This window comes from Corapipo altera, unplaced genomic scaffold (genome assembly GCF_003945725.1).
Source record: "Corapipo altera isolate COAL_440 unplaced genomic scaffold, ASM394572v1 61286, whole genome shotgun sequence".
In the NCBI taxonomy this organism is placed as follows: domain Eukaryota; kingdom Metazoa; phylum Chordata; class Aves; order Passeriformes; family Pipridae; genus Corapipo; species Corapipo altera.
In genome coordinates, this window is record NW_020884907.1 from 2,945,657 (window position 1) to 3,089,835 (window position 144,179).

Consider the following 144,179-nt stretch of genomic DNA (forward strand, 5'->3'; position numbering starts at 1 on the left):
GGGGAAGAACAATGCCAGAGATATGCATTTCACTGCTGGGTTATGATTACTTCATATTCAACTGCATGAAATGTTTTACTATTTCCTTTAAGTCAGTAAGGCATTGAAAAGCCATCCAGCAGTGCAGGGACATGTGCTATTTCTTTGCAGTGACAGAGAAGATGATTAACAACGATCTGACACTGGCAACAGTTTTGGATTTTCATGTAGAGAAGAAACAAAAAAACACGTGAAAGAATTCTTCTGCCTTATAAATATAAGTTGGGCACCTGCAGGGGCACTACTCCCAGTCATTGCCAACCAAAGACCGACACCCTGTGTCCTGGGGTGCATCAGGCACAGCACTGCTGGATGATCGAGGGAGGTGATTGTCCCACAGTGATACAAAGGTGATTGTCTGCTCTGCACTGGTGCGGTCTCACCTTAAATATTGTGTCCAATTTTGGGTTCCACAATGTAAGACAGATCTAAACCTTTTAGAGACTGCAAAGATGATCAAGGGCCTTGAGGGGAAGGCATATGAGAAGCAGCTGAGGTCACTTGGCTTGCTCAGCCTGGAGAAGAGGAGACTGAGGGGAGACCTCATTGCAGTCTACAGCTTCCTCATGAGGGGAAGTGGAAGGGCAGGTGCTGATCTCTTCTCTATGGTGATCGGTGACTGGACTCAAGAAAACAGTATGAAGGTGAGTCAGGGTAGGTTTAGGTTGGATATCAGGGAAAAGTTTTGTACCCAGAGCATGTCTGGGAATTGGAACTAGCTTCCCAGGAAAGTAGTCACAGCACCAACCCTATCTGAGCTCAAGATGCCCTTGGGCAATGCTCTCAGACACATAGTGTGATTCTTGGGGTTATTCTGTGCAGGGCCAGGAGCTGAGGTCAATGGACCTTATGGATTCCTTTCAACTCAGGATATTTTATGATTCTATGAATACATTTTATAATTATTCCATATAGTCTGAAATTCCTTGAAGTCTGTTGCAGTTAACACCACTCTGACCTAATTTCACTCTGAATCTGTTGACTGTACTCCCAACCTTCTTATATGCAATAATCAAATTCTCAGCTACTCACACTGTAATCACAGTAAAATCCTTTTCTTGAATGTTTGCTATTTTTCTAATTGTGCCTTCCTTTTCCTGCTTTCAGGATTGTGTCCACTTCAATCTTTTAACTCATGTTGGGAAAAAATTTGTGAAGTCAGTCTGCTATCTTGACAGGTGCTGAGAACGCAAATTCTGCAGCTTTTCTTAAACTGGGTGGTTTCAAAGGGAGATGTGGGATTCTGTTATCCATCAGTGTCAGATCACAATTACTCCTGTTTTGTCTATTTTATCCATGAAATTCACAAATCCTTCTTAACTAAGTCACAGTTACCTCCATGATCTCCAATGCTTGAACTTTCATTTACATTTTACTTTTGCTGATATGATCCTTAAGTGAAAGAACTACCTCAGACTCTTAGGTCAGGTTCTAAACTTGTCCTTTTCATGCTTCACCATTACTAGATATCTAAAAAGCAATAGCTGATAAAAAACACCTTGGGTTTTGGGGCTGGCCAGGATACAGACTGTTTTGGCTGATAGAGATCCGGCCAGGATGACCCATAAGCCTGTGAGCCTTCAGGCAATGTACCATACCTGGTGCAAAAGAATTTCCCAGAGGGTGGAGGATGTGACAGCCTATTGCTGTACAAATTGTGATAGTACAGGTATAGCATCTGACCAAGTAGGATCCTGGGTTAAATTCTAAATTCTTGATGCAGATGCTCTGAGACATTCAATTTGGGCTTGGTAATCACAAAAAGGGAGGGCAGGGGGGGAGGAGGCTGAATAGCTTGTTCTTCATGTGGATCCAATGCCAGCTCCCAAACCATTTTAACAGATCAAAAGGTATTTCTAAAGTATACCAGCTGCTAGCAGCTCCAGAGGAACCATCTGCCAGGTTTGCATACCCCAGTGCAGTCATGCCTGGCTTATACAGCACTGGGAGGACAAATCGTATATAATGAATAGCTAGATGCTAATATGAGGCTTCCTTGGAAATTAAGAAATTCTGTTCTGGTAGGTGGAAAGTTTCAAGCCCCTTGGTAAACTTCTCATATGGTTAAGAGACTAGAAAGAGAAGATATAATTTCACATCTTCATTTTTGAAGATCTCAACGGGCTAAGTGTTCTGCAGTTTTTCTTATTATGCAGGTACACGACAATAACAACAAATATCTAGAACAATGGAGTTGTCACTAAGTGCAGAGGCTGGTACTTCCATGGTGGTCCATGACTGGGGAACATGCTGCCAAGAGAGATTCAAATAAATCTGTTTTCTTCAGGAGAAAAAAAAAATCGGAACCTGTTTCTTTGCCATTTCAAATAAGAATAATGTATCAAAGGAAAAGACACAAAAGAAAGAGGAGGAGAAACAGAAGCATCTGGAGAAAAGAGAAGAATAATTCCGGTGTAGTACACAATAATAAGAGGACAAATACAAAGAAAATAGGAATACTGCGTAAGATGTGTTATCATTGGCTACTATTATCCTCCTTATTGACATATTGGAAGGAATAAAATAAAAGATCAGAGTTGGAATCTCCATGGTTGTAAATCAACATCATTCATCTTTGATGGAAAAGTTATACAATTTAGAACAGCTGTTATTTCACTCATATTGTTTTTTAGGTTTGTTTTTTTTCTGGTCTTACTTTTGTAAATCATAGCCATGATCACGGGACAGAGGGTGGACTGACAATATGAGCTGTGAAACCCATGGGACATGACTGCTGTTTCGAGTTTTCAAAGTCTTTTGAATGCTTAATACAATGCTATTTAAATAACTAACAGGGTTTTTTGGCAGAAACCCTATTTGGTATCAGAGCAACTAGATGATGACTTCAAATGATAATTATGAAATTGTGTTATTGCTGGCTCCTAATTGCACATGTGAGTGTTGGGAAAGGGAAAATTTGATTCTGTGTCATTGACCAAGTCTAGAGAACTGGTATTCCAAGTTCAGAGAGTATTCTGAGTTCAGAGGGAGTTAGTTTAGATTTCAGTTCAGCTTTTGCTTTGAAAATACGCCTTCTTCCTCATGGAGAACAACATGTTTCTTAACTTTGTTTCAGTCTATTTTACCCACAGTCAGTATCTTCTTGTCAAGGATATTTACACAGTCTAATATGCCTTTATAATTGCAATGCCTTTATGCATTATTTATTGCAGACAAATAGGAGTATGTATTACTTAGTAGCAACAGCAGAGTAGTACAAAAAAAGAACATAAATTGTTTTTTAGTTCACAGTACTTCAAATAGCTGTGTGCTAGACATCAGAGATGAGAAAGAGATAGATAATCACAACAGTGAAACAAAACAACAGTGAAATACAACATAGCAGAGCCACAGGAAAACCTGTCTGAAAAAAGCTTGTTTGTAAGTGCATCTGTACAAGGGTAAGAAAAGCAGGCTTTCCGGTGATTCTGCCCCTCTGCTCTACTCTGGTGAGACATCACCTGGAGTGCTGCATCCAGCTCTGGGGTCTCCAACACAGGAAGGACATGGACCTGCTGGAGCAAGACCAGAGAAGGGACAAGGGATGCAGCACCTCTCCTATGAGGAAAGGCTGAGAGAATCGTGTTTGTTCAGCCTGAAAAGAGACCGCTTCAGGGTGATCTAATTATATCCTTCCCTTACCTTAAGGGAGCCTACAAGAACGATGGAGGGGGACTTTTTACAAGTGCATGTAGTGACAAAACAAGGGTGAATGGCTTCAAACTGAAAGAGAATAGGTTCAGATTAGATATTACGAAGAAATTCTTTATTGTGAGGGTAGTGAGGCACTAGAATAGGTCCCGGAGAAGCTGTGGCTGCCCCATCCCAGGAAGTGTTCAAGGCCAGTCTGGATAGGGTCCTGAATCTGGTATAGTGGAAGGTGTCCATACCAGTGGAGGAACTAAATGATCTTTAAGGTCCCTTCCAGCCCAGGCCGTTGTATGATTGTATGATTCAACAGAAATCAGTCTGAAACCTGATTTCTTAACCTGAAAGCAGTCAGGTTAAGTCAACTTGAAGATTCACAAAACAATTCCCTTTTCCCACCAGGAATGTATAATAACAGGTAAAAATCTTTAAATGTTAATTATGGTAAAGGAAAGCACAATTCTCCTGTGCTTTTCTTTGTTCACAGCACTATTTCTGATTTTACACATGGATGTTCAGGCAGGCAGGTGGTTTTAGTAAGGTATGGTAAACATGGATTTGCTAAATAAGGAGTCACATGAATGGGAATTTTTTTTACATTAATGTTCAGAAGCATCTTGCCAGTCACTGAGGTGAAAACCCTCCACATCTGATCACAGAAATGAGACTCCCTTTTCTCTGATGCTACACCCAAACTGGCTTGTTTTCCAGGACATAGCAGCAGCTTTACTGAATGTGGCTGTAGCCTCCTGTTGACACTCACCCAGAACCTGCATGTTCTCAAGTTCTATGCAAATGCCACATTCTTTGCTATCATCTGACTCTATTTATTGAAACTCTGTTATTTTTTTTTACCCAAAATAGTGCCATTGATCACGACAGGATTCTTCTGAGAGGTTGTTCAAGAAGGTATCATGATAGGAGGGGTCTGTCGTGCTGTAGTGTGGTTCACCATTAGCACTCTTATAAGAAAGCTCAGTTTACTCCCACTCACTGAGCTAACCCTGCAAATGAATGCTGTCTTTTAAGTGATTCACAGAGAATTAAGATGGATAAAGAGCTGGAGTTTACTTTCAAGGAATGATTTCAGAGCTAGTTTTAGCCATCATTCTGCCAAGTTCTTTTCATATAGATAGACATGGAGATAGATGTCTGTGTCTGTGTGCAGCTGCAGGTCTGCATGTGTTGTCTAAGATCCAGGAAGACAAGAAAACCGGAAACAGCCACCACTTTAACTGCTTAGAAACACCTTGTCTTGTCTCTGTGTTCCCCAAGTTACCTCCACTGAGAATTATTGCAGAACTCTTCATTTCAGCAGAGAAGTAAAAGGCCCCAATACACTTGTCAACTCCCAAAGCTGAAGCTTTTCTGCTCTAACTTTTTTATGGGAGTTTGCTTTACTTTTAGGCCTTTATTACAAAGTCAGCTCATTTACAGGCTCTAGACTGTTTGTTGGGGGTTTTATTATATCATTATTTTAGCAACTACTTAGAGATTGTTTGAAATGTCTTGCTCGGACCTAATTCAGGAAATGGAGTCTTCTGCCAAGGGATTGACAGTAAGCAGGGATTTTAACGTTCTCAAAATAATGTTATTAATTGGAGCACCTTCAAAACAGTAAAATCAGTAATGGTGTTCTGGTTATAGCTGTAAAGTCTTTTATTAATTCACAGGGTTGCTGAGACCAGAATTCACTTCTAGCTCTTCCAGTACGTTTGTGGTGGTACAGATTTTGCCTGAGGCTCAAGTGAAACATAATATTTGGTCTTAATCCAATTTACTGTGTTCCCCAGTCAGGATTTCCTCTAATGACTCATTCATACTTCTAATGAATTGAAAAGGATATGTGTAAATCGACATTGAACTTAAACTCCAAGCCTTTTGTCTTTTTATCTTATCTCTGAATTGGCAGCATACAACATATATATATATTCCAATCACACAAAAAAACCCAACAATACCTTTTCTCCTTGTTCTTCTTGTTTAATGAGATCACATCAGAGAATGCAGGTCACATATACAAGATGGGAAAAAAGTGGAGTGTAACTCTGGACAGCCAACTACATGTGTATTCCCAGTATAAAACAGTAGCCAAGTAATCCCAAAAGCATGCTCTAGTGCTGTAAGATAATGCAAAAACCAGTTGGGTTCAGCTGCCTAGTGGGATCTGCTTCTGTGCAGGGTCTCACCCTATGAAGAGTGCAAGTTCACATGCCCCTTAAACAGGAGCACTCCCTTAGCAAGTGATCTGACTTCAGCATGAGAGACAGAAGGAGCTATACCAGGACACTTATGGAGCAGAGGATGTAAGCCACTGCTTCAGAGTCTGTCTTACCTTGCGGCAACTTGCTTATGTTGCCATATTCATACACCACCTGTTCAAAGGTAGTATTTGTACATAAAGCAGAGGAATAACAGATATGAAAAAAAGCCCAAACCATCTATTACCCTCTGTAATTTGTTTTGAGGGTCACACTTAAAAGCTTTCCAATTTGCCAACATTAATTTTCAGAATGAAGATCTGTGATGTCAAATATTCACAAATTCAAAGTTGTGGGCACGTATTGTTGTCAAAATCCCAGGGAATTCAAAGAAATCTTTTATAATCTATCCAAAAAACTTTTGAAAGGAGGCTTGAAAATATACTGGAAATACACAGATGGTAAGAAAATCTATAAGCATGGACAGCATCTTATTTACAGCAAGCAAAGGCAAAACTAAAGCTAGGGTCAGAATTTCAAGCTTCAAATAGCTCAATGAGAAGATGGACCAAGCATGGGTAATTTAATAGTGAAGCTAATTATCTACTACATCAGTGTTGTTTGGAGGGTAGTGATCAGGATTAGACCACTTTATGAAAAATATTCCCTTTTTTGTGGGTCTTTATGCCAGAAGTCAGAATAGTTGATTATGGTAATTGTCCCTGACCTTTTGATGCAGTAATGCCATGTACTAGTTTTCCAATGGTACATACTGTGTTCTGTCCTTCTGCACAGCTGTGCTGAACATGTGAGCAGGACCTTGGATGTCACATTGTGAAATTCTCTCTGTGATTTATCCAACAGAATAGGTCAAATAAATAAGCATTTAATAAAACCCAGGCTTGAGTTTTCTCTCCCATCATGATGTTGCCAAGTAAATGGCCTCTTAAGATTGCAGAAAATACTGTTCTGCCCAATCCCAGAAACAAAGCTATATGTACTGAAAGATGATTTTGAACTAATTATTCAGATTTTTGTAACCGCCTCTCTTTTTGTGGATGAGGACCTGATCTGCATTCTTTTCAAGGTAACCTCTTGCTTTCTGAGTTATATTGATGGCAGATTGGCCGACTGTGGGCTAACATTACAAACACTGAAAACGATGCAAAAACAGAGCAGAAAAACAATTGTTTTACTGCAGTCCCAGGTATGTACTCTAAAGAGTCTTTTAGATGTAGCAGTTCCATGAATTTAAGATAGACTTACTCATCAGAATGTCTGTGGCATCGTTTGTTGTAACCAAGGCAAAACAGTAAGTCATTACTTCTAACAATCTCTGCAATGCTGTCATCATTCTCTCAGCCTAATAGAATTATGCCCATGACAATATTTGTTATATTTATACATGCCTTTAAGAGTTAAAATGTTTTTCCAACTTGAGCAAAATATTTGATATATTGAAGAGCAAATTGAAGGTGGGAAAAATTAGGAACAATGGTTTTTGAAAGTTAGATGCCAGACTGACCTGATCTGTGTCCTGTTTATCTCTACTCAGAATCTGAAGGTGAAGATAGGAACAGGTTTGTCTTGGTTTGGACTCCTTCTTTTGAAATGAGTACATAAATTATGTCATGCTCAAAAAATGGTAGTTGTTCTTACTGATCCTCAAAGCTAAATGTTTTCAATCTTTTTAATTTACTCTTTTTAAAAGAGAACATCTAAGTGCCCTGATGACTGCCTTGAATGACTATGAGTCATCACAGTTCATCATTTGACCGAGCTAAAGCTTGTTCTCTGTTATTTCAGGAGATACACTTACACTGCAGTTGCTAGGTTTTACTTAATATGATACTGTTGGTGACGTCCCTTGGTAGAGATTTATGTCAACAGTCCTAGGTCACCATCAGAAAGTTCACAGGCTTCTTTTATATATTAATTACTTCAAATCCCTACAGTGTTACCAACTGTTTGAGTTACCTGAACAACACTGATTTCCAACCTTGATGCTCGGAAAAAAATGGCAACACACTGTATATTGCTGGACTCATGTCTTCTAGGCTTCTGCTGCCTCCTTTCTGTTCCTGTCTACCTTTTCCATCACAAGACTGCTGCATGTTTCAAGGAACAAGTGTAAGGGCACCAGAGTTGGTCCTCCATAGGAATAGAAAATCTCCTGCTGGACATGTCTCCATGGGCTTTGCACAGTAAGTAAAATGTGGTCATGTCTAAATGAGCAGTATTGGCAAGCACTACACTTTTAAATCTGTCTCAAGTTCATCTCTTAGAGGAATTTCAAAAGTAACGGAGGGTTTTCTTTTGTGTTCATTAAAATCAATAGATGTGATCACTGATGAATGCCATGATTGCCGCTGACTGCCATGGGTCCTTGATGTGGGCCACGGAATTCAGTTTTCCAAGGGCTGCTAGGCCACAGATCAGTCTTGTCTCATGTGCATCCAGCCATACACTGTGCAGTTCTGACACGAATATCAGCCTCAACTTCATCAAGTAGGAATACTGAGGTTCAACAAGCCACTAAATGATCCTGGAGAGATGTGCTAGGAAAAGCAGTGGGCAACACATTTTTGAATTACTTTATTCCATTGGGAATAGGATTATCAATGAGATGTTTTTTCATACTTCAGCAAACGTTCATATCTGCACACTCAGCAAGAAGAGAGCTAATTCTGTGATTTTATTTTAGACAAAAAATAATGACGGGTCATATAGCTGGCAGTAAAAATCCATACTGGAATTCTTGCAAGAACTGAAGTTGTATATCATAATTTAGGGGTTTTTTACAGTCATGTAACATAATCAGCACTTCTTATTTAAACAATACTTCCAGCAATAAGTTCAGAAGTAGATACGTAAACAGGGTTATCAGTTCTAATTGAGATACTATCATATATAACACATACAAAGACACTTGGCAAGCTTTCATCTTACAAACTATATTTGCATATGAATGGTATTTATAGACTCTAAATTAAAATAAGATTTTTTTTGGTTTTGGTTTTTCATCAACGCTATTTGTCAAGTAGGCCATACTCCTATATGACATTGTGTTCTGGAGCTGACCTGCATTCCTTTCAAACCATTTAATCACACACAGCTGACCAACATTCCTGTATAAAACCACCTAATCAAATGCATTACAAATACCCCAAATGGTTACTTAATCTCCATATATGTAGAAGTGTGAAACATGCAGTGTCTAAATATGCCCTTTCATAAAACCAAATGACATAAAAGCAGAAGACCTGTCCGAAGTATACCTTCCCCCCCCCCCCCCCCCCAATACCCACAGACATTTTTAAGGTGGTTAAGATAGTATTGCCTCACATAGTTGGTGTTGCACATATACATTAGAATCCATTACTGTAATTCATATTCAAGCTTCTTTTTTACATGTCTTAAAAGTGTAATTTAATAAGAAAGGAATATAACAGCTTTCCACTTCTGAGCAAGAGTGTTAAATAAGCTGCAAATTATTTGAAAATGCATGACGTTGCAGCACTGAGATAGCTCAAGTAACATATTGTGGAGGACTGTGTTTCCTTTCATCTCCAAGTTATAGGGTTCAGATGACAAGCGTCTCAAGGTTGGTAGTGTCTGATGACTCTGTGTCAGGATTAAGCAGAATAAGTTATTTCTTTTTATGCCCATTAGCCACACTTTGATCAGCACTTTAACTAAAAATCTCTGTAGGAAGAACAGAGACCCACTGAGTTGGAGACTAAACTGTCTTCCCCATTTCCAGAGATACTTATCCAGAGCAGTGCTATGTGCTGTCTAATGTGGTACTTGTGGTACTGCTGAGTATGCTCTATGTGTTCTGCAGGCAATAATTTTCCAAAATGCCAAACTAGCATAAATTCACTTATTTTTCCTATATGCATCTCTAGGGCTTTTTTCAGTGCTTCCTCATCAGAGAAAATGAAATATAAGATGTACTGTTTGAAAGGTAAAAGTGCATAAAAGTGAGGGGAAGTGGAAAGGCGTGTAAAGGGATACACTTAAGAGACAGGATGGAAAGTATGCCTATGAAAAGTAAGAGAGGAAAAAACCCTCAACAAAACAGACTAAATCATAAAGAAGAAAAACAGCCAAAGGTTCACTTTTATGCTCTTCTCCTGCTGCCATCGGGTGCCCATGTGGCAGGGTGTTACTCTGTTTGGAGGCCTCCTTTCTTCGTGCAGTCCCCGCAGCGCCTGAGGGACAGCCGGCGCGTTTCTGCCCGGCTCACTGGGCACCTGCAGCGGCTGGGTGCAGGAGCACCCTCGGCAGCTCCGCGTGCTCTCAGCACTGTGGGAGAAAACGCAGGTTCCTCGCCAAGGAAGGGAGGATTAGCTCGATGGAAAGGTGTTCGAGCGTGCCACCGCCTCCATCCTCACGAGCCAGAGAGAAGCAGAGAGACTTTCCAGGTTTTATAGCATATCAAAATAAAACAAACAAACAAACAAAACAGCCCCCCCCCCCCCCCCCCCCCCCCCGGCGCCCCCCCAAACCCATTAAATTTTATTTCAAACAGATGTGAGCGGAATGAACTCGGCATGTTCAGGTTCGAGCTCTGCATTTCCGTGTTTTTTTAGCATAGCACGGTGCCACGCGCGGACGATTTGTCACGACGGCGCAGCGATTTCGGATACCGCGGGCATCGCTTCACACGCGCGCAGGACCCGCGGGACGGGCGGGACGGCTCCCGGCGGGACGGGAACCCTGCTCCCACTTCCCAGCACCTCCGCCGGGGCCGCCCCGGAGCGCGGGGGTCCCGCACAGCCCCCGCCCCCCGGTCACGTGGCAGCGCCCCCCGCATTGTGACGCAGCGGGGCCGGGCGGGGCCGCCCCCCCTTCCCTCCTTCTTCTTCTTCTTCTTCTTCTCCTCTTTCCCTCCTCCTCCTACTCTCGGCCGCTGGCCGGTGGCAGGGCAGAGGCGGAGGGCGGGGCGGGGGAGCCGGGCCGCTGGCGGAGCGCTGCCTGCACCGGCGTAGAGTGGCGGGGGGGCGGCAGCCGAGAGGCGTCACCTGGGTCCTTCCCTGTCTCCATCACCCCGCGGCTGCCGTGGAGCGGCCGCGGCCGAGCGGAGCTCAGGGCTGAGGTGAGGCGAGGGCAGCGGAGCCGTTCGGACGAGGGGCTTTGTTGCCGCCGACAGCGCTGTCCCTCGGGGCGGCGGGAGGGGGGCGCGGAGCCGAGCCCGGGGTGTCCCGCGGGGGGTACGGGTATTGCCGTCCCCCGGGGACGCGGGAGCGGCGCTGCCCGGGCGGCGGGGGACGCGGCCGGAGGGCGGGAGCGCCGAGCGGGGGCCGAGCCCCGGCCCCTGCCAGCCCGCCCCGGGGAAGTGCTTTCCGCATGAAATCAGGGCTGAACGCGGGGGGGTTTGCTGGGGCTGAGCGCATACGTGATGTCAGCCCCGCGATATGCCGCCGCGAAGCCCTTGTAGCGCGGTGTAAGCCGCTGACACTCGGAGCCGACCCAGATCCACTGCTGCTCTGCTCGGAGCCGGGCGCCCGGGCAGGGACCCGGCTGTCAGCACCCTCCTATCCCGCCGGGCAAGCCGAAATCTGGAAGAAAATCAAGTAGGAGTTGCATGTTTGTAACTGGGGGGGTAAAAAATGCCAAGTTGTCGGGTAGAAAAGCTGTGCCAAGGCTTATACTTGGGTGAGCCCAAGATCGTGTTTTTGCAGCACCAGAGACCAAACGTTTTTCACGCTCGTATCAGTGAGCATTTTTGTGTGAGCAAATGCAGTTTATATGAAGAAGAGCTTGAGGATCAGGTCTGATGGTACTGGATAAAAACCAGCTCCCAAACAGTCTGTCTTCATTGTCAGTGTCATCACCTGACGGCACTTTCAGGTGCCGATTGGCTTAAAGCCACATCTCTTACAGAGATATTAATCAGTCACAACTGCTTTTCAAAAAGTCTCCCCAACCGAAAACCCACCAAAGAACTGCTAGTGCCTGTGCTTCCATGGAAAATCTTGGAAGCATAGCCTCGTTTTACACCTCAGCAATCCAACAGCAAAAGGTAACTGAAAAGAAGTTTTAAAAAATTATGCTTAAGCAAATCACTTGACTGTTGGACCCCTTTGTGTTGTTTAAATGGCTGAAGAAAGTTATACAATCATAGCATTGGAAAATCAAAATCACTTTATGTCTTGTGCAAATATCACTGGTCCCGCAGCAAGAAGTTATGTAGAATGATGTGCGTGTATTTTAGCCTTGTGCAGCATGCTGTAGCAGACTTTCATGGTGTCCTGCCCTTACTGAATTTAGGAGTTATATGTACTGCATGTACTTTCAATGAGCCATAAAAAGCATGACCTTTTGCCTAACTACCACCCATAAACATGAACTTCTTCAGCCTAAAATCCTCTGCAGCTAGCTCATGGGTGAGCTCATGCCTGTTGAACTTGGTAAGCCACTTCTCTCTTTGTGCTGCTAAGCCTGCAAGTACGCCTCGTGTGATACTGGAGCCGTAGTTCGAAGATTTTGCAGGTAAGCTGGAAACCTGTTTTCGAGAGCAGGCTTGGGGAGTTGCTCAAGACACAGTGAGATGTTAAACACAGTAAGAAGCACTTTTCATGTATATAAACCAGTTAGAATTTGACCTGTGCGGTTGTCAAGAAGACATTTGCCTCGTCACTATAGTTACAATTGGAAAATTGTAACTTTTCCTTTTGGTGTTCCATTAGTTAGCACAGAGACATACTGCCCATGCCTGGTGTGAAAAGGCTCCCTTTGTAAGGTGTGGTATGTCTAATTTCTGCATGTTTTCGTATGTCAAGACCAGCTTATGCAAACTGACTGTTCTGCTTATGACAGGCACTGACACTGTCTTAAACTGGCAGTTCAGTGATTTTTCAGGTCTTTGTGGTTTCTGGTCTGTGTCATTGGTTCAGCATGCTGCGGAAAGCATATGTGGCTTGTAGCTTGTTGAAAAAATGGGGAAAATAGAATTACATCGGAGGACTGGCCCAGTGAAGAGTTACTCCAAATCCGAGGAGTCTGTTAAAAAAACCCTCCTTTTTCTGGAGTGAGCAGTCCAGTGTGGGCTACTCAAAATGCTTTAAGTGGCATTTTGGCATAAGGAGATGGACAGTGTTTCAGGTTCTATAGAAGTTCTATAGAAGGTAGTAAAAGTTGTATAGAAGATAGTAAATCATATTAGATAGAAGCTGCTCCTCTTCTTAATGTTTTTTTCTCTAGTGACAGCAGCATGGCAAGTAAGTAAGACGTGAGTTCTTTGGGGCCAGCTTCTGAGTTTACAAAGTGCTACATGTAAAAAAAAGTAGACTTCTTGGACAAACGTGACTATGCGATACTTTGGGAGATTCTGTCGCTTCATGAAGTACCGTGAATAAGTGATAGGTAATTTTTTTTTTCATGAATGAGAAACTGTGATCCCAAATATTATGTATTTTGTAACCACTTTTTGTCCAGACATCAGCAGAACTTGAAAAACTAGGAAGTGCCCCTCTGCTTCACAGTTGTGCGATCTTCCTGGGAGCTAATACTTGTTCCCATGCAGACTCCATAGGTGAAAGAAGTCTTCATCCCACGCACGTATGAGAAGGGATACCACCCACACTGGTGCAGCTCTCTTCCTCACACAGTCTCCTTCCAGGATGTCCTAGACCCCTGTTGTATCTACCCCCACAGCAGCTCTGTTCTTCTTGGACACTTGTCTGATTAGAAACAGGAAGGGGCACGTGGGACGGCCCTGCTGTGACCACTGTAGTTTCTGTACTCTGAAGTGGAGACATGCATGTAGCGTTGCATCCATGTGTGACAAGATGCCAGCAAGAAAGGAGGAGCACACAGCCAGAAGCAGGCTGATGGGGGTTATTCAGTTGTCATGGCCAACAGCACAAAATTTATATTGGCTGTAGTTGTGACATCATTCAGTGTCATGTGTGCATGGAGTGGTGATGCCGCATCTCATGAGCACAAAGACCAGTAGTTCCAGCAGCCTTTGTGGGATGCAGCAAGTTATTTCCCTCATCTGGCTTTTATATGTTTCAGCAGACTAGATGAGATGTGCAGCACAGCTTTATTTCCGGCCTTGCCTGTCTCTGATTACCTGCATGAAGCTCCAGAAGCAACCCATGAATCATGAGCAAAGAGGGGAAGAGAAGGGAACAATTACCCTTTTTGTTTCAGTTTTATTAGGATAAACCTACATCTCTTTCAGGGTACAGTTGAAAGTAAAATGTCAGAAGAAGAACATGCTTATCCTTCCTTATGCAGCCATGATACTTATAGTTAATGCCAAGTAAAATAAACAAAAGTTTGTATTTTTCAGGTGAAAGTCTTTGTAAGGAATCCACTTGCCAATGCTTTACTGTACATTGCTTAGAAAATACAGTAATTTTGTAGAGTTGAAATATATATGTTCCTTGTCAAGATTAAAAATACGTTAGGAAAAGTTGAGAAGTGTTGGATTTTGGAGGGGCAAATAGTTCTTCACGACTGTTGTCGGAATAGGGCCATAACTAAACTAAACTAAAGGAAATAGTGCTTAGATTATTGGCAAGAGAACTTGAAGTAGCATTGTGTCTGTGCTCCCTCTTTTTCTGGCAGATCTCTTTTTCTCAAAGGAGGCAGAGAAGATGGACTTACATGGAGCAGGTGCAGAGAAAACACAAGAGAATTTCTCTTTAAATGCAAATATGGTTCTTCAATAGATTTATATGCACCGTGGAACCATTGGAAACAAGAAAATAGAACATATACATCAGATACTTTATTGATTTAAGATCCTAAGAGAGCTTTAAAGTGAGTGGGGAAAATAATTAATTGTTTTGGTAGAAATGTCATCTACCACTTCCCTGCCTAAGGTGGAACTGTGATTTCATCCTCTAAGATAAAGCTCTAAGTGATTCAGGGGTCTGAAGATCTTAGAGTTATCAAAGAGAGGTACAATTGAGCCACCATAGTTTGGCAGTCAGGGCAATCCTCCATTATGTATATTTTGTTGTATGTTAAGGGGTGTTTGCAAAAGCTTACTTTGAACGTGAATGGGGTTGATTCGCACCTTATAAAGAATTATTGAGCGATGCTTGAAAATGTGTTTTTCCTCATTAAAGCATAGCATTAGGTTTGTAAGGTTTGCTGTAAGCATTTCCTTTTCAGTTCTGTTTCTTCCTCAGTTCTTGTTTGCAGTCAAACTGCTGGCATTATTTTTGTTTATACCAGAGAAAAAAGCATTGTTTTACTTATCTTTTAAACTCAATACAGTGTATTATATGACCTCTCCTTATATATAAATTCTCCCTCCCTTTCCCCTTCTGCTTTGTTGTTACTGTATCAGTCTGGAACATTCCATTTAAAATGTAATTCTAATCAGGAACTTAGCACTTCCCTTCAACCCCCCCATTTTAGCCAACTTGTTTACATCTTTGAGTAAAAATCAAGCTGTGCTACATAGCTTTCTTGGAACAGGCTGCCCAAAGAGGTTGTGAAGTCTCCTTCCTGGGAATATTCAAAACCAGCCTGGACATGATCCTGTGCAATCTGCTCTGGGTGAACCTGCTTTATTAGGGGGATTGGATTTGATGATCTCCAAAGGTCTCTTTCTACCCCAGCTATTCTGTGATTCTGTGATGCACATAACAGGGGCATGCACATGATTGTGATTTGAAGCTACACTGCTCTGCTGGTTATCCATCCATTTAGTTCTTTTGCAGGATCTGGCCACACTGACTGGCTTTTTTTTTTTTTTTTTTTTTTTTAAGAATTAGGAAATGCGTTTAACTGTCCAGACTAACAACATATAACTGCTGCCATGCTTATATGTGCATGTACCTGCCTCGTGTTCTCGTTTACTAAAATACAGCTCTAAATATCCTGCCTTTTATATGCTATGCTGTCAGTTCCAGTTGAGTCCCAGCAGTAAATATATGAAGAGCTCAAGTTGCTTTTGAATTGGCTCAGGATTCTAAATATTGAAGACACTTATTGAATATTTGTAAAAGCTATCTCCAAGATGTTTTTAAAAGCAAACAAAAAGCACCAAACAAAATGAAGAAGAATATATTTGGGAAATAGTGTTCACAGAAGCAGAAGAGTGCTAATAGGGTAAATGAACTGTGTCACAGTCCCTGACTCGCACTTCTATTGTTCTAAGTCTAAGTGTACTCGTTTTTCCTCTTTGTACATTCAAAGAGTCTTAAGGTATTGAATTATGTTAATTTCTGAGATATTATCATTTTGCAAACTCATATGTTGAATACTGGATAAAGCACAATATTTATGCTTGTTGCTAGGACATGGGCAAAAACTTACCTTGAGTTGCAGAATGGAATCACCAGGAGATGGAGTTATACTTACGTCATTAATTACTTGCTTTTAATTAATATTGAAATTCTGACAGGCTTGGTGCTGTGACCACTTCCTGGGTGAAGAACCTTCACCCTCTGATATGCAGTCTAAAGAAAGCTTCCCTGACACAGCTCTATGCAGTTCTCTTGGGTCCTGTCACTGGTCACCATAGAGAAGAGATCAGTGCCTGTCCCTCCTCTTCCCCTCATGAGGAAGTTGTGAACTGCAATGAGATCTCCCCTCAGTCTCCTCTTCTGCGGGCTGAACAGACCAAGTGACCTCAGCCACTCCTCCTACGGCTTCTCCTCTAGGCCCTTCACCTGCTTCCTACCCCTTCTTTGGACACCCTTTAATAGCTTTAGATCCTTCTTATATTGTGGTGCCCAAAACTGCACAGTTCTCAAGGTGAGGCTTCACCAGCACAGAGCAGAGTGGGAAAATCACCACCCTTGGCTGGCTGGCGATGCTGCAGCTGATGTACCTCAGGACACTAGGTATTGTTCTTTTGATGATAAGAACTGAGAGTAGTGCTTATGTAGCTATTAAATTGACATTTTTAAGGTAGAATAATGCTTCCCTGTGCTTGTTGCACCCCAGGATATAATTGATCCTTTTTTGATTGCCAGGACACATTGCTGACTCATAGGGAAGTTGCCATCAAGCAGAACCCTCAGGTCCTGTTCCACAGTGCCTCTCATTCCTTCTCCAGCCACTTGTTCCCCAGTCTGTCCCTACATCTGGGGTTGCCCTGTCTCAGATGCAGAATCTGACACTTGCCCTTGTTAAATTTCATCTGTTTGGTGATTACCCAGCCCTCTAATTTGTCGGGATGTCCTTTCAAAGGAGTCAGCAGCTTCTCTCAGTTTGGTGGAAATGGCCAGGACAGCACTGCTTGGTGACTGGAAATTTCACTGTGATTAAGTGCTGAGGTGCCCAAGTCCAGACAGCTAACTGAAGCACAACTTTGCATGTGCTTACAGTTTCCAGAGAGACAGGCAGCAACAAAGGATTTTTATCCCTGCGCCCAAAACTTTCTGTATTTCACTAACTTGCTTCTTCCCATGGTAAATTAACCCATGAGAAATCCCTGCTGCTGCGATCCAATTCCTACCAGAACTTTAATTGTCTGAGTCAACACTAGTTTGTGTGTCTTTATACTCTCCTGGTAAGGCAGCTAAGCGTCCTGAATAACTGCATTCCTTCCTAACTTGTCTTCTGGTTGTCATTCAGCAAAATGGACACAAAATCTCCCCAGAGTGAATCATTTATTACACAGTCAGTTTAAGAACATATGTAGATCCCTTTGGTCACTTGCTGGACAAATGGTAGTAAGCCATTCTTGAGAGAATGCAGTGTCTGTAGTAGTCCGTAGCTAGTAGAGGATGTAGTGGTGGAGCTGTGTAGCAAACCAGTGTTTGGGGAGAGGAGGTCCTGAATTCATAGGACTTTATCAGCTCCTGGCTTTTTGCCTCACAGTAAGTTCTGCCTCTGGTAAAGGTGTTGTTGGTATCTTGATGTTCTGAAATCACTGGCCTTGAACCAGTAGATAACTGAGGGGAGACCTCATTGCAGTGTACAACTTCCTTGTGAGAGGAAGAAGCATGCAGGCAGGGATCTCTTCTCTGTGGTGACCAGTGACAGAACCTGATGGAATGGCCTGAAGTTGTGTTAAGGGAGGTTTAGGATGGATATTAGGAAAAGGTTCTTCACCCAGAGGGTAGTTGGACGCTGGAACAGGCTCCCCAGGGAAGTGGCCACAGCACCAAGCTTGATAGAGTTTCAGGAAGCATTTGGACAATACTCTCAGGCACATGGTGTGACTCTTGGGAATGGTCCTGTGCAGGGCCAGAAGTTGGACTTGATGATCCCTGTGGGTCCCTTCCAACTAGGCATATTCTGTGATTGTGTAACTAATATGCCTACTTCAGTTAGAGCTTCAGAATCCAGTGTTAGTAATATATGAATGTGTGCTGTTTACAGGTAACATGATTGTCTCCATCTGCCTGTAGAGTGTAACAGTGTCTCTTCCTCGGAGGTAAAGCTCAGTGAGTTGCTGAACATGAAGGTTCAGGTTAACCTGGCCTGACTTTGCAAATCCCAGGAAAGGCCAACCAACATGTGTTACAGTGTACTCAGGAGTACAAGGGAAGGAGGTTCTGCAGAGGACAGAATTAGCACAGCTAATAGAATTTAACAAAATGGACACTCTTTCTAGCATGTGTTCCTCATCAGGTCCCATACGCTTTACAGTAGACTTCCAGACTTTTCTTTTTGCAAATGCAGTTTTTAGATGAACATATCTACAGTAGCTCTATTTTTGGATGTGTCTACACTGCAATCGAGTAGTGTGATTGCAGGACATGCAGACAACTCTGTAATAGCTTTGATCTATATGTGATATGAAGACATGCCAGCCTAGACTTAAGAGAGGGCTTTGCAAGCCTTCTGGACAGATTGTTAAACCATGCTGAAGTCTACTTTCATCTGTCTCCACTGCTATTTTTAACTGTGCTCTCTCGATTTGCACTATCGTGGATACTCCTACACACAGTGACATAATTTACAAGTGCATGCCCACTGCTTTGCCGCAACGTTGTTGGTGGATGCTCTGCATCCGGACTTGTGTTTCTTTTTCTTTGTACTGACACAGTCTTAATTTCTTTTCCACTGAGTTTAATTGGCTATTTCACTATATAATTCCTCTCTCTAAGGAATTATAGAACAGGCAGTGGAGTGTAGGAGAGACTTCTGGCAATTTTGCACTCCAAAAATTAATTTTAGAGTCCCTATTCTAAATTTGATTGTTAAGCTCAACCTTCAAGAACCTTCAGATCCAGGCCACACACATTTTTGCAAGAGTTAAAATCCAGATGAGAGACCAGGTTGAAGAAGTGGTGTTAGAAAGTGAGCATTTTAAAATGTCCTTTATCAAAGCACTGAATCTAGACCACAGGGAAAAAAAGAAGTGAAATTATATGAAAAATGTCAGCAATAACAGTAAGATCACTATAATATATAAAACACAATCCAACTCTGTTGAAAAGGCTTTGAATGTGCTTTTAAGAGAAGTCATTTGTATGGGTTTTGAACATTTCAAAGAAGATCCCAGCACTACCAAGAGTTTCTTGTTGTTTTGGTTTGTGGAGTTCTTTTATTGGTTTGTTTGTTTCTTTGGTGGGGCATTTTCAGTTTTTGCTTTTTTAATTTATTTTTGGTCTGACAGTCAGATTAGTTGTTAAATTATGCCACATGCTTGTCAATGAAGTATGCTTCCAATTAAGGTAACACGTTGTATGAGTAAAGTTTGACGACAGGTATACTTGCATATCAGATTTTAGTATTTTTTAATTCAGAAATAGACTCTCCTTTCCTTCTTAAGAACCAACCAACCAACCAAAAAAACCCTGCAGAAAACTGCAAAACTGATCTATATGTAAGGATATATTCTGAAAATACCTGTTGAGTATCAAGTTCTTTTACTGGAAAATTTTCATGCTATTTAACAAAGACAAGGGAGAAAACATGGTTTGAAAATTGAAGTTAGGATATAAAAGGATTAATTCATGCAAATTTTTTTCATGGCACAAAAATATTTCACATAAGAGTGAATACTGTCAAACAGAGTGGAATACAAAATAGACTCTAATAAAGTATGTGTTATGTGACATGAGACATGCTTTAGAGGAGTAGCATGAAGCTGAGCTTTTTAGCCTGGTGGAGTGCTGCAACTTACTTGTCTGCCAAGAAAATATGTTGTTTCTAGATAAATGCTTAAACTGAAATAAATAAAATCTTCTCTTATCTTTTATTAAACACTTCTTTAAAAGAAGTACTTCTTAGGCCTGTTCTTGACACCTTTCTGAGGAAAAAGAATGGTGTTAGTTCACTGGATGCTGTGCAAGAATGCAAGCTAAGCCTGGTTCTAGCACCACATGGTCTTGAATAAATGGCTCAACTCTTTTCACCTATAAAATTGGAAGAAAATATAATAGGGAACCACAAATTGTCAATAGCAACATTTTTTTGTACCATGGAGATCTAACAGTTTTTTGTTTTGAGATTCATTGTTTGTGTTGAACAGCTCCAGCATCTTCAAACTATGAGACTCAGTGTATCTCCCATGGTGTACTTAGTCTTTCTCAGCCCCTTCCATAATCCTGCGTTATGCTGGGGGCATTATGTACTCCCACAGGACTGTTCTCTACACACATTGTATGCTGGAAGCAAAGAACTCTGTGTCTTCTGGTTAAACCTCCTTGGAAAAAAACCCAAAGCCAAACCATAATTGGAAATTACATGAATAGTTAGCAGATTTGCGATGGTTACAAAGTCAGGTGCTTATAAGGTAAAAAATGTGAGAACTGCTTCATGATGTCCTTGCACTTCCCCTTTTTGGCAAGTTGTGTGGTGGTCAAGAATGTTTAGTAGACATCCTTGGCTCATTTACTAATGGAGCTGGAATACACATAGACAACAGGGTAAAGAAACAATCATCACAAAGTGGTGGGTGTTGGAAGGAACCTTAAATACCATCTGGTTCCAACCCTTCTGCCATGGACAGGGACACCTTCCAGTAGACCAGGTTGCTTAAAGCCCCATCCAACCTGGCCTTGAACACTTACAGGTATGGGACATCCACCTAATGCACTAGGCAACCTGTTTCAGTGCCTCACCACCCTCACAGTGAAGAATTCTTCCTAGTATCCAATCTAAACCTGCTGTCTTTTAGTTTAAAACTCTTGTTCCTTGTTTTATCTCTATAAGCCCTTCTTTAAAATCCCTCTCCAGCTTTCTTGTAGGCCTTCAGGTACTGGAAGGCCACAGTGAGGTCTCCCTGGAGCCTTCTCCTCTGCAAACTGAACAATCCCAATTCTTTTACAAGACATGCTCCATCCCTCCAATCATCTTTGTAGCCTTCTTATGGATTTGAACCTGCAGGTCCACATCTTCTCTTTTGAGGACCCCAGAGCTGGATGCAGCAGCTCAGGTGGGGTCTCACGAGGGTGGAATAGAGGGGCAAAATCACGTCCCTTGACCTTCTGCACACTCTCCTTTTGATGCAGCCCAGGATGCGATTGGCTTTCTGGGCTGTTGGGTGCACACTGCAGGGTCACATCCAGTGTCTCATCCACCAGCAATACCAAGTCCTTCTTCTTGGTGCTGCTCGCAATCCTTCCATCCCTCAGCCTGTATTGGTACCAGGGGTTGCCCCAGCTCAGGTGCAGCACCTTGCACTTGGCCTCTTTGAACCTCATGAAGGTCCCATGGACCCACTTGAGCTTGTCCAGGTCCCTCTGGATGGCATCCCAACTTTCAGGTGTGTCAAAAGCACCAGTCAGCTTGGTGTCATCTGCAGCCTTGCTGAGGGTGTACTAGATCCCTTTATGTATGTCATTAATGAAGATATTAAATAACATTGGTCCCAATACAGACCACTGAGGGCACCACTTGTCACCGGCATCCATCTGGACGCTAAGTCGTTGACCACCACTCTCTGGATTTGATTATCTGACCCGTTCACCAGACAGTCTATCCCTGTCTCTCCAGTTTAGAGAAAAGGACGTTGTGGGGGACCATGAAGTCCAGATAAATTACATCCTTAGTTCTTTCGTTGTCCACCAATGGAATCACTCCATCGTAAAAGCCACTGGGTTGGTCAGGCAGGACTTGCCCTTGGTGAACGTGTGCTGGCCATCTAGAATCACCTCCCTGTGTCTTCCACATGCCATAGTAAAGCTTCTAGGGGGATCTGTTCCATGATCTTCCCAGGCACAGAGGTGACGCTGACAGATCAGTAGCTCCCAAGGTCCTTCTTTCTACCGATTTTAAAGATGGGTACAATGTTTCCCCTTTTCCAGTCACCTGGGACTTCAACTGACTGCCATGACTTTCAAATATCATGGAGGTTGGTTTGGAAACTACGATACGGAGGATCTGGTTACACAGAACACGGATATGGTGGAAGTACTGAATGCATTTTTTGCCTCAGTCTTTACTAGCAAGCCTGGCCTTCAGGGTGGAAAGGTTGGAGCTAGGAAGATATACCCTTGGTAGAAGAGGATCATGACAAGGAATACTTCAGCAAACTGGTCATAAGTAAATCCATAAGTAAGACCCTGATAGGATGCATCCGTGAGTTCTGAGGGAGCTGTCAGATGTCATTGTGAGGCCACTTTCAGTAGCCCTTGATAAATTATGGTAACTGGGAGAAGTACCTGAAGGCTGAAGGAAAGCAAATATATTCCTATCTTCAAGAAACACAGGAAGGAGGACCCAGTGAACTACAGGCCAGACAGCTTCACCTCAATCCCTGAGAAGAGGCTGGAGAAGCTAATCCTGGAAACCATTTCCAGGCACATGAAAAACAAGAAAATCATCAGCCATAGTCAGCGTGGTGAGGAAGTTATGCTTGATCAACTCAATAAACTTTTATGATGTAATGTCTAGCGTGGTAGATGAGGGAAGAGCAGTGAATGGTGTCTACCCAGACTTTAGTGAGGCCTTTGACACTGTCTTCCAGAAGATCCTCACAGAGAAGCTGTCTGTATACAGACTGGAAAAGCAGAGAGTGAGGTGGCTTGAAAATGGGCTGTATGGCCTAATCCAGAGGCTTGTTAGCAATGAAACAAAATCTAGTTGGAGACCAGTGACTAGCAGTGTATCCCAGGGGTCAAATCTTGTTTAACATCACCATTAATGATCTGGATGGTGGGGCACAGTGCACCCTCAGCATATCAGCAGTGGCATGTAGACCAGAGTGTTGTGCTGCCAGTCAGAGGGACCTGTAAGGACTGGAGAAGCAGACAGGTAGTAACCTCATGTTACTGCACTGAAGAGCAAAGCCCTGCATCGGGGGAGGAACAACCCCATACACCAATATATGTTGGAGGCCATCCAGCTGATAAGCACCTTGGCAGAAAAGACCCTGGTGCTAATTTTGAAGAAAGTTAATGTTTGCAGTAAAATTGCTAAAAGTTTTTTTAACAGGATTTGTTGAAGAGGTTGAACATGAGTGGCAGTGTGCCCTTTTGGGAAAGGCAGTGAATGGTATTCTGGTCAGCACTGGACAGGGTATGTCCAGCAGGTCAGAGAAGCTGAGCCATCCCCTCTATTCAGTAGAGTGAAAAGAGAGGCAACAGGTGCAGTGCTGTGTCCAGTGCTGGGCTTCCCAGTATGAGTGACATGAGACTGGAGAGAGTCCAATAAAGGGCCATAAAAATGAATAAGCGATTGAAATATTTCATGTGAGGAAAAGGTGACCAGTCTGGGACTGTTCAGCCCACTGGTAGGGTACGAGGAGAACTGAGCCAAACTCTTCCCAGTCGTGTCCAGAGAGAGAAAGAGGGGCGACAGACACAAACTGATACACAGGAGGTCCCTTCTGAATACAAGGAAACATTTTTTCACTGTCAGTGACCAAGCACTGGCACAGGTTGCACAGAGCAGTTGTAGAGTCTCCATCCTTGGGGATACTTGAAATCCATCTAGATGCAGTCCTGGGCAACTGGCTCTAGCTGATGGTGCTTGAGCAGGGCTTTGGACCGGATGACCTCCGGAGCTCCTTTCCAACTTCAACTGTTTTGTGATTCTATGAAACACTGTGAAAAGAAGAGACAAGGCAACAGTGAATAGCCTGTGTCTCTGCCTCTGTGGTGGTAGCCTTGTGTGTTGCTAAGCATGAAACCCAAATCATTATATGGCTATGTCATGGTCTGAGATAGCCCCAAAATCCAATTCCCTAGCTCCATCCCCCCTCCCACATCTCAACCCAATGTGAGATGGGTTTTTCCAGACAAAACACAACCAGACTCAAACTGGGGGAAAGGGAATATATTACAATGACTGTACAAATAAATACTATAACACATCATACACACGATCACAACTATCTCTGCCATGACATATAGTATTTACAATGGATCAGATCTCTTCTCCCCTCCAAATAAAAGTCCAGGAGGGAAAGAAGGACAGATCCCTTCCAGTCTCTCAGGGCAACAGCTTCTTCAGAGTAGCAGAAGCAGTCTATCTCTCTCTCTCATGCATGCAGCTGTTGCTGGATCTCTGCCAGCACTCACGAGGGAGGTATCCAAGCTCCCTCGGCCCCGTCGCCAACCAACCGAGGGGTCTTCCGCGGGCTTCGTCACCCCAGACAAGGCCGTTCCACCACGGTCATATCACGAAGACGCAGGGGGTCTTCGTGACGGTCTGGTATCTCCAGGAGATTCAAGCTCCTTGCAGGGCCTCTGTGCCCTGCCTCAGGCTGCCACCTTGGCAGCAGTGCGAGGGGGGAGCCAAGGTCACCCCCTCTGCATTCCTCTCTGTCCTGGTCCAACTTCCCAGGACACTCTGAGCTTCTCAGCTCCTCTCTCTCTCTCTCTCTGGTGCTGCATGTCCAAAACTGCTCTCCAAAATAGGAGTCCAGCCTCCTCTTTTCCAAGAGGGGTCTAAGGAGTTTGGGGGGTCTGGTATCAGTTCTTACCCCCAGAACTCCGTAGCTCTGCTGCTAGCTTCTGCTGATTCTCTGGTTTAGTTCTTATCAGTTGGCTTTTAGCCATAACCCCTGGACGCTGCCGCCGCTTCTGCTCTGTCTCTGCTCACTCACGATGGAAAACATCTCCCAGCTCACAGCTACAGACCATAGTCCAGTTTAACACTGTTCCAAGTCTCTGCAGCCCCCAACTGGGGCTGGGGGGCCCCAGAGGCCCCGAGGGGCTCCGGGCCCCTTTCCTCGTGGCTCCTACAACATGACTGCTTCTTCTAACCACCCAAACTACAACTCCTCTCTTCCGGTCTGGTTGTGGTATGTTTACATTTCTGCAGGAACGCCCATTGGACAGAACTTCAAAACTTCCAGGAGTTTCCACCCCTTGGGGGTTACCACTTTTCTTAGCCTCTGGGCGAAAACAAGGTTCAAACCACTACAGGCTGATAGCCATGAAAGCCATATGCTTTCATATTTAGGTTGTCTACACTGAGCCTGTGGTGTTGGACACATAAATGAAATTAACTGCCGTGAGAGCTGTCTCCCACTTCTGACTGTGATCAGTACAGTCTGGAGATGTGGACAAATACACAGGAAATCCCATGTGCTCCCATGTTTCTCATCCTGGCCTCTTTGCTGTTATTCTGTGGCTTCCTGTAAGCACCTTTTTCTGTGTTTCAAATTTCTGGGTAGGGATAATAATGCTTTCTCATCCTGTAATGGAGACTGTGAATGAATTAAGGAATGTTTGTGAAACACTTGGACAGTACTGATGAGCCTCCTTGAAAAAGCTGATCTTCCACTCACTGTGGAGCTTACAGAGTCTAAAATTAGTAAGATGTATTCCAGTTAAATGCTGGATGAGAAATACAAGAAATGAAAATATCCACCTGATTTTTCTGAGTAGTTTGTGCTTTGCATAAAGTAGGTATCCTTTTGCAAAACATAACAGTATGATCCTTCAGTTAATCTCTGTATCAAAATCAGTACATGTAAATGAATGTGCCAATGCATAAATTTTGTGACATTGTAGTTTTTGATGTAGTGAGGTTCATTTCCTTAACATAGTTTCAAAAATGTAATTTTTTTCCCCTTGGTAAAGTGTTTTAGGAATCTCTGAAAGAAGACACTGCAAAATTACAGCTTAAAATAATATTACTACTTCTAAAGTTGGAACTTCTGCCACCTCATCCCACACTGCTGTTGGAACACTAACAGCTGTACAGCTGAGCACTGGTGTTGGTCTTATCTTCGTAATATTTTAATATTTAAATATTTTAAGCAACTAATATTGGATAGCAATACTCTATGTATAATAACATTGTATAGCTGCAGCAGTAGAGTTGCAGTCTATTTCTCATTACTCAAATGAAAAAATAATGACAGTTTCTGAAGGACAGCATTCTGACCTCTGAAGAATAATTTAGCTGTTTTTCACTGAATTTTCCAGTTTCCACCAAACCTTAACTGAAAGAAAAGGTTCTTTTTTGACAGTGCTTAAATTTACAGTAGTTTACACTGCTAACTTTTAAGAATTTTTGCGAACAGCTTCACAGGCTGTGTCTGGGAATAAAGTATGAAAAATAATGAAACTTCTCTCCTGTCTTCATTTAATTTTATCAAACTGAAGATATTTTCATAGATGTTAGTGGTCATTGCTGATTTGGAGGGAAGTTCATGTTTGCAGTAAAAGTTAAAAGTTTGCTAAAAGTTTTTTTAACAATATTTCTTTACTTGAAAAATAAATACCTGTGATATATTCATACAGCATTTATCAAATTGATGTGATTCATCAAGTAATCTCGAAAGTGGATTGGTCAGAGTGACAAGGAGGGTGAGTTCTTGTGAGTTTTTGAGTTCAATGTTTTTTTTTGGCCCATGGCCATCATATGCACAGATACATTCATCTGTGATGTACCCTATATAAGGCTGACTGACATATCAAACTGAAGTGTATTGCTGGTCTCACAGATCCAGACTGTGAGTAGAATGTACTTTGAATAAACAGGAAGTTTGAAATTTGAAGTATCACATTTTTTTAGAGTTTAGCCTTTGGATATACTAGTGAATTTCAGTGCACAAAGGATGGGACAGTGGAATTGATCGCCCATATATATTAAAAGAGAGAGAATAAAAAAGGGTGCAGTTGGAAGACAGAATAGGAAAGTGGTTTGATCCTTGTTGCAGAGAAACAGGCCTTGGACCAGAGAGCAAGATGGTACATAGACTTCACACAGATGGTGGATACACTTGATATATTGTGACCCTTGCAGGAAATGTTACTTATATAGAAGTTTTCCCTTGAATCTATAATTAAAGCTCACATGAAGCAAGAAATCATCATGGGACTGAATGCAGGATATATATTTTGGCAGAGAAACGTAAATGAGGCAAGTTCTAAATTTCTGACTTCAAATACAGCATTTGGATTTTGCAAAATTGAGAGTACTGTTTGGCATTAGTTCTTTTCCAGGATATTTCTAGAAATAATTGAACTGGCCACAATGGGACTACAAGGTGTTGAAATTCTACTTGGCAATTATTGAATTTGGGTTAGGTAATTTAAATGAGAAAAGGAAAGATACAGGAAAGTGTTTGAAAAATGCCTTTTCCTCATTCTAAAAATAATAATTAAAAAGGCCCCTCAAACCCCAACATGACCTAACAGATGCTTTCAGCATTAAAAATTTGTTAAGCAGAGATATTGTAGATTACTTGGTTTATTGAAACAACACATATAAATGAAATGTGTTCTTCAATTAATAAAAAAGTACTTTAGAAAGATTTATTGGGATGATATACTGATTAAATTAATTCCATATTGTTCTATGATCAGTGCCACTGCGGAAGTAGGGTGAATAAGAGTGTTGCAAGGTGTTAAGGAGAAACCAAAGCCAGGTTTTGTGTCACAAAACTGCTGTATCAAATAATATGATTTCATTTAAGTGACTGTACTGAGAGCAGAAAGTTAGGAAGGATCACTGCCCCAGTGCTACTACCCCCAGTGCTGCTGCCGTTGATTCAGCGGGAAAAAGAGAAACCTCAGTTAATGATTTTAAATGAAAGTGCAATGAGTCACATCTGCTTTATTAAAGACATTGACATAGAATTCCTCCTCTCCCCCCAAACCAACGCATGGTTTGGAAAGGCTGAGCTTGCTATGCTTGATTTCATCCTAACATAAGCACTGGAGCCTACATTAGCAGCGGTAGTTGCCATAAGCCCTATGCTGCTCTGTCTTACTTTGAGGCCAAGTATCTGATTCCTTGTGGATGCTGTTACTAGAGTGTATTATTTTTGGATTTTTACATAAGAACTAGGCTACCAAAAGAGGGCAATTTTTTATTTCTGTAGTTCATGAACTCACAACAGCCCTGCAGATGTTCAATATTCATTACCTTTGCCAAAAGACGAGAAGTTGTGAATGCTTTTATGGCACAGTACTTTTCAAATTATACCTGGAGTAAACTGTTGTTAAATCAAACTATCATGAATATTTTTATGTATCACTTTCTTCTCAAGTTGATTATGAATTGTGTGCAATCATTGGTTTCCTGCACATTCTGCTTAATTCTCCTCAAAAAGCACATCTCCAAGTCTTGCTTAAGTAAGTACAAGAGCAGCGTGTATGCTTACACACTCTTTGTCCTGTAGGGTTTCTTTACGTTGGTAAAGTTTTATGTTACTTTGGAGTGCTGTTCAGATGATGCATGGGCTTAACACTTTTAGGCTCCATTTAGGATATAGTGGTCGAATTTGCTTTTTTCTGTGCATTTTCTGTACAGGATGAGTAGTGGTTGTTGTCTTGACAAATGGCTTATGGTATGTTACAAGGGGGATGTAGAAATTCAAAGCAAGGCATTCTTGGTATTCAAATAGTTAATTCTTTCCTCTAACAATGTTACTGAATAGCTACACAAGGCTCTATTTTCTTTCTTTTCATTAGCAATGTACTGGTTGTGAAAAATACCTAAGTCTGGTCAGCTGATCTTGCAATCATCATTTAGCAATTACCTCCTGAATTAGAGGGAATAAGCACTGGTTTTGTTGTAGAATGCACTGTATTTCAGTCACTGATATTCTTAGAAATAATGAAGTGAGCTGCAAATAATCGTGACATGAAATAATACAGCATTTTATGTCTCTCAATGTTCCAAGTGACCATGACTTGATCCATGTAAGTCTTTGGTTCAGTCTCAAATCTAGGTTTAATGGAGGATTTATAGACATGTTGAATGGCACTTGTACTTGTATATGATTGATGCAGTGTTCTATATATATATTACAGTTCTGCATTGTAAATTATTTGATGTTTTAGTATTAAAAACAGATGAAAACCTATAGCTTTAGTATTATATATGCAGAGAAGATGGATATATTCATACAGACTCTCTGTATTTATGATTGTTGAATCTCTATACTATATTAAAATGTATTATTCATTTCTGCCAACAATCATGAGTCAGTGGAAAATAATGGGTGCAATCATTTGAAAAATGTGCATTTGCAATCTACTTGTATTCATCTCAAAGTTCAGACTGCAGATGTGTAACCATTCATTTTACTGTTCTCAGTGATGTGTGTAAGCCTCCTGAGGATTCACATTTATGGACTTCCTGCATTGCCATTGGTATTAAAAGTAGAACAGATAGGTAACATGAAATAAAATCTATTTCTGCCATAGAATTTGCTGATATAAAAGGTAGTTATTAAAAAAATCAACACTCAACCTGATTTTGTTAGTTCAGCTGCTGTATTTTCACTAGTAAAGTAATAAATTCAATTTGCAGTGGACTTTTCCTAGTAATTGCAAACATTGTATGTACATTTTCTCCAGGGAGTCACATTTGGGAGTAGCAGCAGCTTTTTTTTCCTAAAATTTTGCAGGAACTAGAGAAAAAAGATGAGTATCTTTTAGGCATAGTTTGTTAGGAAAGCTTTTCTGGTCAGATTTCACACTTCTAAAATGACTGAAGAACAGAATTGTTAATTCCTGATGTTTCTGCTCAATCATAACTTTCCATGGAAAATTATGTCATATGCAATCTCCTGATCTATATGTGAAAGTATTATTTTAACCTGGGTTTGGTGTTAGGATTGAATTACCAGTCTCAAAACAAATGTATTTGAAGACATCTTTGGCTAGTTCTGCTTAAGAAAATATTTTTAAAGCTCAGAGGAAGTACAGTGAGCTGGTTACTAGCTGCACAATTTAAAGTTGAGCCTTTGTACATTCAGTGTTACAGAGCATATCAACGGCAGGTTTCCCACTGTTGTGCATGTTTTGTTTTGTTACAGATTGTTCCAGGTTGTGCTTCTGGTCTAATTAAATGTTATTCATGTCTTGGTAGGATATATATTTTTTTCCCCTTTGGTTCAGTTTGTTTTATTTTGGTTTAGTCCATTCATTGATATCATATCCTTTATGTTTTTTCACCATTCAGTAAGCAAGGGAAAAAGCCCTTCCGTAGACCTTAACAGGACCACTTTTTACATGTTGCTGAAATGTTGCAATTTCAGAGATTGTGTTGATTATAGGGATAGTGCAGCATGATTAATTATAAATTCAGTCTTACTAGAATCTCTATAAAAAAATATTACAGTATCAATCCAGTGCTGTAATTTTGGTTCTTGAAACAGTTTGGAATCCAAATTAAAAAAAAAAAAAAAGGCTTATTTATTTATTTATTTATTTATTAAAACATGCTAAGACTGATGGCTGTGATGGGGGAAAAACCATGTTTTAACTACAGATATAGTGTAGCAGTGTTCCATAAGTGTATTTTAGATTTCCAACTGCAACACGAAAAATACTAGTTTCACCAGGACCAACAGAAATGAATATTCTTTTCCTATTAATGGAGTGGTTTAAACGAATCAGGATGCTTGAAAGATTGTACCACTTGGAAACTCTTTTTAAAATATTTGCAGATTACAATTTTTCTAGACTTGAGCTCTCAGGATGAATGTAATAAATAACCTGCTTTGAGGGAAATTGCTTCCATAAAATTAAGAAAGTGAAAAAGTCACTAATGCTGGTATTTACGTAATTTTGCAGAGTGAAAGAAGTCATTATCTTTCTTGCTTTGGAAACTAAATTTAATGTACATTAAAAAAGAGATAGTAATAATTTTTTGCATCCCTTAGTTAAACCCTGTGGAGTACTATTACATTCATGGGTGAAAGTGGGATGATAATCAATACTTGCTCTTTTCTAGACTTAAAGGGAGCTTTTCAGATATCTGAATTGAAAGGTACACGTATGTCACATCTTCTCAGGGTTAAAGTAGCTTCACCTGAGTTCACTTTGGGAGACTTGCTGAAGTAGCAACCCTGGATTTCAGAAGGGTAGGTGAATCTCAGTTACATTAGCAATAAATCCTGTCTGGTTGTTCAGTGTAAATCTGAATTTAAGGTTTTGTTGTAGACTAGGTGGAGTGGGATATTCTATAGAATTGCTTATGGTATTCAGTCCTGATTTCTATATACACAAGCATGCAGCAGTGTTTTCTGTCCTATTGAGACTTTCAGCTGATTCTGAAAGATCTTCCTTAGACCTGACTTTCCTTAAGGAAAGATCCACTTTCCTTGGCGTTAAAGGATTAAGCATTCCATACTAAAAGGTCCTGCTAGATTTTTATAGAATTTGTAAAAGCATTAACTAACTTGCAGGCAAATGGGAAGCTGAGTCATCTTGCAGGGAAGAATGTGGCTTTGTAAGTATTTTGATGATGGGCTCTTTGAATCTGTGAGTTGAAGGAGAGATTAGTGTCTTTACCACTTACAGTTCTACAGATATGCTTAATCTCTTGTCAGAAGCTCTTCCATAAGCTGCTTAGTTTCTTTGTGTGACTCTCCAGCACTTTATGGCTCTGCATGTATTTCTGCAACTCCTCAAAGAACTGTACTGCTACAAAATTCAGTAACTCATCAGGACTTGTGCCGGTGCTGCATCTGTGAGTGTTTGAAAAGCTGAAGTGGGTGAAATTCTTCATTACTGGTCAGATCTTTGAAAACTTGGCTATGAGGGCTGGAGGCTATTGGATCCAGGATTTCAGACAAATTCGGGATTCACTTGCCCTAGTTATTCTGCCTTCCCTAAACTCAGTATTGGGCTTAAGTTGCAAAATTTGTGTGTCTGAATAAATGCCTATTCAGAACAGTATCTGTACTATAGTTTATGTAAGGTTTTAGTATGATATCCCAACTATTCACAAAAAAGAACTGATGGTGATGACATAAGGGACGTTCATATTTTACATGAACCTCAATCACCAGCTCACAGAGAACTCTGACAGCTGCAGACAGTACACTCTTTTCTTTGCCCAGACAGGGTTCTCCTTGGAATTGTAAGACATATGTCATCTCCTAAGAGCATTTTTGAGAGTTACAACTGATTTTTGAGTAGCAAGAACATACTTTTTGAAAGACAGATTTGCTGGATAACAAGCAACTTAAGATTGTATGCAGCAGCAGCTGAGTGGTGAACTGACATAGCAGTCCAGAGTTTCTGTTCAGGCTATATGGCTGTGATAAATATCAGGGAATCATCTATAATTGAAATACCACATGAACATTCTGGGCCACATAAGGTTCACAATTTTGACAGTATTCCAAAATTCAACTTCTGAGATTGATAACGCTTTTTGTTGTGTAGTGGGATATACAAACCAGGAAATCCTTGTTCCTCCTTGCTCAGCAGATGTATTGCCCCTTTACCTTGTAACAAGTGAATGGAAAAGGTTGGATCTGGTTTAAAAGGAATAATCTCTTAAACAGTTGCAACTGGTGTTGATTTGTTCTGAGTAGGATTAAAGCTGTCTTTTTTCCCTAAAACTGGAACAGACCCTAACTGGGGTGTTGTTGCGTGTTTCAGTGTATGTGAAAAAGAGGCAGTAAAAGAAATACTCTTTTGTTGGAAAAATGGAATAAGTCTTACAACACTGCCTAGCCAACTGCATTTATTCCCAGTGAAGTGACTACCCTTGTACCTTGGTCACATGCCAAGACTGATGATTTGCTTTATAGATACAGAAAATTATGTTAATAAAACTACAAATTATAGTGCTACTATCCATAAGCACAAGCTTTCCTATGACAATATTGTTTACTTAATAACTAAACATTATAGCATTGATACTAAATTGCTTGTGTAGATTTTAAACCAAATCTAGCCAATCACTGTTTCTGCTTACTTGTCAGTTGTGGACAACTACATACTTGCTTGTGATGCTAAGCTGCTGTCTGCCAAATGTTCTCAGTTTCAGTTGTTGTTGATTTTTTTCCTCTTCAGTTAATAGATCTATTCTGAGTTCCTAATTTTATTCTTTTATACCCTTCCAGAACTAGAAGTAGAAATGTTGGTTGGTATAATTTTTAGTGAAAAAATAAGGGACTGTGGTCATACATTTGGCCATACATTCTTTCAAATCCCTGTCAACATGTTGTACTAAATGTAACAGCTGTTCCTGGTGGGCCCAAGAATCATCACTAGAGAAGAGTTTGTGTGTGGAGTTCAGGCTATCTCAACAGAGGTAGAGAAGTTACGGGGTCTGGAAATGATGATGATAGCTCAGTGGAGAGAGTTGGGTTCTTCTCTTTGTATGATAAGAGGCTCAGGCGTGCAGTTCATGTATCTTAAATTAAAGTCCTTCTCAGTGGTCATCCTAAGTTATATGATTGTATAATTTCACTTATGAAGGCTAGCTTCTAGAAATCAGAATTGGGTGTTAGTTAATAGTTACCAGAGTTTGGAATTATCTGGTTTTGGCATGCTTTTCTGTCACCACAAACAGAAAAGTAGTTGGCGTAGCAAAAATGAAGCTACAACAGAGTAAAAAGCTTAATTTCAAATTAGTCAATAAGTAAGTGTATCTCTGTTGTTACCTACTGATTTATCACCGGGGTTCTCTCTGTCTTGCTAACTACATGATCTGGATAGAGTTATGAATGCCTACATGTTTAGTGAAGTTTGAGTAGAATATATAAAAAGAAAATAAAATATGTTTTAACTGTTGGGATAGGCTCATCCTTGTTATCATTTCTGTGGTTTTTTTAGTTACATTTGAAGTTTTGAGGTCATTGCCCCAGTTTTTCATTCGAGGCTGATTTTTTTCTTCATTCAGCTTCTTCATATGCTTGAAAAAGAGGCACTAACTAAACTGTTTCTGTCAGCTGCAAACATTTCCTGTTATCCAGCTCTGATTTTTCCTACTGTTGTCACCCATGTCCATGTATTCTGGTGTTTTTCCAGACAACAAGGCTGCTTTTTGGCTCCTTCATTTCCTTTCCATGTGTCCTTAATTAACAGTGACACCCACAGAAGTAGCTTGAATCCTCTAGGCAGAACACTGAAAATATTGGGCTTTAAGAGAGTCACATGTAACAGATCAGGGAAGTCTGAATAGTTGTCTGGAGAGTAGACTCCTGGATAGAAAGTAACAGAAATTCAAATGAAAAGTTTTTCTGTTTGTTTTAGTAATTTATAGCATGGAGTCAAAACCAAGAGATAGATTTAAACTTTAGTGGTAGAACATTTGTGGTCTGGTTTCCAACTGTAGTAGCAAGTCATTGTGGCCAACTGACATCCAAAAAGTTAAAAATACTACTGCTATATTTTTACATGTGGTAAAGAAGGAACACTCATTTAAAAATTAATCTTACCATCTGTGATATTTCAACATGGAGGGCATCAGTTATAAGTTTCTGTATATTCACTAAAGGTCTGATTTTTTTCTTTTTCTCTCCTGTATTTTCTGCAGCTATTTCTACAAATGCAGCATATGTGTGAGCAAAATGCTGGTAAATCAGAATAGAGGAGTTCTAAATCCACTTTTTAAAAATTTAGTAAATTACACGGGGCAGAAGTGTTGTCTTTTCTAATCTATGCTGTCTTTTAAATACATAATTTCAAGTTGCATAAATCGTAAAGGTCAGGATTGTTCCAATGAATAGAAGACAATGAGGCATTGCTGTTCATCTGTCTGGAAAACGATTCTGGAAAAAATAACAATTGAGAAAGAAGATGATGCATGAGACAACATGCACAGTAGTCCTGGCAGAGTTCTGATTGCTACTGATTTTGGTTTTGGTAAAAATAGATAATTACAGTAGGTGATATTGGATCACAGAGCTCTTCAGAAAGATAAATTGCTAGGTTTCTGATTTGGAATATCAACGAACTATATTTGGAAAAAAAAGTTCAAGATATTTCTTGCATTTTTCTCTGGTTGCATTCAGAATGTTTCCATGTCTAATATGATCTGGTTTCCTTTAACTGAGTTGCCTTGTTTGATGCAAGAAGGCAAAAACTCAGTTAAGAAGAAGTGAAGAAAACATAGCTGAGAAAACCATACTGTCCATTTTAGAATCTAAAGAGTAATCTATGTTTTCCAAGTGGTGAAGTTTTTTAAAATTTTCATCAATGCTAGTGTTCCCCATCCAGAAATTTGTGACTTTTATATGTCCCTAATGGCTTGTAGATATTCAGCTGAATGACAATTAGTAAGGGAGCTGTGTTGATCTGTTTGTGTTCTTTCTGGCATATCAGTCGATGGTAATAAAAAAAAAAAAGTGATATCAGTTTCAAATCCTCTTAGCAACCACACAAAAAATAACAACTGTATTGATTTCTCTGATAATTGCCCTGGCAGAATGGTAGGAGCATAGTGGTACAAACATAATGAAATGCATTTATCAATAGACTGTGTTGGGTGTACTTCTTTAGAAACCTGCAGTAAGATGCTGTCAGTAGGGGGTCTAGATGTAAACTTCCATAGTCTCTTTTGCAGATTCATGAAACTGCAGAAATCATGAAAACAGGAGGGAAAACAAATATTGCAGAATACTTGTAGCAAAAGGTAGACATTTGAAAGGAAAAGCAAGAGTAAAGTCCTCTTCATTAATCTAGAAAGTTCCTTAAAAGGATGTGAAGCATCATCTGTCATACATATGTTCTAGATTTTATATAAGAGAGTTTGTGAGAAATATTTTCAAAGCCTACTGGGATATAGTCAGGATTATGGCAATTTCCCATAAGAACATGTGTTTACCAGCTCCAGCTTCCTTTTGAAACACTGTTAAAGAATTGCTTTCATGAAGAGGGTTGGTTTTTTTCTGTTTGAACAGGCAGAACAAACAGGATATCTTGGTCATAATGAGCAGCATAATGAAATGATAAGTACAGCCTAATTGCAGCTTGTTTATGTCATGATTATGCAAACAATTATTTTGATAGGTATTTCTGTTTCTACATACCCTAAGAAGCCTTTAAACAGGATTTTCTCTTTTTTGTTCTTATCTCTGTTGAATTCTTCAATATATAAAAAGAACGCTAAAATGAAAAATAATTGAAACCATGCCAACTTTTGAAAAAATTCATATAAAATGCAAAATTAGTCTTCATCTCTACCTTGGGTTTAGTTTTCAAAGTTGGGTATCTTACATTATATGTTCGAAATTTTCTGTTATCACACACATTTACAAACTAGCAAAATAATAGATAATAAATGCTTAGAGGAAGAATTAATTGTTAATGTAATAGCCACCATAAATAATAGTCCGTAAATCTTTTCAGAGATCTGCTTGAAAGAATCCCATGTGTTACAGCCCTGGAAAGAAGAGTCTGCAAACACTTATTGATCATAGGATCATATAATAGCTTGGGTTGGAAGGGACCTTAAGGATCATGGGTCCTGATGGAATCCACCCCAGAGTAATGAGGGAACTGGCAAAAACGCTTGCCAAACCACTTACAATTCTCTACCAGCAGTCCTGGTTTACTGGGAATTAATAAATGTAAGGCCCATGTACAAGAAGAGTCGGAAGGATGATCCGAGGAACTACAGGCCTGTCAGCCTGACCTTGATTCTGGGCAAGGTTATGGAAGAGATCATCCTGAGTACCATTACATGGTACATGCAGGACAACCAGGGGATCAAGCCCAACCAACATGGATCAAGCCCAACCGAGATGGTTTTACAAAAGGAAGGTCCTACTTAACCAACCTGATCTCCTTCTATGAGAAAGTAACACAGTAGGTGAGGGGAAGGCTGTGGATATAGCCTGTCTAGACTTCAGTAAAGCATTTGACACCATCTCCGACAGCATCCTAGAAAAACTGGCTGCTCATGGCTTGGGTGGGTGGACTCTTTGATGGGTAAAAAACTGACTGAATGACTGGGCCCAGAGAGTTGTGGAGAATGGAGCTAAATCCAGTTGGTGGCCGGTCACTAGCAGCATTCCCCAGGGTTCAGTTTTGGGGATGGTCCTGCTTAACATCTTTATTGATGATCTGGATGTGGGGATTGAGTGCACCCTCAGTAAATTTGCAGATGACACTAATTGGGTGGGAGTGTTGATCTGCTTGAGGGCAGGAAGGTTCTACAGAGAGAACTGGATCAATGGGCTAAGCACAACTGCATGAGGTTCAACGAGGTGAAGTGCTGGGTCCTGCACTTGGGTCGCAGCAACCCCATGCAGCACTACAGGCTTGGGGAGGAGTGGCTTGAGAGCTACTCATCAGAAAGGGCCTTGGGGGTGCTGGTTGACAGCCAGCTGGATATGAGTCAGTAGTGTGCCCAGGTGGCCAAGAAGGCCAATGGCCTCTTGGCCTGTATCAAGAGTAGTGTAGCCAGCAGGACCAGGGCAGCGATCATCCACCCTGTACTCGGCACTGGTGAGGCCACACCTGGAGTTTGCATTCAGTTCTGGGCCCCTCACTTTAGAAAGAACCTTGAGGAGCTGGAGTGTGTCCAGCAAATGACAACAAGGCTCACGAGAGGTGTAGAAAACTTGTCTTGTGAGGAACAGCTGAGAGAGCTGGATTTGTTTAGCCTGGAGAAGAGGAGGCTCAGGGAAGACCTCACTGCTCTCTACAGTGACCTGAAAGGAGGTTGTGGTGAGGTGGGGGCCGGTGTCTTCTACTGTGCCTGCAGTGAGAGGACTAAGGGAAATGGCCTTAAGCTGAGACAGGGGGAATTCAGCCCAGATATTAGAAAAATTTTTGTGCTGCTGGAGTGGTCAGGCTTTGGAATAGGTTGCTGAGGGAGGTGGTGGAGTCACCATCCTTGGAGGTGTTTAAGAGGTGTCTGGATCTGGTGCTGGGTGATGTGGTTTAGTGTTTCAGGGGTTACAGTGGCAGTGCTGGGTTGATGGTTGGACTTGATGATCTTAAAGATCTCTTCCAACCTTAATGATTCTATGATCTAGGTATAGGCAGGGATGCCTTTCACTAGACCATATTCCTCAGAGTCCCATCCAACCTGACTTTGAACATTCAAGGGTTGGGTCATCTACCATTTCTTGGTGTAACCTGTTCCAGTGCTTCACCAACCTCACAGTAAAGAATTTCTTCGTAATATCTAATCTAAACCTACTCTTTTGCAGTTGGAACACATTGCTTCTTGTCCGGTCTCTAAATTGTAAATAGTCCCTCTCCATCTTTCTTGTAGGCTCCCTTCGGGAACTGGAAGGCTACAATAAGGTCATCCCTAAGCCCTTTCTTTTCCCACACCAACAGCCTTCTGGAGTGTTGCCAGCAAATCAAGAGGGGTGGCCCTGATGACTCCACACTTGGAGCACTGGGTCCAGTTCTGGGCTCCTCAGTACAAGATAGATATGGACCTACTGGAGAAAGTCCAGCACAGATACACAAAGATGATTAAGGCAGAGGAGTCTCTTTAATATAAACAGAGGCTGAAAGAGCTGGAGCTGTTGAGCCAGGAGAATAGAAGGTTCGGGAGAATCTTATTAATGTGTATAAATACCTGATGAGATAGAATGAAGAGGGACTGAAGCTCTTCTCTGTGGTGTCCACTGACAGAACAAGAGGCAATGTGCACAAAGTGAAACACATGAAATTCTGTCTGAACACAAGAAAACACTTTTTTTGCTGTGAGGCTGGTCAAACGCTGGCACAGTTGCCTGCAGACATTTTGGACATATGCAGAAACCAGCTAGAAGCAGTCCTGAATTTAACCTGCGCTATCTGACCCTGTGTGAGCAGAGGGTTTGAACTAAATGATCTGAGGTGGACCCTTCCAGCCATTCTGGGCTTTAGCCTCAGCAACTCTCTGCTGTTTTGGGGGATAATGTTGATCAATTGATGAGTTATTTCTAAGTATATGTAAAGCTGTTAAAAATATCTTTACTCACTTTCTCACTTTTTCCATTGAGGAAATGGATTTTACTTTTCTGAAAATTTATTTTTATTGATGGAAAATAATTTTTTTAATTCAGTCTTTAGTGTTAAAATTTCTGCTTTTAAGTGCACTGTTTGCCTGAAGTATCCTTTTTGAAACAATTGGAACATTTCATTTGAGAAAATAAATTATATTTCATGGGGATGATGCTGATCTTTTTTGTGAGAAATGACCATTTCATACATGAATTATAAGAACTTCACACTTTAGGTAGCTTGCTTTATTTTGTGACTGTTTCTTATGCCTCTAGGTGGCTGGTTTTTAAATTCACAAAAGGTGATTTCAAATGGACATTAGTATTTTTCTTCTAACAGAGATGTGACAACTATTGTTCTCTACACTGAGGAGAAACACTTTGTTATTTTAGAGTCATGATGTCACAAATGTATTTAGTGGGAAGACTGAAAAAATTGATTTTGGAACAAATGGTAACCAAGCTTAGTCATGATATTAAACACATATTCATAGAGCAGTTTAAAGGAAGAAGCAGAAGTTCATTACCATTTAAAGACCCTTTTTAAACAAGTGGAAGGAGCAGGCCTTATGCCCAAGTAGGGTCAGTGGCTGGCAGGAAGTAGTACACCACAGTTTAGGTAAGTGGCATGAAAGCAGTAGTGGAAATAAGTAGAACTAGAGAATATTTTCTATGCTTGACTAGTTTAATGGCCTTTAACAAAAAATGGCTAAGAATGAAGAGTGCATTGTTTCATTTAATCTCCCCTCACAGGTAGAATCTCTTTTTTTATACAGAAAATTAATAAATAAGGAATGAGCTTATAGACATTAATGGTTATAGTTACTCTGTGGAGCCTGTGTGCGCATACAGCAACATGTTCAAGTGAAGAGGAGAGGAGTGCTGCAGTGCACTCAGGAGAAGCTGTACCTCTGTGCATGGTTAAAGCACTGCTTTTCCTACTAGCATGAGTTGACAACTGGGTAAGTGGCAAAGCCAGACAAGATTCCACTTCCGTGAAAAGCTAAGATGTTAGTAAATCCCACCACCTGCTTTTCTTACAGCTTGTCTGTGGATTGCATCCAAGGCAGCAGCTCTATGTTTACTTCAAATGCAGACTGAGTGTCCAGTAAGGCTGCTGTCCTAGTCTGGCCTCTGTTGACAGCAGATCACTACAGACAGTGGCATTATAGAAATAAGTTATGACAATGGAGCAGTGTGTATTCTTGCTCAGTGTTCTAGTGAGGTTTCTGCCTGGTTTTCCCCTCCTTTTATACATATATGTACATATGTCATTTACAAAGGGAGGTTGTTTGATCTGGTTTTGATCTGCATGTTGAGGAGTCCTAAAGCATACAGAAAGATTTAGCTGTAATGAAAGAACTGGAACAGTTGCCATATAAGTTAGATTGCTCTGAAGTAAGCATATTAATTTTACATGACTGTGGATATTTCATATTAAGAACAAATAACCTTGTAGTAGTTCAAAGGGAATAAAATTATAGATTAATCAAAGCCAGAGAAATTTTTTCAGCATATCAGTTGACCTCTTATTTGTTTTGATCCTGTCATTAAAGTTAAGCAGGCAGTGCATCAGCTTTTGTACAGTGCTTGAATCATGTGTGCTGTTTCAGTTTTGAAATAACAGCTATTAATTTCCAACTCCAAAGGTTTCTCCTTCAAGGCTAATTGAAACAAACAACTTTATTTTTCTAGACCTTATTCCAAAATGCTGAAGTCTGTATTTCCGGCTGAATGCTTGGAGTCCAGTTTTTTTTAATGCATGAATGTTGAATGTTGAAGGAAATATAAAACTAGAGGGTGGAAATGATGGGTTTATTATAAGAAATCTGAGGTAGTTTACAGTGAGGAGATGTCTTTCAGGTTGTGTTACAGTAAAAACAGTAAAAACAACTCTTCAGTTAGTCAGACCACTCAGTAGCCTGAATATTAGTTTCGTTTTGTTATGTCTCTGTGTTCTTTTGGAAATGAAGGAGTAGAATCACTGTCTTTTAATATTAAATCTAATGGTTACTCATGTGACAGCTAAATGGACTAGTATTTAGAAAAGCAAGAAGGAGATGCTTCCTAATTGCCAGATAGACACTCCTTCCTTAAGGTGGCTAACATCTTAGTCACGTAGATATTAATGACAAAGTTGCTTGTACTTTAGTTACAGATGTCATCCTCAGGGTAATACTTACCATAAGATATATGTGCTAAAAAAACCCAACAAACCTAACAACTACAAGGAACTGTCTTAATAAGCACACTCTTATCTTCACTCTGTGCCTGCTGACATACATTTTACTTACATAGTATCAGTCTTTGTTATGATGAATGTTCCATTAAATTCATGGAAGTAGAAGATAGAGTAGGTGAACCATATACTATTACCTACTTCCATATGACTTGTTGGAAATCATAGAATCATAGAGTGGTTTGTGTTTGAAGGCATGTTTAAAGGTCAGCTAGTTCAACTCCCATGCATCAATCAGATTCCTCAGAGCCCAATCCAACCTGATCTTGAATGTTTCGAGGGATAGAGCATCTACCACCTCTTCATCAACTTGTTCCAGTGTTTTACCACCCACACTGTAAAAAATTTATTCTTGTATCTAGCCTAAACTATCCTCTTTAAGTTTATAACTATTAACCCTTGTTCTACCACTACAGGAGCTACTAGAAAGTCTGTCCCATCTTTCTTGTAAGCCCCCTCTGACGTATTGAAAAGCTGCAATAAGGTGTCCCTAGACCCTTTTCTTCTGCAGTCTGAACATCTCTGACTCACTCAACCTTTCCTTACAAGAGAGGTGTTCCATCCCTCTGATTGTTTTTGTGACCGTCCCGCAGACCCACTCCAACAGGTCCATGTCCTTCCTGTGCTGAGGACTCCAGAGCTGGACACAGTAGTACAGGGGGGGTCTCATCAGAGGGGAGCAGAGGGGCAGAATCATTTCCCTCACCCTGCTGGCCACACTGCTTTTGATGCAGCCCAGGATATGACTGGCTTTCTGGGCTGTGAGCACACATTGTCTGTGCATCTCTCCTAAGACTCCGTAGGAATCATAGTATCATAGAATATCCTGAGTTGGAAGGGAAACACAAGAATCGTTGAAGTCCAACTCGTGGCCTTGCGCAGGACAGCCCCGAGAATCACACCACGTGTCTGAGAGTGTTACCCAAGCGCTTCTTTAGCTCTACCAGGCTTAGTGCCATGACCTGGGAAGCCTGTTCCAATTCCCAACCACCAAAAGAATCTTTTTCTAGTATCCAACCTAAACCTATCCTGGCACAGCTTTATGCAGTTCCCTTGGGTCCTGTCAGCGGTCACTACAGAGAAGAGATCAGTGCCTGCCCCTCCTCTTCCCCTCACAGGAAAACTGTAGACTGCAATGAGATGTCCCCTCAGTCTCCTCTTCTCCAGGCTGAACAGACCAAGTGACCTCAGCCACTCTCATACGGCTTCCCCTCAAGGTCCTTCATCATCTTCGTTGCCCTTATTTGAACACTCTCTAATACCTTTAGATCCTTCTTATACTGTGGCACCCAAAACTGTACAGAGGACTTGAGGTGAGGCTCCACCAGTGCAGAGTAGAGTGGGACAATCACCTCCTTTATATGCAAGTGATATGGATGAATATGTGTTCTTGAAGTCCAGGTATAGGACTAGGAGAGGGTCGATTGTGCTTGGCCGGGAGCAAATACATTTGTTCTTATCTTGTGCTTTGCTGAATTCTGTCTTCTTGTCCTGTCAGTGTAGCTTGTGCATTGATGGTTCTTGAGTGGTGATTAAAACCAGTGCTTTTATTTTTACTTGCTTTAGAGATATCATACTATTATGAATTGCTGTTGTGAACTTTTAAACTTGGGAATATTGCTGAATAAGTGCGATAAGGGATTAGGTAATCCTGGTCACAGAATTCATTCCTTCACTGAAATAAATCACTTAATTTTTCAACCTCACTGTAACTTTTTTTTTTACAATAAATTATTATTTAAAATTCATCTTAACTCTTTAATATCTCCTACTGCTCCTATTGAGCCTTCCCTTTTTATTTTTATATTTGAAATTTGACTGGATAGGTAATTTTAAGGATAAGTAAAGAAAAAAATTATATCATGTAACCAGAAAAAAACACTTTGGGAGCCCTAGAAGTAACAAAAGTTGGTTGCACAATGCACTTCAGAGTGCATTATCTTATCACAAACCCATATATGACTTAAAAATGTCAACATAGTCTAACCGTGTTATGTTGCCATTTTATTTGAACATGTGAAGTTAAAGTACTAGGCTTGAAAAGCAAATAAACCTCCATTTGAGCTTCATTGTTGCTCTTTGTAGTCTCAAAGTCATGTGCTTGAAAATTTATAGATTATATCCCCTTTAGAAATAATAAAAATAATAGAGATATTAATGAGAAGCTGGGGTCTTCTAAGAGTGTATGTATGTATAGTGTTAAATTTAATGTATTACTCATAACTAGATGACCACTGTAGGTGTCTTTCAACTGAACTGTTCTATTCTATTCTAATGGAAGTGCATGCTTTCTATGTTTTTGATGCTTTCTCCTTGACTTCTGCATTTATCACCTGCAAAGGCACCATTTGTATTTAGCAAATAGAGATTTTCAGTTGTCCTGGGGATCTGCTACAAAGCTTCAAATGTGACCTCTTCTAGAGTCCACTGCGGTGTATTTGTATCATGTTTGTTGTTTAATTGAATCACTCTTGCACCACAAAGTTCTGTTAATAAGCAAAGACACCAGCTATATGAAAAGCCAGACAAATGTAGAGTGACCACACAATACCTGTCTAAAAGAACATGTAGTCTTTAGTACGAGACAACACACAGCTAGGCACCAGGAAGCATAAGAAGCAGTAAGAGATATGATAGCTACAGAGATGGTAGTGCTAGCCCAGACTAACTCTGTTAGGAACCTACTTGCTTTCATTCAACAGTCCCATTCTCACATCCCCAAATTATGGCAGACCTCCTGAACATACTGTAGTGCTTTCCTCAGACTGTGTATTAAATAAGGTTGAAAGGCTAAATTAACTTTTGGTAGAACTTCACTGTTACAGCAGAATTTGAGGATGGAGGAACTGAATTCATTTTTAGATATTTCCTAGTGCTGACAAGATGACGTGCCTTCCTGAGCTGTAGATTTTAGTTGGGTACTGGGCTTTTCATTGCGTGCTAGATAGATTTAACATAATGTAACATTACACTCTTCTATTTGTTTGAAAGTGAAGAAATTTGGGCTTATGATCTTGGTATTTCCTAATGTTAGGGAATAAAATTCAAACGCTTACCAGATTTCAAGCATTAGTTGAAACACATACTGTGTACTTAAAGATGTAAAGTCTTTCCTTTCTGCCCACAGTCTTGTTCATCTTGAGCTACTGTAACTCCTGATGCTTAGGAAAGGGCCGTATGTTTATTTTGTTGTCTTAGACCTATAATTGAAAATTGTAACTTTATCCCCTCATTAAAAAGCAACTGTCTTGGCATGCTGGCATTTAAAGCCTAAATCTTTAATATTAACTGTTTGTAAGAAAACAGCCTTTTTCTGCAAATACTTAGAAGTATTCTACATCTGATTCCCTTTATATTTGATTGAAACTTTAAGTAAATCCCCAAATATATTGTTATAGTAGTTCTGAGATGTGGCAAATAAAATCCCATGTGACGTTTAGTAGGATTTCTTTGAGTTACAACTGAAATAAACATTTAATTGACAGCAGATCTTTTATTGTTACTTGTTCGTGTTATTTATGTATCCGTAAATAATTAAAGTTATGCTTTCTCAATTACTTGTTTTGTTTTGGCTCAGTAAAGGACATTTTCCCTGTGCTCCCTCTTTGATTTAGTCTTTCACATGCTGCACTGAGACTGCTTTTGTCTGAGGTCCTGGATCAATTTCCTTTTGAAGCTACTGAATTCACTACAGCCTTTTTGCAAAGGAGTTACTGAAGATCAGTTATGCTTTTTTGTTTCACAGTTTTGCATTTAGCAATCAGAACAAGAAACTGAACATGATATTTGCTTATATCCTGCCCGTCACATCAGCATCTTCATTCACTCAGTTAATTGCCAGACAGCAAATGCTCACCTGTAATGGCCTTGTTCTTGCCTGATGTGCACTAGTATGGGTTAGCTCATGGCAGTTGAACTTACTTTTAAAACATTCCTGCTGTTCCCACATTCTTCATCCTCAAAAGGCACATCGGCCCCTAGGGGTTGCTGATGGTGTGACTCTTTGTTTGAGACACAGTGGATAGAAAAATCCAAGGCTTGATCCACCTTAAAAATTAAATCTGTGAACAATTTTAAGTGTTTCATATGCAGGTAATCAATCCAGAGTGAAGTGTTAGTGTTTACAGAGCTTGATGGTTTGGTTCCCTGCATCTAATACTTCACTACTACTATTAGTAATATTAGTATTATACTGGAAATGTTTTTTGGTCCCTTTTTTCCTCATTCACCTGATTTTGTTGCATGTTTGTTAGCAACAGGATTTGAACTCGGATGTCTAGTTCTGCCTGAGAAGGACAGCAGCAGAGGAAATCTGTGTTGCTTGTGTTGGAAAAGGAGAAGGATGAGTTTGGTTTTGGATTCTGTTTATTATCTGTTACAATGCAACATATGCAATGTGTTACTGTATTGATACTATTATTACTATGTTTCTGTGTAGTAATTGTTAGCTTGATGATTTCTCCCAGTGAACTGCTTCACAAAAGTATAAAAAGCCAATTTTTCTTGAGTACATATGAATGATGTTTGTGTGGTTTTCTTCTTTTAGATGTGAATTCTGAAAGCAGACCAGATTTCTTTTACATGTAAAAAACATACATGTGTATGCATGTGTCTCTCTGCAAGTCAAATTGCCAGAAAAGGAAATTCCCTTTTTTTGGCTAAAATTTTGTGGAATATTAAATTACTAGCTTCCAAAACACAGTTAGGAAAATTTTTAGGTTAAATGTCAAACATTTCCACTGACAGGCTAGAGACAGTCATCTGTGTTGCTTTGATGTTGGTGCTGGAAAGACATGATTCATCTCATGTCCTCCATTACGGGCAGTTGCAATTTTGGTGGCAATTATTTTTACCTTGAATTTGACCAGTTGTGTTTATGATCTTGTGAATGCTATTCAGATTGTTTATGCTTCTGGTAATGTGCTGGATTCAGCCATTGCAAAGCTTTCAAAATAGTCACAACTCTGTGACTATCCTTACCATATGGTTTGCATCATACATATTGTAGTTCTACTGTGTTAAATTGTATCAAAAAAATACATCTTTTGACTAAAACTCCAAGTATAGTCATGGGAAATCTTATTAGTTGTAGTATGTGACTTAGTTGCTGTCCAGTTGTACCTTATCACAAAAAAAATTTAAATCTTGTAGCAAACAGAATACATTAATCTCTTACCCTTTCTTTTCTATAACTGAACACTATCTTCAGAAAGTTTTCTGTAGAGAAAATGTGTTTGTTTTGGTTACCAACTTTCTCTTTGGCCTTTGTGTGTTTCATAGTCTTTATCTTTTTAAAAAGACAGAACATAACATTTTGGAGAAGTAATTATACAAGACTGTGGATTGACTTCATGGGTTGTGTACATCACTAGGTAAAATGCAGTCCTTTTGTCAGCTGTACATGGATACAGCAATTTTTTTTGCCTCAATAGCTTCTTGAAGGGTTAAGAATTTTTTGTTGTAAAATCTTGAGGTATGTGGTAATTCGGGAACAGTAATCCTTTTACTAAAGCTATGAAGTTTTTTTTACTGGAGTTTTTATTAACCAAATAAATCAGTTTTAATTGAAAAATAAAAGTATTGTGTCACTTCTTGATTATTGCTTGCATGGCATGTTTAGAGCAGCTTTATTTATCTCTTCCATTGATTTTTATATATAGTGGATGGGCCTTTTTGTAATCCATTTAATTCCAGTGAAAAACTGAAACTTATTGAAGGGTTAGTTTGTTTTCAGACTATTTGTATGTTTTGTGGTCCATAGATGTTTTTAACCTTTAAACTTTTATATTTTAATGTTCATTCTTACTTCATACATTTATCACCTTACGTAATGATAGAATCTTTTAATTTGTGTAGGACAGTACATATAGAGTCATAGAATCATGGAATATTCTAATTTGGAAAGGTCCTACAAGGATCATCAAATCCAACTCCTGCCCCTGCACAGGACAGTTGGTTAGAGCATGGTGCTAATAACACTAAGGTTGTGAGTTTGATCCCTGTATGTGTCATTTACTTAAGAGTTGGACTTGATGATCCTTGTGGGCCCCTTCTGACTCAGAGTATTCTCTGAAATCTGTGAAATCACACCATTTGCCTGAGGGCATTGTCCAAATACTTCTTGAACTCCCTCGGGCTTCCTGGGGAGTCTGTTCCACTGCCCAACCACCCTCTGGTTGTTGGCGTATATAGTCAGTGTTGTCAAATACATTTGACATATACAGTCAGCGTTTGTCTTGCTAAAACTGACTTAATAATTTGATTTGAGCTGGTATCAGTAGTCACAGTGATAAACTGATAGCTAGTCTCTACCTCTGTGGAGAAGGGTCACAAACCCTGCCTGCAAACTGCTCCTACATAGGCTCCATTCTCCACGAGTTCACAGGTGCTACCAGGAGCCTGCTCCAGCATGAACTTTCCACACAGCCATAGCCTCCTATGGGCATCCAACTGCTCTGACTTAGGGTCCTCCATGGGCTGCAGATGGATCTCTGCTCCACCATGGACCTCCATGGTCTGCAGGGGGACATCCTGCCTCACCATGGTCTTCACCACAGGCTGCAAGGGAATCTCTGCTCCAGCAGCTGTAGCATCTCCTCCCACTCCTTCACTGACCTTGGTTTCTGCAGAACTGTTGCTCTTCGTATATTCTCACTCCTCTCTCCAGGCTGCTCTTGCACAATAACTTTTTCCCCTTCCTAAATCTGTTTTTCTTTTAATTCTTTTTCATAGTTGTGATTTGACTCCAACCAGCAACTAAGCACCACACAGCCACTTGCTCACTCACCGTTGGAAGAGTAAAAGTGAGAAAACTCATGGACTGGATCAAGACAGTTTAGTAGGGAAAGCAAAAGCTGTGCATGCAAGGAAAGCAAAACAAGGAATTAATTCACAGTTCCCATCAGCAGGCAGGTGTTTGGCCATCTCCAGGAGAGCTGGGCCTCATGATGCTTAATGCTGACTTGGGAAGACAAACACCATCACTCCAAACATCTCCCCCTTACTCCTTCTTCCCTCCAGCTTTATGGAGTGAGCATGATGCCATGTGATCTGGAATATCCTACTCGGTCAGTTGGAGTCACCTGTCTCAGCTGTCCCAACTCCTTGTGCACATCCAGCCTGCTCACAGGTGGGGTGGGGTAAGGAGCAGAAAAGGCCTTGTTTCTGCATAAGCCCTGCTCAGCAGTAATGAAAGCACCCCTGAATTATCAATAATATTTTCAGCACAAATCCAAAACCCAGTCCCATACTAGCTACTGTGAAGAAGATTAACTCCATCCCAGCCAGAACTAGTAAATTCATTTAATGAGAAAATGATGCTGATAGTGCTTTCTTCAGTAACTTGGTGAGAAACAAAAATTTGCTTTTCAATCTATTTCAGCTTAAAGCTGTAGATGCCTCTTGGTTTGCTTTCTAATAACTTCTCAAGAACAGGTGTCTTAAGGCCAGCTTTGTGCTTGGATAGTCTGTTATTAGGGAGATTAATGACTGAGGTTTGTTTGCCAATGACACCTGCAAAAAAGCATTTTTTTCAGACCCTTGATCCTAGGAAAATCTTAAATGCATATGAATATTTCACACAGTGATTTTATTTAGACCTACACAGCTGACTTCATTATTCATTGACATATTTCTTGGCAGTTGTCTTATGAATAAACTGGGCTTGTGTTATTTTTTTCCTTCAGGCATTTCCTTTTGTTGTGTACAAGTACCAGAAGGGTTTTATTTTCTTTCCTAATAATACTTAACACTTATGTAATGCCTCATAGTATTTAAAAATGCATTATGTTTTCCTTGTTCAGCTTCCTTTAAAATACCTTCCTTTTCTACTTCTGTTGCACTTGTATGTAGTGATAACACACTCCTTCATTCTGGTTAAAATTAAGAATGAGGGGTTATTGGTTTTGATCTTCTGATTGTTTGAACTACAGTTTATTCAAATCTACATAATGACTTTTGCAGCCAAATTTCTTACTTTGCAAGAGAATTTTCTTTTTCTCTTGCTGTGAGAAACTGGTTAAGGCCCCTGATAATATGTGCACACTGATATAATTCTGGCTTTGCCTTCGTAACTGTTTTGTGATATAGACACTGGCAGGCTGAGTGGTGGTACACCATTCATCTGTAATGCACTGGCTGGGCTAGGTGTTACTCTGCTTGTAAGCAGAGAAAAAGCGTGATAGGATTTTGTTTTCTGTGCACAACACGATTCTCTCTTCTTTTCTGCCATCTTGGGGAGAGGAAAATTGTAGTAACAGAAGTTGCATCCTTAAGAGAAGATACATCTTTAACACAGGTATGATTGCAAGGTTACGAGAATGTTCAACAGCTTAGACCTTTACACCTGTATTGAGCTTCTGGAGGGACTGAATGATGCTGAATCAAGCATTTTTGACTTCCATTTTAAGTACTGCTTAGCTATTCATCCTAAAGATTGAAATATCTGCTTCATGATATGTGGAGTAGATGTGGCAAATCATGTTTAGCTTTCAGGATTAAGTTATGATAGAGTTTAGTATTCAAGTTAAATGTTTTCAGTAATCTGCTGAGAGCAAGTATAGCATACTGCTATGTATACCAACTGTATGAACCATTTCTATGTCGTTTTGACTCTTTATTTAAAGACAATCAATTTCTTTTGTCTTAATTAGGTCTTTACTTATGTGCTGACTCACCCAAAATGTCCACAGAAGAATAATGGAAGCTCCTGAATACCTTGATTTGGATGAAATAGATTTTAGTGATGACATATCGGTAAGTACAAATTCTATTTTATTTGTTCATGTTGAGACAATCTTAGATGTCTTAGTCCTGGTATAACAAACAAGACTTGTTAGAAGCCACACTTTTTACTGCATATGTAGGAATGTTTAAATAGGTTGAATCTAGAATAAAATAAGATGTTTTGTAAAGGAAATCTCTGATAAGCTGGGAAGGAAAACTTGATTCCTCTCCTTCAGGTAGTAAAAACTACTTGCAAATCATATTAATAAATTAGTTTTATTTCTGAGTTGCTTGTATCCATTTTTGTCCTGAATGATTTATGTGCTGTAGTGCTAGCCTTAGACATGAAAATTGTAAGTTTACCTTTTTTAATTAAATGTATTTCAGTTGTCAAAAAACTTCTGCTTCTCTCACTTTTGCCCTTTTCACCAGTAGCTGTCTCCAAATACATCAGGATTTTATCAGTTGGTGTGTTGTAGCTACCTGGGAGTTGGTAGAGTACAGCAAGAGATAGAAAGACTTCCAGGGATTTGTAGGCAGCACTCATCCTTAGCGTCACAACTAAAACAACTGCAAGTATAGTGGCAAGCAAAAGTGTTGTTCATGTACATTGTTAGTGTTCTTGCAGGAAGCACTGATACAGTATAGTTGTCTATTACTCCTAACACTACTCCTACTGCCAGTGTTTCTGCTTTTTGTGCAATAGAATTGTTCTGTGTTTAATGTCTGATAAACAATGGACTTGAGTACATAAATCAAGTCTCCTATAAGAAAATTTATTAATACAATTTTCAGAGGAAAGTGTGCCACTGTCTCCTTCCACGTTTCATGGTTTTATTGTTTTGTTGTTTTTTTTTTTAACAAAAGGCCTGGTTTTCCCTTTAGCATTTGGGACTCTTGATTCATTTTAAAACATTCCAGATGCTTTATTCACAGATAGATTCCTTTTGAAGAGGATTTTTTTTTTTGTACCTATTGTACTATTAAATTTTTATTAAAGCAGAATATGGCAAATGCCCAAAATATTACAAGACAATGAAGCAATCTTGAGTGAATACCTTATTATGGGCAACTTTCTTTTTATTGCTGCTATGTGCTAGATTATGTCCTGGTATCTGTTTCTATACTCAGTTTTGTAAAACTGTAAAACATAATAGATGTAACCTCTCCATGCCTCTCCCATTGTGGCTGTTGCTGCATACTGGTGGGTTGAGTTACTTACTTTTCTGCTGAACAGCTCAGGCTGCCTGCTTTAATAGCCTGTTCTTTCATTGGATGCTGAACATTAAATAAAAAACCAGCACAGATTATTGAGGTAGCAGTTTTACTCCCTGCTTTAGCAATTAAGAGGACAAAAGATTTGTTATCAGAATCCAGATTAAGAAGAGCATTCATGGTTATTGCAGTGCTCTACTCATGTCTTACTGTATACCACTTAGAGATGCCTAACCCTCACATTTTATCATTAGCCTGTTCTGATGAGAGCAGCTGAACAGCATCAGTGTTAGCCAATTATATTGTTCCTGTTAGCCCTCTGGTTCTAATCCAGTGCAGAGGAGTGACTAAAAATAATGACAGCAAAAAGTCTGTTAAAATTATGCTCTTACAAATGTACCTGAGTTAGAAAGCTACTGTGTATAGTCCAGACCTTTGTAGTCCATTTCATCAAAAATGATCAAAATTAAATAGACAAAAAAAAAATAGATAGGAAGACAGGAATTTGTTTTAAAAGGCAAATAGATATATAAGTTCATTTGGAGTTTGGTTGGTTGGTTGATTGGTTTGGTTTGGTTTGGTTTACTTTGTTTTGGGTTTTTTATTTTGCTTTTGTACATGTAGAAAAAGGAAACTACTTTTTTTCCAAGATCACAGAGTCATAAAATGGTTTTGATTAAAAGGGACCTTCAAAGGTCATTCATTTCTACTCCCCCTGTAATACGAAGGGACACCTTCCACTAAGTCAGGTTGCTCAAAGCCTCATTGTGATAGGTTGACCTTGACTGGTCACCAGGGGCCCACCAAGCCACTCTATCACTCCCCCTTCATTAACAAGATGGGGACAAAAATATGACAAAAAACCTGTGCTTCGAGGAGAGGGTCATCACTCACCAGTTACCGTTGTGGGCCAAAAAGGCTCATCTTGGGGATATTAATTTAATTTATTGCTAATCAAATAGCATAGGATAATGAGAAACAAGGCTAAATCTAAAAACACCTTTTCCCCACCCCTCCCTTCTTCACAGTCTCAGCTTCACTCCTGAGTGCTCTACGTTGCCACCTCAACAAGTGCAGGGGGATAAGGGGGGATGGAGTTTGCATTTGATTCATCACATGGTGTCTCTGCCGTTCCTTCCTTCTCGTACCCTTTGCCTGCAGCAGCATGGAGTCCAACCCACTGAAGACAGTCCTCTATGAACTTCTCCAGTGTGAGTCCTTCCCAGAGGCCACAGTTCTTTACGGACTGCACCAATGTGCATCCTTTCTATGTGGTACAGGCCTTCAGGAACAGATTGCTCCAGTGTGGGTCTCACAGGGAGTCACAGTTCCTGCCAGAAAACCTGCTCCTCTATGGTCTCCTCTCCACGGGCCTTAGTTCCTGCCAGGAGCCTGTTCCAGCACTGTCTCCCCACAGGATGCAGGTTTCTTCAGGGCACATCCACCTGCTTCAGTGTGAGGTCCTCTACGTGCTGCAGACTAAGTATCTGCTCCACCATAGTCTTCTCTCTGGACTGTAGGAGAATCTCTGCTCCAGCACCCAGAACACTTCTTCTTCACTGACCTTGGTGTCTGCAGAGTTGTTTCTCTCAGATTTTCTTACTCCTCTCTCCCAGCTGCTATTTTGCAGTGTTTTTCACCCTTTCATAAATCTGTTATCCCAGAGCTGCTGCCAGCATCTGTGATGGGATCAGCCTTTGCCAGCAGCCAGTCCATAATGGAGCCAGTTGCTTCTGACCTACATGGAGGCAGGTCCTCCTGTTAGTTTGCCACATAAACCAAACACAGTCATGAATAATGGGCATCTACAACTTCTCTGGGCAACCTGTTGCAGTGTCTCACTACCCTAATTGTGAAAAGTGTCTTTTGATATATCCAATCTAAATTGATGTTCTTTCATTTGCCCCTTGTCCTCTCACTACAGGCCCTGGCAAACAGTCTTTCTCTATTTTTCTTATAAGGCTCCTTTATATATTGAAAGGCCATAAGAAGGTCTCCCTGCAGCCTTCCATTCTCCAGGATGAAGAACCCCAGCTCTCTCAGTTTTGCTTCACAACAGAGGTGTCCCAGGCCTCTGGCTCTTTTCGTGGTCACCTTCTTGACCCACTGAAGAGGTCTATGTCTTTTTTGTCCCAGAGGCCCCTGAACCTGAGGCAGTACTCCAGATGGACTCTGCCAAGAATGAAGTCAAGGGGAAAGATCACCTCCCTCACTGTGCTGGCCATACTTTTTGTGCAGCCCAGGATATGATTGGCTTTCTGGTCTGCAAGTGAAGACTGACAGTTTAAGTCAAATTTTTCATCCATCAATATATCCAGGTCCTTCTCTGCAGGACTGCTGTCAATACCCAAGTCTGTATGGACACTGGGGGTTACCTTGACACACATGCAGGAACTTTGTTGAACCTCATGAGGTTCATATGGACCCACACCTCAAGCCTTCTCAAGGTCCCTCTGTATGGCTTCCTTCCCTCCAGCAAATCAAACACACCACTCAGCTTGGTGTCCTGTGAAGAATTCCTAAGCGTGCACTCCATCCCTTCATCTATGTCATTGATAAAGATATTAACTGGTATTGGTTGCAGTGTGCATCCTTGGGGGACACCACTGATTGTTGATTTTCACTTGGGTATTGAGCCGTTGATTGTAACTTGTTGGATTTGGCCCATTTTTTGTCCAAAGTAGCAACAAGGATGTTGTGTTTGGTGTGTTGGTGTGCCAAAGGCCTTACAGTTCAGGTTCGGGTAGATGACATCTGTAGCTCTTGTCACTCCGTTGTAGAAGGCCGCTATATTAGTCAGACAGAGTTTGCCCTATTTGAAACTATGCTGGCTGTCTCTGATTGCCTCTGTCATCCACACATTTCAGCACAACTTCCAGGAGGATCTGTTTCATGGTCTTACTGGGTGCTGAGGTATGACTGACCTGTTTGTAGTTCCCAGGGCCCTTCTTTTTATCCCTGTTAAAAATTAATGTGCTATTCACTTTTATCCAGTCACTGGAGACTGACTGCTATGACTTTTAAAATAGGATTGAGAGTGGCTTAACAGCTACATCTACCAAGTCTGTGAGAGCTCTGGAGTCCATATATGATGCTTATTTTACAAACTAAAATGGTTTCATTCCAGATCCAAATAGTATAGTATATTTGACTGTAGTTTAGACAACAGAATAGTTTTCTGAGGCTCTTGTTTGCAATAAACAAAAATAATATTCTGTCTGCAGTGACATTAAGCAACCTAGCTGAATATTTTCATTTGTTTCGTCATTAATAACTATTCCCAGAAAGTAAGAAAAAAAAGGATCTCTAAGTTGCATTAAATCATAGATACATTATAAAATGTATGTTGTAAGCTTCTGATTTTTTCCCATTTTTCCTGATTTATTCCTGCTTGTAAGTTTTATGCTAATGGTATGTCTACCTGGAGGTTTCCTAATCCTTTTATTGAAATGTGGGATTTCTGTTGCACTGGGAAATTGTGCAAATTGAAACTATTTTATTTTTTTGTTTACAGAAATAATACGGGATAACCTCATCATAACCAGAACTCCTGATGCTAAGATATTTGTAAACACTTAAGGATTGACTGTCTAGATTATTGATCTGATCACTCAAATAGCTCTGAATTAATAGAACCCATGGCTCAGTGGTACCAGTGTGGGACTGGGCCTAATTTAAAGGTTTGTGAAATGCAAGTGAAATATACTTAAACAGCTGTTGAATTGTCAGGGATTTTGAAACAGCTTGAAAAACTTCATGTGAGTCCTCACCTGGCAGTGAAGAGGTAGAATATGTATAGTCAGTAGGGTGCCCAATCTACTCGCCTCCCATTTATTCAACACAATGCACCTCCTGAGCCTGCTGTCACCCTTCCTTTGCCATAGGAAGAGCTGGATCACCCAGCACTGTGCCAGCCTAATCTCTTTCCTCCCCTTTTTTGTTGTTCTGAAGCTGCTTAAATTGACACTACTGTTGAGAAAAATCTTCCTGCAACATCAGGCCAAGTATTGTTGATTTACTTTTTCTCAGTGTAGCTTGCTACTCCCAAATAAATGACTAGGGAAAAGGGTGGTGTTGCACAGTTATAAATGATTAAGAAAATATATTATAAAGTTATTCATTTTAATGGAATTTTAATATTAATGAGACAGTTTTCCACTGTAGCAAATAAACTGAAAGTAGACTGTTAAATAGTTTACAGTAATAATAACACCTGAAAAAAATAGCTGTAATGAAGGAAGGTTCCTGTTTTCAGTATCTAAATGGGAACAAAGAGGTGTGCATTTAAGAGCAGGACAGAGTCACTGGTGTCTTGATCAAGTGGAGGTAAATTATTTGAGTTTTGATACTGCAAACAGTTGGAGTTGGACACGGTCCTTCATGTTTTGAGGGTGTAATGGTTATTATAACATGGTCTGAAAGTCACACTGCATCCAGCTTTGCTCTTTAACTCCAGTTTAGGAAGTATTAAAAGTATTCTCCACAACAGAATTTGCAAAGTAACATTTGCTTCTTAATTTGCATTTTTTTTTACTATTTTATATATACATTTCTCTACTTTACACAAGATCAGTTATTTCTTTTTTCTAACATTTCTTGGATGCAAGTGAGTCTGCAAGTGGTAGACAAGTGGGAAAACACAGAATAGCCATATTAAAGATTTTTCTTTTCATGTGTTAGGTTTAAAATTCATTGCGTTAAAATCTGAGAACTATATGAAATTTAAAAGGTTAACATTTGCATTAATTTAGATTCTCTAGTGCAGAATGAATAAATGTTTTGCATTATAAGGGAGGTTCCGTTTTCCCCTGAATTAGCTGTGTCTGTTGGAGAAAGTTGGGAATATGGAATACTTGCTACTTCTTATCTCTTGTTTGCTCTTGATACTGTTCTTCCATCTTACAGAGTTCTTAAGGGTTTGACTAAATGCAGAAAAAGAACTCAGACTTGAAACAGTAATCAAAAATTCCATTATGTGCATTATATTGGGAATAAGCCCTTAGTTTTGTTACTGAATTTCACCCTCCAGACTTTAGTTAAATACCAAAGATCAGACTAAGCAGTGATTAACAAAGTGACATGATGTGCTTAGCTCTTATATTGTCAGTTATGCATTTGGGCATGGCCCTCAACTCTGTCTCACTCTAATGGTGAAATGTGAGAAGTGGTGTTTAATTTTGTATGCAAAAAAATTGAAATTATTGAAGAGTTGGAAATAATTAATTTCAAATGATGTTGAATAAGCATTAAGTCTAAAATTCTGTTCTAAGGAAGGGTTGCAATCTCAACATCTTTTGCTGTCCCTCTGTGCAACCTGGAAATTTACAGTTGAAGAAAAGCTAAAAAACATTACTGATGATTAAAACTGTAGGTAGAGTATGAGAAAAAGTAGTTCTAGTGGGAAGAGCTGGGAATGGATTGTTTTTATGATTGGGAAAAGTCCACTTTAGAGTGTAACTTTAGTTGCTTCCTGGATCAAAAGCTGGTTCTTCACATTTTACCCACAAAATACAGAAGGCAGAAATGTAAATGTGCAGAAACTTTTTTGAGGACAGAGGTGAGTGGGAGGAAATCTGTTGATGAAATCAAACCAATATGATTAAAATGTATAATCAAATTTATAACATTGAATAGATTTTTGGTGGTAGGATGAGGTAACTGAATACATTCCAGTGCAATGTAGAAACAGAAAAATATCTGTTCTTCCAGGAAACAACAGGAAAAGACAAAAAAAAGGTGACTTTCTGTTTTTCAGGTTGCCTGAAAAAAAACATAGCAATGGAATACCAAAGGCCTCTGTCTAATTCAATTACAAACTGTATAATAGTTTAAACTGCACCAACTGGTCTTATGAAGCTACCATGTTCCTTGGAGACATGTTCCTTGGATTCTCTTAATAATCTTACTGGACCAGTTCAGCATCGCATTTTGAGTCTTTGTGCTGAAATAGCAAGATGTATAGCTTAACAGCTCAGGCTTTATTAAACAACAACTAAAGTGAAGCACAGCACATAGTGTTTGTCCATGTCAGTGCTTAACTTGTATTAATTTGTATTTAGTAGCATCTTTTCCCCTGTCTCTCTTCTGTTCTTTGTTGGTTTAGGCTGTCACATCCTGGAGCACTCACAGCCTTATAGAAAACCCCTTGTTTGATGGGGGTTGGAATCACTGGGTAGTTCTGTGGAGTACTGCTACACACTTTAATTGATAAGTTCAGTCTTGATCCTGGAAATACTTGTAAGAACTTCTTCTTGTGGTTGAGGTTTCTCAATACGTCCGTGAATCAGGTCAGCAAGAGAAAAAGTAAAGCATGGGAGGTTTTTGAGACTTCATAAAGTAACTACAGTTGTTTGAGTAACAATCTTAAACTTGCACCAGAAAAGCAAATTACTCCTGCATTTGGTATCATGAGCTTGACTTTAGACTATTTTGAAGTAGATTGCCAGCTGTGCATTAGAAACATGTCAAACATTGAATGACAAACTGTCAGCAAAAACCAGGACAATGTATGACTGTTTCTTTTTTGTGTGGAAAGTTCATGTGGTTTTATGTGTAGTTGTTTTGCTTCATTGGTCAACAGCACACCAGCTAAAATATCTGTTTCTTTGAAAACATATGGTGTTTATGTATTCTTTAAAAAATTTCAGTTGTGCTAATCCTAAATGCTTTTTTCTATTTTAGTTTCCAAAATACTGGGTTTTATAGTTTGGGGTTTTTTGTATAAGCAAAGTCATTGATCTTTCTCTCACAGACATAATGATTTTCATTTGTTTAAGTGAAGATTTCTGTAACATTTAGGCATTTGATTAAGGAAGACTTGCTATTAAGTAACTGTATATCAGAATGTATGGATTTATAATACTGGATCATATGTCTTTCCAAGGGTATTCCACAAGTTTATAAGGAAAAAAATTGTATTTAGTAAAATAAGTATGTCATCCCTGTTATATTTCCTTTTCTAATGCTGAATTCAGAAAATAACTTATTGATTAATATCAGATGTATTTGTCACATCAAAATAATAATGCAAGTTTACTTTAATAAAGCCTAGGTTAGAGAAATGAGCCTGTCATCTCATATGTGTGTGTTACACATACCCATCTCTGAAATCAGATCTGTACAGTGCAAATATTCACTTTTACATACTGGTTTGTGAAAGCTTGAATTCTAATTTTTAAGCATGACATATGTTGCAATGGAGTCACCATAACAGATGCACAGGTGGGCAAAGTGAGACCCTTGATGTTTACTGTGAAGCCCAGATGTATTCTGTCCTTTGATGTATCTTGCATTTTGTTGCATTCTGGTTTTGACTTAAATAATGGTGATATGCAGGAAGGAGAAATCTGAAGTGGGGGGATGCTTTGCTGTTGCTTTGAATGTCTTTTTCATATGCCTCAATGTGGGACACAAAAGCAAGCAGGTGCTATCTACTTTTTTTGTGAGAAGACCATCAGACTGCCAGAAGTACCCTTGGCTGGTAGATTTAGTTAGTGTCCATGAGATTTGGACCTCTTGAAAGTCCTACTTTTTATCTTTCTAAATTATTACTTCCATACATTTTTTTTCCTTTTTTACAGTATTCTGTAACTTCTCTCAAGACCATCCCAGAATTATGTAGAAGGTGTGATTCACAAAATGAAGACAGATCAGGTATGATGTCCGCTTCTGTCCACCCATCATTTTCTAGGCTTTTTTTTTTTTAGTCATGTACAACTTGGCAATAATAGCTTCTTGGCAGTGTCCTGTTGTTTTATTTTCTCTCATTTCTGTACGGCTTTCTGGAAACATGACTTTCTTTGTTTTTTTTTCAACAGATGTTAGTTCATTAGAAGGGAAAAAAGTTCCAAAAAAGGATTGGCTGTATACAGATAAATGTAGGGCTTCATCTCAGCAGCTCCAAACCGCAGTATATGCAACAATTTACTTGAAAACCCAAGAAACCATTGGTGACAAGACGTAATAATGTAGGCGCCAATGAAAAAATGTTGGATATATTTATTACCCATATGGTCACGACCAGTTTGAGGGATGATGTTTTGCCAGAGTCTGAAACTGTATCAAGGATGCTACATGATAGAATCTGCTCTAAGACATACTGTAACAGTTAAGATTAAAGCTGAGTTTTTTAGTTTAATAGTGTAAACTAAATGAAGAATCATGGCATATAGATGAGAACCAGCTGGAGACCTTCTCCCTGCCTCCCTGACAAAAAGTGTATTCAGTGTTGTTTTTCACTCTGTAAATCAGATTAATCCGCTTTTATTTTTCTCTTCCTGATGGAGGATAAATGAATTGGTGAGAGGAGCATTTTTGTTGAGCTATGAAAAGTTTATTGTGCTTTCTGGCATTTTAATTGAATTTTGTGAATGTTGTTTCATCAAGTACTTTTATAAAAGAAATGGGAGACCTGGAATTCATGGGATGATAGAAGGCTTTCAGAACTGTGCTGTACTTGGACAACTTTTGTTTATATATTTCCTTACAGACTGTTTTAAATTTCTAATATATGTAACTAAGTCAAAACTTTCTGATAGCTACTTCTTCTGCCAGAATCATTAAAGGCCAGGTCATCACATGCCACTGTTCATGGCAATAAAGAAAAGCAAAGGTCTCCTTACCACACTTGCTTGCCATGTTATTGCCCATACAGGGCACAGCAGTGATTTCACACACATTACTTGTTACAAGTAAAAGAAGGGAAGAAGTGTAAAGGGAGAAGACCTCTTATTCACTGCCCTCAATTTGCCCTATCTCACTCTACCCCAGTCTCCCCACATCCTCCTCCATCCTCCCCTCCGTATTCCCCTCATTCTTCACATCCTCTGCCATCGCACCTTTCTCTCCTTCCCTTGCCTCATCCCCAATCTCTTTTTTCTCTCTTTTTCCTCCCTTCTTACTAGTTCTTCCCCCCTTCTTCATCCCTTGCATCCTCCTGCCTTCCACTTTTGTCCCTTCTCCTTCTGTCCCTTCTCCTTCTGTCTTCTTCACCTCTCCTTCCCTTCTTCTTGCCCATTCTTACCTCCAATCTCCCCACTGTCTTCCCATTCTCCTATTCTTACACAATTTCTCCACACTATTCTCCCCCCATTCTTCTCTCATTCCTCCTACTTTTCTCCTCCTGTCTTCTTTCTCACCCAGCCTTCCCCCTTCTACTCCTCATTCTTCCCTGCCATACTCCTTAGCGTTCATCTCCTCATTCCTCCCTACATTGCTCCCATCATTCTCCCCTCATTCCTCCTCCCATTCTTCTTTCCCCATTCTCCCCACCATTCTCCCCACTGTTTTCCCATCTCTTCTCCCTATTGTTCCTCCCCACTATTCTTCACTCCTCTTCTTTCCAGTGTTCACCCTGCTATTTTCCCCCATTTCCCCAGATCTTAATTTTACTTCCCCCACATTCTTCCCTCCCCAGTTTTTCCCACCATTCTTCCCCACAAGTCTTTCCTCTGTTTTTACCTTCAGTCATCCCCCCAAGTATTTTCCAATATTCTTCCCACCATTCTTCTAGACCTTTCTTTACCCAATTCCTCTCACCGTTCTCCTCCCTATTATTAATGTTCCTCATTGTTACCCCCTTCGTTCCCCACCCAGTATCTCCCTCATCTCTTCCATGTCTCCCTCCTCTCTACTTTCTCACTACTGACATTCCCACCCCTCCTCTGCCTATCAGTATAAGCAGCTAATCATGTGGCAGAGGAGCTTTATCTAATCTTGTCATACAAGAGAATTAAAGCTACTCATTCACTCAGCTGCTCCAAGAGAAAGGTGAACCAGAGAAGGAGAGCAAGAATAGCCCCTAAGACAAGTTGCAGTGAGTGGTCTGTTCGTGGGGACTGCTTAGCCACAGAAAGAAAAGTATATTCTTTCTAAAATTCAGACAGTAGTCACAAAGTAAAATGTGGACCAATAGCAAGGATGGAGTACAGGCTATGAGCCCTTCCTTTAGATTGCGGAATGCTGACACTTATTGTGTAGCTCTGTTGTTCTGTGGTTGCTTCTGCAGTTGGACATTTTTTAATTATGATTTTAATTACATCTGCATTCATCTATTTCCTTGAAAAAGGGTTGACAGAAGCAAATAGAGGCATTGCTGGAAGACAGTAGCGGCTCTGGCTGCTACTACAGTAGTCTGCCAGTGGAAGTTAATTCACAGCTTGGTTAAAAGCCTTGAGTAAAAAAGAGGTCTTTAGCACTGATAATAGTATTGGCAAAGTGGAAACTACTAAATTCTGGTTTTTCTCTCCACTTATCAGTTATGAACTTTGGTGAATAGGAAATAGTACTAAAATCCTTTTGTTTTTACTTTACTTGGTTACTGAGTAATCATATAGTTCTGGACAGGAAGATATCACTTTACATTTCTGTACAGACTTCAGTATCTGAAGCATCTTGAAATATCAATATCAAGAGCTGCATCAGTTAACATTGTGCAAGGCCTCATTTGCTGACTTTTCATAGTTGCTTTTGATGCAGTTTCTTGCCTTCCTCATATTGTAGACCATTAAAATAATGTTGCCAAATTATTGTTGGTACCTGCTATTTTTGATGAAGATACACTGTATCATAAATCTTTAGTATGTATGGCATTCATTCTATTTTGTATCTGTACTCCATTGTCAATTCAAGTACTTACACCTAGAAAAACACAGAGGTTTTACAAAGAGCTGATCCAGTTGTCTACCTCATACTGACTCTACTTAGCTAGGGGTTACATTTCTTCTTTAAAACAAAGGACTTTGGAAGCAGAACTGTCCAAGAGTTATTTTTTTAGAAGAATTAAAAGTTAAGCATAAGTCGACCACAGATTAGATATGGCAGGACTATCATAGTCTAAAAAACAATGTCAGCTTTGTCTCAGAAAAATATTTAGTTCACTAAGATAGTTAAGACAAAATTATAGAGAAAATAAGATTCAACTTTGTCTGTGGCAGCCATTTTCACCAGCAGGATGGTTAGAACAGATTTGAACTAGACAGTTTCTCATTGTGAAATTACATTTTTTACTTTTATGGCTAATAATATGTAAGTCTTATTATTCATTGTTTGCTGATAAATGTGGTGAATAGCCCCTAAATCCCTTTTTGTTTCCCTATTTCATGTAAACGTTGAATAATAAGTTAGTAACATATGAAAGTGTTTGTTTACATTGTTTTTTAATTACTCTAAATACTTTTAATCCTAGGCAAATATCAATGTTTACAACTTTATCAAACATTTCATGTAGATTTCTGATTTTTTTCTAGCTATTTCTGCCTGTCTGTAATATTTTCTCAGAATTACTTGTTCTTTTGAAAAAGGAGGTATTAGAAAGTCTGAGAAAGGTTTCCTCATCATGTAGTTTTTCCTCCTTGAACTCCCACTGTCACTTCCCCTTATTGGACATCACTGACCAGTGGCATGTACTGGTGGGAAAGTCCTGTTGTTCCTTCTTCACCCTTTTGCCAGATGTGCATGAAAGCCATGCAGTCAGAGCAGTCTCAGTCCTCACCCAGAATCACAGAATATTTTGAGTTGTAAGATACCCACAAGGGTCTTTAAAGTCCAACTTCTGGCCCTTCCCAGGACAATCCCAAGTATCACACCACGTCTGAGAATATTGTCCAAATGCTTCTTGGATTCTGGCAGAATTGGTGCTGTGACCACTTCCCTGGGGAGCGTGTTTCACTGCCCAGCCATCCTCTGGGTGAAGAATCTTTTCCTAATATCCAGCCTAAACCTCTCCAAACAGAGCTTCCTGCCATTCCCTTGTGTTCTGTCACTGGTCACCAGAGAAAAAAGATCAATGTCTCTCCCTCCTCTTCCCCTCATGAGGAGGTTGCAGACTGCAATGAAGTCTACCCTCAGTCTCCTCTTCTCCAGGCTGAACAGACCAAGTGACCTCAGCCACTCCTCGTACGGCTTCCCCTCAAAGCCCTTCACCATCCTCATTGCCCTCCTTTGGATGCTTTCTAATAGCTTAATGTCTTTCCTATATTGCAGTGCCCAAAACTGTCACAGTATTCAAGGTGAGGCTGCCCCACTGCAGAGCATAGCGGAACAATCCCCTCCATCAGCTGGCTGGCGATGCTTTGCCTGATGTCCCCCAGGACACAGTTGTCCCTCCTGGCTCCCAGGGCACTGCTGACTCATATTCAACTTGCCATCGACCAGTCCCTTTCCATGGCACTGCTCTCCAGACTCTTATTCCCTTGTCTATACACACAACCAGGGTTACCCCATCCCAGGTGAAGAATCCAGCACTTCCCCTAGTTGAACTTCTTATAGTTGGTGATTGCCCAGTCCTCTGATTTGTCAAGGTCTCTCTCCAGGGCCTGTCTGTCTTCAAGGGAGTCAACAACTCCTCCCAATTTTCTGTCAGCTGCAAACTTGCTTAGTATCCCTTCAAGTCCTGCATCCAAGTCATTTGTGACACCTCAATGTCCTTCTTGGATTTAGGGAATTCTGACTCAGAAAAATTCCAAGGGATCCTTGGAGCCAAAATATGTGTGCCAGTACCCCCAGATTACACGGTGAAAGATATATGAAATTGGCAAAAAAATGCAGGGCAAATAACAGTTTATCTGCAGTAAAGCACGATTAAGGGTAATTGTTTTCTCCACCATCATGCTTCAAGAGAACGATCTTTGTAGCTAGCATAATAACCACTAGGATGGACATTAGTTCCCTTGGTTAGAGCAAAGTGCTAATAACACCAAGACTGTGGCCTGTACAGACCGTTCCCTTAAAAGTTGGACTCAGTGGTCCTTGGGGTCCCTTCTAATTCAGAATATTCTGTGATTCTGTGATTGTTCATCTTCAAGATAGAAAATTAAAAAATGTAGTTTAAAAATGGATCTATTTAGTGTTAGCCAGCATGCCCATTGATTTCCAGCATTGTTTAATATAGAATGATGAACTGAAACAGAAATCAGTCCTTTATGCTTTTCTTATTAAGCATGGAATTGGTTACGTTCTTTCTGGACAAATTTGCTAAGGCCATTTGAGCAAATGGCTCAAGACATCTGTATTCAACAAGCTTCACTGAGCCATGTCATTGTTGAAGTAAATTCTGTCATCTATGATGACTTTTGGTTGCCATTAAATGAATGTTTCAAATGAAGGCAATATACTACTCTAGATCTTTATTCACAGAATGATAAAAACAAATTCACCTTTCATGTTCAGCAGGTATTGTTCTGCAATACTTCATTCTCAGAGTAACTGCCATTCACAAAATTATTCAAAAGATTAGTTACGTATTTGAGAAAAAGAAGTAAATCAATGAACATAAAAGTGCAGACAGTTTCTGTCTCAAGCTCCTGATAGATTTTGAATTGTATGAGAAAGTAAAGTAAAATTTAATTTGGAAGCAGTGTTACATGGCATCAATTTGACAGCCTGTTGTGCTCCAGATATCTCCCAGGTAAATATACCTGAAACAATACAATATTGTTTGGATCATTCCTTGGTAGAATACTGAAGAATTATCTCTTACAATAAAGCAATACTTGTGCTGGCTGCATATAAAGTCTTTTTCTAACTCATTTTCACATCCTCCCTCTTCCTGTTTTACACATTTTGTGCCAAAATGACCTCTTCTGATTTTTCATTAGAACTTTGCTCGCTACCTTTTACATCCATAGATTAATCTGAACAAGGGTAAACCCAATTTATTAATTTCAAAATTTTCTTTGCATCTCCTATATTCTCTACTTTAGAATGACATCTTTGGTACTGTTCTTCCTCAAGCCAAGATAAGAAAAATTATTCATTCCCTGAGGCTTGTAACTGTGTTTGAATTACCTGGAAAAGATGCATTGTTATTTAAAAGCATTAATTATTATTTACCCTGTATACTCTTTCCTTCTTCTTTAGAGTGACTTCAAATTCCACTTAATGGAAACAAACCCTCTTTGTTCTTACCTGTGCAGAATTGTTCTTTATTTCAGGTTCTCATGATGTACAGCTTACAGTAAAGAACTCTAAAGAACTTCTTGTACAAGTTATTGATATATTAAAACTATAAAACAGTGCCACCTTCAGTTAAAATTGTTAAATATGAATTCAGTTATATTAATAAAACAGTAAATAGATATTCAGAACTGGTTTTGATTATCCATTGACTTGGGACATCTCTATCACTTGGAGCCCAAGTGCTGCTGCCAGTGTGAGCGAAACATTTGTGTTAACAACGAGGAGTTTTCTGAAAGTTTCCCTAGTGTAGTCAACACCTCAGCATCTGTATTCAAAGTCAGAATCACAGTGCTTTAAATGGACCTGGAATTAATACAAGTCTTAATTGATTCAAGAGTCTCTACTGAAGTCATATCACAAGGAAGAAGCTCAGGCATTTCTTTCAGATGACAGTAAAACTCCAAACACAAAACTTTGTATAGACTTGTTGCAGGCCTCCTCCCAATATTACATGAGCAAAATGTTAAAATACTGCATTTAAAAAAATGTGGGCAGTTGTCAATGCTATTCCCATATTTTCTTAATGAAAAACTTGCCAGTGTTATTTTCATGATACTCAGGACAATTTAAAGGTATTCTGATGTTTGGCATTAGATTGTAAGTATCACAGAAACTGCCTGTAACACAACAGGGTGAAGTTTCATCTGTGCATGAGGTAGTCGTGATAGTTGGAGAAAACCCAAAGAGTTACCCTGTAATGCTACAGACGCTTGTATACCAGATAAAATTCCCCCTCTCACATCCCCATGTTCTAGACATGACGCCTTTTCTGATTACTTGTCCCCAGTAGTTCTAGGACATCTATAAGTAAGTAAGTAAATAAGTAAATAAAACTATAAATAAACCTACAGGCCTCTTGATTCACGTTTTGCATTTTCTTTACTCAAGAAGAACACAGAGCATAATATATGATGAAGAAATACTGCAAATTTGACCTTTGCAGGTTTTCATCACAGAGCTTTCTTTTGTGCCAAGGCAGTGCTTTGATACCTCAGGTCTATCAGGTAGAACGACACTTTTTCACTGATGCAAATGAAATCTGCAATTTTTGTGTTCCTCTCTCTTTCTACTTGAGCAACACAACAATGGGATTATCCAAATCTCTTATATTAATGAATAAAAGTTAAGGAAATAATTTTGACAACATAGTTGGTAAAAAAAATTGTTGTTGTCACCTTTTAGGAGTGTACCAGAAATATTTGTCAGATTCTGGAATCAAGCTAGCTGCTCACATTCTCCTGCCTTAAGCTCAGACAATCTTTTACTCTTGTTTAAAAAATAATCAAACCGTATTTGTTTGACCCAGACTTTTAATGGCCCCTACCTGAGTTCATAAGTGTGGAAAGACGAGCAAGAGGCTTCTCCTCTGGAGCAGCTCTTTAAGACTGTTCACAAAATTCCTGCTGTGCTGGTGCTTCTGAGGCCATAGGCAACAGTTGCTTTTGCTTCTTCAGGGAACAGTCATCTGAAAGCAGAATGAAAGAGATTCAAGCCGTGCCCTGGTCCACTCTGACCTCGTGGGGTGTAGAGGGAAGCTGTGCTGTAACTGCCTGAGGAGTGGTGCAGCCTTTACAGTGCCCAAGTAGTAAATAGCACAGAGAAATACTGTGTCAACCAGTCTGGCTTTCTTTGTTCCCTACTGCTTTATTTTTAAATGCTGTATACTAATTCTTTATTAAAAGCAGTGTAAATCCATCATCTTAGTTAAGTGAAGAGTATGTTTTTAAGACAGTAAAAGTATTGTTAACTGTTCTTGGTGTTCTAGTTTGTTTTCTGGAAAAACAGTGTTTGTAAAGAGATGTTGGAAAGAAAAACAGTGAAAACTGGAAGAACCTTACTCTGCTCTAAGGCTGATGAAAGAGAAATACATGACTTCACAATGAGCCGAGACAAATCTGTAACAAAGGTCATTGCTTCTTTGCAGTGTCTGATTTTACAATTTTGTCATCAGTGGTTTATGTAAATGCAAGTTATTAAAGTTAAAAAGTGGAGAAAGTGAAGCAACAAAATAAATGTAAGCTTACATAAAGTGACGACAAACAAAATGTTGATGCCTTTTCCTCTGTCTAGACCCCTGTGTTGAAAGCAGTGTTTTCATAAAACTCAGACAGAATTCATTTCCATACTGAGTGCTTAATAGTTCCTGTCAGAACAAAACAGCTGGGAAACATATGGTATCCATTTCCCTGTATCACTTGGAAAAAATTTCTCATGTAAATAAAACCAACATAAAAGTGTAGGCCTTTGAACCTAGAATCTTATACAATACATAAATAAGTCAGTACAGTGCATTCTTTGTATTGGCCCACTAAGTTACATGCCTTTTGATTATTATTATTTTTATTTCTTCTTCGGAAATGTTTTCTTAAGAACTTCCAAAAGTATTAATGTAATTTTCAGACATCCGTAACTACTGAGACATACTAATCTTTCACTTCAGATATTAATGTTGCACTGAAAGTGTATATATCTGTTTCCTTAGGAAGGTGTTCATGGCAAATTGTGTGTTTTGACCACAGATTAGATCCCACTGATATGCAGTTAGCACATGTTATAAATCTGCTTTGTTTAAACAATATTCCTGACTTTCAGAATGCATTAACTCTTAGTGTACATTGAAAGGGTCATAATAACTGCCTAAAGGCTTTAGAGGTTTTACTGCTGTCCCTCAACTGAAAATAAAAAAAGAAAGAAAAGTCTTTGCCAGAGTTCCACTGATTATGAAGATCATAAATATCACCAGCTGGGACTGTGTGAAAGAGTGCAAATTCAGTAGGATTCAGTTCAAGTTCAGTAGGATTAAGAGTTCAGTTGACTTGAGCTCCCTTCCTTCTCATAAGTCAGATTCACTGGTCAAACTGTATCCTGCAGTGCACTGAAATAATTGTCTGGAAGGTCCAGAGCTATGGGGGGGCTATGTGTGTGTATACAGGTTGTACATATAAGGGATGGAAAGTTTGACAGAGAAGCCAAACATAGAGAGGAGAAGTGGAAAAGGAAACATCATAAATAAGTAGGCTTAACTTTTAAATCAGAGAATCACAAAATTGTTTAGCTTGGCAGTGTCCACTTGAGATCATCTAGTCCAATGCTTAAACAGGGCCAACTAGAGCAAGTTAAACCCAGGAAACCCAGGATTGTGTCCAGTTGAATTTTCAGTATCTCCAAGGATGTAGACTTCACAAAGTCTCTGGGAAACTGTGCCAGCGTTTGACTAGCCTCACAATAAAAAAGTGTCTTCTTGTGTTCAGATAGATATTCATGTGTTTTACTTTTCATGTGTTTTACATTGCCTCTTGTCCTGCCAGTAGGCACCATGGAGAAAGACCTTGCTCATGCTTCTTAATGATGACTTTTTTCCTGACCCTTCTCTTCCTCAAGCTGAACAGTCCCAGCTCGGAGTTGTTGTTCATATGAATTTCCAGTTTTTATGTGAAAAATACATCTTCTAGAGAAAACAGGCCTTAGAAATTGAATTGTTGTTACTGTTCTTAAAACAAATCCAATAAAAATTTTTTACTAACTCTGTTGTTGCCCTCCCAAAAAATCATCCTACTCTTGTGATACATCTTCATGCAGGGTACAATGAGAACTAGCATAGTTGAACAGGACTGCTGTAAGTGCCGCTAGGCTATTATTCACAGAATATGTTAAATTTGGAAGGGACTACAGTGAGTCATCTGGTCCAACCTCCCAGCTCAAGCAGGGCCATCCTAGAGCATTGCACACAAAATTGTGTCCAGATGATTCTTGAATAACTCCAGTGAGAGAGACTCCACAACCTCTCTGGGCAATCTGTTCCAGTTCTCAGTCACCCTCACAGTAAAGCAGTTCTTCCTCATGTTCAGGTGGAATTTCCTGTGCATCAGTTTCTGCCCATCGTCTCTTGCCCTATTACTTGACACCACTGAGAAGAACCTGGCTCCATCTTCCTGACACCCTCCTTTCAGATACTTATATACATTTATAAAGTTCCCTCTGTCATCTCTTCTTGAGGCTGAACAGTTCCAACTCCCTCAGCCTTTCCTTCTAGGAGAGATGCTCCAGTACTTTAATAATCTTTGTCAGCCTCCACTGGACCTGCGTCAGGAGCTCTATGTCTCTCTCAGGAGCCCAGAACTGGACACAGCACTCTAGATGTGTCCTCACTATGGCTGAGTAGAGGGGCAGGATCACCTCTGTCAACCTGCTGGCAATGCTTTTCCTACTGCACCCCAGGATACCATTGTCCCTTTTGGCCACAAGCTCACATTGCTGGCTCATGGACAATTTGTGATTGTGGTCCTCCATTACTTGATAAGAACTACTTTATTTGTAATTATTACAATGTATGTAATTATTACAATGTATTGAAGAAAGTTTCTTTTCTGGAGTGTTAAATTCTTCAGCTATTTTGATAGAGATGCCATTAAATCTGCTTAGATATGAATGTGGCATGTTATCGTATAATTCTTGTTTCCAGTGTTTGGCCAGGTATATCTTTAAAGTGTGCACAGCTTTATATGTGGACAGCATGCATGTATTTTTATATCATGCCACATGATAGCAGTCACTTCTAAATCAAATTCTTCTGTTTCTAAAGTTTCCAGCAGCAGCTGGAATTGTGGAGTGTCAACTCTTCTCGGAAATGCACAGAAACCAACAGGAATTGCAGATGTGTGCAATAAATTCAGACCTGTGAAGAGAGTTTCCCCATTAAAGCACCAGCCAGAAAGCTCTGAGAACAATGAAAGTGATGACCAGAAGAACCAGAAGGGAGAGTACCAGAAAAGCAGTGATTCTCAGTCTGCACCTCCAAATGATGACCAGAGTCCTGGAGAAGGAGAGTGCCTTAAAAGCAAAACCATTGAGCCTGCTGTTCTGCTTGGAGAGCTGGAGCACTATGACCTGGACATGGATGAAATTTTGGATGTGCCTTATATTAAATCAAGCCAGCAACATGTTCCTTTTACAAAAATAACTCCTGAGAAAAAACTTTTGGGTGTGTGTTCAACAGTGAATGGTCTTAGTGGCAAGACTTGCTCTGCAGGGAACACAGAGAGCTTGCCTGCTGGCGGGACGCAGTTCTGTGTGCTGTCTCCTGTGAAAGGCTCTCAGCTGAGAAAAACACAGCCCACTGCCCTTGATCAGCACAAACATTCAGCAGAAGAATTAGAGCTTTCCCAGCCTTTAGTTAAGTGTAGCTCGGTCCATGACTCTGAAGGCCAAGGCAAGGGCTTCCTCAGCAGGACGTTTGTTGATCCTCATGCTCACAAAACTGAGAAGACCATGCCAAACTGCCACCGGAGGACTTTCCACCTGCAGACGGCAATGGCAGAAAGCAAGCAGCTGGAGGAACTGAGTATGAGCTGGAACAATGCGGGGGCCCCAGAAGAGAGGAGCGAAGAAGTGAAAAAAATTAAGAGCATCTTAAACATTGTAAAGGAAGGCCAAATATCTTTACTGGTAAGTATAATCTTTTTCATAAAAAATGTAGAATAAAAGGGATCTGTGATGTGGTTTATTAAGCCAGCTAAGCTGATGAAATGAATATTTTGAACCACTGCCCTTTTTATCTTGTACACTCCTTCGAAATTGAGCATATGGTCTTCCAAATGGAAAGTCTTAATATTTAAATAAAATATGTAGCAAAACCAAAATACTAATTTTATGTAAACATGCTCAAGATTGCTATTTTATGCAGTACACTGAAATCATATAGAAGGCCGCCATTTTAACTAGTGAGATCACTAAAATATCAAATTGAATTCCTACTTGAGTTTTGCTTTCACAACATTTGTGGTTCACTTTGCTCAATTGTTGCTGATTTATCTTGATTGTTATTTAGAGGTTGATGATGGGAACAGAGGAGCTTCTATTGTATTCTGATTATTATTCAGAAGTGTTTACGCTGTCTTGTTACAGCAGCATTCTCACACAGGAGCTTTCTCTAAAGCTTTGTTTGCCTCTGACCCATATGAAGTTTTTTTAGTAAATTCTAGTGCTGTGATCAGGCACTCTCAATGGTGGTTTCCTAAGTAACTAGTTGCAAGCTAGCACAATGGTGCAGAGCATGTGATCTCCACACAGAACAGCTGGTGGAGGAACAGTGTATGTGTAAGAACTGTTTTTGTTAGATTTTTGTTTAACTTCTCTGTTTACCAGTCTAGCTCAAGCACAAAGGCATGCTTTTAACAAAGAAGCAAGAACAAAGGAAGATATTCAAAACTAGACAGAGGCAGAAGAGACTATTAAATTGCTCATTAAGAAATAAAAGCAAGTTAAATTCACCCTGAAATAGAGTGGGGAAAAAAAAAAAGAAGTCATCATAAATAGGTAGATGGAAAGAAAATATATATTTTTTCTAAACAGGTTAAAACCTCTGAATGAAGTAGATTCATTGAATAATACTCTGGCAAGTCTGCACAACTCTAGGAACTTAGTTATTGCTACTCCTTAACTATGTCTTCCATCTTTTGTTTTGCTTTTGGGGTTTCTCAATCTAAATGTTTTGTCTCTAAATTAAAATTAGTCGAAATAATGTCTTACATCATGATTGTGTAGAACTTCGAGTAAATATTCCAACTCTTTTTTTCATGGAAAGAAACTATCACATGAAAATCTTCTGTCACACATTTTAACTACATTTTACATTGTCCTTAACTCAAGCTACCACTTTTTTTTCAGAAATCATGGATGTTTTCTGTTTAATTACTCATCAATATAGTGCTATAAAAAACCCCCCAGAAATTATGAAAATGTAGGTATTTTTTCAACTACCTCATTGACCAAACTAGTGCAAAGACTTAAAGCCATTTAAGATCTTACACTGTTGTATGCCAATTGCATGAGAAAGAGAGAAACTACACAGTCAGTCAAGCCAGTCAGAGTCCCACCTCTCTCCTGTTGCTAATAGTAGCCATGTTCTGTATAGTGAAATGAAAACCTCTGGATTGTGACTTAAAAAAGAACTTGCCTATAGGGAAACCTCTTTGTATTTTACTTCTGTCTAGGGCTGTGAGGCTAAATGTATCATTTTATCCTTAGTTGTAACTAACATACTACTTTTTTTAACAGCCTCATTTAGCAGCAGATAATCTGGATAAGATCCATGATGAATGTGACAACAATCTGTTGCATGTAGCTGCATCAAAGGGACATGCAGAATGCCTGCAGCATCTCACTTCTTTGATGGGTGAAGACTGTTTGAACGAGCGAAACATTGAACAGCTAACTCCAGCTGGATTAGCAATAAAGGTAACAGTCTCTCTACTGTAATGAGACATGAAGGTCGTTTAGTTTCCTCCTGTGATGGCAGTAGGAAAGGCATCCAGCAGGATGTTATTTTTCAAGCATTTTAAGTGAGAACAAAAAAGCCATTGGCTGGTACTGCATAAGCAAATTAAAATGGATTACTATACGAGATGCAATATCCAATGTCTAATATTGAAAATTTATACGTTGTTGTCAATGCATATACATTGATTTTTAAGTAAGTCAACTGACTTTAAAGAATATTTGTCACATTTTAAGCAGCTTTCACTTAACTCAGATTCAGGTGCTTCTTTAGGGAGCATAGCAGTTTCTTGATTTTTTAAAAATACTGGTACAATCCTGTAAAACAAGTGTGAAAACATGTTTACAAAGCATAAAACATCTGGAGATGACAATTCTTGGCTGTCTAGAACAATTGCATCAAAGTTAAAATGTGCATGTTACAGAATGATCTGTTAAAATCTGCGAAAAGTAATGTCAAAGTTTACAGGAAAACCCATTATATAGAAAAATATGAAAATTCATGCTGTTACTGTACTAAAATAAAACACAGTCGTGTACAGGACGACTGATGATTTAACCATAGTACTTCTGGCTCTTTAGTAAGTGAGACTGAATGGTTGAATGTCATTCTGTTTAGCCTTGAGAATAAAGAAGGAAAGGGATGAAATATAATACAAGAGTATCTGTTTCTTTGGGGGTTTTATTATTATTTGCTTCTTGGGAAAAATTTGGAAACTGAGGAAGGACTGGTGGATTCCTACCTGCAGTTTTGCATATTTGAGATGGCATTTCAATGATCTGGTGCAGGTTTCAGGATTGTTTTTTTTTATTTTTATGGATCAAGCCATATGAATAGAAAATTAAACTGATGTCTAGTTGTGCTAATGAGATGTCAAACTGAGTAGTTACAGTCTGCCAATCTAAAGTCCAAATTTTTAGTTGAAAATTGTTTTCTTTCTTGTTTTTTTTCAAGCTAGGCATGTAGTAGGTATGTAGTGTGTTTATAAGCCAATAAAACCTTTTGTCTGTTTCTCTAGAAAGGTTGGCTTATTGAATAATTGGTTCCTTTACTTTCAATAATACTTGAGCATACTTTGACATTCACAGAAAATTGTGTAAATGTGATGGAGTTCTTCACTTAAGTGAGGAACCAAGTATTTCTACTGCTCAGGCCCAAGTATTTCTAATGATGTCCTGCATGACTGGGCTTGTCCTGAGTCATTACAAAGTTTTGTAAGAGCCTTTAAGTAATCTGGCATAACTAAACTTTATAGCTCTTGATCCTTTCTTCCACAGTGGTTTTCAACACTGATAAAATGGGATTTATTCTTCTTACCTTTGTAACTCCCATAATGTTATACTATGTGGGGTGTACACCTGTTTTTCACAGGAGTGATGACTATCAGAATGGAAGAAAACATAAACTTACATGGAAGAGAATTTCAACAATTTACTGATGATAACATATCCCAATAAGGAATGAATTAATGAAAACTAATTATTTTGCTTCCAGACCTCTTTCTGACCTCTAACTATGAGCTAGAGCCAGAAAATGGAGTGGAATGTTGTGGCCAATCACACTGTTATATTACAGAATCACTGAATCAGAGAATATTTAAGGTTACAAGGGACCACTGGAGGTCACCTAATCCAACTTCCCTGCTCCTGTGTTTTGAATATATCCACAGAGGAGACTCCATAACCTCTCTCTGGGCAGCCTGTTCCAGTGCTCAGTCACCCTCACAGCAAAGATATTCCACATTGTTCAGGTGGAACTTTCTGTGTTCCAGTTTTTGCCCGTTGCCTCTCATCCTATTGCTTGGCACCACTGAGAAGAGCCTGGCTCCATCCTGTCGGGACCCTCCCTGCAGGTACTTAGAGACATTTATGAAGCCCCCTCTCAGTTCTTTTTTCTTCTGGCTAAACAGGCCCTGCTCCCTCATCCTGTCCTATGAGAGGGGCTCCAGTCCCCTAATCACCACCTAATAATCATCATAGCTCTCTGCTGGACCCACCCCAGGAGCTCCATTCTCTCTTGTACAGAGGAGCTCAGAACTGGACACAGCACTCCAGACGTGGCCTCACTAGGGCTGAGTAGAGGGGCAGGATCACCTCCCTCCATCTTCTGACATTGCCCTTCCCATTGCATCCCAGGATAGTATTGGCCTTCCTGGCCATGAGGACACTGCTGGCTCATGGAGAGCTTGTTGTCCACCAGGACCCCCAGGTACTTCTCCGCAGAGTTGCTTTCCCAGAGATCGGCTACCAGCCTATATGGTGGGGTTATTCTTCCCCAGGTGCAGGACCTGCATGTGCCTTCACTGAATTTCAGAAGGTTCTGCACTGCCCACACCTCTAACCTATCCAGGTCCTCCTGAAGGGCTGCACAGTCCTCTGGGGTATCGGGCGCTCCTTCTAGCTTTGTGTCATCAGCAAACTTGCTGATGAGGCATCTGCCCCTTCGTCCAGGTCATTGAGGGATATGTTAAACAATACTGGGCTCCATAGTGACACTGCTAGTTACATCAGAACCTTCTGAGACCCACTATGAGCCAGTTCTTAATCCACCTCACCATCCACTCATCCAGCCTGTGCTTTCTGAGTTTGCCTGTGAGGATGTTGTGAGACAGTGTCGAAAGCCTTGCTGAAGTTGAGGTAGACAACATCCACTGCCCTCTCTTCATCTATCCATCCAGTTGTCCCATTGTAGAAGGCAATCAGGTTGGTCAAGAATGATTTTCCTTTAGTGAATCCATACGGACTACTTCTGATCAAATTTTTGTCTTTCACATGCCTAGAGATGGCCTCCAGTATGAGTCATTCCATCACCTTTCCAGGGATTGAGGTGAGGCCAACTGGACTGTAGTACCCTAGGTCTTCCTTCTTGCTGTTTTTGATGACTGGATGACATTTGGTTTCTTACAGTCCTCGGGCACCTCTCCTGATCTCCCCAGTTTTTGGATTATCACTATGGTGTCTGCCAGCTCTCTCAGCACTTGTGGGTGCATCCAGTCAGGGCCCGTGGAGTTGTGGATGTCAAATTTGATACTGATAGTTTATTTTAACTAATTCTGGAGAAATCCTTTCCACATTAGCAAAATCATGTTACTTTAGCAGGTACTTAATTTTATTAATTCTTTAATTTTAAAAATACAAAAATATTTTATTCAGTTGTGATACAAAGGAAAACAAAATAAAAAATTATTAGTTATTCATACTTACTAATAATGAACCCAGATATGAGAAGGAGGATTTTTCTAGTGTGATAAAAAGAATACAAGTAGCTTCATAGTTTTACTTCATTGCTGAAATTGAGACAAATAAAGTAAGTAAAGTAAAATAGTGTGTATTTTTGTATTGTGTGCATACATTACATATGGGAGGAATAAGAGATATAAAATTAATTTTATTTCAATATTTATTTTTTCCATCATTTTATATAGGTGAACATGCGCTACATTCTTTTCTGTGCTTTTATAAAATAAAATTGAAACTTGAAATGAATATTTATTTCTTTCTGTTTATTGCTTTATCTATCTTATGCGCACAAACCATTTTTTTCTGTTATGTATGTTGATCTTTGTGAGGTTTTGACTGAGCAACTGAAATTCTTGTCTCAGCTATCCTTTAGAATATAAACCTTTATGAACATATGAGTTGAAAAACTTCAGTAAGAGCAGGCCACAACATATGTCATGCCAAACTGCATTTACCAACATACTGTTGCTGAAAAGGGGCTGCAGGAAGAGCAGCTGACAAAATTCTTGCTTTTACACTGGGCTGCGAGCGTGCTGCGAAGAAAATGTTAATGTGTCCACAGTATCTACATCCTACTTCATAGTAACTTGCAAACTACTAGGAGTGTGCATAGCAGCTTGAGAATCTTGAGACGAGGCTGTAAAAGGTGTTCAGGTGAAGAACTATCTCCTTAATTTGTGTTTGTAGAGTGCCTGTTGGGCAGAGGTCCTAATTCATGAGATTTAGGCATTCAGCTACTACATATGTAAGAATAATTTAAGAGGCATGCATTTAATTGGTGTTCAGTGAAAACTTGAGTTTCTAGGTAGATTCTTCATTCTACTCCAGCAAATAATCTCATTTTGTCATTGAACCTTGCTGTACAAGTGATGGAAACAGAACTATGGTTTCTCTCTGAACAATCTGAGAGTAGGTACCAGACTGTGGTACCTATTGTGGTACCACAATCCTATTAGACTGACACTTTCACATTGCCCCTTTCACTATAATCAATTGCCAAACTGTACTTGGTCCAGGACAGCCAGATGAAAGCATGTAATGTAAAAGCAGACAAAAGAACGTGTCTTTATAGAACAGGAAATTCATCACTTTTTAATAATTTTGATAAGCATTTCCCTATTTAATAGATGTGTTTAGGATGGAAACAGCTGGAATTTAAATTTTTTTTACTTGTTTAGAATGGTCAGCTGGAGTGTGTTCGATGGATGGTGAGCGAAACAGAAGCTATTGCAGAACTCAGTTGCTCAAAAGACCACCCAAGCCTTATTCATTATGCAGGTTGCTATGGCCAGGTATGACTTTCATTTACTTTTTCAAAGAGATTATTTAGATGCTCATATAATAATTTTAATTTAAAGCATGTGTATCATTCTGTGGCTTTTAATTGCAGGTGTTCTGAATTAGATCAAATATAGCAAAATCTTTCCTTACTTAATCTGTGTCATTTTTTTCAGTGTTTTCTCTCTTAAGTTGTTTGTTTGTTTGTTTGTTTGTTTGTTTGTTTGTTTTAGCTTTGACTGATGGCTAGGAGAAGATTAACTGGCATGTTAGGCCAACCAAGAACATCTAGGAAGATTAGCTAAGCAACAAATATATTGGGATAGTTCATATTATCTTTTCAGGAGAGACTGTTCTCAAAAAAACTTTGCAAATTGTGGTAATTTAAGAATTCAGCATATTGGAAATGAAGTGTGGTGAAACTTGAACATCATCTGTCTGGCTCTAGCCACTTTTATTGAGCACTACATACATAAATATGTTGTAAATCAATCCTGTTTCACACCTAACTTATCTATAAATATAATAAAAAGAAACCACTGAAGTACAGCATTCTAGTGCTTTGCTAACGTCTGGAGGAACATATATGCCACTTAATTATACTACATTCTCTTCCCACAAAGTCTGTTTTTTCCTAAGTAGACCATGCAATAACCCCTCTTCAAAGGACCTTCTCCAGGATCTACTGTGCAAGGAATAATGATTGATTATTCTTCTTTAATGTCTTTGACAGATGGACAACTTTGTCCCAGACTTTCTTCAACAGACATTAAAAATAAATCATAGAATCATGGAATAGTGGGGACCTTAAAAATCATCTGGTTCCAACACTCCTACCATGGGCAGGGACACCAAATCCCACTGGTTTTGTGCTAATGTGTTTTAATCTTATTGAGAGAGAACAAGCAAAATATAACTACTAAGAAAATCATTCTTTCCTGTGCAAGTGTGATTGTCTCATTCAATGCCATACAATTATTGTGGCTATTTCTGCTGTTAACTGCTACTCTCCAAGCACGAATTTACTGTAGGGGAAAGAAAGAAGCAGGTTTGTAAGGCTATGGAGCTGGAAGTCTACCCTTTGTCCTGCTGTTTCCATAAGCACACAAATTTCCCTGTTTTCATGCTATGCAAAGACTTCCTTTGCTTTTTCTCCGCTCACCTACTATGCAGATGTTACTGGTGCAAGTTAGGACCCTGCCAGATATACAGATTGATTGTGTCCTGCTTTCCAAGTTTGGCCTGTAAACGCAGCACTGAATATAGGGAAGCTGTGAGCCAGATCAGAACTGATTCAAGAAAAGCGTGCTTGCTACTGGGAAGAAAAAGTTTGAAAGAGAAAGTTGTATGTGAACTTAAATCCATATCTTCACTTGATTAGCCTAATTTTATCTTCATCTCTAAAGATATTTATATAAACTAAATCCATTGAAGCTTTGGGTTTTTTCAGTGAGCTATGCAGTCTACTGCCAGAAACAGATCTGACACACTTTATCTAGATTCTTTTCAAAGCAGAACAGAAGCTCTGCTGGTTGAGAAACGCCAGCTACAATCAGCCACCAATGAAATTTGAAAAGGTGATATATAAATTGCTGCCAAATTTTTAGTTAGCTGAATGCCAAAAAAAATTCACATGTAATGTCAGTTATCTTTTTTTTCATATTCCATAAACAATCTGCAAACATGAGGGAATGTTGGAGCTGAAGGAATGCCAGACTATATTACCCAACTGTGTTAAGAAAAAAAAAACTTTGAGAAATTTTAATGCTTAGTTGGCACTATCCTTGAAGCTTTAATTTATTTTACCATTACTTACACAGGAGATAATCCGTGTAAACACTGGTCTTGGCAGAGTTACAAGAATAATATTTTTACAAGGAAGACCTGCTATTGAATCATTTTGTAAAAGAGTCAGTCCATCCATTGTTTCCCCAGGCATTTTAGGCACACCATATTTTCTTCAACAATTATGATTTAGAATGGGCAGCAAAGCGGAGTTCATAGCAAAGCTCCTATGTTAAAGGTCATCAAACCACATGGTTTTGGTGTCATGGCCTGACTCCAAAGACATGTCAGCAGTCTTATATTTTTCCAGTGAGAGAGGGACTACATAAGTCAATCTGACGGAAGAGCACAAAAGCTTAAAGTCAATGTGTAGCCTAGTCAGCACACCTCTTAGCAAGGGTTTCTTTAAGCATGAGATTATGCAAGAAGAAACCATGATTGTTGACAGGCCTCTTCATGCTGGGCATAAGTCACGGGTACACAGCATATGACGTGCCTGGCACAATCACCATGTCACAGGAAGATGCTGGTGCAGTCCTAGGTACCTATTGTCTTAGTTCTGACTAAGAGTTTCACAGGGCTCCAGTTTCTTTCCAACAGAGGTTTTGTGGTAGAATGGACTGCAAAGGTAAGAGGTGGAGGGTGGGAAATGCTAGAGTTTTGTGGCTTCTGAGCTCCAGAAAATCTAGGGGGACACTGGGGAAACAACCTAAAGCATGACTGAGGACCTAGAAGGGATCCCATGCACAAGCTGATGCTAATACAGTGCTGGAGAGCACAGTGGAAAGCAGTATATGACATTCAGATACACAGATGCCTAAAAAAATACCTTATTTTACACCTCAGGATGTTTGCCTGCCTATCTAATGTCATTTTTCCAAGGGTAATATGTTGTTTTCACTGACTCCCACTCTTCTGCTGTGAACGGATACTGGAAGGACAGCTTATTTAATTAATATCAAGTGATGGGGCTAGGGTAGCTGTAGAGTCAGTTCTCTTCACCATGCTAATCCTTGCCTTTGTTGACCATGTAATGATTTAAATGGTCTTTGTTAGTTGTACTTTCTTCTCCAAAAGCCAGCTGATGAAACCAAAGTCTGCAACCTGTCCCAAATTTTCCCAGAATCTTTTTATAGGTGTGTTTGAATCATTGTAGGTCTAGAATATGCCAGAGGGATGTTAGTGACTGCTACAACATAAGATCATAGTAGGAATTAAAAATACCAGGTATACTGAATAATTCATTAGTATTTGTCAATTACTGTTGTAAAATAACAGAAAAGTTATTATTTTCCATTGTCTTCATCTCAACAATTTTCTTATTATCCTTCATTTTGTCTGAATAGATTGCATTGATGACTGTGAACCTTCTCTGGGGAACACTTTTCTTGCAACCTGAGTGTTAGTATAGTGATATGTGGTATATTTTGATGTATGATGTTTTCATTTTCCCTAGTTGTATGTGAAAAAAATATTTGTTTTCTTGGGGTTTTTTTGGTCAAGGATAAATTTGCTAAGAAATGTACTCATTTGAGAGAAACACAATCAGTTCGAGTAGGACTATGACTTTGTGCCTGTGATCTCTTGGTGCACAGATAGTCGTAAATACAGACGATGTGGTAGTTTTATACAAAAAAAATCATTTTATACCCAGCCTTTCTAGAATTTTCTTTCCTCATTTTTATTCTTTTTCTTTTGTACCTCTTTCCTACTCAGAGTCCTCTACATGCTTCCAATACTGTTTTATTTAGATACACTTTGCTTTTACAGACCCACATATGCGTCACTGAAGCTACTGAGGTGCTGCAGGTTAAGTCTGCACTTGCCTCAACAACACTAGAATCCACACAGCCCTTTTGATCTACAGCTTGTGTTAGTATTGCACGATTGATATAAATGGAAGATACTAAAAAATACATGTTTACAGAAAAGAATTTCAAGCTAGGAGGTTATTTGTTCTTTCAGCTATTTAGGTGCAAAAACTGGGAATAAAGCTGTAGTCAGCTATCCTTTAATGGATCTCACTTTTCTGTATGATCTATAGATTTATTCTAGATTTTCAATATGATTCATATTCGGTAAGGCAAAATGAAATTTAATCTGGAGAGGCATGGAAAGTTCCTGGAGAGAAGAAATTTTTTCCAAATAAACCTGCTGGGGAAAATAAGATATGAAATAAGCTTCGTACACTTTTATGAGCTAACCATTGTTAGAAAAGGATATCCAGATAAATGTGTATTACAACTATATACACACAGAGAAAAAGTGACATTTTTAAAAAATTAAGTTCGTACCTCAGTTTTGACTTCCAGACTTTCACTTGCAAGTTTTTGGAGTCCAAGTCTCCCCATCTTTCCCAACATGCAGGACATACAAATGACCCATTAGTCAATACACTGAGATCTTAGGCTAGCAAGATTTCCTGTGTTTAGTTGTGTTGCTTCTCCTCTAGCACAACCACCCAGAGCTGGGAAGCAGCTAGAGATTTGAAGAATCCAACTGCTCAGCTCTGTGATCTAAGCATACTGCTGTTTTAATTTTCCAAAGAGGCTTGTAAACTTTGACCAAATTTCACAAGCTGATTTTCAGATTGATATGTGTGTTGTTCTGCCCCATATTTCATCACCAACACAGAGGCAGGCATGCTCTTTGTGTACAATTTCTCAGAATGTGTTACAGCACTCATATTTTTCCTATTATATCTTTTTATAAAATAAAGTATTTCAGCTTATTTCCTTTGGGGAAAAGAACCCACCAACAAAAAACCCCCAAACTAGAGACCCATGATGCACTAAGTCCTACAAAGTTAAGAGACACTGAAAACATTGAATTAATGGATAGTAATAGTAACAGATGGCAATACCAGTATTCCTCTAGTATATAATTTAGCTTTCTGTTATTTCTTATCTTTTGTGACATTTCTTTCCTCCTTCCCCTAGGAGAAAATCCTTCTATGGCTTCTTCAGTTTATGCAAGAACAAGGGATTTCATTGGATGAAGTTGACCAGGATGGAAATACTGCTGTTCACATAGCTGCTCAACATGGCTATCTAGGATGCATACAGGTAGAGTGATAGTTATATCAGACACCTCTAAACATCAAGCTTGAATGACAGCAACCAAAACTTATTATGGGAGATCTAAGTGGGAATAATTATTGGTATGTTAAAATGTACTAGAAGGACGAATTTTAGACCCGTAGGAGTCAGCCTGGAATACTGAAATGCTCCAAGTTTTTTATTCTATTCTCAATTATGCTGTTGCAAGTCTAAAATAAATGTATTGCAAGATGAAAGCATGATTATATTATTTATACATAAGCATCTAGTGTGTATGTTTTTGTGTTACAGAAGGGCAGACAGTGCAGGTATGTGTACTCTTCTTACTGTTCTGATATTTTCCTTTTGTTTCTTTTCTCATTGAGTAGTTGTAGCTCTCCAGCTTAGAAGTGTAACAGATAAGTTTGTTGAAGGATTTACACCTTGAGTAAGCCATCCTTTTCAGATTTGTCATCTTTGAATGAATCTGTGCTAAACAATGTAGAGTGATGCTAATTTCTAACTAATTCTCAGGGAATCATCTTGACCACTGAAAGCAATATAGTTCTGTTTTATAGAGATGCTAAAAATGGTAATTTATCTGGCTGAAAAGGCTTACACATCTACAATACTTCTGGGAGCCAGATCTGAATAAACCAGTTTGGATACCTCTGTCCAGTACCCATGTTCAATGCAGACATACCAAAAAAAGTCACAGGGTTAAACTGGATGGCTAGGTCATAGAATCATAGAACCAGAAAATCATTAAGGTTGGAAAAGACCTTTAAGATCCTCAAGTCCAACCGTCAAACTGGCACCACCACCACATTAAACCATGTGTTCAAGTGCCATACCCACTCATACCATGGGAAGCCAGTTTCTCCAGGAGAATGCTCTGGAAAACAGTGTCAAATGTTTTACTAAAGTCTGGGTAGATGTCATGCACAACCTTTTACTCATCCCTTTGTCACAGAAGATCAGGTCTGTCAAGTAGGACCTGCTTTCATAAACTCATATTGACTGGGCAAGATCCCCTGGTTGTCCCGTACTTGTTGCATGATGACAGTCAAGACAATCTACTCCATGAACTTCCTTGGCACTGAGGTTGCACTGACAGGCCTATGGTTCCCTGGATCCTGTTTCCCACCCTTCTTATAGATGGGTGCCACATTTGGCAACTTCCAGTCATAGGGACCTCCCTTGCTGATCAGGACTGCTGGTAAATGCTTGAAGCTGAAGCAACTTAACTTTGTGTTGAATTGCAGACATACTCCCTGTCCATCAAATTTGCTAGAGCCACTAGTCACAGGAGTACATTTCCATATTTGTGTTGTGACCACTTTGAGTGAAAACTATTTGGAGAAGAAATAATAATAAAATTATTCCAGGAAATTGCAGAAAGGTATTTGATAAACAAATTACTCACTGGAGAAGAACAGATAAAAGAGTAAATAACCATTTGGCAGAAAGGCAAAAAATAAAAATTAAAGTTCTCTCCCACATCAGGGAGGAGGACATGTCTAAAAAGGAGCAGTAATTCTCAGAGTCAAAAGACTCAGATATATATCAGTGAACATACTAGTCCTGTTACCACATATGAACTGATCCACATAAACTTTTAGGACACTGCAAGTACAGAAGATTTGTATTAGTCCAACCCTAAAAGAAATACCGCTAGTCTGTAATAAGTTGCAGAGCTGCTACTGCTGCTGCTGCTGCTGCTGCTGCTGATGATGATGATGATGATTATTATTATTATTAATATAGCAATCTATTTATAGATCTGGACACAGAGAAGACATAACTCCATAAAAGCCAGTTTGAGAGTCTCACATAATAAAAAAGAAAAACAGGTCATAGCTGAGCTGAATGAATAGACTTGAAAAGAAAACAATGAAATAGATTTGGAGGACATGACTATCTCTGCATTTTCTCATTAAGGTGGTGTGTCTTTTTTTTTTTTTAAGGTGAGAGGAATAGACATTGTAGAAACTTGTATGAGAATAACGTAAACAAGTCATCACATCCATATGCATCTAGTGGTTTTATTATTGTACTGTAGACAATGACTATGATCAGATAGGAAAAAATGGATAGAAGAAATGTTTATGATTTACTATCAGGGAGCACCATTGTGGTAGAGGGTGTACTTAGGGTTGCTATGCAGTGTGTGTTTAGGGTTGCTATCTCAGCAGTGCCTCACTGAGATGTACAATGCATTTGAAAAAGAAGTGAGTGTAGATGATTTTGAACAGAGTGGTGACATCTACAGGCTGTTCTCATGAATAAAAATAAACCAAAAACGGACTAGCCCTTTTTTTCCTGTGAGGGATGAACCTTAATAAATGCCTTAGAATTCTTAGGATTATTATATTTTAGATAAATATACAAATCAGCAAGTGCTTTGTGTTGAAGCCATGAGAAATAAGTCATGAAAATATTTAATGATGATAAAAATATGCAATGTTAGTAATGTCACTTCACTAACACCTCACAGTCTTAAGTGTAGTTGATATTTTGTAGTGCTGTGAAACAAAATAAGCCCTCTGCTCAATAAGCTTATAATCTAATTTAAAACAATGTACAGTGAATAATCTGGTAAGAAGAAAGAAGTCAATGAGGAGACAAGGAAATTATAAGCAGCAGCATAAAAATGGAGAGTCACAGTCTTTCAGTGATTCCCTGGAGCTCTCATTCACCATGTTTATGAGCAAATGACACTGCTATCATATTCCTAACTATAAGATTACTTTCTGCAAGGTCATAACTCTCCCTGCCTTATTTTCTTTCTTGATAAATTAAACCCATGAGATACCCATGCAAGAGTGTTCATAAGTTTCCTTTCTGTGTGGTTTTAGCAGACCAGGCAGACCAGCATTCTTCTTTCTCAGATCTCTGTGCCTGCTGTTTGTGTTCAGAAGATCACTCTAATCATCAGTGGCTTACCAGCTCTGCTTGGATAACTCAAGCAAGAACTCAGCTCTTCTGCATGTTTATCTATAATGTTAATAAGCTGTAGTTTTTGGATGTATTATGATGTTGCTCAGAAATTTTCCTGAGTTCTATGATCAGTGTGTGTCAGAGCATTGCTGAGAACATTTAGGTCCTATTCTATGTTCTTCAGTAATCCAAATACTGTGTAACACTGATTATCACAAACAGATTATAAGGAGTGAAGACTTGGCCTCAATTCTTGCTTCAGTTATTGTGTGTCTTAAGTCAACCTTACAGAAGTTCTTATGCTCTTAGAATGCTCTGTATTCAAGTCCCAAAGTAACTCAAATGTCATGCTCACAACCCAGATGGTTCTTCAGCAACAAGCTAATCTTCTCTGATAGTACTGTGAGTAACACGGGGTATACATCAGAATATAAGGCATAATTTTTCTTACGGACTAAAAACTGACCCATATTTCAGTATGTCTTCAAGAGAAAATAGGGATTAGCCAAGCAAGTGCAAAGCAGTGAGACTTCTTTCATCATTAAGAAACCAAAACTCCCACCAGATTGATAAAATCATTGTGCAGATCTTTTTCTGCAATAAGAAATTTTTGCCTGTCTGACCTAAAGTATCTGCCCTGTCTTTCATATCCAAACATCACTTAGCTAAGGAACCAGGACACTGAGACTGCTCTACTGAGTGTTTTAAATGTAGGGATTCTGCTGTGGTAAGAAACTGAGAGGTAAACCACAAAAGGAGTCAGCAAATACCGTAGCAGTGACATTCCCAAAAGATTCTAAGGGTGTGGAGGTCCCAAGAACAGCTACTAGACCTGGTAAACCATTACACTCATCACCACCCACTATAAACTGACTGGCACACTGCTCTGGACCCTGATGTTATCTAGAACTGATGTCCTTTGAATTGCACTTGCCTGTGTCTTCTTTTCTAGGTCTTCTATGTGTAAAGTTATCACCATTTTCTGTAATGCATTATTACTGTGGTGCAGGAGAGAATTAATAGGTGACCTAATGAAAGTCCTCTGTTTTCATTTGATGATCCCACTCACTTTATGAATGCTACAAGTGGTACTATGCTGTGTAAACAAATGAGCAGAAAATAAATTAATTGAGTAGAAGTGTAAGGGGAGAGGAAGAAATAATATAGTATTTTTATAGCTCTTCTGAACCACGGCTCGCTCTTCTATGTTATTGTTGCACTAAGGGGTAGATTCTAGTGGTATGTGGTTTGAGTACAAGCCGCATACAGACTTGTCAGTGACTGAATTTTAAAAATTACTGGCTCAGAGTAACATTTTCAGGCATTTTATTCAGGAGTGTTTTGCATCCAGCCATTCTTGTGATGATTAGAAGTCATAGCAGAGACTTATACTTAGAGATGTCACTGTTCCCTTTTATGTTTTTACAGACGTTGGTTGAATATGGAGCAAATGTCACCATGCAAAACCACGTGGGAGAGAAACCCTCACAAAGTGCTGAGCGACAGGGGCATACCATGTGTTCCCGCTACTTAGTAGTTGTGGAGACGTGTATGTCATTGGCCTCTCAGGTTGTCAAGCTAACTAAGCAGCTGAAGGAGTAAGTGTTTCATTGTTAGCAGAGTGATTGATCTTAAAACAATACTCTACTTCATATTCAATTTATTCACAGTGTCTGTTTTCTGCTTTATATATGTGACATTTTCAAGTCATATTTCTACTTTATTCCTCTGCTCTTTCCTACTCTCAAGTATTTGCCCTTTCACCTTTAGCAGCTCAATTTTTCAGCTGTTTTCTTTGTGGCAGTTTACTGTGAACATAGATGAAAGGAACGAGAAATGAAAAAGGTATATATGAAGCAGTCCACTTCCTTTCCCTTTGCATACCTTGGGATCACATCATTACTGGTCATGGTTTCTGTTCACATAGCATGCTTTTGTATACAGTCTTCCCACTTACAGTGCTGGGTGTTGATGTTGGGAGGAAGAGTAGAAATAGTAGTTGGAGGGGTTTTTTTGGACTTGGAAGGTCACCAAAGCCCACAACGGCTACAGAGGAAACATATCCTGTTCTGTTTGTCCTTCATATGAACTGGTTTTAATATTTTAGTGTGATTTTTATTAAACATTCTTTAAAGAACCTGTTATTTTGAAACACAAATTTTTGCAATTGCTTTCTTTAGTTGTAGGTGCAGTTACTGTGACTTACCATGTCAATAGGATCATAAAACTCTTAGAAACCATCAACACTGATGTAACATTGTTCCAATTTAGATATGTGATCAAGACCTTGTCAGCTATCACAGTCCATGAAACTGACTTCTGATAATCCCATGTTTAGAGAAGACCGTATCATTTTATGCGAGCAGCATGTAGCTGATTTTACTGGGTATAAATTATAATACTTTGCTAGTAGGGAAGCTGTAGAGTGGCCTCAGTGAGAACAGATGAGGGGCTACTCTTTGCTCGAAAGGACTACAGCCCATGGATAAGTCCACACTGGTGATTTCCTGAATGGACTGCAGACTGTTAAAGACCGACACTAGAGCACATGGGAAAGTGGAGAAAAAGGGAGCAGCAGTGAAAAACTGCTACACATGAACCCTGACCTGTGCTGCATGTTGGCTCACTGAAGAGACTGGGTGTAACCTGCAGCAGTGACAAGAGGGGAAAAGAGGTATCTAGAGTAAAGCCTGAGAACTGCGGAGAGTTGGATCTAGCAGTGCAGATAAATTTGAGCTTGCAAAAAGGGAGGACAGATGTTTTAAACGTCTGTCCTTTTTTGTTTCCGCTAACCTGAAGCAATAATGAAATATTTATGCTAATTGTCAATGAATAAAGTTAAATTCCCAAGTCAAGTCTCTTTTGCCCATGACAGTAGCTGGTAAATGATCTCCCTGTCTTTACACTGATGTTTTCTCTTTGTGATATCTTCATTCTTCTTTAACATTGATACTGTCAAAAATACAAACAGTAAACTAAGAATTATTATAATTTTCAATTTTCATAATTTCACAGTCTGACACTGTTCCCTGGGTATTTTAAAGTACCTGTAAGTTGGTTCATTTGCTGAAAAATAAAATCAGCTGACATAAAGGAAAAAAAAAATAGAATCTAGGGCATTTCCTAAGTAGGCTGCATTTGCATCTGACACAATATATAATGAAATTTATTTTCCCCATTGCTCAGTAGAAAAAAGAAAAAGAAACACACACCAGGAGGTAGAAATGGCAACCACAGAGTCTCCACGTTTCAGTTCTCTGCAGTCATCACCCAGTGCTTGATATAAGTCTTACTTCTCTTATAGAAGAGAAAGACTTCTTATGTCAGTCAGCAGGCTGCTCACCCCCACAGAAATAGTCTAGTTGTGACTTTCATGACAAAAGTATTAACACTTTCCAAGTCTCCCCACTGTCATCTCATAGATTGTATCCATAGGAAGTAATTTAAATCATTCTTATTTGGTCCCTGATGGATTTCTTTGCTTGTTTGAGCCAGAATTAAATCTGCTTCCCTTCATCAGTCTATTTTTCAGGCTTCAGATTAGTTTCAGTAAGTGTAGCAGCAGCCTTTTCTTTCTCTTCTACAGAGAGATGTAAGTCTCTTGTGCAACCTTGTTGCAGTTTACTGAGGCAGTGAAATATTCTGTTTTCTGCTTGAAAGAGCAGCTTCTGCATGGCTATTTGGGCTGCAGGCCCCAGGCTGTGAGTGGTTTTGATAGAAGCAATGGACCATGTTCAGAGGCTCATGCTCAGGAGGCAGAGAGGATGATGGAAAAAGACTCTTGCCCTGTTTGCAATGCTCATCCTTCTTAAAAATCCAAGGATGGCATGAAGTACCTGTCTGCAGCAGCTTCTCAAAGGGACCTCTAGCATAGCATGAGAATCCATTGGCTGCAGCACTGCTGAAGATTCTGAAAACATCAGATGGCAACAGATAGAAGTCCAGTTTACAGTCTAAGTCAGTTCAAATGGCTGGTATGTAGGAATAGCTCCAACGAGGGCAGCTGAATTAGCTTTCTTATATTTTCTCCACTACTTTTGCAAGTGTCAATGAACACTGTTCTAGAGACAAAAGAAGTATGATTGTATCATACCTGAGCAATCAGTATCAACAGTGAAAGCCCTTATGTGCTTTCTAGCCTTTCCTCAGCTGCTGTAAACATGAGCTGATCATGCAAGATGCTGAAGGACCTTGAGAGGAAGCAGTAGGAGTAGCTGCTGAGGTCGCTTGGTCTGTTCAGCCTGGAGGAGACTGAGGGGAGACCCCATTGCAGTTTACCACTTCCTTGTGAGGGGACAGGAGGGACAGGCACTGATCTCTTCTCTGTAGTGACCAGTGACAGGACCCGAGTTGTACCAGGATAGGTTTAGGTTGGATATTAAAAGAGGTTCCCCACCCAGAGGATGGTTGGGCACTGGAACAGGCTCCCCAGGGAAGTGGTCACAGCATCAAGCCTGACATAGTTCAAAAAGCATTTAGATGATACTCTTGGGCACATGGTGTGACTCTTGGGGATGGTCCTGTGCAGGTCTAGGAATTGGACTCAATGATCCTGTGGGTCCCTTTCAACGTGGCATATTCTGTGATTCTGTGATTTCATGATTCTGAGTGGGTTGTTAATAAGGCATAAAAGTCTCTCTCAGATAACACAGTGTCTCCAACCACAGGAAGACTGGAATGGTTGATATCGTCTTTCATTCTCTTTTTATGAGCTTTTCCAATCTTGAAGGCAACACAGAGCAGTTCTGGAGAGAAGTTATTCCAATCCATCACACTATTTGAAGCCATTCCTGAAAGAAAGGCACAAAACAAAAACAATAAAATCACATTTTTCCAGAGTCTTCACATCTTTCAGATCTTTGAACCAAACCAGATCAGCTGACAAATACAGAGGAGTATAACAGAATGTTCTGAACTGGGTCTAAGTATCCATTCAGAGAGAAAAGCCTTTTTTTTAAATTTTATTTTTTAATTAAAAAAAAAAAAAGAAAGAAGCAAATAAGCAGTTAGTACTGATGTTCCATCAGATCTTCACAAGAGGATTAACTGAGGGTTTCCCCCAACAGAGGGAAAGAACTAAGCAAATCTTTCCATAGGTAGGAAGGAATGTGGCCCACAAAATCTTGCTGTTACTGTCTTCAAAATGCAAGCTTTGCTTTACATCTCTTCATAATTGCAGGAGTTTGGTCAATCCAGTACAACTTTCTGAACTAAACAAAATACTTAGGACATTCACAAGAGTTTCTCAAAGAGACTGTACTAAATAGTCTGCTTTTGTTTTACTTCCTGAGCTCTCCATAGGTCTTACAATCTTACTTACTCCTTCACTGTTTTTATCTACCTAAAAAATCCTTAGTTGCAAGTGTGGAAAATTCCTGCCTACAGTATGACTTTTATTGTTTGGGCTTTCCTGATTTGAAGAGACCATGTCAAAATTAATGACATAAAATGAATGCTTCCATAGACTTATTTTACAATGCTACTTGCTGATGGACCTGCATTCTGAAATGGTTTCACTGTCCTGCATTTATGGACCTGGATGTGTACATCTGTTTAACAATGAGGCACTTACAAATTCTTTTGATACACTATCAAGCCAAAATCTCTGGCAAGGCAAAGGTCAAAACAAACCAGGAGTCAATAAATGAAGTTGAGAAAATAATTTAATATCTTCTGTTGCTATCACTTTTCTATGTTCTGTAAAAGAAATCCATGATTTTCCTGGAATCTCACAGGAATAGCTGTAAAAATAGCTATTTTTTTTTTTTTTTTTGTGTAGCGCTATGGTAAAATGTGTGCAAGTTGCTGGGTTTTTGGTTGGTATGGGGAGTTTTTTGTGGTATTGTGTATTATATAGACGCATGGTAGGAAACTCAATGTAAACTTTACAATGTTCATCTTTTTCTTACTTAGTTAAGTCATTCTATTTTCTGCTTTGTATAGTGGCCATTCTTGTTTTATTTGAAAAAAATGGAGAAATAAGAAAACATATTATGAAAGATACTTCAGTAGTGCCCAGTGCCTCAGCCTATTCCCTGCTGAGTTACTGAGCTCCCTGATTTCATTAGGAGGTAACTGGGGTCCACAGCTGTCTAAGTAGACACAGAGGAGTCCTTACATATTACTCAGTGGGAACATTGTCTGAGGTAAGACCCAGAATTTGTCCATTAAGTATAATAAAATAAGTAGACTCTCTTAGCCCAGAAGCTACCGTGATCTTATCTTCTAAATCAGTCTGGTTTTAATACTTTGCAGTGTTGCTATTCCAAGAAGCTGTGATCCCTTGTTTCCAATATTATCTTAGATATATATGTGCATGTTATATATCTTTAGGGATAGTGCTGGCAAGATGTGTTAGTTTCTGTGAGTTATACACTAACTAGAACTGTGAAAATGGAGGAGACTTCAATTCTTTTAAAATTGAAATGTTTAAGTGGAGTGAGACTATTATCTCAGAAGAAGACATATCAGAAATTTCCACTAAAGCTAAAAACATTAAAAACTATTAGCTACATTATTTAGGTATTTTAAAAAAGAAATTAAAAGAAGGATAAAAGACAAAAAAACCCGGAGAAATTGCATCACAACCTAATTTTGAATGAAAATTTCCCTGGTTCTTAAAAGAGAGTATCTCGGGATCCACAATATAAACCAATGTTGACAGGAGTAATCTTAAAATAGTCTAAGGAAGTGTGTAGGCTAGAAGAAAGAAGATGGAAAATTAAAGGAAGAAAGCATGGCTGCATTGTAAAATGCGATGGCAAGGCAGTATGTCAAGGTCATACCTTTATTTCTGTAGCACTTTTGAGATCCACTTTGATATATTAAAAGTAAAACATTTGTTTTCTACCAACCCTGCAAGTACAACCTTTAATTTAAAAAGTCATCTGGATTCTTTCTGGCTTTGACATTGCCAGTTATAAAGGCTTCATTTGGAACTCCACTAAATCTTCTGCTGATGGCATGCAAACTAGGAAAGTGTCCAACTCACTGTTTGAGAACTGTCTTAGTTCTGCAGTTCCAACAAGAATAAAAGTCCTAAAAACGTATCACTTATACAGCAACAGAAGCAAAGCCTGAGAGAAGCAGATGAAAAGTCATTTTCCCATGGTCATTTCATCAGGACCAGGGAATAAAACACAATATACCAATTCTGTTTGATAGCATATGTACAGTAATAAAAAGCTGTAAGTCTCTTGTTTTCTAGTAGTTACCAATATTTCTGTCTGTGCAGTGTTTAGAAGCACTGGAAATTACAGGTCGCTAAACAAAATTGAATGTTGTCTGTGGTGGTCAACAAGCTGAAGAGGTGTTTTAGTGTTAGAATGGAAAGTCTGAATTGTGTGGGAGCAGGGAAAGGGAGAAGACCTTTTTGTGCCAAATTGTTCTATTCTATCATTCTTGTAAAACTACTTGAGGGTTTGTAGGTTATATTGTTCAACTGAGTCCTTCCTATGGAAATAAGTATATTACAGGACAAGAGATATAGTGATTGCACATGATAAATGTTAAATGTTGTTTCTAGAATGGATATCACTCTCATATTACTAACAATTTTTAGGTACTATTACCATTTTTTTGAGTGTTGGTTTCTAAAGCTATTTTCAAAACAACCACAACACCACACTGAAAGTGATAAACGGCATTAGGTATAGCACTACTGGGTGCTATAAGATGGATACAGAGCACAAGTAGGACCTTCGGTAAGGTTGGTCAGCAAGCAGATGTGTCACAGAGGTCATACCTAACTCCATCCTGCAGCTGAAGATTGGACCAGTCCTTTCCAGTGGGCAAAGGCTCCTCTCTGAGTTCATTTGCAGATAGAAGAGGAGAGAACAGTTGTCTCAGCTATTGCTTAGCTGAGTAAAAGTCATCCACCAAACATGGGAAGTGACTGTTAAATGTGTCCATTTTCTATTCCTTTCTACAAACAAGTAAGAACTAAAGGGCCCTAAGTTTGCTCTGCCAGATCTTTGTATCTGTGAGTCACTCAGTTCCAATTCTCTGCTGCTTATGATCACACACTTTTTCTTATATGAAGTATAATAAATAATCTGACAAGTGAGATTCTCTCAGCTGTTCTTATGCAGTGATTATAAAATGCCAACAGAGATTCAGAAAAAAGTACAAGCTCTGTATTTTCTTATTTATGAGTTCTCTATTTACTTACTACATAAAGTACAGATGAAGAGGACTTCTTCCTTTAATACAAAGTTGAAAGGATAGTATCTGTTACCCCACAGATTAGTAATGCAGACAGTTTTACAATTTGAGGTAAACAGTCTTAAATTTTCTTACAGGCAGACGGTGGAACGTGTGACATTACAGAACCAACTCCAGCAACTTTTAGAAGCCCAGCGGTTGGAGAGCAAGTCACTGCCCACATCCCCAAGGTGAGGTGGGGGAATTGTTCTGCAGTCTGGATTTGCACATTTTCCTGGTATATCAGTTATCAGGAGAAGCTGTGATGTGGCTAAGTAGTAAATCTTTCTGTAAAGAAAATGTGGGGGTTTTACCTTGTGGGCTCAAAGCTGAGCTTCTGGAATTTGGCAGTGTGTAATGTTGATAAATATTGGAATTTTTGAGTATAAACTAAATAGTCCCTGTTTCACAAGAGTGAAAACCAGTTTTACAGTGAAATATACTATATTTTGAATTAGATGAACAGCAGAGGATCCTAGAAATCTGTAGGAAAGTTGTGAAGTTTGACCTCGTGTTGATCCACTGTACATTACTGCTAGCAGTAAGTTATAAAGCCAGTTACTAACAAATCCTGCTTTCAGATTAATAAGGTTCCTTACGCTCATTAAATCTTTTACCTGCAGTAGCTTGAATAAAAAGTAAAAACTCTAGAAATTTTATGTATTGCTTACGTATCATGTCAGAAATTGGAGAAAGAAACTCAAATGACTTTTCAAACATTAAAGAAGAGGAAGGTGAAGACTGAGGACTGGATCTCTGACAGTGTGATGCATGGGAGTCAAGCAAGCCCAGTTTCTCACTCACAGCAATCTGAAGATTACTTTGAAAAGAAGTAACTCACATGCAAAGAGAACTCAGTTTATCATTACCTTCTAATACATTTTCCTCTCTGGAAGACATACACACTGGTTCTCCTTGTTTCGGAGTTGTTAGGAAGCTACATCTGTGTATAAGTAGCCAGCATAAAAGCTTCTGCAGGCATTGATGATCACGGCTTTGGGTTATCAAGTATGAACTCAGAGGAACAGTGGCTGCTTTTTTTTGATTCTCACAGAATCTCAAGCATTTTTCTGTACAGATGCTCCACGTCCCTGGATTTCATGTGTCATTGTTTCAAGCAAGTGCAGATAGTTACAATAGTAGATAACAAAGACATTGGGATTGCAGATGCATTTGTGTAAAGGAACTTCAGCTAGGAAAGGACTGTAAACTCCGAACTCCTGCTGAAGTAGCAAACCACACTGGAAAGAGGTTTTTTTTGTCCTTTTTTTAGGAATCTTTGTCTTCCCTGTCTGCCAGCTCAGTAGGTACAGTGGGACCAAATGTTGTCTTCCAGCTCATTTGGTTTCTGTGATTTTTGCTGGCTGGTCTTTCCAAGTGGTCTCACATCTGAGTACTGCTGAACACCAGGACTGTGTTACTTTCAATGTCAGGTAAGATAAGGTGAGAGCAGGTCTCTCAGCATTCACTATTTCTGTAAAAGGATAGGTTTCAATATTATTTTAGTTAAGTGAGCAAGTCTGAAAATTGTGCTCTATTTATTTTATTTCATGGTAGGCTACTATTTTTCCTTCCAGTTAGAACTCACTTGTGGATGTCATCATCATCCAAGGAGTCATCGGCAGATCTAAAAGAACCTTTTGCTGGGAATGTCTGCCATAGATAAATGCATATTCTTTAGTGTATGTTTTGGTTAGCATAGGAAAGAAGCACAAAGGGAATTGAAAATGAAGTGGGTAATACAGCCATGTGAATTTTTTACACTGTGAGAATATGGACTCAGCAGAGCAGAAGCTGCTTGCCTACCTCACACTAACTTTAATTTTGTCATCTTGTCCTTGCATAGTGGAAAATTGGTTTAAAATAAGAATGTATATAAGCATTATGAGCTCTAGCATATGTCACAGGGAAAGAAAAGGTCTCTGTAATTTACATTCTTTGCTAACTGGGCTTATGTCAAATTGCTGTTTCCTTGCTATAAAACATTTGGTGTTCTAAATTTAATTTATTATTCTAATAGTGTTGAAATACATTCTTGTCACCTTTCTCTTGCTTTTCAGTATTTCATATCTGAAAAGGTTTTGAGTGCAAATGGCCCTGACTTTTTATGAGGTCTTATACGGTTATTAGTACCAGATGAAGTGTAGATATATGAAATCATTGCAGTAGAGAGAGCTGGTCCTTTCACAGTACTTAGAATAAGCTACTTTTGTATTATGATGTGACTTGGATAGGAGGCATTTGACCTTGTGCAGGTTTCTTTGCCTTTTAAAACATGACAAAATATGAAACAATTCCCATAAATAGGAAACAGTAGTTTCTCTAGAGTTTTCCTCATAAAGTCATATTTGGTGTTTAAAGTTAGATTCTAAGTTTTAATTATAAGGAGTTTTCTTTGTAAGAGAAAGTGAAGGTCCTCAGATCCTGAATAGGAGTGGAAACAGGGTTACATCCTTCTTTATGTAATCTTCGCTGTGGCATCATAGTAATAAATTCCATGTGAGTAGCAATGAAGAGGATATGTAACAAGAAGCTGAGACAGACAAATACACAGGAAATGGCAATTTCACATTTTAAATATGCATTCATTTCACTGTGGTGTTTCTTCTTTTTTTTCTTTAAGCTTACCATCATCTCCTGCTTCTGGCAAATCCCAGTGGAAACCATCTGAAGCAGATGAATTGTCTCCACCAAAAAGTAAATTGAACACCCAAGATGGGATTCAGATTCTTGGCAGCTTGGGAACTTCTAGTCGCACTCGAGCCAAGATAAAAGATGAGGACTCAGATAAAATCTTGCGTCAGTTGTTGGGGAAGGAAATATCTGAAAATGTCTGTATGCAGGAAAAGCTGACTTTGGAATTTCAGGATGCTCATGCATCCTCCAAGAACGTGAAGAAGATTTTGCCAGAGAAAAGGGAGTTGAAGTTAGCCCGACTGAGGCAACTGATGCAGCGGTCTCTCAGCGAGTCTGATACAGATTCATCTAATTTTGAGGACCACAAGAACACCCCTGTGAAAAGAACTGACAAACCAAGACCTCAGCCTATAGTGGAGAGTGTTGAGAGCACGGAGAGTTTGAACCTGATGCTTAAGAAACACACTTCTGTGGCAGGACGCCGCTTCCCCTTTGGTATCAGGGTCTCTAAGTCTGTGGATGGCCACAGTCCTTCCCCTACTTCAGAGAGCAGTGATCCTGATAATGAAGTCCCGTATCAGTCTGGTATGGTACCTCAGAACCAGTTTTGTGGAGACAACTCTCCATCCAGCTCGGATACTGCCACTGCTCAAAAGGTTGCCACAAGCCCTAAGAGTGCTCTCAAGTCTCCATCTTCAAAGCGCAGAACGTCTCAAAATTTGAAACTTCGTGTAACGTTCGAGGAGCCTGTGGTGCAGGTGGAGCTAGCAGAGTCAGAACTAAATGAGGAAAAGGATAAAGACCAGAGCAAAGGACTCATGCGAGCTCCACCCAACTCTGGGGAGCATGTAGGGGATCAGCTGAAAAGGCCTTTTGGAACCTTTCGGTCCATAATGGAGACACTGAGTGGCAACCAAAATAACAATAACAACTGTCAAACAGCAAACCAGGTCAAAACCTCATCGACGCTGCCTTTTACCTCATCAGGAAGGAAGACAACAGACAGCAAGGGAAATCCAGCAGTTCTCTCAAAAGGAAGAAACAAGCCAGTGAGTGCACTGAAAGAAAGAAGGGCCTTTTTTTTTCTAGTCTCTTTAAGTAATGAATAAATTTGACAGCTTCTTCCTCTTGCCTTTCTATAGCAAAAGGATGCACACAAATACTTTATTGTATTTGACCTGTGTAAATCCCTTTTAATTTTGGAAGGCTTTTCTAAGGAGTGGCAGGTGTTGCTTGTCTGTACAAGACTGTGCAGTCTGTACTCTTAGAGCATGTGGTTCACATATTCTGTGTTTAAAGCTTTCTACTGAAATGTGATTCACATGGAAATGATGTTTGATATTGCACCAAGTGACAAAACTTACAATGAAAATGTCACTCTTGAAACCGTGGGATATCTGAGGAGTAAATAACTGAAGGACTAGCCCTGGCCTGTCCTATAGCCAAGACTTGATGAGAAATACAACCAGGAAAAATTGCAGAAATGGTCCTTCTGGTTTCTGTGTGAGTTACAGTGTTATTTGCCCACCTTCTCCTCATAGCAGAGTCTTCTTGTGTCAGAGCATATGGTTGGTCTGTAGCAAAATGTACTGTTTCCAGATCATCCCCTCTTTGCAGTCAACACAATGTCCTTTCTGGGATCCCAACAGAAAGAGGAGTGTCCCTCTTGTTTAAAGGAAGGAGAAAATACTTTGAACAAATGTATCTTTCAAGAGAAACAGATATTGAATGAAAGAGACGGAGGAAATGCTGTGGGCGCAGTGTGTTTGTAGAGTGGAGAGCAGTATGAGCATCTGGAGATAAAATACAGTTGAGAGGGAATGGTAGATGATTTTATTCTCTCTGGAAGTCACACTGGGAGGGAAGGGGTGGATGGAAAGACATGAGGTGGAAAAATAAATTCAAGATGAAAAAAAAACTTAAAGTGGGCCAATAGCAGGAGGAGAAGAATTGATGAATTATATACTGTAAAAAGTATGACAAGGTAATAGGAGAAAAACACAGGAAAATCTTAGGCAAAGAGGAGGCAAAATGGGTATGGAAAAGAAGCAGTGAAAAGAGAGAATTTGGAAACAGTGAGCAGTCCATGTTAGTGGGTGCTACTAGAACAGTAGTGTATAGCATACTGTAAAATGAAATGAAATGAAATGAAATGAAATTAAAAATTCAAAGGAGAGGAAGCAGGCTAAATTGAAGTAGGACTGCATTTCTTAAAGTTTACTGAGAATCCCAATATGAACTTCTGAGTCTTTGAAGACCTGAACCATCTACTTCAACAACCAGTTTAATATGGAAGTATTTATATAACACAATGGCTTCTTTTTTCAAGTGAGTGATTCAGATTTCATAGTGACAAACGAAAAGACAGTCTATCTTCAAAGATGTTCTGATAGATTGTAAGGTCATAGTAGTCAGATTCGTAGTTCCCTAAGAAATTTGAAGAATTGTGTAAGGTAATTCTAACAGGATTGATGCTTGCACTGTAAAACGTCTGTGAAAAGGCCATGTTTGCATGTCACTCTTGTCAACATCAAAACTGTGGAAAGAATAAATTTTCATACCAACCCAAAGGACCACAGCACACATCTCAAAGAGGTAACAGATTCAGGCGTAAAAAGAAATCTGTTGAAACATTACTGTGGCTGTCTGACTGCATGTTTTGGTAGATTTCCATGTTATGCATGTGGTGAGCACAGTGCATGCTTTTAACTGATATGATGTTGTACTTCCTTAGGATCCTTTCTTCAGCTACACCGGTCTTTCCTCTAGCACGTTGAATGAAGAACTTCTGTGTAACTATGCTTGGTATGTGCTTATGCATGCTAATGTTTAGCATCTCTGTTGCTTTGTTTTCTCAAATTGTGTTTGCTAACATTATTTGTAACTGAAACACTGGAATCTATTGATTCACAAAAAGGGAAGTAGATGAACATTTAAATTCCTAGAAAAGCAGAAATTTATGATGGATTTCTGCTGATGTCACCATTGAACTGGCTACAGGATTCAGTTCCAAGCAAGTTCAGAAAGTATTCATACTCATAAATCCACCAGGGTATATAGCAGACTTTGGCTGAGTATTCTGCCTCTGTTGAATGAAAGTCAAGAACCAGATGAGAATGGAAATTAAATTTCCTCTCATGAGGAGAGCAAAAAAGACCATAGTTCATCTCTAAATAGAGTACAGAGAACATGAGGCAGAGTGCTCTACTTTAAGTAGTAGTGCTTCAAGTAGTGGTCTTTTATTTTCGCATTTTTCTTACTCTCCCTTAGGTTTTGAACTTAGATCTGTTTTGTAAAAATCTGATTAACTATGACTGTGTTCAAACTCCTTAATTTGAGGCAGATAAAGATCAGTCCCCCAATGTCCATAAAGACATGTTGGGAAAAGAACATTTAAGCCATTAGAGAGTGTCTAAATGAGGGCAGCAAAAAGGATGAAGGGCCTTGAGGGGAAACCATATGAGGAGCTGCTGAGATCGCTTGGTCTGTTCAGCCTGGAGCAGACTGAAGGGAGACCTCATTGCAGTCTACAGCTTCCTTGTGAGGGGAAGAGGAGGGGCAGGGACTGATCTCTTCTCTGTGGTGACCAGTGACAGGACCCAAGGGAATGGCCTGAAGTTGCGTCTGGGGAGGTTTAGGTTGGAGGGTGGTTGGGCACTGGAACAGGCTGACAGAGTTCAAAAAGTATTTGGACAGTGCTCTCGGCACATGGTGTAACTCTTGGGGATAGTCCTGTGCAGGGCCAGGAGTTGGACTCGATGACCAATGTTTATTTTGTAAGCAAATGCTTTCTAAAAATTGCCTACCATTTTTACTGCCAACTCTTAACACTCACAAATTCCTTTTTCTTTTTCTGTTAAACTGAGATGTAAAGTTAGTCTGACATTAGTTATTCTGCAGTGCAGGAGCCTAAATTACTTTCAGATTAGTATTTTCTATATCTAATACATTTATTTTTTTGTTCACTTATTTGCTATTGCCAGGACCTTCCCGTACTTGAAAACTGAATTTCTGTAATGGAAATGGGAGTTTTGTTCTGAAATCATTGGCACAGCGTATGTGAAACCAGAAACAGAACTGTAAGATTTCCAAGAGGTTTCATTCTCTCCAGAAAACAAAGAGGGGAAACTCCTGTGCACAAAACTTCACAGCAGTAGTTTGAAGGAGCATCAGTGGTCAACCTCCAGTCAAAACATCCAGCTGCCTCTCCAGGCCATAGAAGAATACAAAACCATTAAGCTCATCCTTATGCTGGAGCTGTCTCCCAAATGTAGCCATTTGTTGTAATTTGGCATTGCCTTGTGTAACTGCTCTTGTGTGAGAAATCCCTGACAACATGGTACTTCCCAGAAACAGTGAGAGAGAGGGAAGGTCTGGCTACCACTGCAGAGATGTGAAGTCACCTACTGGGAGGGTGATGGCTGGGCCTGAGCTCCTGATTACACCTCCAGGCGCTAGTGGTCCAGGCACCATGTCCTGAGGTTGCCCCCGTGGTAGTGGACACATGGAGAACCAGAGAACAGGAAACAAGGAGAAGAGTGCATGAGGGGCACAGTTTGAAGTGACTGTTATGGTACCCACAAATTAGGAGAGAAGTGGGCAAATTGTGTGCCAGGGTCTGTGGCATGAGATCTCCAAAAATCCATCTCCAAGAATGGAAGTTTTGTTGTGCTTTTCAGAAATCAGAACACAGACCCAAAGGCTGTCAGAGCTTCTAAGCCAGCCTTGTGATGCCTTTTAGTATCTCCTGTGATTTTTGAATGGGAAAAATGGGTACCTGTTGTTAGTCCACTGCATGATGCCCAGTAGCTGTGAAATTTAAATAATAAAACATCACCATGGTGTGGACTACAAGGCCCTGGACATTATCTGAATTTCCCCTGGGTGGCCTGGGGAGACTACATAATTCTGTTTCAGAACTGTTGTTAAAAAAAGCAACTTTCTGGAAAAGAGTATAATCTTCGGTGTTTTAAACCTTTGAAGATGGTTGAGGAATTACATTGCTGGACACAGTTGCAAACTCATTTTAACTCTAGCCCCTTATGTAGGGGATTTTATTATCATCTTCTGAAATATGAAGTCGTTATACAAAATCTGCCTTCAGAGAGATGAAATTCCTGTCCACCAGTTTCCTGTTTTCTTTTTCTTCAGCTTCTGTTTATTTCATTTTTTTTGGTCTTTTTTGTTTTTGGGTTTTTTTTAATTTTCATTCAAAATACCCAAATACATCAAGGCTCTGTAGTTTGTTTTTTCAAATTGGTCACAGCTTAATAGCAGAGGACTGTGCTGGAATTTTTAGTGACCTTTTTAAATTTGATACACCCTATTTTTCTGAAAGCCTTGAAGGAAATTTCAGATGTACAGCATGGTTTGGGATAATTTTTCCCCTTTTGGAAGGATTAGCTAGTTTTTGGCAAATTACAACTCCAAGCAAATAGCTGTAGGTTTTTTCCATCTTACATGTATGCAATGAACAGCTCTATCCCACACTTTAAATTATCTGAGACCTGATTTACGTTAAAGTAAGCACTAACTCACCATAGCAATACAAACTCCTGTATTTGCTACAACTATCAACAGCAAAAATTGCTTCATACATTGGGGCAATCAGCAGAATCCACTGTCAGATTTCTGTCAGATAGTAAACTGGGCATGTTTCTAAAACGGTTAAGTGGATCTAACCTAATCCCACTGCCAGACCTAGTGCTAGATAAATTAAAACTTCGAATATATACTCCAGAAAAAGAATGCTTATCTGTATGTCTCATAAAATAGTAGCAATTCAAACTAGTACAGTATAACATCAATATGAAAGTAATTTAAAGCTTGTCTCAGAAACTTTACGTTTGTTCTGTTGTGGACTGCTATGATCATGCATCACTGCTTGCTGCATGAGGGGATTTTTAGTATTTCTGGGGCTATACAGGCACCAGAAGATGTGAGAAAATTAATTAGGAATTTGGTTACTAATTAGTAGAATCGGTAATGCATTTTCTCCAGGTCACAGTATTGTCATCTAGAGACATCTGCATTAGCTAAAAATAATGCTCTTTGAGGTCACATTGCAACTGTAGAGCTACAAACTGGGTTCTTTAGAGTGCCTAGTGAGACTCTACGTGCCCGGGCATTGACCAACAGGGACTTTCAGCACTGCAAGTCTAAGCTCATGCAGTAGTTAATTATCTTAGCCTTAGAAAGCAGCCTTTAATAAAGCTATGTGAGTAACGCTAAACATATGGTTGATGACAGCAATGCATGTTAAGTGCCAAAAAGTAGATACGGCAAAAAGGTAAATGATCCTCTTTTACCTCAACTGTGCATCTAATAAAATCCTAATGACTAGAATTGAGTTTTTACATAAATTACAATGTTAAAACAGATTCAGGCCCATGTCAGAAAGATAATTACTGCTTTCCATTTTTGCTATGATGTTTGCCTCCATCTTCTACCTAAAGCAGACACATAGAATAAATACCGTGAATCACCTTCTGAAAGTGTTCATTTCTCTCTGATGATTATTAATGGGGACAAGATGATTCCATTACAGGCAGAGTCAGAAACCAAGAGGATATGTCTGATATTTATTGTAGTGGATCTGTTTGTCACTGTGATACTTTTCACTAAAGGGCAAGAAATTTTTTGGTGTTCTGTTCATTATTACCAGGGCATTACAACAGCACACTAATTAATGCCATGACTCAAAAGCTCCTCATCATCCCAATGGTTTCCAGGTTTGATTTCAGAATGAAAGCTACAATTCAGTAGAAGTACACAGTATTAAAAAGTATTTTGTGTAGTACATGTCTAGAAAAATAAGCTCAGAAATATTAATTCAGACTTCAGTACATGCAAATGGAATAAAACAGGATAAATCATGGCTAGGTTTCGCGAACGAAGATTTGGGAAGGCACTATCCACATTTGCTACAGGCACGCTGGTGGCTTATGAGGCCAATACGTGGCAGACATAAGACAGGATAAATAAGCACAGTTCAAATACCTCTATATTGTTAGTGTTACCATGAATAACTTTCTTTTTTTTCCAGGCATGATGACATCAACTGTAACAGCCAGAAATCTGTCAGTCAAAAGAGTACTGAAGAGCCAGAGCTGCAGGAATTCTTCCTGTAAACCACGTGATGATGTCTTACTTCATTTGAAATTCCTGAAATATAGCCTTTTAAAACACTAATATGAGACATACCCCTCACCAGCAAAACAGCAGCTGTTAGGATGCCTTAATCTGTAGCAGTTAGTTCGTAAACAAATCTTTTTTATGATATATGTGTATATGTAACTTGTTTGTAAGCTGTGCTGTGTAAAGGCATGGGTGAGCAACAGTAATTTGAAAATTGTTATGACACAGGCAACCTCCAAAATGTTTGTTGGGCCACAGAACACATTTTGTACTTTGTGTCTTGCATGGATATATTGCATATACTTTTATTTCCCTTTGTCAATGGCATATACTGTCAAAGTTTCAGCTAGGACTCTGCCTGCACAGCTCCTCAGTGAGACCAAGGCAAAAGCATTGATTTTTTTTCCCTGAGTATATTTGTCTGTTGTTATTTCTATTTTTTGTAAAAAGGAAATAAAGATGGTGCTAATAGGACACAATGAGTGCAGATACCTCTCATACTTCATTTCCTCTTTTGAGCTTTAAGTTTTTTATTGCTCTTTTTGGTGTTCATTTGATAATTAGAGAATGTCCAGTACCTGTATTTCAGTTCAGTCAATCGAGTCAAGAATTGCTTTAGTGGTCATTTATCAGCTTTAAAATGTGTAGAGATAAAAAGAAAGTATAAATGCAATTTTAAGTTGCCAAATACTGTTACTTGCAAAACACCAGCAGTGTACTCAGCTTTGTTCAAATGAGTGAATAATCTGATGAAACTCTAGTCCACATTCTCTCAAAGCTGTCATGATCCTTTTATTGACTGTTCTTTGAACTTTTCAGAGAAAATGAATGATTTCATTTTGTTTCTAGTAAATATGAGTAGATTCTTCAAATGTGTCATATGGCACAGCATCCAAAGCAGAGTACTATACTAGGCAATCTTTACTTGTCACATTTATTTATATCAAATATGTGTATATATGTTTGCTTTATTTTGATTATATTGATTTATTTCCATTTGAAGACTGCTATGGTTTGCTGAGAAAGATCCAAATACATGGGGATTTATTTTACTAACTGTTCTAACAGAACACAGGGAAGTCAAAAGAAGTTTGCCAAAGAAATTTTGTATTTTTCAAAAAGATAGTCACAGAATCATGAAGTGGTGGTTTGGGTTGGAAGGGACCTTTAAAGACCATTGAGTTCCAACATCCCTGCAGTGGGCAGGGACATAAAAAGTTATGATATTATGAACATTAAATTCCTGCAGTTGCAGAACTCGTAACTAAAAAATGTGGACAGGGGAGGATTTTAATTAAATACAATGGAATTGCTTTCTATGAAGTTTCTCGTGCCTCTTTTTTTGCTGTGTCTATCTTGACCATTGGGCTTTATTTCTGGTCAGTGAGGAGAGAGAAACTTCCTGAATGGGATTCATTCTACCTATTAGAGCTATCTCGTTTACCAGGAGTACCAGCTAGTCCCTTCCTACTTACTACAGGGAAATGAGAGAGTAAAGCTCTTGGAAGAGTTATAGTGTTTGAATGCCTTCAGCTAAGTGAGATAAATGTCTTTCTTTGTGTCAGTCTTCAGAGTGATGTCACATTTGGCCATACAGCTGCCATGGACCATGCACCCTGGTTATAGGCTTTGGATAAGTGCAGAGTACTACTGGATAAAATGGGGCCAGTTGAGACCTCAGAAAAACAAAAAAGCAAATGAAAAAATGCCTACACACACCAAAAAAACCCAACCAAACCAAACAAACAAACCCAAACAAAACTCAACAAAAAAACCCACACAAAACAAAAACAACCCACACAAATAGAAATAAAATTAATGTACTTACAGAAATGAAATTCAGAAATTCTTTCCACAGTTCTTATCTATCATTTGGCAACACTCTGATTTTTGAGCTGAAGTGATAAACCTAGCACTCTAGCTGACCTGCGCTGTGTTGTTTAAAGAAACAATCAAACCTCTAAAAATATCTGTGAGCCAGGAAAAGCAGTAGCTCTGACTGGGCCTCCTGTCGTCTTTGTGCATATGAAAAACCTGAATGCAAAATGAGAAGAGACACATGTGCTGCAATTACCAGAGTGCTGAAAGAGAGCTAAAAAGGAGAGATTCTGTGTCTGGTAGATGAGCCTAAAACAAACAGGCAGTTTGCATTTTTGAGAGTGTGAAGAGGGTTGGCTATGGTCATGTGAATGGCAGAAGAAGCAATCCTGCTGAGTGATCCTGACAGACTGGAGATGTGTAAAGTCTGCCACAGCTATCTATAGTATCTATCTGAAGCAGGAGATAAAACTGAATTTCAGTGAAGGGATTTGAAGCAGATCAGGATGTAAGTATTGTCAAGTGCTGGAAGAAAGAATTGGCCTGTTCTGGAGACTGAGGATTTAAAAGTTACCTGCTTTCTACAGTGTAGCAATTTCTAGAGTATATTCTTGTACAATACATAAAGAATCAAATTATGCAAGTGTTCTAGGGCAATAGAGATTACTACAGAATATAGGATTGGGATTACCAGAAAATGTTTGGAGTCTGTGGTTAGAGATATCCGTGGCTCCTGAACACATTGTGACAGAAATCTATTTCAGGGTAGCTAGTGCAGAAGAGAGACCAATTAGATCTAAGCATGAAAAGTAGTGTCTGGAAGGTTTAAGGTGAGCTCATGTTGTATAAACTGCTGATTTTATTATTCCTAATTTGTAGTTTCTTTCCTACCCCAAAGCCTGCGCATGGTACATTCTGATGTCACACCTATTAGAGAAATGCTGATTCCGTGATCTTCAGCTGGCAGATGTGTGCTCTGCATATTTGTGTCCTTAGTAGGTGTAGAATCCAGATGCCGTAACTCTTTCTGTTTAGTTTGTAATCCTCCAGGCATATCCCTACTGGCATGAGTCTAAGTCAGACTTCTGTCAGCAAAGCATAAGCATTTCCCAGAGGCAAAAGAGATGATCAGGGAATTTCCAGCAAACATCTTCAGAAATATCAGTTAACCAAAGTTTTTAACAGGAACACAAAGGCCTTATTATTACAGCTCTTGCAGAAAAGGTCCTCCTCTGTCCACTTAAAAATTTTTCATCAAAGAAGGTAGTGATTTACTAGTGAACCAATGTGTGTCCTAATAAAGTTTTATCTGTGGACACCACACGTAAAATGAATAACCATTCATGTTCTGTTACTGCACAAAAATGTCAGAATAAGACTTCTCTGTGTTTGTCCTGCAGTTCTGTAATAAATATGATGCCAGAGAGCAGTAGTGAATTCCCAAGTTCAGGTAATCTCTGACTCTCCTTTTTGAAGAATGAAAATAATTTGCTAAGAGCCTTGGTTTTTTTCATGACTCACCAATTCATTTGTTTCTGGTACTTGAGATAAGCAGCAAGCATCAAAACTGCAAGAATGGTGCTTTATTTCATTATCAAAATGGTGGGCTATGCTTTGTCCTGCATTAGTAGAGCAGCATTTTAGTAATATTTCATTTATTTGCCTTTCAGTCTCCATATTAGAGAGTGAATACATCGATTTACTAAGTTACTAATTAATAAAATAACTACAGTCAGCATAGTTGATGTGTGAAGGAGATGAAAGAGACAAGTTAGACAAACAGATTTAATATTCATTTCATTGTAACTGTCATTCAGAAACCTTTTTGTAACATCAAGCTGACATAAGATCAATGGCATAACAAAATATGATTCAGATCAAAACAGTAAAAAACACTCTAACATCCATTTATTTATAACAAAATGGTAACTGTCTCAGAAACATGTTCTCTAGAGCTGATTTATTGCATGTTTCATCACCTACCATCACAAGCAATGTCAGAATAGGGTCATGCAACACAGTTAAAAGTAAAGTAAAAATGTCAGCACATCACATCCTAGGTATGAAGTAATGGATTAGTGAACAGATTTCATGATAAGACAACTTTTGTCTGCATGTAGACTAAGATTCACCTCCTCACACCCTTGAAATATTTCATACCCTTTTAAAAACCCACTTGGTGAAAAATCAACAGAAATATTTGTGAAAAATATAGTCCCTGTATTTGTAGCATCAAACTGCAAGGCTTAATTATCTGTCATGAAATGGTTTTCAATGACCTAATAGGAATGATTTCTCAAATTATATTGCATTTCCTATTCAGAAATGTCTTCCCAACTGTACATTAGCTGTACCCAAGTATAGCCTTTTACATAATTAACTTCTCATATAACCTTGTTTCTCTGTTTATAAATGCATATTGAGGTTGCAAGTAAGTACATAATTGTGCAGAAGTCCAGCACATGCCCTGTAACCAAAATGTCTTTCAGACACTGAACTACACCGAATTTAAGTTGCCCGAATGTAAAAGTCCAAGCGCTGCATAATCTGCAGTTCATCCTCTGTCTCTGCCCATTATCACTGCCCTATCACCTTCTTGCATACACCAGACATACGCACTATTTGTACCCATCTTTTCTTCATTATACTGACCACTCGATGTGTAACTTTGACCCAAGTATCAGAGAATTCAGCCAGGACAAATCAGGTGGTTTACTGGTGTGCCACACAACCTCTTCCAGATAAAGAGGCTACATACACAGCATAATTTGCCCATCCTCCTTGCACACATTTAATAATGCATCACTGATTTTCCAGATACTCCAGATTTTTTAACATGGACTGCTTTTTTTAATATATATGGTCAGCTATAAATAATAGCTCAAGCCATCTGTTTCCTGAAGAACATGTTACTTTTTGACATCTGCAGAGTCACTTCCTTTCCTACTCAAGCTGCTAGGTGTTTTGCCAGTGTGCTTACTGGCAAACAGTGTACAGGAGGAAGGAAAATAATTATTCAGGGTATATTTTGAAAACTGATAAGAAATCCTGACACTGTTAGAACAGAGAGCAAGCGTCTTATCTCTTTTGCCAGTTAGAAATACTGCTCTGAGGGAAAAAATAAAATCATGTGGGTCTGGAAGTTTGCCCTCTTTCCTGTGTAGACATGAACATAAACTTGCATGTAGATGGTGTATAGATATGTGTAAAATCCATGAAAACTGCAGTATAGGGACCAATTCAGGGGTTTTGCAGTTTAGAAAGGTGTGTCTTGTCCATATACCTATGTGTCTGTGTATGTATGCAGATGTTAAAGGTAAGACAACTGTCTCCCAATACACAGCTAAAAAGGAGGACGGGAATAAATGCCTCCCCTTTTTGCTCTGCACATTGCCTACTATGGATAGAATAAGAGGCAGTGAATATAAAGCTGTAGCAAAAGGGATGGAGGTTATGTGTTAGCAGAATTTTCCACAAGTAATGGTAGCACTGGAAACAATAGCTGGGGGAAGATGTGAGAGAGCTATAATTGGAGGATTTTAAGAACAGGTTGGCGAAACAGCTGTCAGAAATTACATGCCAGCAGCAACCATCAGAAATGCCACAGAGCAGGCAGTTGGACTTGGATGACCTCCTGAGATACCTTTCAGGCAATTCTATTCTAATAGGTCTGTGATTCAATTGTGACAGAATCAGCTTAAGAGGGAAAACTGTGAGGTCTTAACACATTGTGGCTTTTATAGCACTGTCAAGTCAACCAGAAATTCTGCCAGAGGTCCATGATATGGCATTTATTAGCTGAGAACTCTGATCAAATAATATCCATGTACAGGTTTGCTAAGGAATCAAACAGGTGGCTTAACTTCAGGCTTCCTTGAAAATGTCTACCTGAATTGTGACAGCTTCTAAAATATACTTCTGGTCTTTTAAGAAACCAGATAAAATCTTTTTGCTCAGTGCAATGTTATTTTTCAGTAGCCATGAGGTATCAGAGCTATAAGCAAAGGTTTGTTTACAGGATCCTCAGGCTTCACTATACATGCGGTACAGGAGAAGAGAGCCAGCAGAGTGCCCTTGTAGCTGAGGAGACCAGTGGCATCCTGGGCTGCATCAAGAGTAGCATTGCTAGTAAGTTGAGGGAGTTGATCCTACCACTGCTCTGCTCTGGTGAGGCCTCACCTGGAGTGCTGTGTCCAGTTCTGGGCTCCTTTGTACAAGAGACATGGAGCTCCTGGGACAAGTCTAGTGGAGAGCTACAGAGGGGAACTGAAGCTCTTCTCTTATGAGGAAAGGCTGAGGGAGCTGGTGACATGACTGAGAGGGATTCTTATCAATGTCTATAAGTATCTGAAGGAAGGGTATCAGGAGGATGGAACCAGGCTCTTCTCGGTGGTGCCAAGCAATAGGATAAGAGGCGACAGGCAGAAACTGGAGCACAGGAAGTTCCATTGGAATGATGTGGAATATCTACTGTGACGGTGACTGAGCACTGAACAGACTGCCCAGAGAGGCTGTGGAGTCTCCTCCATGGATATATTCAAAACACACCTGGACACAATCCTCAGTAACGTGCTCTAAGAATCCCTACTTGAGCAGGGATGTTGGACTAGGTGACCTTCAGTGATTCCTTCCAGCCTCAAACAAACATTGTCTGATTCTGTGATTCTGTGATTACTCACTAAGGACAGTTGAACAGTCCAGCTTTAATTAAAAGGAAGGATCTTGAGCAGCAATTAAAAGTGCCCATTTTGGTGAGGAGAAGCTGCCACTGCCCCGTGGCAATCCTAGGAGTGATCCTATGCTGTACTTAGCATTCAGTTCCCTTTCTTGTTGCTCAAATGTGAATTCTGTCTTTCCCTTGCTGGAGACAGGCATAAAAAAGCATCTTAGAGATATCAACAAGATAAATGTGGCTTCTTCTAACAGCATAGGAAGAAGTTACCTTTGCCGTTCCAGTGATAAAGGCTGAGTTCTTTGGCATGAAAATTTGCATCTCAAAACCATGCATTTGTGTGAACTACTTTCTGAGACACTTGAAAACCCTTTGAGCACTCCTTACAGATGATGTTATAGATCAAAATTATACTTTAACCTCATAAAATCCTAACAGGAGAAAGAAATATCCTCAAAATCTATTGCCTATAATTTCTTGAACCCCTGGGAATGCATTTGCAAGAGACCATTTTAAATGCATTGCTTTAAAAAAAAAAAAAAGCACTACTGTGTGCAAAGTGCTGACTGTTCTCACCTAAAAGTCACTTGGATGTCTCACTGTCTTAAATGTGTTTGCCTGATATGTTCCTGGGCTTACTCTCCTAAGTTGTTTTTCTGAAGCTGTTTTCCCTCTATAGTATGAAGTAGTTAAAAAACAGTCAACCATATCCACAACGACTCTAATTCTGTGGTGGAAAATTGCCATCCAGTGACATCCAGTGTCAGGACTGGAGATAATTTTTGACTGTTTTCAGTAGAGTTGTACTGTGTCTTCAGAAACCTGATGGTCCTGAAGGTAAGTGTTTTAAAGTATGCTTCAAAGCATTAAAAGAAATTATGAACTTAGATTATTCATAAAGAAATCCCATTCCACACTGAAAGCTTTTGCTGTCTTCATAGGAACAAGCTAAACAAATGCTGAAACAGAAACCGCAGTAAAAGAAACAAGGAGAAATCCTTTTTATGCTGTAGCAATTAAAAAAAACCCAAACAACAGGCATTCTCCTAGTTTGCTTTTTATTACACTTTTACAACAAACATAACATAACCTTATTGCATCTGGGTGTTAAATGCATTTGGATGTTCCAATTTATTTTGAGGTTTTATTTATGAGAGTCCACTACTGGAAAAGTAGTGAACTAGCTCTTTTGGAATTTCTGGTTTCTTTGAGTAAAGAAATTTGCCACATGACAAGTAGGCATCTATAGGGAGCTCTTATTCATCCCTTTCCAGACTTTCTCAACAGAAAGATAGGAGATATTTGTATTTCAACATAAAGTTTTTAGACCAGAGTCTGTGTATTTAACATGTCTATTACCTGTTCTGAAGAGCCTTTAAAAAAAGGACCAGATCATATCCAGCAGAGAGTAAGGGGAAGAAAGTTTGGTGTTAAATAAAATCAAAGCAGCTAAGCCACTGGAGATTTCCATTGCTGTCTCTTAGAGAAGTGCCTGGCAGTCAAGAGGCCACTTCATGCTTCTGCAACTGCATCTTTTGAACCTGTTGGAAGTCACCATCTTTAGGACTTTTAAGTCAAGTGTGGAACAGATTTAATTTATTCTGAAAGTAAAGAGAGTAGAGGGTTCCAGAAACAGGAGAAATCCATTTCTAATGGAGACTGACTTTTCACTTCTACCCTTGTCCTCGAGATATGTGTTTGGATGTGGATAGATAGATATTCTTTTATATGTATATGTAAATGTATAGATATAGATCAATAGAATTTAAGATGTCAAACAGATATGAGATATAACTCAACAGCTACCATTATTCAAAGCACTGGAAGTACGATGTGCAAGGCAGTAGGAAGCTATTTAAGAAATATTTCACATAAAAGCCTTTTCAGGAGCTAAAATTTTCCTAATGACATATTTAGAACTTAATTCAACATAATTTGGAAGGATTTTACAGACAAATATTTTAGAAGATAAATTCAGACCGTGTGCATTGAAATGCTATTTGAATCTCACTAACTGCAAAATCATAAATCAGTAGTGTGATCATCCAAGCAACTATACTGAGAGTATTACTGTCTGTATTCCAGATGCGGTTTTTGGTGTCACTTTAAGTGAAGTGTACTCCAGGTTTTAAAGCACAGGTCTTTAATGTAATCTCTAGCTTCTGTCACTAAAGTATTACAGGAACATTTTTCATCAAACTGTTCGCAGTATTGCAGAGTGTAAGCTGTTTAAATATAAGATATGGGGGTGAGAATGCAAATATTGTTTGCAAACAATCATTTGGATTTTGAGAGGCAATTGAGGGGTACCCTGCGTGTAGAACGCAAGTGATACAGAGAAGCAGTGACAGACAAGTCATGGCATCATGGAGATGCTCACTGCCATGTGGCCTTGTTGATCACCAGAGGGAGACAGAGTGTGTAACATTTCAGGGTAGCGCTGAAAGTGGCAAGCAAGGCTCAGGGTAAAGGTAGCACAAGATTATGCAGTTTTCCAAAACGGTGACAGATATGCTTAATAATGAGACTTCACTGCTTTGCTCTGTTTTCGTTACGGTAGACATGCACATGACAGGAGAGAAATGAGTAACTTCATACTAGTAGAGTATTATTCCTAAATAAAGGCAGACTCACTAGAAATCTTTTTTTTTTATTTCTTTTAAGTTAATGAAATATGTAAACACAAACGATTTGACCAAATCAACACAGAAGTGTGCTTTTTGGGGTGCAGCCTTTTTGAGAGAGAACTGAAAGTGTATTTGAGACCCAGTCCTCAAACCTGACAGAACCTGTTGTTGCTTAAGAGGCTATGTCTACAAGGATATTTAATTGTTTCAAAACTTCTTAATGATGATGTAAATTTTTGTGGTGAGAATACTGGGAGGAAAAGTACATTCTTTTTTATAATCACAGTGCTTTTAATTAACCTGTGTTACAACATGGCTGAAAAGACAGCAAAGACTGTCTCTGCCTGGACGTCAGGGCCTGACACCTGCAGAGCAGTGAGATCAGCCCGTGGATGATGAACTCAAGTCTTTACTGTTTCATCAGCCAAAATAATGATTTAGAAGTCTACAGTGGCTGTAGCAATGACTGCTGGAAAAAAAATCTAGGAGCCAAAAATCATGGTACTGCTCTAGGCAATAGACCTGCAGGTCTCAGAGGCCTCATAATTACCTGGATGAGATGGCTTCTCACAGGTCCCACAGCTAATCAACATCCTCTGCTCTCAAGAACTTGTATTTGCCTATCTGGCTAAACAACTTCATTCTGCTTTCTATCTTATTTTATTGATAGGAAAGGAAAAACTGGCAACTTAATGATTTGCAAGTAGTCAGGCTGTCAGACAGTTTTTCCCTGAAAGCCCATTCAGTGTCATTTCCCTGACATGTCTTGGAGCAGAACCATTCTGTAATGGTCAGGATAATGTGGACTCTCAAGTACTCTGTATTCCAAAACATACACAGAAAATCTATTATTTCTTCTGTGTACCATCCATGATTGCAGGAGGAATGGATCACTTGCACAGCACTCATTTTAATTTACCAGGTACATGCAGGTTTCATGTGTTTAAACACTGCGACATGAACAATTATTTAAAGTATATTGGAGAAGAAAGAAAGACACAGCAGCTCCCAAAGCATGGCAAGGCAGATAAAAATTCTGTTAATCAGGTGGCTCATTTTGTTCTGTTCAAAATAGCACCTTCGTGTATGGCTCTGGCCTTGGTTCATTTTGGCTATTGCAGCTGTTTTAAATTTAGTGTGGAAAAAGTGTCCCATATGCCAGTATGAACCATTTCTTTTCTAGCACTGAAATAAAGTGATTATTGGGTTGGTGAGGTTAACAGGATTACCTGGTTGTTCATTGCTTGGGTTTGGCTTTATTGAAAGTTGTTTACATTTAAGAGTAAGTTTAAACAGATAAGCAGACACATACTTTTCTTCTCTTATTCTATTTCCTCTCAGATTTGCTAAATTTGTGCTGGTTGGTTCTCATGTGAATTCTAGACAGTGGGCAAAGTAAATAAGCCGTATATATTTCTATAGGTAGGACATGCATTCACTTGAATATTACCTGAACTGGAACTTTCTCTGCTAGTGTCACATGATTTGCTTCAGGAAATCTCCCTGTTAGTGCAAACGGAAACTCAAAACAGGGCAAAAAATTTTTCAAGAAGGCAAAATCCTAACATTATGTAACATCCATTTTAAGATCGTTTGAGAAAATATACAGCACTATTGTTTTTATTTCATGTCTTTTCCTCCTTTATTTAATCATTTACACTGTATCCATCATGATAAATTTAGCCATCTGTTCTATGTCACAAATATTCCTTCTAATGAAGTTTCTTGGGAATTTTGTCATTAATTTTTGGCTATACTGGGAATTTTCCCCAGTGTTTACAATTAAGTAATGTCTTTCATCTCCAGAGATCCTCAGAGTTTCTCACATGCTGTGGATCTGCCCCCAGTCAGTCTCAGTTCTTCAAAGAATTTGGCTCCAGTGATGGGATTTAGGTTTTAGTTCAGCACATGCAGTGTTGAGAGTGTATATATAATGTTTTTATATCAAAAGCAAACACGTTTTTTTGTGAGTGCTTAAGCCTGAACATGCACAAAGGCAGGTTGTGTGTTTTAAACAGCGATTGTTTCATTTACTGGCAGAGCGTAACACGGGAGAGGATGATTGGAGGCAACGGAAATATTAACTATTTTGGCACAAGAGTCAGGAAGATAGTTGAGATCCAAAGAAGCAATTTGATCCTTTCTCACCATCTGCAAAAAGATTTTTCTCATTTGGTTGGTACAGGAAGCTACAGACCATGAGTGAGCTCATGCTTGTGTCTGTCTCATAGAGCTTCCTGCTGCAGTCACTGGAAAGCCCATTTTCTCTCTCTGCAGCAGTTTCATGCAACTTTGCTAAAGAAGGACCATGACAAAATTAAGGTGAAACACATAAGCCCTTCCTATGAAAGGCCAACTTCTGAAAACTAATTTTATTCCTTTTATTTGATCCTTCGACTTAAAAAATAAGTTACAATGTAATAGTAATTGGAAAGTACTAATAACCTTTCTTCAATATCCACAGTTCTTGTTGGAATCTAAACCTCACTAGCCACTAATTCTACTTTACTTTCTTCTGTGTTCTTTTCCTTTTTCTGGAGAGAAGAAAGGGTTAAGCCCACATCCTCACAGAGGAGTAATAGTTCTCCCCAAAAGACAAGTCACAACCAAACTATTTAATTGTAAACGTCTCACTGAAGAATTGGTACACGAATGAGACATGACTTCATCCTTTAACCTACATGCTTCATTGGTCTAGGGAACCCTGGTGGGTTTGGCCCATTTTAGTCATAGTTGTCATGGGAGATCCTTAATGACTTAGTAAGGTAGCTTAAAAAATCTCCATACAGAATCCAGCATATGGTATATTTATTGGCAAACGTTAATCCCCTTAGGAACAAGTTCTGTAGTAACAAATGATGAATTATATGGCTTCATAAGCACTCATGTCATCAAATGCACCACTGACCTTTTTACATTTTCAGGGGGATTTTCTGCTGTGTGTAGTTTCTCTGGTTTGGAAGTGAAGCAGTTTAACACCATGTCCTGAAGGAAACAGAAAATCAATAATTTCAGTTTGGGTTACTATAAAAGGTAAATGAGACCTGTATATTTGTTGAACAAGTAAGCAATCCAGGGATTAGTGAAGCCTGAACCAGGTCTAACAGAGAACACAAATACTCACGGTAAAAGGACTAAAAGTAGAGGACAGCAGAGTGGACACAAAGTAGACTTTATTGACAGGAAAAAAGAAGTAAGAGTAGGTCTAATAGGTCTTACGGTGCCAGAAAAAAAAAAAAAAGTTCATGTCAAGTGTGCTTTTTTTGGGCAAGAAGCAAAACTGGGGAAATACCTCAGTCCAATGAATAAGTCTGTTATGAATTTTAACAAGAGATTGTTATAAGGTAGCCTGCAGTTAGCAACCACGAGGTTGAACTTCCATTTAGGGTAATCTGAGAGATTATCTGAATCTGTTGCCTAGATCCTGTGATTATAATTTTGATTTTGGGCTTGTTTGGACATGGAAACTCTAGGAAATACATTGACAACTGGAGAACAGCTGTCTGAAACTACTGAATTGAGAAAGGGAGCAGAGAAGATCAGGATGGAGTCATGTCTGGCTGTTCTGGTAACTTGAGACTAATCTGCCCACAAGAACAATGTCTGAACCATCAATTCATCAATTCAGCTCTGAAACCAGAGAACCATTTCCAGCAGAATGGTTTTCCAAAACTAACATTTTATGATCTGATAGAAAGAAACAGCTATTACCACAGGTATATAATACACACAACTCTGTGTGTACAGTGTACAGTCAGTGCTGTACACAAGTACCCCCTGACTGTAGTACAGATGGAGCTGCGACAAGGAATGCTTTGTTTATTTTGTTGACTATAGACCATGTTAAATTCAAAACTAAACTCTGTGTTGAGCCAGCTGAAGAATTTGTGTTCTGTCATTTCCTTAATCACTACTACACTCTGCTGTACCCAGTTAAAGCTGGTATTAGGTCAGGCAGCCCACATGGGAGAAGTGGAACCTATGTTTCACAAGGTGCATATGCTGCCAAGTGAAACAACCGAATCCATAGCTGCAGTGGTAATGGAGTTATTTTTGGTCCTGGCTTCTCCCAGTGCTCTGCCCAACAGCTGAAATGAACTAACAGAACAAAGTGTTGCAATGCATATGCCCAGCTGTGGACAGACAGGTAGCTGTTGGAAACACCTTTTATCCCTGTAGCTGAATATGTAGGTGCACGTAAGTAAACATGTAGCTAAGTTATCTTGGTTGTAATTCACTTGTGTTGTGGATGTCAGCACAATTCTGAGGAATAGCTAATATTAATTTACCAAGCCTTGCACTACGTACCCCTAAAATCAGTGCTAAGAATTGTTCAGTGATTAGTCAGAGAGGAAGGGTGAGCTGTTGCGTGGACTGCCACCACTGTTTCTTTCTTTTACTGTATATCTTACTGATCCTCCATGGCTTGTCTGGGATGGGCCATACTTCACTACAGAAGCTGAACAGGTTTGCAGGTGAAGCTGAGCTAGAAATGCCATCTTCATCACATTTGTGAAGACTGACCATAACCACAGAAAGATGTCCAGAAAGCTGGGCACTTGTGCAGCTCCTCTCCTATCATATGCTTCAGGCTACCCTTCAGAACATCCACAGGGACTGTTCACCAAAGGCCTGTCAACCACCTCCCTTACTCATGCTGCTCACTCTCAGGACCCAAGATAAGAAGATGCTTTGTCAGCATCACAGAAACAATTCCTGAAGTACCACTCACCTTAGAAGTATGAAGCAAACCACACTAAAACAGCACAGGCACACTGGAAAACACAGTAATTTAAGCAGACTGAATTGCTTGGGGCTGGGTTTGCCAGGAGAATTTTTGGGCCATGAGAACATTTATACACCCTGGGTCTGGGCTGCCTTCTCCATCCCATCATGACTTATGGTCCTAATTGATTGGAACTGCCAAGCCTGGCTGCCAAACAGAATATTATTACAATCCTGGTTCTATTTATGCACTGACAAATACAAAACTTGGTGTCAGAAAAGAAAGTGTGAAGCAGAACTGCAGGAAAAGAAAGAAATTGGCAGAGAGGACTGTGAAATGATGAACAAGTCACCAAGAGGTGATACCACATGTGAATACCTGTGCCTGGTGCAAGTGAGTGCTGAGAAACTTGCAATTCTAGAAACAAGCCTATACATATCTCCGAAACAGCATTTGGCAGGATGTTTTATTTTGAAATATGCACTGGCCTCTGCTGGAGATGCTCTTGCTTTTCTGTTTTCAGTCTTTTTTAGAGACTAATGACACCCAAGTGTCAGAGCTTTATCAGAGCACATTAAAACATAGAACCAAACCTGTTACAAAATGACAGTTACAGAAGATCTCAGTAGGAGCAGACTGTTTCTTTTTCTATGACAGAAGAAAAACCCCACATTTTGGAAAAGACCTTTTCTCTCTCAGACAGCACAGCAGCCTTTTTAACCATGTAGAGGAAAAGGCAGTGTCCTGGTTTGATTTCTTCTGCCAGCCAGAAGAATCAATTCATGTCCACTTGTTACAGATTAATCAACTTGGAGGACCATGGTATTCATAAGGCTGTTTTTTACACTAGCACATGACAACCCAAGCATTTACTACAGCTGATCCAGTCTAAAACACCTTTTCTCTTTCACTGCTACCTAAAAAAGACACAGGAGTAGTAACAATTTCTCTCACAACAGGGTCTCAGCTCTGCTACTGCTTGTGCGCTGACCGCAAGCCTTCACAAGCTTGTTTGTCATACCTTTAGTCAGGTGAGGCTGTTACTCCAGTTACACTTGCTGTAGTTTTATGAATACATCAAGCTTAAATTAAATGCTTGGTTAAACCCAGAGAACACCTCAAGTAGACCCTAGGAGACAGAAAGGTGAAGGTATTCTGTAATGTGATGGTTTTTACTTTGCCCAAGTTTGGATTCACTCTGCTTTTGGTCTTTTGTTGTTTGGAATAATGAACTTATGATTCCCATCAGTCTCTGAGATCAACCCTTTCCTATAGCAGAGGCTGTCTGCAGCTGCCAATCAGGCTGACAGACAAAAAAGTGAGAAGTGGATGCATTTCCAATACTTGGTAAGACCTTATCGAAACTCTTACACGGTTTTCTCTGGGTTTCTTGACTGTAGCCATGAGCAATGAGACTCCCAGGCAGAGACTGGAAGAAGATAATCTTCTCAAAAGGCAGTAACAAAGTAAGGAGCTTCAATAAGAAGCTGTGTTACTCGCTGAGTAAATGCAGCTGCAATCACAGCAGTTGAGGCAGACTGTCCCAGAATTGCCTTACTGTAGTAAGATCAGTGCCCCTTCTTGTGGATGAAGTAGGTGACCTGATCTTTTACGTGATCCACCAGGAGTGTTTCATAAGCAGAACTGCCACACAGTCATTTGTCACTGTAGGGCTGGGAAGATGACTGCTGAGTTCTGCCCTTCTGTCTGACTCCAGTTACAAAAATTGATTGTGTATTGATTGCATGGTATATTGGCTTACAGATAACATCATAAATAAGGACGATAAATCTGTTCACTTTTTCATGGCTAAGATAAGGGATTGCCTACCCAGGAAGAGTGCCTCACCATGTTTTCCTATCCAGGCATTTGTAGCAGTAGCAAGGGGGAGAAAAATGCCTGCTTATCTCATATGAAAGAGCACCAGACTGGGGCACGGCCAGGTAGCCGAGGGCACAGGTGGAGAAAATACTCTGTGATCTAATCACCTCTTTCTTCTCACTCACCACGCGGCAAAGAAGAGATGCCAAACCCTCCGTCATCCCTCTAGCAGGTGAGACGCGAGGCTTTAGCGTCCATCCTAAAAGAACGCCGCCGGTCGCGTGCAGGAGCGCTGTTTTCTCTGGAATGTCGTTTCCTCGAGGAAGGCAGCAGAGGGGGCCCTCGTCCCGTGGTGAGAAGTGGCGAGACGCCGTCGCCGTCCTCTCCCCCTACTCAGGGGCCGGAGTGAGAGAGGGACAGGCGGCTGGCAGGGATGTCTCCGTCTCATAGGAAGCGTCCTGCTCCCTCTAAGAGGCAGAAGGGGTCAGGAAACCCACCCGCCCGCCCGCCCGCCGGCCGGAATGCGCTGCCCCCGCACCCTTCTCTCTCTCCGGCTGCTGTTGCTGTCCGCCAGTGGGGAGGGAGCGAAGCGGAGGAACGAAATAAGATTTGCCAAGTGCTGCCCCTGAGTTAAAGGCTGTGCTGGACCTTTCCTGTGGCGTGGGAGATCGCGCGCGAACCCTCTGCAAAACTAAAATTAAAGTTAGCAACCCAGGGGACTCCTTACTTGGGCAACCGTGTCCTTTTCCCGCTCCCCGCCTCAATCCTCCTTCCCCGCAGCAGGCAATTTGAGAAAATGTTTTGCCCCATCACGCCCTGGTGACTAGTACAAGCACATCTGATGCTTTTGCTCCGTTTATCAAGGAACAGTCTGATCTTGCATGTTTTCAGTATGGGCGGGTCTCAAAGAGAAATCCAGTGAAATTTAATTGCTTTCTCTGTATTCAGGAAAACCAACCTCAAAGGGTGTCATTCCCTCAATCCTGTCTGTTTTCCCAGGAAAGTAATTTAGAACAGCACTATTTTGCAATCATCATGAACCAAGAGCCTGGAATGGGGACACTCCAGAATATTTGACCTTTACTCATCAAGTGTATTGGATGAAAATGCTAAAAAATATACAGAATGAGTTTTCACCAACAAGGCGGCATTTTTTTAATCACACATAGAATCAAAAGAAAGGTAATGAAAAATTGATTTAGCGCTCATCACCAGAATTAATTTTATCTGTGGGTCTGATTCAACAGCACAGCATTAATGCCAACAGGACAGTGCACAGAAGTATTAGAGAGAACTTCATTTCAATACCCTGTCATAAAGTACAACCATGATTACAGCTATCACTGCAGAACAGTTTGCTTTAGTAATTACTATTTCCTAAGGCTTCATGTTTCTATGGAAATAAAAGAGTGAAGAGTTTTTATGTATCATTCATACTTGTTCCATTTGTATTTAATAAGCAAGACTATTTACCTTAGCATAAAGCACAATCAATTCCTGATGCAACAGCCTTATGATTCAAGACAAGACAGTAATAGAAAGGAAAGGAACAATGAATGGCAACAAAATCCATTTACTTGTGCTGTTTAACCTTTCTCTGGGTTTCTACCTAGTGCAGTTGCCTCACTTTTAGGAGCTGTCTTCAGGTGCAATGTATTATACTTGATTCCTCAAATGATTCAAAGTTTTTATGATGACCTGGAAAATAATTTCTATGGAAATTGTAAAGTACTTCCCTATTACTTTTTTTAAAATTATCTGTATAACAAATAGACTGCAAGGGGAAAAAAGAGACAAAAGCACCAGGGTACACATAAACTTATTTTAGTATTAGTTTTATATAAAGGAGCTAATATGGTTTTTCATACTTTTGAAGTAGTCATCTGATCATTTAAAAGCTATGTATAGCATGCATTTCTGAAGTATTCTTTTTCTACAGGAAAATTTACAAGAAATGTCAGAGTTACTGCACAGTTGACCTTCATGGGATATAACTTCCCAAGTAGAAGGGAAATACCTGTATATTTTTAAAATACTTTTTTATGTGATTAATTTTGTCATCTTCTCTTTGGGGGATCAGAAAGTTTTCTTTTCTTTGCCAAAACACAGGGAGGACAGAGAGAATGATGATGGCTTCGCACTAATGACACAAATGGAGTTTTCAAACCATCAAAACTGTCCTTTTCTCAGCACAACCTCCTTTGGATCAGCAGTGAGAAGCCACAGAAAGATATTAGCTTTTGATGACTGGTAGGCAGGTAAAAATGAAGAAAAATACAAATTAATAATTTGAAATCAAAGTTACCTATCTTCTCCAGAGCTATGCACCAAATCCCTCTCTGGGAGGGCATTACAAGGTAGCATCAAGGTGAACTAGCTTAAGATCAGCTAGGACATGAGTAGGCTGCACCTCACAGCAGAGCATGAATATACATGTGTGGCCCTACAACATGAACTCCACAGATGTCGGGATCTGAAAGAGGGAGCAGCTAATGGGAAGTGAATGGAGTCCTTTTGGAAGAGACATGCAAGCAGGCTGTGAACCTGGGTATAGCAAGGTTCTCTCTCTGGCTGGAGAGTGAGAACAACTGAAAGTAAGGAAAAGACAGAAACACAGATCGTTTGCTTGCACTGGTATGTCTCTCTGACCTCTGGGCCACTTCATGTCACCTATCTGTCAGCCTAGAGCCTTAGAGGCATTTGATACCCAGGTGCCAGTGGATAGCCAAAAAAGCACAAGGAGGCTGGGACTCTGGCTGGCATCTATCACCGAATCATGCTGAACATTGAGCATGTTTCTGCTGACTTTCATTCTCAAACTTTCACTGAAACCAGTCAATCCTTCTAATGATTCTTTAAGTTGTGTAAGGAAACAAAGCACTGCCGCTCTGAGTATTCTGATGAAAGAAGAATGGCAGAGTAGTTATGAGAATCTGACAGCCTTAAAACATCCCATCAGCCGTGTTCCTTCTCCCAGCTCTGTGCTCAGTGTTGTACCAGAGTGTCCCTTTTGTCACTTTCCCATGGGACTGAACACCAGAGATGTTGTGGCTCTGTTACTCTATCTACCAAGAAACAGCTAACCCCTCTTTGATAGTTAACGTGTCATCTATATAATTGTGCTCTAGATTTTTTAGTTTTCAATGGATCCTGGTTTTACAATAAGTCCTGTGTGCCGAGGGGGGTGAATTTGGAACAATAAATAAGCATAAATAACTGTGCATGAATAATTATCTGAAATATGATCTTTCACAGTATTCAGGAAAACCATCCTTTTCTATCTTGTATTATGCTGCTGAGATGCTGCTGCTACCTGATACTACTTCTTGTCCATCTTGACTAAAAAGGTAGTATTTGATTTCAAAATAGTACATTTTTTATTTTAAATAGAATATAAAAAAAATTGATTTTAAGCCCTAATTGCATATATGTCAAATAACATGTCACATTTAAAGGCTATCGTGGGAGCCAACCAGTGTAATTGTATATGGACGGTGTTATCTAATTTACCCTGCTTTGTATGATTTACTGGTATGTTTTGCTGTGGGTTGCATTATTTAGTTGTTTGATAATCTCTTTTCTTTCTGTTGTGATTTATGACACGACATTTCTGCTTGTTTTATACCAGTGTGTTATTTTGTCAATCAAAATCTCTTTACGCAACAGCAATATACAAAAAAGATAGTGGAGAACAACCCATATAGTGTATCTAATGCTTGCTCTAAACAGATTATTTATGGCAAAATATATCAAAGGAACCAATTTGCAAAGCAATGGTTGGCTATATGTAAAGAACAAATGCTGCAATCAGCACTCTCTGGGTTTGCTTGTGTATGTCTTGTAGACATGTACAGTTGTCTCAGTGATTAATGGGGACAAAATGAAAACTCTTTTTTTACTCTTGAGCCCTTTTCTTTCCTGATAGTAGAGTCATATCCTCTGTCTTTGATGCATCACATCTTCTCCCCCCCTTCCTATCCTTTTCTGGGACCAGGTACAGAAATGGTACAAGACCTGGCTGTTGCCTTTCCCAGCTACGCAGGCTACTGCTGAAGGATGGGGAGGTACCGAGGTTGTTGCCTGATTTGGTGACTGTGTGCCCTTGAGTCACAACTGATGAACAAAAAGGGGGTGGAATATATCCTAAGCATGCAAGGCTGTGTGTTCATGGGGCTATGTATGCATGCCAAAGACAAAATGTAGAAAAATAAATTAACTGTGGTCCTTAATATCTCCTAGTGAGATGAGAATGTCAGTGGTTCATTCAATTACTTTCTATATGATTAGCAAATTTTTCAGTTCATAATACATAGTTTTACAAGCTCTTTCATGGATAGTTTATTGAATTCTTTATTTATGAGAAGCAAAATGCAAGAATTTGCTGAAATGAAATAAAATATGACCTCTCTTCAAAATACGGCAATGGAGTAACAGCAATGCCAATACTATCATACAAAATAGAAAGAACAATCTACAAGTGCACCCCCAGTGCTTAAAAGAAAATTTTATCTAAAGTGTTTTCCATTTTAATAGAACCAATTCTGCTAAGACAGGTACCCTTTCAGATGATCAACTTGAGTACCAAGCAGTTGAATGATGATGTGTAGTACATGCAAGCAGCTCTTTAGATCACTACAGAGGTAATAAACAGCATTAAATTGGTGCTGTTCAGTTTTGGATCTGTATGAATTCATGATAGAAAAAATCAAACTATCTTCTCTAGAGACTAAAATTCACCCATGACAATAATTTACCAGTTAAAGCATTAAATCTCTGACTATGACCTCAGTTATTCAGTATACACATGATTCAGATGTCAGCATAGTATAATCAGGACTTTAGATGTTTATAAAGAAAAAAATAAATTATCTGTATTGACAAGGAGCAAACACGTGTCTGAAGTAACTTAGGAATCTGGAGGCTTTTTGTTGATTTTAAAGAGATTTGGAGGGAATGTAAAGGATTGCAATATTGCATGAGGTGTACTTGCACCTTTAATACATCTCACATATTTGTCATGGAGAAAAAGTGAAACTATTTTTAGAAAGCAACCTTGCCAGAGAAAAGGGAGCATGAGAAAGTGCAGTTCCCACCCCAGCTGCGAACTGGTATTTCCGGGTTAAGTGACCAGAAGGCTTTATGGCCCTTCTCAGAATTACAGGTTTACATGCTTTCTTTCTCTGTCTTTATCTCTGCATTCACAGGCTCAATGGATGCTAGGTATTTAACCAAAAAATGGCAATTTATTCACTTGAAACAAGAAAACATACCAGGTCTGGTTGACTTTAAAATTTATAACATAAACAAAAGCAAGACAGAAAAGGAATTAATGTAATTCTTTAGCATCAAATCTGCTGCTGAGAGAAATTCAAGAGTGCCCTTATTTTTATAAAATATCTAGAAAGACAAAGAGCATTTTAAGGAAACCAGGAGATAAGTGTTCTGGTTTAGATGGAGGAAATAAACAGGTACAGTATTTTGTTATCTTTCCAACAAAATGAAAAAATTCAAAAAATTAACTGTGGAGGCAGTGTTCAAAGTGTATATAAACCAAAGGCTTTCCTTTAAGCCCTTACTAATCCCTTACTTATCTTTCTTACTGTACATGCATTGTTAGCGAAGATACAAACAGAGCAAAAACACACAGGCACTCTAAAGAAGTTAAATTCCAATATTTCAAGTACAAAATGCACCCACCACTGAAAAAGTCTTTGTACTGACCATGGCATAGTTAAATTGTAAGATTTGTAAAACATTCTCACAATAGTTAGCAGCTCACATATTTCTGAATTATTGAACTACTTCTTATTTTTTTATTATGATAGATATAAGAGATTTGTAAAGATAATGGAATGATCACATTTGAATTATATTATACCAGTGTACTAAATTCTCATTATAACTTAGGAATAAATAACAGGAATGTAATTTAACTGTTATATTTTATGTGTATTTTATGAGACAAATTAATTTTAAGTATTTATCTTTTGTTAGAAAAATACTTCAAGTAGAAGAAGAAGTTGGTCCCTATGTGATATTCCAGTCCTTTTATGAAATTTAGTTCAAGATGGCGGTTGCTGGAAATAGTATAAATTATTGACAGTGAGTGCAGTGCTTATATCTGAAGAACAGACTATTCTTGGTGATAATGAATTTGGCATTTGAGTGTTCCAGAGACCTGCAACATTTTCTTGAAGGATACAATGCAACTGGAATTTTCAGTCTGCTATGATTCAGACAATTTGAAAGAGATATGACTACAAAACTGAAGGACAAATTTGTTTAGATGAAACCTGTGTTTTGTTTTGTTTTTTAAACTACTTCAGTCATCTCGATTTTAAAATTAAAGGCAAAAAATCTTTGCAGCTATGACTTATATAATCAAGTGTAGTTGATTTGACATCCTTTACTGCATATTTTAATAGCTAAATGCAAAGGATTATCAAGTCATCGAGTACAGAGGTGTCTGTGACTATATTATTTAATGCTAGATATTTTTCTGGAAACTCTACACCACTGTTCATTGTGTGTATCGTAGTGTTGCTGGAGGAGGTATGAAGCAAAGTTACAGACAAAACAAACAAACAAAAAAAAGTAAAAAAACCAACCAACCAACCAAAAAACAACAAATAAACAACCAAAACAATCACAACTCTTTAGAGACTGGATAAATAGTAAGAAGCATGTTTAATACAACTAATTTATAGATGAATGTGGTGCCAAGCTAGAATACATTAACAAGGTAAGGCTGCAGGGTCTCTAGGTAAGATAATATATTGCTTTCATTAAAAAGCAATCTGCATGGACCATATCCACTAACACTGGAAACTCTGCAGCTGTCACCTTTATCAGGGGAACAAGAGCAAGCCACTACATTTTAATCACTGGAGTTTGTCAGGAACGAAAAACAGCCAGCTTCCCACAAATCAACAGACATGTATCCTGATAAGGAGAGTGAATTGGAAAAGGACAGCTACACCCCACACTACACCACCTATTCTGGAGTGATCAAAGCACAGTAATTGTAGCAGATAAATCTACTGAATTAGGCTCTGGGATGAAACACCCGTCTTTTTACAAAACAAACCGCATGTTTACTTGAGTCATCTGTGACATACTTCACTTTTTAGTTTGAGTATTTCCAGTAGTTGTCACAAAGACAACAGGAAAGAAAAACACAGTACTTGTTTCCAAAATCTGGTGGCATTTTTTCCAAAATCTCTTTCCTGATCTTTACATAATAATTAATATCTGCACTGCTGTTACTGAGGTATAGCTCTGCCAATAAAAGTAAACAATTGTTTGTTAATACTTGTAGCCTTTGAATTTTTCATACCTGATATACATGAAAGCAAACACTATTTTTCTATGGTAGATAATTATTCTTCAAAGAGAAAGTACTAATCAATTCAAAAGACTTGAGAGGGGCAATGCTTGGGACAAGAAGAACTTGAAGATTCTTGGAGAATACATATGATAAGAGTCAAATTTTAACCTCTAGTACACTCATAGTTATAGGACAGCTATATTATAGGCAATGATAGCACATCTGACCCCTATAATGGATAATATAACAATGATTTCCTGTAATGAAAGAAGCATTAACTAAAAAATTATAATGAAAAATTATTTTGTCCAAAGGAAATAAGGAAGTCTTTGCTTGTAGCTTTTAAGGCAGGGAGGGACTGAAAGACCAGAATTTTTTTTTTTTCATATGAACCAGGACAGTAAAAGAAAATTAGGTATTTTAGGGAGAGGTATTTTCATTTTCAAGAGCTTGGGAGTAGCGAATGAAATCAGTTTAATGTGACAGAGGAGTCTTTCAAAAAGGAGTAATTCTAATAGTGTGCATACAAATCTTGTTAGGAATGAGGTCTATTTGTTTCATAGGATTTACAGTTCTGAACTCCCCACTAATGTACTAAATTGAGTAAGATTAGCCCGTTTCCATGAGTTGGTACAATCTTTCCTGGTAGTCCAGGTGAGAGGGCTTAGCTAGACTGTTTATTACCATTTGTACCTGCAGTTTGAGTTCTTAATCAGCGGTAAGAAGGGAATAAAGTAACTATTAGCTCAGTAGTGAGGTACCAGTACCAGTACTTACCGTGAGAAGTTCAACACACCACTGAGATCTGTTATTTGTTGCCCATGCTACATGTCTTCTCATTCATAGTATTTCAAAACTTTCTAGTATTCAGAAAATATTTTAAATAAATCAATTAAATATGAGTTATTAGAACCCTTCAAGGCTGTTTAATGAATGAGATCCTTGCTCCCACTGCATATTTACATACAGTTAACAGTCATCAAATGTCAAAGCCCCAGATCTCAGAAATTAATTTGCATTCATGACTAGGAAAGTTCTTGTAAGAGTGTCCTGAGAGCTAAACCTCAGAGAAATCATCCTGTGGTGTATGCTCCATGAGGACACATATCCCATCTACAGCAATTAAGAAGGCATGTGGAGGCAGGCACCAACAGATACAGACAGGTCACCACAGAGAATCAGGAAAGTGCCTGAGCAGTTGTGCAGGACACACATCCAAGCCTCCACCAGAAGTCTTGGACATTGGCAGTCTAATTTCCACAGACACTCTCACAAGCCTAAGAGCTATGTGGCTTGCTTCTCCCCATGCCCCTTTGCCAGCTTACATGATTACGTCGGTGCAATAAACCAGAGTTCACAGGACTGTCCACCATATCTTTTTGCTGCTTGTAGGCCTGGTTGGTTATCCATGAGACCAGCATGAGGTGATTATAGCACTCGTATGCTAAGCAGGTAGCTGAGAAAACCAGCCCCTGTCACTTTCTCTGCTGCTGTTTTTGTTCATGCTAAAAGCTGTGGTGTCCAGGGACCACCCCTGAGCGCTCACACACCTAGAAAGAGTTACATGTATGAACACTTTTCCTGCATGCTCAGCTGTAGAATGAATCCACAAACACATGATTTTCCATGTTTACACTGAGAGCTTTTATTTATCTATTTGAATATCACAATGGTTACTTTTGTCTTACTGTTACAGAGATGGAGACATCAGGATCTATTGCAATGGGTGCGAGAAGCTCACTAGAGAGTAAAGATGTACCTACCTCTGTTTTCAGGCAGTTTAATTCTGCAATTGATCTCAAACTATAAAAGAAATGTTGGTAAACACTTCTGGAAAATAATAGGGAATTGTGTTTGCATTTTTTAAATTCTCCATGTATTTATTATGAGAGAACCCCAGGCTGGATTTTTTTTATATCCTTGAACCTACTGGTTAGCTGAAGACCAGAAAACCAAATATGAAATCAGTTTATTTTGATGTTTCACCTCTCAAAATCAATTATTTTTATCTCCTCTGCATTTCAACAGCCCTTCTAAAGGTAAAATAATATTCAGAATGGCATGAGAATCAGACATTTCTTTTTGGTTATCATTTGCTTCTGGAATAAAAATTTGGGTAATACATCATTTGGAGAGCTACTGAAATAAAATCACCAATATTCTGTCAACACCATGAAGAAAGTCCCATTGTCTTTCTGTTTTCTTGTACTTTACAAGCAAAGATCTGAGTATTTCATGTTGATTGCTTGATTGGCTGCACTGGGACTCTTTAAAAATGCTAAAAAATCAACAGTCTGGTACAAATCAAACACAGGCTTCTATCAATCATGAGCCTGGGGTATTATCTGAGGTTTTTACCCAGAAACATGTCATTAAAAGTTGCAGAAATTAATTGGTGCCATTGGCTGTAATGGCCTTTCCTGACACAGTTTCTCAAATGTAAAAAAAATTATGGATAAGGCAAATTCCTCATGGGATTTTTATAGATGTCTGCTTTGTTCTGTTATTGTTTATTGCAAATGTTATTACTGTGATCTATTGCCCCATCATGCTTTGTCTATATTGCTTATACCATTTTGCAGCTCGCAATACAACTGAGGGTTTCTGTCACTGACCAAGATAGCATTTATTTTTAAACTCTGTGTTTTATATATTCCTATGGTGATCTCTAGGTGTTAATTTTGTGTGTTTAAAATTTCATACTCAAACAGATCTTGCTCTGATTGATTAAATGTTGTCAATGATCTGCTAGAGGTACTGTGAATGTTCTCTCAGTATGTGCATCTTCTATTAGTTTAATTGTTGTACAAAGCTGCAGAAGTTATTAGTTTATTTAAATTGTTCCTTTTTGCTTATCTGTGAAGCAGGTCCATTATACAACAGTTTTCAATCCCTTCCTTTTTAAATTTATTACTTATGAGACTACCTCCTTAATTGCAAGTTAGCTTATCCTGAGAGCTAACCTTCCAGAAAGGTAAACATTTCAGGAGCAGAAAACTAAGAAATGCAGCCTATGTCTTACATCAGTGCAAAAATAGCAGTAAATGAGTTCTCCAAAATTAGGTTTGAGATTCACAAATGATTTCATATTTAATACCAGTAGGTCATCTTAATATCATCACTGAAGTCAGATTATGCAATTATACTGCATGGCATTTTCCATACTGGGGCTTGAACAATCTGTTTATAGGCATTTGAGACTGTAAGTCTCTCTCAAAAAAAAAAAAAAAAAAACCAAACCAAAAACACAACAGCAATAATCTGCTGTGAATTAAACTTTAAAGTATATTTTTCTTCATTAAACCTCCTCAGAATATTCTGTGTATAATTTATTGGGCCTTTAGGTTAACCTGTTCAGTGTTTCCTGTAAAATGCAATAGGTTGTGTGTAATATGCTCTGGCAATATAACCAAAACCTAGGAAACATGGGCAAAGAGGAAAACTTATTGTTATATTACAATCTCAGCAAAATAGGAGTGTTTTCTTTTTCCTCCTTAGGCTTCAGGCTTATTATATACATGTAGGAAATAGTGCAAGAGGATCAGCATTGTTAATCATCTGCTCAGCCTTTATTCTGTAAAACAGTGGTGTTTAGCCTGTCATCTTTCAGTTTTAATCGGTTTCTGCTGTGCACATTAGTAGTCTGTCTTCTGCCCATACATTTTGATTCTGCCTGGTGTTGTAATGTCACTGTTCTGTCTAGTTCTTGTAATGTGGTGTGCAGCTTCCAAACACATGCTTTATCTCTTTTTCACTGTCAGTTTGGTTTTGATTGGATAGTTTCAGAGCTGTGCTTCAGTATTTGAATTGATTATCCTGTGCTAAAGTTGTAAATCCTTGCAGATCCCCAGCAAGAGTTCACTGAAAACAGGAACAATGGGCTGTGCAATCTCAAGGGATCAGTAACAGAAACACAGTTTTTGTGGTGTGCTTTCTCTTGCCACTGACAGTCTTTTGCTAGAGTAGGTCTTTGGTGGCCTGTTTTACGTGGCATTATAATTGCATCCTGATTGCAACAGTAAAACATCTCTATAACAAAAGAATGACCACTGTTATTTAGACTTTTGGTGTCACTCTCAGGAAAATAAAGTCTGCATTTTAATAACTACAGATTGTTAATACAGCCTTTCTCATAAAGGCAGTTCTCGCAGGGCAGCATTGTTAAACTGGAGGGGTTGACAAGTCACATTCTGTGAATCTCAGACCAATGGGAAAGGATTTCTCTACCCTTCTTTGGTGATTTCCAAGACCATCACTTTACCATCTTTCTTTCTTCATGTTTATTGTTTCAATCTCATCTTTCTGTTGTGGGTCAGACATCCCATATAATTTTATGACCCTCACTGGGGAACTGCTGAGAACAGCTGCATGTTTGGTGTCACATCTTCAAGAGACCACATCAAAGGGGTCTGAGCTGGAGCTCCCAGTGACATTATTCCCATCTGGAATTATGATTTTTAGGACCACAAACACCGTTGTCCATTTAGCTAGGTGGAACAACCTGTAGCACAACATCCTTTACCATTAAGCTGCCAGAGTACCTGTATTTCTACGCTACCTGGAAATTAAAGCAGTGCTTAAGAAAAGAGATCTTACCCACTCTTGTCTAATCATCCTTCAACTCCTTATGATTTTTCAGGTACTCACTATGAGTATGATGCTGAAACCATTCATCAAGGGTGTGACACAGCATGTCAAGTAATATGACATTTACAGCAAGAGCTGTAAGCAGGCAGACACATTTTTTTAAAAATCAACTAAAATAACAATTCATCATACAATTGAAATTATTTACTATTTTGTAAAGTTGTGATCTATTTTTAAGTATCTCACAAAAAGACTACATTTGCCAGATTGTTTTCAACACTCAGTTCAATCCTCTGTAATTCACACCCAGAAAGCTAAAATGATGTCTGAGGTCTCATAATCACTGTTTGACTTTGTCCTGAAAATAGAAATGAGCTGCATGTCAAGTGTCTTGCTCATATTTGTTAAATTTCATTGAAAGGGGAATGCTTGAACAGTATTTTTTTTCTTCTTTCTCATTCAGATAAACTTGTACAAAGGCACTCAGAAGCAGTCAGAAAGTTTCTGGGTGCCCACCTAAACTACCCATACCTAGCATATTCCCTTGGCAGACAACTACCAAGATGAGATCCTGAGGAGATGTGAGGAGTAATCCAGAGAGGATGGACAGCTGTCTGCTACAGTAATTTCTTCCATGCTGTGTTACTTTCCCATGCCTTACAAGCTAAGGAGACAGGATGCCCTTACTCACCTCTCTTTCCCCCAGGAGCTGATCAAAAGATGTATGAGATGGATGCAAGGACACCAGCTTGCTGGAGCTGAGCCATTTTCTCCACTTTCCACCAGCTTTCAGTAACAGCAACCAACAGGTCTCAGACTGGTATTTCCTAATTATACTCTATATATTGCTCTTCTGACAGCCATCCTTACAAAGAAGAGCTATAAAAATCAGCTTGTCAATGTGCTCTGGGAGTGGAGCTAGGTTTTCTTAGAGAATATTGTTCTGATTGATTGAACCTGCTGATCACTTGACAAAGTTAACAGAGAGAAACATTTCTTTTATCCGGTCATCCATGTAGCCAGGCTATGAGCCTCTGTGTAAAGACTCTGCGAGACACACAAAAAAGGGCTGTTGTGCTTCCGCTAGTATTGAGGCGGTGTGGAGAGGACCTGCTTCTAATTTCTCTCTGTTGTAGTTGTACTGTTCCCAGAGTGTAGTTAGGTCCTTTTCATGTCCTGGAACAACAGAATCCAGACCAGACCAGACTAACTATTTCTCAGAAATGAGCGTGGGTTTGATCCTCAGTTTGTGTAAACTGGCACAGCTGCAACTTGCTTTAGTAAGGAACTATGGCAATTTAAAACATTTCAGAGGCTGGCTCACCAAACAGAACAATGAAAAAAGAGACATGGAGCATTAAAAATATGTTGATAATACAGTCTGATATATATATATATATATATATTCACACATGCACATATATATTCTGCAGGCTTGTGTTTAATCTTTAAAATTTACATAATTTGCTGACTGTGAGACAGAACATTAAGTGTTTTTGATATATTTTCAAAGGTCAGGCACAAAGTCATGCTCCTTTAGAGGTCTTTTGGCTGTTTGTGCTTTTTTGATGTTTGTAGCATCATGCAGACCTGATAAGTAGATGAATGACCATGATAAATGTGCATAATGAGAAAGTGATAAGAATTGTAGCATCTGACATGAGTTATGTCTCTGTTGTCCAGAAATGGAGATGCTCTACTTTTATCTTTACTTTCTAATTTCTTAATTAGGAAGAAAGCATATTTTCCACCCAGTGTATAAATATTTGGCAAGGATGCTGTCTAATAACAAGGTATCTCAGCCAGCAACCTTATTATAGATGCTGCTGTACTTTTTTTGCTTAAAAGTGTCTCTTCCCCTGTAGAACTTCAGCAACAGGATTAAGGTTTATACAGTGATATATAACAAAAATTTCTAGATATAAAATCTGATGGGGTCCTGATGATTAGGAGGAAAAAATAAAAGAATGATTAGGGCCCCAGAAACCATTTGAAAATACATGCTCATTTTCTCACATATATGGTCTCAGTTGCTGGGATTAGTTTTATGAGTAATGACACACACATGTATTTTGAAAAAACCTAGCTATTGAGATCAGATTCTAATCTGAGATGCCCAGAAAGTCTGGATCCTGGAAGCCTTATAAGGGCAAAATTCCCCTTAATGAGATTTCTCCCATTGATAGGACTTTGGCTTCAGAAAAACAACCAAAATGTAGCCTCTAAAATTGAACCACTGCATATTGTCGGGGAATTAGAGCTGTGGATTTTTTAAGCAAGTGTAGTCTGCATTAAGGGATCTTAACTTTGCAGAAATGAAATGAGTGGTCTGAATTAATTTATACCAGGGACACTTTCAATCCAGTGATTGTTTATTGTCTTATGTCTCTACTCTGCAAAGATTCACACATTTACATGCTTTTCCATGCCAGGCACTTCCACTGAAAAAGGATATGCATTTGTGGAAGCAGAGCTTAATGGACGGAACCTACTTCTCTCAAAGTGAGTGGCAAAACTGTTCACTTGAGTGAGAGGAAGATAAGATTAACAGCAATAAAGCTATACCAGGTTAACAAATACTGCATGCTGTGAGTAGAAAAATTATACTGGCCTCAAAATCATAAAAAGAGAAATTAAAATTAATCTCTTTTGATCATATACTGCAAAGTTGTTATAATATTTTATTCTGCATTTAATTATTTGCATTACTTTTCTGTAACAATATGAAATTACTTATGCTTAAGAGCTACCTAGGAAACAGCAAAAACATACAATGCATTTTTTTTTGCTTGCATCAAAAGGAAAAGTTTTTAAAAAAATCAGCAATGCTATGTGTAACAAAGACTAGAGAAACATTTTGTGGAGGGTGTTTATTTAGATTTTCTTGGTTTCCTTTCAAGCCAACATTTGTTTACTAGAGGCATTACAATTTAGTGAGACAAATTAGGCTAAACTTTTTATCTCTGGTGGTTTGCACATGCACTGATTAAACTAGTATTTCTTCTAAAGATTGCCTAGGAAGATAAATGAACAAGAGGAGCAATTAGAGTAAGGAAAAACTAAAGATTGGCTGACATGATTTAAGTTTACCTCTAAGGCAGTTTGTCATTTTGTCTCTATAATCTCTATCAGAATTGACTAAAACCGTAAACATAAATCATTATACTAATTTATTTCACCAAACTGTGGTCTGGGAGAAGAAGATTTCATTTTTTTAACAGACTTTGGGGGATTCAAGCATTTTCAGAACTTTTTTAATGTAGTACAAAACCAAGCCAGAATAAAGAACCATTGATTAGTATTTCAGCTTCTTTAAAAAATCTGATTTTTTTGGTGTTAAGCCAAGAAATGTTCCTGTTACTATTGCTAAAATATCTATTAAGAATTCAGAATACATGGGCATGGATTTGATTTTTTTAAGTGACTGTATAAAGCTTAATGCATGACAAAACATAATGCAAGGCCATCAGTTAATACTTCACACTAGACGAGTTAATAAGCAGCCTTCTCTCCTGAGATGCATCAGAATGAAGTCTGTAGGACCATGGAATACCTTTGTGCGAGGGAAGCCAGTAGATATCTGAAGACATCCTGCAGTATAAATCTCTGTGGGCTGTCACAAGACCTGTTATAAACTCTCCAAAAATAGAGCCCTGTATATCTTCATTAGGAACTATGCTAACAACACTGTCCAACTGCAATTTTATTCAGAAGCCATAGTAAAGCAAGGATTATATTATGTTGCTCTTCTCAAGTGAAGTATTCCTTATCAGTGATTTTAAGGAACGGATATTCCAATGCCATTTAGATATTTATGTCCTGCTGACTTGCCTGTTTGTGAGTGGTCTCATTCGACTCAGTGGAGCTGCTTGTATGTGGTGATGGCAGCAGGGTCGTTGCCTCAGTTGTTGCCCCAAAGGAAATCCCGTCAGAGATTTTGCCTGCCTCATGCCCACACTCCCACAGACCTCTGATGGCAGAGGCTGTGCAGTGCCTAATTTCACCACCAGACAACCCTACCAAAACCAAAGCAAATGAAAGGTTCTTTCTGACAGCTAGATAAAATGAAATTGAGGAGAGGAAACATGTCTCCAGGTCTTAGAGGGTAGTCTGCAGCTAAGTCTGGTTAAGCATATTCTAAATATTCTGAAAGCATTTCTAAACCTGGGCTAGGGATGGCACTTTCCTACCAAATCCTAATTTAAAAATAGCTAATTTTAGGACCAGAACTTCAGGAGTCTGATTTCCTATGGGTATGTACCTCCTGGTTGATTTAATTAGTAGTTCAAGAAGGAAATGTCTGGCATATCTATCACCTTTGTCCGATTATTTATACTCTTTATGACCTATCTTGACACCTGTATTCATGAAACCCTAAGGTGTTTAACTGTCTTTCAGACCACTTGCCCTGCATCTCCCATAACTGTGTAATCAAGGGTTCAAATGCTGTTATGAGGGACTACACAGATGAACCTGACATATTTATGGAGTATGATTCCATAAGATGCAGGAAAAGCCAAGTGACTAAACCTCCATTCTTTCTTGAATCTGTATTTCTAAACCAGAGTTTTTGCTAATTAAGTTGTGTGACCAATTCTGAGCACAAACAAAAACATCTGGCTCCTTACAGTCAAATTTCTACAGAATACAATAGCACCACAGGAGTTCTTACTTTTTTTTTCAATTTGATTTTCATATACCATTTCTTAAAAAACATACTTCAAAGGGATGGGTGAATTTCTTATCTTCACACACACACACACACACACACACACACACACTTGTTGTGATAGCTGAGATTGGCTATTAGGGCTGGAACAGTAATTTCCATAATTAATACCAATGTGTGGGAACAAGAAACCACTCATGCCCAAAAACGTCAAAGACTTCTAAACTTTGAAATTTTTCTAAAGTTAAGATAAGCATTAATGATGTAATGAACCAAGATTAGCACCACTGCTGGCTTGGCCCTAAAGAAAAATATATAATTGCAAGGAGCAAATATTTCAGATCTCTCTATGCATGTAGACCAGGTTGAGCTAAAGCCAGAAAAATTCCTTCTTAGCTGTAAACTCATTCAACGAAGGGAAAAGAAGCAAATAGTGCAAAGTCTTCTGTCTGAAAGACACGTTGAGAAAACGCTCATTCTAACTCTGAACTCCAGAGGGCAATAGTCCACAGCATGACGGGTATGTAGGTATTCCTTTAAAAAAAAAAAAAAAAAAAGGCATTTTCAATAGCTGTCTCGATACTTCCAGCCGGAATGTACAACCAGGGCTGCCAGAAGAGCAGCTGGTAACAGAATATGGGTCTATTCTGAAAAAAAAGAAGTGCTGAAAAGAGTCTGAAAAGTGTCAAATGGGAATCCAGTGTCAGGCTACAGGACACGCAGGATAGAATGTAAGTGAGGAAAAGGTAGGTTGTGAAAGCAGGTCAGAAGGGTCATGTAATTTGAATAAGTCTTCATGGGTGTTTACTAACAGCTTTAAGATAAGTGTGGCAAGTGTATAAAAACTTATGACTATTCATTCTGATTTTAGTTTTTAAAAAAATGACACTTTTCACATTTTAGGAACACAGGAATTCTTGCAAACATTATCCAAGCTGCAAACACCCTTGAACAGCTTTGTTAATGCAATACAGTGTTTGACTCTAAACTAGGAACAAAAATGTCATAATATCATTCAATTCTTTAATGTTATCACTGTTTTTTGAAAGATGCACTTGGTAGGGCCTGTGTTTTTCAAGTAAATTTCTCCCACTCTGGCTGTCACTGGTAATATCAGAAAGCACTCCCAAGCTTCTCTCAGAAGGTCACTGCTGCAGTGGATCTTACTACTACCTGGAGCCCATGAGTTGTTTTAATCCCTCATGAAGACATTTGCTGCCTACCTGGTCACTGCTGGCACTGTGCCTCTTCTACCATCATGCAGAGTAGGCTTCCTAGTCCTGCTCCAGCCCTGAGCAGAGGTAACTTCATCTGACACTATTATAATTTTAATCACAGGATCAGCAAACGAAATGGGCTGCAAACAAAACTTGAATAGAAAGAAAGCAGATTTGGGGGGGGAAAAAGGAAACTGAAATTGTCTATTTGCCTGTCATTCTTTTGTGCTTCCATGAGGTTTTTTTTGGATAAAGACTATGCACTATTTGATGTTGCATGCTGGTACCACTTCTCTCCCCGAGGTCAAGGAAATGCTACAGCTGCCTGCCAAGGTTTTGCTGGGGAAGAAAAGTTTGTAGGAAGAAGCAGGAAATTAGTCTGCCACCTACCTGGTATTCAGAGAAGTGAGAGATGAAAAATCACTACACACAGATAGTTCTAAATATAATTTTTTCCCAAAATGGATATTATGGCCAAATGCTCCTGCTCCTGTAGCTATTTGTTTATATTGTAAAAATAATTGCCTACCTGGTTTTATTTTTTTGGGCCTTCTGGGGTTTCCCTTCCCACACTAGTTTTCAGAGTGGATACTGTATGGCTGCATTCTGTTATAGTTTTACAGGGGCAGCATGGGTATAAGACCTATTACCTGTAATGTAAATAGCACCATCACAGCTGCTCAATGAACACTTTGAGGCTATCTGTTTCAGACTGACTACAGGTAAATTTGAGACAAATCTAGGTTTGGACTTTGTCTTCCTCTAGTTGGGTTTATTTTTGCATTCTTTTTAAAACACCTCAACTTTACTGTTTCCTTTCTTGAACCATTAATTGGAGCAGCAGCACAAGTTCTTTCTTACTGATAAGAAGAAAATTTAAGATACAATTATTGACACAATACAAAGGGACATTGACTAAAGGGATCATGTCCAAGATGGAATAAAACTCAAATTTGTATTTAACATTTTGAGCTCAATGGGAATTTTAATTAGAGGGAGCAAATAATCTGTGTCTGACTATTCTGTAGGTTCTGGTTTATAAATTCACAAGTCAGGCAGGGTTTATAAGAAAACTTTACAGGTTCATAATTAGCAGTTTATAGCTAAGATCCAAGCAACTTACTCTTCCAAAGTTCAATATCATTATTCAGTAATTGATTTTGTGAAGAAGATGAAACAAAGCTGCTGGACTTTATTAAAGGATCTGATATCCTCTAACATGAAAAATTATCAGTTAAGGTAGAGATTAACACAACAACTCTAAAGCTGGTAGTAATCAGCTAAAAATGAGGTGGTAGCAGTTTGGTTTTGAACAGGAGATTAAACACCTGCTCTAAGGTTACAGGTGAAGTTTCTGAGAAGTCACTATGGATATTAGTAGCCTTTGCAGTTTTCCAAGGTGTAGAGTGGAGAGGAACTGTCAGCAGAAGGGGATCTGAGTGTCTTATAGGAACAATCAAATAACAGTGAGGATTACAGTAACAGAAAAAAAAGGAAACTTCATAAAAATAGCCAGGTTAATAACATTGGTATTGGTAAAAAACTCTGCTTCAGAGTGAGTGGTTTTGTGTTTGGAAATGAGAGAGGGAGAGAAACAGTAACAATCATGGCTTGCAATGTAGTCCTCAGTCATGAACAAGAAGAAAAAGCAATGATGATATAAGAGAAGAGAAATACTGTACAGCAATGTTGCACAAAAACTTGCTGAGACCTCATGAGGATGTATGTATTACAGAAAATTTTAGTGTCTTTTAAAGATAAATGAAGTCTGCAGGTGTTGAGAAAGATGTTCAGTTAAAATGAGTAGATTACAAAGTTATTCTGTACTACTCATGTCCCTTCAATATGTCTTTAAGGTGAAGGGAAATCCTATACTCTTTTGACTCATTCTAATGTTATAGCAGATAACTCTTTTTATGTGAATTTGTGATTGTCATTAAGTCTTTCAAAGCCCAGTTCCACTAGTATCTTCTTTCTAAATGTGGGTATGAAGTGCCTTCTTGTTTTTACCAGACTGGTTCTTATTGTCATGTTTATAAGCTTAGAGTCTAAAATGTTTCTCATGTGTCACACTAATATCAATCGTATAATGAGCCTCGATGTTAAATTAAGGTTCTTATGTTATATGAGAGGAGGGCTTCAGGTTAGGAGTAGGTGTGTTGCAGATACCTTCGAATTAAAACAGAAGCTGGCAAGTTAAGAAGGTTGCACAGAAACCGTATTACAATCATCCCATGGTGTGACTAGCATGCAGCCTAGGTGTGGGTTTTTATTTCAGGTACAAGACATCTTTTCCATAGATTTCAAATCCTGTATTAGGTCAGATAGGTTTAAAAAAATCACATTGAAGCAGTAACTCACATAATAATGTGTTTGCCTTACTGATCAACTTTGGGATTTAAATAAAGAAAAACCCAAAACACATAAAAGTTGCACTTCAGTATTACTCAAATATGTAATTAAAGCTGCCTAGTGTTGTCAGAATTTCCATTACTACGGATGTATATTATTGCTGACACATGCGAAAGCAATAGTTTTGTTCCTAGCACAAGCTTTCACAGAATCACGGAATCACAGAATCACAGGACATACCAAGTTGGACTATCACTGAGTCCAACTCCTGGCCCTGTACAGGACCATCCCCAAGAGTCACACCACGTGCCAGAGAGTATTGTCCATATGTCTCTTGAACTCTGCCAGGCTTGGTGCTGTGATCCTTTGTCTGTAGTGAAAACATATTTTACTCTTTAATATCAGAAAAGCATTACTTTTCTGTAACACTTGACACTTTTAGAGTGCTGGTGGTAGGCCACAATCGTACCCTGCGCCTTATGCCTTGATAAATGTATCCTTTGAAAGACCATCTCCTATGCCGGCCACAGAATTCCTGCATCTCTAACACAGTTTCCATTGTTTCCATGCAGGGTCAGTGTAAAAGAATTGCAGGAAAAGTAAGAAGAGGCTGCTATTTAAGGTGCAATCAAACCCCTCCCATACCAAACCCAGAAATGAGCTGTGTCTATTCCTTTTATTTGTTTTTCTAGGCATAGTTTATTGGGGTATCATACTGCACAAGTCCAGTCAAGTATATTTTATTTAAGTACATCTTTCAAACCGGGAGAAAAGGTATGAGAGACAAAACACGTGATTGCTAACACAAGCTCATACAACTTTCAAAATGCGACGTGGCAGGCATCTCTTCACACCCTGGGCAAATGGCACATGGTACCAGGAGACATTAGGTTTTTAAAAGTGAAGTTAAACTGATAAATTAGACCTCATTTATTGAACAGCAGTTACAGCCAATTGCCCAGGGAGTCATTTGACACCTTTGAAGACCCTGCTAACTTAATTGGTGATAGTTTGGGGGCTGAAGGAAACATTTAAGCCTGTAGCAGCAGGACACCGTGCAGCATGAAAATGGAGAAGACAGGCATTCTCACTGACAAGGGGAGTCATATATAGATTTTTGTGTCCATTGTTTTTGCTTATTTGTGTGTGTGCTTTACTCAGTCAATCAAATATAATTGACACCACTGGGTTCTGTTGTTTTGTGGATGACAGGAGCTAATGCAAGGGAAAAAAAGCTGGGAGTAAACTTCCCCCTGAAAGGCTGTGTAAAGGTTTTTCCACTGGGCTTGTGACATTTTTTGCTCAATTGTATTAATTGATGTAGTGACAAGGCAGTTGGAAAGATGATGGATACTGATCACTACACTTTTTTTTTTTTTTAAGTATCAGGACATTAACATAAACTCTGCCTTTGTGTAAGCGCTAGGAATATAAACAGTAAGAATGTAAGATGAAGGTTTAAGCACCTGCAGACCAAGTTTATAGAACTCAAAAATCACAGCTGGATATTACTACAGAATGAGAAATGGATGTTGCTTTGGGACAGGTTTTTATGCTGGACACCCATGTTCCTGCCTTGATTTTTCTGTTCCGTGTTTTCCCCTTGCATTGGAACCTTCAAGATTTACCTTTTCCTTACATCAGTTCAAGGGATATATTTAATTAAAATTAATATGGCTCTTCCTTAAATATCTCCAAACTCAGGTTGGAAACCTAAGTGCCTGCCTGAAGTGGTAGAGGAGGTCAGGTTTCCACAGTTAGTCACTACAGCTAGATTCTGGCTTCCAGCGCTGCACAGAATACAAGTATAGATGGTCCCTGAATTCAAGGTACCATGTAGTAACTATCCTGTGCCTTGCTGGGGAGTTCTGACAAAATCACACATGCATTTATTATTCTGCCTCACAGTTTTCCACAGAGGACACTATAGTTCCAGTATGAAGGAGATGCCCCCATGTGCATGTGACTGAGTGCAGAGACAACAAAATTGTGGTAACACAAGCATAGCCTTGCCTTTGAAGACAGATGCTTGATCTGAGTTAACACAGACATCAAAGTCAGTTTCCTGAAAGACATCAGCTCTGGAGTTGTTTCAGTATGTAAACTGCATAATCATAATCACATTTGAGAAGATGAGAAGACTCCTGCTCATAGGAGGAACTTGTAAAATTATGAGCAAGCAAAAACTCAGTATCTTGAAAGAAGGAATGAAATTAAAATATTCTTCTGATTAAACAGAAGAGGATAAGATCAGTTTTGATGTCGAGTTCATATAAAATATTCAAATTCCATTAATTTCAATAAACTTTCAATCACATCCCTGTAATGCTTAGGAATGTAAGACATCCTCCACACTCACGTGCAGTATGACAGAAAGAGGTGATTTCCCAGGGACAACATATGCAGCAAACTGCTGCATCACATCTGGGATGCAGTTCTTCTGAAACAAGTGTTCTTTGAAAGGTACTGTTATTTCAAGTTACTTGTCCCACCAGGGAAATAGTCCTTGCATTTTAGTTATTATTATGCTTGTAATTTATCAACTATCTTCTAGAATGTGTAAATGGAACCAGCCATTTTCTGGCACCAGAGAAAGCACCACATAGCTGAAACTGGGGAAATGTGGATTTCTTGTAAGATGCCATGAAACTGGTGATCTGTACTGTGAAGTCCCCTGCAGGTCTATCAATGCAGGTCCATCAATACAGGTCTGTCAAAGATGAGGACCTACACAGAAAGGATGATTTGATCACACACAGGCGAAATAGGGTTTAGAAAAATTTCTATTATCACTAATTTTTCCCCTTTGCATCACTTTCAGATACTTCAGAAAGGACAGATGTCACACTGGAGATGATCTTAAAATTAATCCTTCAGAAGTTTCATCATATATGTATCGATTTATGTTTCAGTCGTATGTTGTGCATCATTATAGGAAGTAGAAACATGGCTTGGAATCACTGAAAAAATTTGTCTGTGAATGCTTTATTCCATCTCAGGAGGAGATTTTTAGCCTATACAGCCCTCATAGGAACAGAGAGTTAGTTATTTTCAGACATTCCCAAAATTGAAATAACTCCACAGACTTCATATAAACAGTGTGAAACAAATGTCTAGAGGCTTCTCCCTGCAGATGTGCAGAGGTTCTTTTCTCATTTATTCTCCCAATGTAATTATAGCAGCATGCAAAACATTGGCAACAATGTGTGAGCATGTAGCCAACATATTTTCTGTATTTCCTTATGACATTGGAATACTCCTCTGTACTAGGAAGATAGAATTCAGTAGAACTTGGGAACCGTGGTTCTAGAATTTGCTATGCTTTCATAGTGGAATGGATTCTACTTTCAGTCAAAATGCAAGAAAACAGAAAAGGCAATTAGTTGTATTTCTTCTTGAGATAGTGAAATTCTTAACTTCATTATGACAATTTTTGCAGTTATTCTTTGCTTGTCTGCAGAGTAATTAGTTAAGTATATAAGAAAAATGATAAGTAGAAATCATTATACTAAAAATTGTAAGGAAGATGGAATTAATTCAAAGTAAAATGTTTCCTAAAATATTCCATAAGCTGTCATTTGTGGAAACTGTGATACCATTAGGAAAACTCATTAATGCATAGCACAACCCATCATCATTCGATTCACTACACATTGAAAAAATCTATGCCTTGTTATTATATTTTGATGTATACTGATTGCTTCACAGAAGACATGGAAAAATATGCCATTTATTCATGGGCTTTTCGGTATGTTCTTCAGCAGTATCACAGTAATAGTGAGAAAAACAGAAGCTGCAGCAGATGTATTCCAGTATAAAAAAACCCATATGTGACTCTTCGTGGAAGTACTGAGGAATGAAGTCTCATGCTGCTGTGAGTCTCTTCATGCTTAATCATATATGTTTTAGTTTCTGATCAACAACATTTTTTTAATCTCCAAATCATCATTTGCGTATTCCTTGATAGTATCTTTTGGATGCCTATAATAAGTATGTCAAACCAATGTGTAGGTGGGTAATAGTGCATGCCAGATAATTATAAATCTCTCTACAATTGTATTTAAGTGTCACTTTATCTGTGAGTAAGTGCAAATCTCTGTTTGGTGGTTGTGCCGAGCCAATTTTGTCCATTTACTCTCTAGTCACATTTTCAGGAATGGGAAAGCTGCAGTTTTCTTTTAGACAAATTTGGTGTTGTACTGTCTATGACGTACGCAGAGAGTGGCTCCTGAATGGGCAGAGGTGAATCTAATCTATATGCAGATGTGAAATGAAAATTTTGTACTTCTTCTTTTAGGTCTTCAATGGGTAAATTTTGTCTTCAGATACCATGTGATCCTGACAAATGCCCACTGAAATTGTGGATGCAAACCAAAGCTTTCTGTCAAGATAGAGAAGACTGGAACGGCTGAACCTTGTGCCCATCGGACCATTAACACCTTGTTGCTTACCCAGGTGTTTGTATGAAGCCACCATTGCATCACTTCTTCAGTTTCCCAGGTAGCTGAACATGGTCCTAGACTCAACAATCCTGCAGTAAATGTTATGGGAGCTGGCTTTTTAAATATACCCACTACTGAAACGCCTGTGTAATTAGGCTTTTTTAATAGAGTTTATCAGTAAGCAGTGCCCTTTCCTACTTCATAATTAGCATTTGCGTTATGTCTATTAGTTCAACATTTTGATAAGGCTTCAAAGTATCTAGGTCTGGAGAGTGTATCAAGGAAGTATATAATTATTTTGAAGAGATGCATGTTTAAGGAAGTATATCATTATTTTAAAGAGAAGCATGTATAAAACACTATGTGCACATGGAGAATATAATGGAAGTGCATTACTGTTCATAAAGTCTTGGATGAAATATTCTGAAATAACCACATCTGCAGTATAAAATTCAGTGTTTTGTAGATTTTAAAGACTGAAATCCATCAAAACATTTAATTTCTGCTTTTTCACTCCTACATGAGGCAGGTGCTTGGACGTATATGCAAATATGTTAATGTGGCTTATATGAATGCTGGTAGCTGCCAAAATCCACTGTAAAACCAGAACCTTCTTTAGTAAGTAAATGAAAGAACAGATTTTGTATAGATATCTTGACACTTTCTTGCTAAATTTATTCTAAAAAACAAAGTCATTTGTGCAGAAAAATGAAATTTAGCAACATCACAAAACCAGACAAAGGTCAGGACATATACAATGAATTTGAGGCTTTCAGTGTCTTGTCTTACCTTTCAGTTTTTGCTGAAGCTATGCCAATGTAATGTAAGTCTAAACTTTGTTTAATAACCATGTTCATGTGTATACTTGCATTTGCCAAGAAGGATGACTTTTTCATCTGATTTAAACCAGCGTATTGGATCAATGCTATTAATGTTTTACATCAGTGGAGAATGCTGTCTGTACTATGCAGCTGGCATGTTAAAAGGAAAGATCTAGGGTTTTCTTCAGCTCTCTACCTTTCTTGCCTCAGTGGCAAGTAGAAACATAGGGTACATCTGCCTGAACACATTCATAGCTGAATGAAAGTGTGGTTTGCAAAAAATACTTGACACAAGATACATTTGGACTCATGTAATACACACAATATTTGTAAAGGTTCACTCTAGCTTTCAACACCCTCTCTTCACATATCAAGTATGATCATGCTTCCACATTGGGATGAATCTGACAGCATTCTTGAAGGCCCTGCAGGGGCTTGTGTTTTTACTTTACACAGTAATAGATGAAAAACTAACAAAGCAAATTGTTGGTATGGCAATCCAAAGGTAATTTTGTCTTTCTGTTTATTGCCCTGCAATAAATTCTTCAGCTCTTTCTATTGATCCA

General features: G+C 39.0%; 1 protein-coding gene across 3 annotated transcripts; it reads left to right on the forward strand.

The window, feature by feature from the left end:
* Positions 1–10,879: 10,879 nt before the first annotated feature.
* SNCAIP (synuclein alpha interacting protein) lies at positions 10,880–103,008 on the forward strand. Of its 3 annotated transcripts, XM_027652603.1 has the most exons (12): positions 10,880–10,989; positions 49,759–49,861; positions 58,627–58,699; positions 69,585–70,447; positions 72,059–72,238; positions 76,696–76,809; positions 81,520–81,645; positions 85,987–86,156; positions 92,859–92,951; positions 95,384–96,446; positions 98,132–98,202; positions 102,443–103,008. In XM_027652603.1, the coding sequence occupies exons 2-12, from the start codon at positions 49,805–49,807 to the stop codon at positions 102,525–102,527; spliced, it is 2,895 nt and encodes a 964-aa protein (XP_027508404.1). In that variant the 5' UTR covers positions 10,880–10,989; positions 49,759–49,804; the 3' UTR covers positions 102,528–103,008. The 3 variants fall into 3 exon arrangements, with proteins under 3 accessions (XP_027508404.1, XP_027508405.1, XP_027508407.1); XM_027652604.1 differs by lacking the exon at positions 81,520–81,645; XM_027652606.1 differs by lacking the exon at positions 98,132–98,202 and having other exon boundaries at positions 102,443–102,546.
* Positions 103,009–144,179: the final 41,171 nt, after the last annotated feature.

What these genes read in the sequence shown, in the direction of transcription:
- SNCAIP (XM_027652603.1), top strand. Translation starts at nt 49,805, where the DNA reads ATGGAAGCTCCTGAATACCTTGATTTGGATGAAATAGATTTTAGTGAT. An exon ending in AAGGCCAAATATCTTTACTG is followed by an intron (nt 70,448 to 72,058) that starts GTAAGTATAATC and finishes TTTTTTTAACAG; the next exon opens with CCTCATTTAGCAGCAGATAA. An exon ending in TCACTGCCCACATCCCCAAG is followed by an intron (nt 92,952 to 95,383) that starts GTGAGGTGGGGG and finishes TTTTTCTTTAAG; the next exon opens with CTTACCATCATCTCCTGCTT.